The sequence below is a fragment of the Chenopodium album genome, chromosome 14, assembly GCF_948465745.1.
Source record: "Chenopodium album chromosome 14, dcCheAlbu1.1, whole genome shotgun sequence".
Classification (NCBI taxonomy): domain Eukaryota; kingdom Viridiplantae; phylum Streptophyta; class Magnoliopsida; order Caryophyllales; family Amaranthaceae; genus Chenopodium; species Chenopodium album.
Genome location: NC_137847.1, coordinates 52,046,879 through 52,158,071, shown reverse-complemented (window position 1 = coordinate 52,158,071; position 111,193 = coordinate 52,046,879). Strand labels below are relative to the sequence as shown.

Below are 111,193 nucleotides of genomic sequence, written 5' to 3'. Positions count from 1 at the left end.
TGTGTGGTGAGACAAGATATATTTGGTTCTCCTTGTGCCGTGAGACAAGGTTTGTGAGTTGATTTGAGCATGATTTTGCTCTTTTGAATTTGAGTTTGGTTTTACTCTGAAAAACTAATAAAAAATTTAAGTGTGGTTTACTCTGAAAGACCAAGAGATTTGAGTGTGGTTTACTCTGAAAGACCACTAAAAGATTTGAGTGTGGTTTACTCTGAAAGACCAATAAAAGATTTGAGTGTGGTTTACTCTGAAAAACCAATATTTGATTGGAGCTCGGTTTTGCTCTGGAAAAACCAAAATTATTATATTTGCAGGTTCGAAAAGAATGACGTTCCTGCTTGATTGATTGATGACTGATGAGTTCGAAAAGATGAACGTTCTCATCATTGAAAAAAAAAATTGAAGGCGACATCACAAGAGTGTGCATCTCGGCTTCAACAAAGTGAAGAATTTCCAATCGCAACGTTCGTGTTACTGCCGTTACGATTGCGGGAGGGTGTTAGAGATATCGGAAAATATATGTGTGATATATTTTCCGTAGATATCATTTAAGAGAATAATATATTTAATTAGGATATTTATGTTAAGATATTATTTTGAGAATAGGTTTATGGTTAGACGTATATCTTTTAGGAAGATTGTTTCCTATTTTATGAGCTTAGGTTTTGTATAAATACTCAACCTATTGATGAATAATAATCAAGCTATTCTATTCTATTTCTCTCTAATTTGTCAGATATATATTTTGGGAAAGATACATTAAGTTTTTTTTTTTGACCCGATGAAAGATACATTAATTGGACAGGTTGGCATGATGAAATAAAGAACAAATAAATTTAGTCTTTAGTTATTCAGCCTTGACTAATTCAAACTTGCTATCCTATCAAAAAACCTCGGACAAGGAGTTGCAGAGTTTAAAAATGAAGTTGTTTTGGTTGCAAAACTTCGACACAAGAACTTGGTCAAGCTCTTGGGGTTTTGTGTGGCAACAGAAGAAAAGATACTTGTCTATGAGTTTCTTTCTAAAATTTATATTTGGTAACGACGAAGTATTGAGATTATAAATAAACAATAATTGTTAATTTGTGCATTTGCACCTCATTATTAGTTGTTTGTATTGCAGATCAAACGAAGCAAGCATCATTAAATTGGCAAATAAGGTGCAATATTATAGTTGGTATTGCAAGAGGGCTTTTATATCTTCAGGAAGACTCCCCACTTAAGGTTATTCATCGAGATCTTAAATCAAGTAATGTATTACTAGATGAACATATGAACCCTAAAATATCATATTTTGGCCTTGCCAAACTTTTTGGAGTTGATCAAATTCAAGGTGACACCAAAAGGATTATTGGAACTTAGTAAGATCTCTAACCTTTCTATAAATTTTATTATCTTTTTATATAGATGAAGTATATATATATAGTAGAGTAGTATTTAAGTTATATAGGTAATAAACCTAATTGATTATTATCATCTTTCTACATACACTTAACACTTGTATTTCAAACAACTTACTTTTGAATATTATGAAATTGTGATCCTGATTTAAAACTTTTTTGCTGTATCAGTTTTTTAAAACTACTGATTTCTTTATTTAATATAAATGAATATACCTGATCTTATTAATTAGGTTAATTTTCTTATTTCTGAAATACAGTGGTTATATGGCTCCAGAATATGCAATTACAGGTCATTACTCTGTAAAATCAGATGTTTATAGTTTTGGAGTCTTAGTTCTTGAGATTGTGAGTGGTAAAAGAAATAGATTTTGCAAACAATTGCAGTTAGAAGAGACATTACTAAATCGAGTAAGTTCTTTTTTTTACAAGAGTTCATGTACATCAATATCTCAACAATTTTAATTTATTGAAATGTCAATAATGTTTCTCTTGTTGATTGAATAGGCATGGAGGTTATAGAATGATAACAAGACCTTAGATTTTGTTGATACAACGTTGCAAAATGACTTTCCAATAGATGAAGTGTCTAAATGCATCCATATTGCTCTACTATGCATTCAAGATGATGCCGCCTTAAGGCCTAGAATGAGCTCCATTGTTGCAGCCCTCAATGGCCAAGCCGTTTGTCTCGCAATGCCGAAGCCACCTAATTACTTTGGTACTAACATTTTAGAAGATGATGATTCTCTAGGTAGTGTATATACTGGTACTAATTAAGATGATTACAAATTTGTATCCTCGCGACTAACCTATTTTATTCATTCTTTGTTTCTTGCATCGGTTGTAGTTAAATGATATCTTACAATTATTATATAATGAGAAAATTACGAAAAAAGACCTTTTAAGTGGTTGAATTTGTGAAAAAGGACATTTTAAGTGAAAACTTGTGAAAAAAGACCTTTTAAGTTGTATATTGTTTGTATAGGGTACTTGGGTGAGCTTGCTTGGTGGTCAACGCCAGAGCTTCGGCGTTGACTATCACATGTTAGTCACGTGACTTATTTTTTAAAAAAATTCCCCAAATTTCCCCTCCTTTCCCAACCTAACCCAAACTGAAAACAAAGCATTCAATGAAAGGGATAGGTCAGGAAAGGAGGGAAATTTGTTAAAAATAAGCTAATAGCTAATCTAGAAAAATCTAGGACTTAGCCTATTCTATGTCAAAAGAAATATCTAGAAGTAAACTATCCTAAGAAAAATCTAGACTATAACTAATCTAAGCTAGAACCTAGATAATTCTAGAGCATGCATAGGAAAGCTATAATGTAAGTCGGTGAACATGCATTAACCGACATACATGCAACTATAAATATGCTATGATGTAGTTGTGATGTAAGAAACTAAGCAATGTAATTTACCCATGCAACAATAAAGCCCTTACATTTCTATCCCACCACTACTTCCATTCACCTAATTTCTAACATTTGGTATCAAGAGCCACAATACCCATAGCCTTCCTATAATATCATACACATATTATCTCAAACACAACATAATATATAATGGCCAATAACAATGTGAATTTTCCCATTCCAACTTTTGGGGGAGAAAGTTATGATTTTTGGAAAATTAAAATGAAGACGATGCTAAGGTCATATGGACTATGAGGGCTAATACAGCAAAGGAGGCATGGGAGATTCTACAACAAGAGTTCCAGGGAGATAGCAAGGTGAGAAGTATCAAACTTCAATCTTTAAGAAGAGATTTCGAAAATTTAAAGATGAAAGAAAATGAGTTGGTTAAAGATTATTTTTCAAGAATTATCGAGATTGTTAATCAAATGAAATCATATGGAGAAGAAATTTCGGATGAAAAAATTGTGAAGAAAATTCTAGTATCATTAAATGACAAATTTGATAATATAGTTACAATAATTGAAGAAACAAAAGATTTATCCAACATAACTGTTGAACAACTTATGGGATCTCTGGAGTCCCATGAACAAAGAAAAAGTCGTCAAAGTAATGATGAAGACATGATGGAGACCGTGCTTGCAGCAAAAATTTCTCTTAAACCAGGAGAAATCAAGAAAAATGGGTCCAGGAAGAAGGCCGAGGGTGAAGATGAAGAAGATTCACCAAAATACAAAGGTATGGAGAATAAATTATTTTGTAAAATTTGTAAGAGAACTAACCATGATAGTGCAGATTGCTACTTCAAAGGAAAAGCACAATGTTGGATATGCAAAAAGTTCGGCCATGTTGGAAAGAATTGCAGGTTCAAGAAAGCTGATGTGGAAATTGCCAATTTTGGCAAGGAAGATAATGAAGAAAGCTTGTTTTGAAGAAGAAAATAAGAGGTTGCTAATGACAAGTGCATTAGCAGAAATATTTGGTGACATGAGCACCAAAATTAAAAGGAAAAATAAAGGAGATATATTCGAAAGGAGAATTTGGGAGATCTCTGGTGACACGAGCATCAGATCAGTTAGAAAGATGGTAACACGAGTACCAAAATTAACAACAAAATTAAGGTTGGTAACATGAGTACCAACACAATGACAACAAGAAGAAACAACATTAGAGGCCGTTGGTGACAAGAGCATCAACAAAACCGAAAGAATATTTTGAGAAGACGACGTACAGTTTAGAGTACAAGATTTTTCAGATTAAGGGGGAGTGTTAAAAATAAGCTAATAGCTAATCTAGAAAAATCTAGGACTTAGCCTATTCTATGTCAAAAGAAATATCTAGAAGTAAACTATCCTAAGAAAAATCTAGACTATAACTAATCTAAGCTAGAACCTAGATAATTCTAGAGCATGCATAGGAAAGCTATAATGTAAGTCGGTGAACATGCATTAACCGACATACATGCAACTATAAATATGCTATGATGTAGTTGTGATGTAAGAAACTAAGCAATGTAATTTACCCATGCAACAATAAAGCCCTTACATTTCTATCCCACCACTACTTCCATTCACCTAATTTCTAACAAAATTCAGGGACTTTTTTTTACAAAAAAAAAAAAAAAAGTCACGTGACTTACAGCGTGACCATCACGTCGAAACTCCCGCGTTTACCACCATGCAAGCTCACCTAAGTACCCCATACAAAAAAATACAACTTAAATAGTCCTTTTTCATAAGTTTTCACTTAAAAAGTCCTTTTTTAAAAAGTCGACCCTACTTAAAAGGTCATTTTTCACAATTTTCTCTTATATAATTGTATCTTCAATCTATCTATAACTAATACTAAAGTAATTACCGCTGACATCATTATTGTACATGTGTCAGCTTCTTATAAAAAATTTTCCCTCCTAAACTATTTGTGACATCATTCTCTCATTTTGTTTTTCCTTTTCAAAATAAAGCTTATATTTGAAAATTATTGATTAATTATACATTTTTGTACAAGCTTTTATGGCTAAAATGACTAATTACACAATTTATTAGTAATAGTATTGTATGGATTATTTTCCCTTTTTATTAATTCTTCAAATTTTCTATAATGAATCAAAAACAAATGCTAACATTTAAAAAAAAATTATTATAACTATGAAGTTAATTAGAATATATTTAAGTAATATAATTAAAGGGATCTATCACAATTTATTATGTTTTGCTTAAAATATTTATTTACACACATATAAGTTTTTAATTATTTTAACCGTGCATCGCACGGGATTAACCTGGTGTTATACTAATTATTAGTCCGCATCAAGAACTTCTTCACTCCATGTTCTTATGATATTGTTCGCTTTGATTGGTTCCAATCGAAATTTTTTTACTTTCTCAAATAGCCTTATTATGATGGAGCGCGCTCTGATTCGTATGACCAACCCCAACAATAGTCTTTGTCAAAGAAAAAAAAAATAATAATAATAACAATTGTAGTATGAATTATGGAAAATGCATGTTACTAAGTGAAAGCGAAAGATTGATTAACTTTTTATCAATTATCATTGTCGAAATAAATCCAACAAGTAATTAGAGATAAGCATTGCTGTTCTTATTCAAAGGCAGAGTTTGACCCGTCTCAGTAGTATGAACGTCCTACATGGCTATGTAGACACTTCTTATGGAGAAATTACAAATGTAGGTGGGTGGACCCTATCTATTTATTGCTCAAATTATCATCATGTAATAAGGAACACTTTTTCAGAGCTTGTTTAGTTAATCTTAGTTTTTTTATTTTTTTTTATTTTTTTTTTTATTTTTATATTTGATCTGATCTGATTTTATTAAATTTTGGACCTAATGCATACTATAATCTTCAAAAAAAAAAAAAAAAACTTTAACCTTATGTGTACGATAATCTATATTAAAAAAGGAAAAAAAAAACCAATATATCTAGGGTAGTTTTGTTAAATTTGTAATAATATGTATATTATTAAAAAATAATTTTCATAATATTTTCTATATATGCGAGTATATAAAATTTATTTTATGGAACAACAAGTTTCTGGTACGGCCAGCCATACAGTGCGACAAGGTGCCACGTCAACAAACAAGTAACCTCCAGACAAAGTGATCCTACACTGACTTAGAAACCCCTAACCAAGTAAAACCTTGACCGACCTATACTAGTAAGTAGTAACCCCTGATCGAGTAACCCCTCACCGACCTATTAACCTTTAACCGACCTAGCTAGTAACATTCAATTTAGTAACCCTGACCGACCAAGCTAAGTAACCCTCAACCTAGTAACCTCTGACCAACCTAGAAACCCTTAACCAAGTAACCCCTCCGATCTAGTATCCCCCAACGAACCTAGTAACCCTCGACTAACCTAGTAACCCCTAATCCTACACCTCACCACTAACTATTGCACCTCACTCGTCACACAAACCACTGCCCCACACCACCACCCCAAGCCACCAGCCCTAAACACCATGCCACCAGCCCCTAACCCAGATCCACCCACCTAAAACCATTACCCTAAACCACCTTAACCCTGGCGGAACCCTAATCCACACCCAAAACACACCCTAACCTCTATTGAACCCATTACCATACCCAGATCCAACCATACCCAGATTCAAGTGAGCGAGTAGCGAAGAAAAGAGGTAGATCGGAGAAGAAAAGAGGAGAGAGAAATGAAGATGGTGACGATAATCTGGGTTGGAGCTTCGAGGAGACCTAGACGAAGACGACGAACACGACTGCAGCGGAAGTCGGTGCTTGGCCATTGATGGTTATACAGAGAAAGTAAGAAAGAGAAGATGGAGGAGAGGAGAGGAGAGGAGAGAGAGAAAATAAAAAAAAAATTAAAAATTGTTCTGGCTGTACGGTGTAGCCAGCCGCATATAAACTTTTTACATTTTGAATTCTAGGAGCAAGTTGTCAAAGATGGCCACTACTTGCATTTAATTTGTTCATCATCATCATTATGATATTCTCTTAGATAATTAAAATTAAGGTTAACTAAATATGTGAGAAGTTTGAAACTACACTGTAATCCCCCATATTTTTAAATATATTATAAATGAAATTATATATTATTTATAATATTTATTTGTATTTTTTCGGAATTTAATTTCAAAAGTTTCAAATTATTTTTGGGGTTGATAAACGATTTTATTACAAAGAACTTTTTATGAACCTTCCTTCTATAATTTATGTCCAACAAACAAACCAAACCCAGTTTACTTTCTTAATTGACCCATTAATTTAATGAGGCCCAATATCCCTACTTACCCTACTACTCTCTCTCCTATAAATACCCCATACATCCCCAAAAATTTCCCCACACAAAAGGTTAGTCTTATTTTCTTTCTCCTTTGTTTTATTAATTTGTGTAATTATAATTATTGATTATGGGTTTTGATTTTATTGTTTGAAATTAATTTAATTAGTATAAAATTGTATTTTGATGATTAAACTTTATAATTTCATATTTTATAAATGTTATAATTTTCAGATTTTGTAAATTTAATAACCTAGGGTTTTTAATCATTGAAAATCATGATTTTAGGGTTTTTATGAACAATCGATTTAGGGCTTTTAGTAATGGTGTTTTGAAATTTTGGTGATTATACAACTAATTTGTTTAACTTAATTCCATATTATTTTGAACATGTAAATTCGTGTTTTAATGTTTAGATTTTGGTTCGTTAATATTAATCCCGTTTTAATCCCGATCAGGTTTTGAAATCATCCGATTTTGACAAAAAAAAGTAGTGTTTTCCATGTGGAAACAATGTTTTAAGAAAGACTCACTACCTTTGGTAGTGAGCACTACACTCTCGTGGCCAAATTCAGCCTCTAAATATGATTTTCGGGCAGTTTTTGATTTTTAACGAAGTTTTTCTTATGCTTAATGTTTATAATTAGTTTTGGGTTTTGATTTTATAGTATAAAGTTTATATTTTTAGTATCAAAATCATGTTTTTATGTTTTAAACTAATAATTTCAGATTATAATTGTTGTTATAATTTTCAGATTTTATAATTTAAAAACCTAGGGTTTTAATTTATTTAAATTGGGATTTTAGGGTTCTTATGACTAATTAAATTGGAGCTTTTGTTCCTATTGTATTTCTAATGCATAATTAACCATAAAAACATGTTTTTAATGAAGTTTTAAGGAGTTTTAATCTAAATTATATTGCTGGAAATTTGGTTAAGTATTAATTTATTATTGTTGCTTGTTTTCTAGGAAGTGATTATTTCTTAGGAGACTTTTAAGTGATTAAAAGTGGCACAAAGGATTGTTTATACGAGGTACGTACATGTCTACTTCGTTTTAAGTAGTATCATGTTTAGGTACCAAAGAAAAGAACTAAGTTTCATGATTAGAGAACACTTGGATGAAAATTGTTTGGTTATACATTTAATTAATTCATGTGCTTATGTTTATGAGACATGTTTTGGTGAATTGATTATGTTTGTATGGAATTATGGATGCAAACATGTTGAATTTTATTGGATTAATTGTTTGTTTGGAATGTTGATACAAACATAATTTTATTGGATTGGTTTGTTAACCACATTTGGATTATTAAAGGATTGGAATTGAATGGTTTAAGTGGAATGAATTTATTAATTATTCCACAAGGTTGTTATTTATTTTATTTATAAATCAAGCATGACTTGTTAGTATGTTGAGTAAGTGGATTAAGCCAAAATGGCTAGGTGGGTTGACTATGTTCAACAATTTGGATAATTTGGAAGTTTAATGAAATTAAAGGTCAACTTGTGATGTGATCACCATTGTCCTAAATAAGATTAAAAACGAATTGATGTATGATTGTTATGTATGGTCTTCTTGATTGAGTCGGCTATTAATTAAAATTGTATTCACGTAAAGTGAAACATGGATGAGCAATAAAACTCTGAAAAGCGTGCACTTCTAGAGTATTGAAAATTATGGGTTGGGGTACACGGTGGTAGCCCGTGGCTTTCCGAGGCTTGTTTGATCAACATGTCCTCTTCTCTTTTGGTATTTACATTTTTATTTTATAATGAAAGTTAGATGGGATCCTAGACTAACTTTGTGAGAATGGAGTCGCGCCCATTCTTGCATCGCGCTAAACTTTTATTTTAAATGGTCATTTGGGACCAAAATGATTTGGTGGATTGGACAAACTCGTCTATTGCTTACTCCAAACTAAATTAATTAAATTAAATATAAAGAGTCAAGTGTTTGGGATTGATTAGCAAGTATGTTGAGTCGATTGAATTGTTTAAGTGTGGAGTCTTGAATAATGAATTTATGTTGTATGTTTATTTACTTTAATTAGTTGAGCATGCTAGGCTTGGTACGTTGTAGCTTGTATGTACTCAGCTTTGCTGATTGCGTGCTTTTGTGTGTTTTCTTTTGGTCATGGCCTTCGCCTTTCAATGACCCTGTGATGATCCAATTATTACACTTGTATTATTGGGGAGCAGTGTTGCACAGGTTAGCTTGATGATGTGAAGTTCGGGGATTTGACATACGCATTGTCAAGGGATTGGTGTGATTGAGAGTATTCGTTCTTTGTGTTGAACTTATTTATGTTTTACTATTTTAATTATGTTTTGGGATTTTGGAATATTGGTTTGGTTTTAATAAGGGCCTTTATGGTTCCAATTTGTAAGCTTTGACTTATTGGTTTTCTAAATTATATTATTTTAATATTTAAGTTGGATTTCCGCTGCAATACTTTGATAAAGCCTTAACGTTTTAACACGTAGCGGTAACATGCCAATGGTTCTCCTCTATTTTTATTTAAAGTAAGTGGTTTGGAAAAGGGAGAATTATTGGGGTGTTACATACACAAAACTCCAATTTTTCTAATTGTTGTGTTAATAATTCTTTCCGGGACCAAAATTTGACAAATTGAATATTGTTATTGTACTGTTATTAGCTTAGAAACATATGATTGTGATTTGTGAAATTATTGATCAATTTATGTCCACGAAAACTTTAACACCTACGAACAACCAACCTAACAGTCAGAAACCGGCTAAGCCATCTCCTTACGTGTTACTTATTAGGGAGCTAAACACTTTTAATATGTAAACCGGTGCAAATTACGATTTCTTAAAAAAAAACATCTCAGCTCAAGCTATAGTATATCCAAGCTCTTTGATTTTAAAACAGTAAAATAAATGGCTCAAAAAATAAGCTGCTTGTTAGTGTTCTCTATCTATATGGCAATAATGTTGATCTTAAGTTTTGATGATGACTCAAGGAACCTAAGCAAACCCATAAGGGCTTTAACATTTGTCTATTAGCTTTGAAATGTTGACAGGTTTATATGCTACGAAGTTCTAGAGTCAGAATGGAGCATGGAACAAGGTCAAAGGAAGAGCTTTGGACAAGGATAGAAGACAATCAGAAGCCAAGTTCCTTGAGTGAGGAACTGAAGCTCCAGAGTCGAAGCTTCACTAAGTTCCAAGGAGTCTATTGTATCTTTAATATTTATTTTAGGCTTCTTGTATGTATGTTAAGTATGTTGATTATTGATAGGATTTTAGGTGGATTGAATTTCAGTTTATGAAGATTTTATTTTCCTTGTTTAAAAAAAAAAAGATTTTATTTTATTTTCGAAAAATTATCTTTTATTCTATTTATTTTAAAAGATTTTCTGTTTTAACTTTATCCTATTGTTTTGGAAAATCTGACTTGGTAAAATCTTCTTTGAAACTCTTTTAACGGTTCTTTTACTTGGTCAAGGAGGTTGAGATAATTAAGGAAGCAATAAACCATTTCCTTCAGCTTGCTGCCCAAGCCTCCACGAACTGCACTTCCTAGTTTCATGGAAGTTGTGGTGAAGTGGAAGTCAAGGCAGACGTGGGAGTTTTTCAACTGATTTCCTCTAGTATAAATAGAATTGGTTTTCTATTTTGAAGAGCACACTTGAGCATTACAATCTTCTAAGCTTTTCGAAAAGAGTCAAAATCCACTTAAGTCCTTGAGTGTCTTTGTACTTAGCATCTTAGAGTTTTAATTCGAGTTGTATTGGGAAGAGTTTGGGTAAACTCAAGAGTGTGTAGATTGCTTTGAGTGAAGCAAGGAGAAAGAGAGAGATTTGAGAGCTCAACTGATTGAGGGATCAGTTGAGGGGGAACTTAAGTTCGTAGAGGAACTTGAGTTTAGAGTCTTAATTTGTAATAGGTTGTTTGCCCTATTATTATTAAGAATTGAGTTTAAAATCCCTTGTGGTCGTGGTTTTTCTTCTTGATTAGGGCCAAGAAGTTTTCCACGTAAAATCTCTCTTGCACTTTCACTACTAAAATTCGGTCAAATTACAACCGTTTTTTTACGACCGTCATTAAAACGGTCGCAAAATATAATAATTGCGACCGTTTTTAAGGCGGTCGAAGATTTGCGACCGTTTTTACGGCGGTCGCAGATTTGCGACCGTTTTTAGGCTATTTAACGGTCGCAAAAGTATTTAAATTTTTTTTTAAAATAATATAAACGTTAAAAATAATTCTAAATTTAAACAATTTATTGCGACTGTCAAAAACGGTCGCATATTGCGACATTTACGACCGTTACATAAACGGTCGCAATTTGCGACCATTTGCGACCGCCAATACCAGTCGCAAATTGCAACAATTACGACCGTTATAGAAACGGTCGCAATTTGCGACCAATTGCGACCGCTAAGGGCGGTCGTAATAAAATAATGATTTTTTTTTAATAAAATGCAGTATAAAAGTGCTGCCAACCCACCCTAACCCTAATTTTTGTGGAAGCAGCCGTTTTTCTCATCATTTTCTCTCTCCTCATTTTCTCCATCTTCTCCTTCCTTCTCCCTTCTCACGCCCTCCTTTCTCTTCATCTCCTCTTTCTCTTCTCCTCTTTCTTTCTTTCTCATCTCCTCTTTCTTTCTTTCTCTTCATCTCCTTTCTTCATTAAATCACATCAGATCAAGCCCCACAGTCACAGCAAGCAACGAATGAACGAGATCGACGCGCCGTCACCATCCTTTTCAAGAATTTCGGTTTTCATGGTCAAATTCGACCATGAAAACTCCAGATCTGGAGTTTTCATGGTCGAATTTGACCATATAAACCCCATGAGGAAGAAATATTAGGAAAGGTATGTTGATTTTCTGATTTTTTTTAAAATAATTTTGTTTTATTTTCGATTTTTGTTGTTTTATTTCAGTTTTTGTTCGAATTTTTGTATGAATGTTGGTTCGAAGTTTTTTTCAAATTTTGTTGATTTGTTTTTCGAGTTTTGTTCGTAATCTTTTGTGATTTCTGTTCGTTGTGGGTTTCAATTTTGTTGGGTTTAATTTTTTTTTATTTTTGTTCAAATTTTAATTAGTTTTTGTGGGTTATATTTTGTTCGAATTTTGATTTAATTTTTGTTACATTTTCGGTTTGATTTGTGTAATTTTGTTTGAAATTTTGTGGGTTTTTTTTTGGGGTTGAATTTTTTTTTTATAAATTTATACAATTTTTGGGTTGAATATGGGTGGTGGTTAAAGGTGGTTGAGGCTGGGCGGTGGTGTTTTAGGGTGGCCAGTGGTGGTGGGGTAGGCTGCGAAGTTAAGGAGGTGGCTGCGTTTTTTTTCTTTTTTTTTGTTTTTTTAATTTTTTTTGCGACCGCCTAGGACCGTCGCTAAATCCATATTTGCGACTGCTTTTGTAACCGGTCGCAATTTGTAAAATTTGCGACCGTTGTCTAACCGGTCGTTGAAATTAATAAAAACGGTCGCAAAAAATCTGCGACCGCCAAACGGTCGCAATAATGATTTTTTGTGACCACGTGAATAACGACCACCACCTTACGACCGTTGACGGTCGCAATTACTAATTGCGACCGTTTTTACTATAATCTGCGACCGTCAGAGACGGTCGCAATTTGGCCGAATTTTAGTAGTGTTTAAAGTTTTTGTTTGAGTTTCTTTTAGAACCACGCAAAAATTACCCCAGTTCCTCCACAATACAATTCACCCCCCCTCCTGTATTGTTCATTCGAGTCAACAATTGGTATCAGAGCTGGTTCCTCGAAGAAATCAGGAAACCCTGACGAGTTAAGTTCCTGGAATCAAGATGAACAATCACGAGAAACTGGAAGAAGGTTACTCTACGCAGCGTCCTCCTATGTTCAATGGGAAATTCTACACCTATTGGAAGAACAGGATGGAAATCTTTATCAAAGCTGACAACTACCAAGTTTGGAGAGTTATCGAAGTTGGTGATTTTGAAATTACCAAAACCAACAGTGAAAATGAGGTAGTACCTAAACCTATGTCTGAGTTTGATAAGGAAGATTTTGAGAAAATGGAAATTAATGCACTTGCTGTTAAATTATTTCATTGTGGTCTTGGACCCCATGAACACAATCGTGTTATGGGCTGTAAAAATGCTAAAGAAATTTGGGATTTACTTCAAGTAACTCATGAAGGAACTAACGAAGTGAAACGCTCTAAAATCGACTTGCTTATGTCAAAATATGAACGGTTTGAAATGCAACCAAAAGAATCAATTCAGGAAATGTTAACTAGATTCACTAACATTATTAATGAGCTTGTTTCTCTTGGAAAGCAAATCCCTATTGATGAGCAGGTCAGAAAAGTTCTAAGAAGCCTCCCTCAAGATGAGAGATGGAGAGCTAAGGTAACAGCCTTACAAGAAACAAAGGACTTCACAAAGTTCAACATTGAGCAACTTGCTGGTTCCCTCATGACTCATGAGTTGCACCTGGGAACAAGCAACAGTGAAGGAAACCGAGGAAAAGGCTTGGCTCTCAAAGCTGGAGATCAAGAAGAATCTGAAGTAGATGAAGAAGAGGCAGCTATGCTGGTGAGAAGGTTCAAAAGAATGTTCAACAGAAACAACAGGTCAAGGAACTTCACCAAGAAACCCTCTACTTCAAAGGCTGACTCTGGTTGTCACAAATGTGGATCACTGGAACACTTCATTCGTGAGTGTCCACTTTCGGAAACAGAGAAAGGTAAAGGGAAGGCAAAGGAACAAGTTAAGAGCAACCACAACAAAACTCCTTTCAACAAAACAAACATAAGGAAGGCTATGATAGCTGCATGGGGAGATTCTGAAAGTGAGGATGAAGAGGAACAACCTAAAGCAGAATCAGCTCATCTGTGTTTGATGGCCAAACGTGATGACAGGGCTTACAATGATGAGCTTGCTAAAGAGGTATTCCTTGATCCTAATGTACTTAAAACTTATACTAAGGATGCTCTCATTGATTTAGTGTTTGAAATGGAAGATGAATGGACTCACACTAGTATTCGTCTAGGTGAGTGTCAAAGAGCTCTCAAAGTCTGCAAGGAACACAGTACGTGGATTGAAAATCAACGAACTGATGTGCAAAGCAGATTTTTTGAACTTTTTGACAAGAATCTTCTCTTAAAAGAAATGAATGAGAAACTCAAGTTTGAAAATATTATGGTTAATGTAGAACTGACTCAATACAAACTAGCTAATGCTGAAATATCTCCAAGTTCCTCCTCTGAATCTTTGCCTAAATTTAATGAGGATTTTGAAAAACTAAAATTTGATCTTGATGAGTTAAGAATTGAAAAGGCAAAATTGGAGAAGGAACTTGAGCTTCGAAAAGAAAGATGCATTAGTCATGTTGGAATTCCTAAGTGGATTGAGAATGCTCAAACCAAAAGAACTGAAGGTCTAGGATTCATAAGTTCAAAGCATAAGAACAAGAAAAAATATGTAGACCTGCCTAGTTATAAAGTATGTACCTTCTGTGGTAAAACTGGCCATCTTGTTACTACTTGTAACAAGAAGGAACAGTCTGTTAACAAGAATGTTAGGCAAGTCTGGGTAAAGAAATCTGATATTGCTTCAACGTCCAAGGAACCCAGGAAACCTGGGTTCCTGAATCTAACCAATGAGTTCTTTTGCAGGTCCTAGTGAGGGGGAACAACACGTGGTACCTCGACAGTGGTTGTTCAAAGCATATGACAGGAGACAAATCAAAGTTTCTCTCACTAGAGGCCTATCCAGGAGGAACTGTGACCTTTGGAGACAACAAGAAGGGTGAAGTAATTGCTAAAGGAAAAGTAGGAAGGTCCAGTTCTCATTCAATAGAAAATGTACTTTTGGTCGAGGGTTTAATGCACAATTTGCTGAGCATATCACAATTTTGTGATAAAGGAAACTCTGTAAGTTTTACCTCTGATTCATGCAACATCATTAATGATAAAACAGGAAGGGTTGTTCTTGAAGGAACTAGAAAAGGGAACACATACATTGTGGATCTGAATTCTGTTCCAAGGAACAACCTTACCTGCCTGAGTGCCATTAATGATGATCCTTTATTATGGCATAGACGTTTTGGACATGCTAGCTTCTCACTCATGGATAAACTTAGAGCAAGGAACTTGGTCATAGGGCTTCCCTCAGTCAAGTTCCTCATACAACATATCTGTGATGCATGTGTAAGAGGCAAGCAAGTCAGGTCCTCCTTCAAAAGCAAAAACATGGTCAGCACCACAAAGCCATTGGAGCTAATCCATATGGATTTGTGCGGCCCCATGCGTGTTCAAAGTAAGAGTGGAAAGAAATATGTTTTAGTTATTATTGATGATTTTTCTAGATTTACTTGGGTGATTTTCTTGTCTAGCAAGGACGAGACTTTTGATGAATTTGTGTCCTTTGCCAAAAGAGTTCAAAAGTCCAGTGGAAATCAAATTATCCACATTCGATCAGATCATGGAACAGAGTTTGAGAATTCAAGATTCGATGACTTTTGCAAAGAAAATGGCATGGATCATAACTTTTCAGCTCCAAGAACTCCTCAACAGAACGGAGTTGTTGAAAGGAAGAACAGGACTCTAGAAGACATGGCAAGAACTATGCTCATAGCAAGTGGTCTTCCAAGGAACTTCTGGGCTGAAGCTATTAATACTGCTTGTTATATTATTAATAGAGTTATGATGAGACCAATCATCAATAAGACTCCTTATGAACTGTTTAAGGGCAGAAAACCCAATATTTCTCACTTTCGAGCTTTTGGATGCAGGTGTTTTGTCCATAATAATGGGAAAAGGAACATAGGAAAATTTGATGAAAGAAGTGATGAAGCTGTGTTCCTTGGCTATGCATCAAATAGCAAGGCTTACAGAGTTTACAACAAAAATACATTGTGTGTAGAAGAAAGCATTCATGTGATATTTGATGAATCTAATATGTTTATGAATGTACAGGAACAAGACATTAATGATTATGAAATTGGAATGATTAGAGACAGGAAAGAAGAGGAGGAAGCCTCCAAGCAAACCAAGGAAGTAAGAGAGGAACCTGAGCAAGAACATCAAGAAAATGCTGAAGTTCCTGATCAAGAAACCTCGGAGGAACAAGATCATGGAGAATCCGGCGACGAGGAAAATGCAGAAGAAACCGAAAAAGAAGTGCCTCAAATTGGAGTTCCTGCTAGAGAGTTTCATCCAAAGCCATTCAAATATCAAGGCTCTCATCCAACAGATCTTATCATAAGTGATATTGGTAAAGGAACTCAGACCAGATCACAGATGAGGAACTTCTGTGCCTTCCAAGCCTTCTTATCCACAATTGAGCCAAGAAATCATGACGAAGCTCTGAAGGATGCTGACTGGATAATAGCCATGCAAGATGAACTAAATGAGTTTGAAAGGAACAAGGTCTGGCATCTTGAAGAGAAACCAGAACACAAAAAGGTTATAGGGCTCAAGTGGGTATTCAGGAACAAGCTGGATGAATATGGAACAATTGTGAGAAACAAGGCCAGACTTGTTGTGAAGGGCTACAATCAGCAAGAAGGTATTGATTTCGAAGAAACTTTTGCTCCTGTTGCTAGATTAGAAGCCATTAGAATATTAATTGCTTTTACCTCTTTCATGGGTTTCAAACTGTATCAAATGGATGTTAAATGTGCTTTCCTAAATGGTTTTCTTGAAGAGGAGGTGTACGTAGAACAACCTCCTGGTTTCGAAAATCCCCAATTTCCTAATCATGTCTTTAAGCTTGATAAAGCTCTTTATGGGCTGAAACAAGCTCCTAGAGCCTGGTATGAAAGGCTCTCTAAGTTCCTTCTTCAAAATGATTTTAAAAGAGGAAAAGTAGATAAAACTTTGTTTTTAAAATCTGAAGGAACTGATTTACTAGTTGTTCAAATATATGTTGATGATATTATTTTTGGAGCAACTAACGAAAACTTGTGCAAGTACTTTGCTGAACTAATGAGTGGTGAATTCGAGATGAGCATGATGGGGGAACTCAACTTCTTCCTTGGACTACAAATTAAACAAACAGAAAGAGGTATTGCAATTCACCAACAAAAGTATGTCAAGGAACTACTGAAGAAATATAATCTTGATCAAGCAAAGACCTACCATACACATATGGGAACAGGCACAAGGTTAGATGAAGATCTACAAGGAACTAGTGTAGATCAAACTGGATACAGAGGTTTTGCAGATGCTGACTATGCAGGGGATCTGGTGAACAGAAAAAGTACTTCCGGGATGATTCAGTTTCTTGGGCCATGTCTAGTTTCTTGGGGATCCAAGAAACAGAACACAGTGGCCCTGTCAACTGCTGAAGCTGAATATGTGGCAGCTGCTGCCTGTTGTTCTCAAGTACTCTAGATAAAACAACAACTAAGGGACTATGGTATGAAGTATAATTGCATTCCTATTTATTGTGATAATACTAGTGCCATATGCATTTCAAAAGATCTAGTTCATCATTCTCGTGTAAAGCATATTCATATAAGGCATCATTTCCTTAAGGATAATGTGGAAAAAGGCTTAATTAAATTAGATTTTTGTGAGACGGAAAATCAAATTGCTGACATTCTTACTAAGCCTTTGAGCAGGAACAAATTTGAAAAGATGCGCATGGAACTTGGTATGATACAATTGAGTTAGAAGACCTCAAGTTTCCCCAAGGTATAAGTCAATCATGCATGCATTATATTTGTCTTACACAACGTGTATATGTGAAAACATAGTCCCAAGTATCAGAATATATGGCATTGCATATGGGATTGTGGCTGTATGTGAAGAAATCAAATTGCACGTGCTTATCTGTATTACTAACAAACTATGTTGATTTGTTCCAAGTTCCTCCTAAAATTTCTTAAGATTTCGTTCTATCTATTCCTAAATTAATTAGCTAGTCAGTTAATTAATTTTATCTTTTTGAAAAAATCTTATCATATATTCAGAATTTTTGAATCATCTCTTAAATATCTATCCTTTGCATTCAAATCTATCTTCTGAATTTTTTTAAATACCCTAGAACCTTCGCATTTAATTTCATTATGATCAAGCAATTAATCTAGACCATCTTGTCAAAATCACTTCAAGATTAATCTGACCAAGTGAGAAGCATTTTTACCATATCTCTTCAAACGACACATACCCCATTCAATTCATCTTCTACACTATTCCACCGACCTAATTCACCTCTCAGAATTCACCCCACTATAAAATGAAACCAAACCCTAACCACTGTTCCTCACCACCCTACTCCGTAAAATACACCTTGTCTTCAGTGATTCTTCTCCAGTTCCCATGGAAATCTCACCAAAAATCCAAAATTCACCTCAAAAAGAATCACCCATGGAAGTTGAGACTGAAACCTCAACTCAAGCTATCGCTGAAACCCCACAAAACAAGCCCATGGCTCGCAGTGATTCAAAGAAGAGGAAGATAGAGGTTGAAGAGGAATTGGACTACGAGGAACTCGGTGAACCGATTCAGGGGGAAAAATCAAAGTCATCTGCTGTCAAGAGGCTTGAAGCAAGCTCTGATCGATTCATCGCTGGTCTCTGCATTAATCTCAAGTGGTGTGAGATAAGTAAGTATACTGAACTTCTTGATATTCTTGAGGCACAAAATTGGGTTAAGTTGTTTAGTGAATGTTATGACAATGTGATTGCTCATGCTCCGTTAAAAGAATTTTGTGCAAATTTTAAGAATGTGAATGGTGTGTGTACTAGCCGAGTTAAAAATAAGAAAATTAGTTTTGATGCTGATGATTTGGCTGCTGTGTTTGGAACTCCTAATGAGGGGTTTGATGAGTATTTTAAAGGAGAAACTGAATTAAGTGTTGATGATGTTTCTATTGAAAAAATTGTCGAGTCAATTGGAGGTAAAGCTTCCAAAGTAAAAACCAACCATAACCTGTTCTCTCCCATCCAAAAACTGCTGTTTATCTTTGTTCACATGGCCATTATACCAAGAACCCAGCACAGGAATGAGGCTAACCACCTTGATGCTGTGCTCATGTACTGCCTTGAAAACAAGATACAAATAAACTTCCCCTCCCTAATGATCCAGCATCTCACCCACTGCCTTGCCAACCATTTGAAGGTTGGATATGCAAATTTGCTAACCACTCTCCTTGAAAGTTGTGGTGTCTCCATGACTAACTATGAAAGCCTCAAGCTAAAAACAAACCATTATGTACAACCAAGAACCCTCGAGGCCAGAAACCTAACTGTTATAGATGGAGTCACCCAATTCCTTTCCAAAACTCTTTTAAAACCCAAGCAGGATGAAGGTAGTGTGAAGAAAATGGAGGAAGAGGAGTTGGATAGATGGCTAGAGGGAGAGGACAGTGAGGGTGAGGGAGAAAAGAAGGCTAAGGAAGTGCTCACAATGCCTGCAAAGAGTGCTCCTAGTGTTGGAAAAAGGAAGAGTACAAGGTTGGCTTTTAGGCCAAAAGGAAAAGACAAAGCTGAATCAACTACTGTTGTGGATTTATGTGATGATAAGGGAGAAGAGAGAACTTTTGTCCAGGGGGAACAGGGCACTTTCACTGAGGCTGCAGTTCAAGTAGAAGATGAGGTGGGGTTGACTGGTCTTGGTTCTGTCAGCTCTACTCTACAACTGAGGGCTCTCAAGGATACAGTGCAGACACTTGTTGATGCACAGCCTGTTCTAGTCCAGAGGATTGAGTCTCTGGAGAAGATGGTGGCAGAATGGGCAAAGGCTTCTACTGAGCTCACATCAGCAGTACAGCAGAGCACCTCCACTATATCTCAAGGGCAGTCAGATCTTTTGAAGAAGCTGGAGGAGCTGGTCATTGAAGAAGTACCAGCAGAAGATGCAGGAGAAGAGCATCTATCCTCTGCCCCTGAAGCCTAATTCTGTTTTCTCTTATGTCTTAGCCATGAAACTTTTTATCTTTGAACTTGGTCTGGATTGAACTTTGTTTTATTTAGCTTATTTTGGTCTGTAAACACTTAAAACAGGGTATTTTGCTTTTTGGATGTTCTAGAGGAACATCAGTTTGTTTATATGGATGTTGCATGCTTGCTTTATGACTAATTGCATACTATTTCTGCCTATATGTGCTTTGTTCTATGCTTTGGACACAAACCATTATCATGGTGCTGTGTTTAGATATATATTTGTGTGCATTAATTTTGATGAACGCCAAAAGGGGGAAAAGAAGACAAACTCAATTGTTGACAAGCTCTCCATCCATCTAAACCTAGAAGGTATAATTTTCAATTCATTCAGTTCCTTGTTATTTTTAAAGCTAGTTCATTTTTCTTTTAAAGTGGTTTTTCCTTTTCTGATTGTCTTTCAATTTTATTCATGAGTTTGCTTAGGTTTGTCATTCATCAAAAAGGGGGAATATTGTTGATCTTAAGTTTTGATGATGACTCAAGGAACCTAAGCAAACCCATAAGGGCTTTAACATTTGTCTATTAGCTTTGAAGTGTTGACAGGTTTATATGCTACGAAGTTCTAGAGTCAGAATGGAGCATGGAACAAGGTCAAAGGAAGAGCTTTGGACAAGGATAGAAGACAATCAGAAGCCAAGTTCCTTGAGTGAGGAACTGAAGCTCCAGAGTCGAAGCTTCACTAAGTTCCAAGGAGTCTATTGTATCTTTAATATTTATTTTAGGCTTCTTGTATATATGTTAAGTACGTTGATTATTGATAGGATTTTAAGTGGATTGAATTTCAGTTTATGAAGATTTTATTTTCCTTGTTTAAAAAAAAAAGATTTTATTTTATTTTCGGAAAATTATCTTTTATTCTATTTATTTTAAAAGATTTTCTGTTTTAACTTTATCCTATTGTTTTGGAAAATCTGACTTGGTAAAATCTTCTTTGAAACTCTTTTAACGGTTCTTTTACTTGGTCAAGGAGGTTGAGATAATTAAGGAAGCAGTAAACCATTTCCTTCAGCTTGCTGCCCAAGCCTCCACGAACTGCACTTCCTAGTTTCATGGAAGTTGTGGTGAAGTGGAAGTCAAGGCAGACGTGGGAGTTTTTCAACTGATTTCCTCTAGTATAAATAGAATTGGTTTTCTATTTTGAAGAGCACACTTGAGCATTACAATCTTCTAAGCTTTTCGAAAAGAGTCAAAATCCATTTAAGTCCTTGAGTGTCTTTGTACTTAGCATCTTAGAGTTTTAATTCGAGTTGTATTGGGAAGAGTTTGGGTAAACTCTAGAGTGTGTAGATTGCTTTGAGTGAAGCAAGGAGAAAGAGAGAGATTTGAGAGCTCAACTGATTGAGGGATCAGTTGAGGGGGAACTTAAGTTCGTAGAGGAACTTGAGTTTAGAGTCTTAATTTGTAATAGGTTGTTTGCCCTATTATTATTAAGAATTGAGTTTAAAATCCCTTGTGGTCGTGGTTTTTCTTCTTGATTAGGGCCAAGAAGTTTTCCACGTAAAATCTCTCTTGCACTTTAAAGTTTTTGTTTGAGTTTCTTTTAGAACCACGCAAAAATTACCCCAGTTCCTCCACAATACAATTCACCCCCCCTCTTGTATTGTTCATTCGAGTCAACAAATAATAAGTTTACTGCTGATTTCCAAAACAATAAATGCTCAAACCCGGGTATATAAATGCTCAAACTCCACTACGTTTGCTAACAATAGCCAATATGCAACCAATCTTAAGACACTATTGGGTTATCTCTCCGGTAACGCCACCAACCTCGCCGGGTTTCATGAAGCGGTTTCTAACAACGGCAACACTACAAATGAAACAATCTATGGCAACTTTCTCTGCCAAGGGGACTTGGATCCGAGCTTGTGTCACGATTGCGTGACTACTGCCACTACCAACGACCTCCCTAGGAATTGTTGTCCCAATCGTAAAGTCGCAATCATATGGTATGATACTTGTATGGTAAGGTATTCAAACGAATCATTTATCGGTAAAATGGAAGCGTTGCCGTCAAAGCTATTGCCAAATGGGAATGACGTATTGGGTAACAAGACTCGTTTTAATGAACTTTTGCAAGACATGATGTACATGATTGCTACTCGAGCTTCTTATACGAGGTCCATGAAAAAATTTGCGACTGGTTTCAGAAATTTTGCGGAATCCCAAACAATATATGGGTTGGGTCAGTGTACGCCGGACTTGAGCCCCGATGATTGTAATACATGCTTAAAGAATGGTATTTCGAAACTGAAGGTGCTTCAAGGTGGACGATATCTTCAGCCTAGCTGTCTCGTCCGGTACGAATTATATCTCTTCTTTAATTCATCATCACTTCCCCCTGCCGCCGGTGATTCCCATCGTTCTAGAGGTACGTTAATTTTTGTACTGGTTATTTAGTTGTTTAGGATATTATTATTATTATTATTATTATTATTATCTTTAACTTTTGCGCACATGTTGATACATTTTTTTTAACCTTATTTTTATATAATTAATATATAGAAAAAGATATACACAGTTTTAAGAGCTACATACAAGAAGTTAAGAATGAAAAGAAAAAAATTCAAGTCATAATTAAATTGATTTTTAATCATATTAATATTTAAAATTAATTCAAAAATCATTAAATCTGAACCATTCCTTTTTAAAAATTATGGTAGTCTTGATATGAGATCTATTCCATCTTATTTTTATATGTCGACTTTGCCTTCACTATCACCTCAACTAGAACCAGGCCTTGATTTCACCCATTTTTGTGGTAAATTAATTATGGAATGTTGCAATTAGCTGCGCTTGTGCTTTTGTGAAAGCAATTCGGTAAATCTTTGAGTTTACTGCAATGTCTTCATGATTTATGTTTGCAGTATAAAGCTATACCCGTATTAGATTATTTTGTGACATACTACCTACTTTTTTTTTATTATTATTATTTGTAACGATTGACATAAAATGTAATTAGTAAATGTCTAATCGTTGAACTTGAGAATGGACTGATTAGCTAGTCACTTCAAATACAGAGTAATATTCAACTTCTTGCTTTTGCAGGAAATAGGAAAGCATATGTAACTAAAGTAGTTGCAATTGTTGTGCCACTTGTTGTCGTATCGTTGATAATTTTATTATGCACATATTTTCTTTGTCGGAAGGCGAAGAAGACCCATCTCTAGACTTCAGAAATGGTAATTAATCGTTAACTCTTTACTCTATGTTTTGATAATGACATTTAATAGAAAATGGCCTAGATCGAAGGAAGCTAAGGATACAATTTCCCTTATTTGAATAAGACATGGGCCAAGGGAAGGAAAAGAAAATGTCGAGATTTATTTTATTTTTCTCTTTTAATAAACTAACATTTTCCATAGTTTAAGAAACTTTGCAAGGAAGATTAAGGTCACTCTCTCCGTCCCCTTACATCATCTATTTTCTCTCTTTTTCATTCCAAATATCTCATTATTGGATAAATCAATTTCTTACAAATTTTATCTCTCTATTTCCCTTCCCTTCAATTCGTATCTTTCATTATTTGTTATAAAAAAAAAAAGATAATTTATCCTTCATTTTATTTACCTCCATTTTCTTGAATTCAAATAAGTATTCATTTTTAATGTTAGATTGTCATCAATTATAACCTAGCTTTACAAGATACTCCGTATTATAAATAATGTGTGTATCTAATCTCTTTGATGTGCTCTAGCGCTTGAAGATTTCGTAAATGCAGAGTCATTGATGTTCGAGTTCAGGACGATTCAAGCAGCCACTACTAACTTTTCCGATGATCATAAGCTTGGGGAAGGAGGATTTGGTAGTGTCTACAAGGTAGCAAGTCTATTGAGAAGAACTCTTAATTTAAACTTTATCATTAAATAAAATGACTTATTTAGTGCTTTTTTATTTATTTATTTTTTAATGCATCAGTTTGATCATATATTTTCCAGATATAACTTTGACCATAAGTATATTTTATTGTTTATAGTAAAAAGTGTAATAATATTAAATTTTGAGAATAGAAAATATTATATAATAAGATTTGTTTATTTTATTATAGTAAAAACTTGAGTCAAACATGATATATGTGTAGGGCAAAAGTCAAAGGTGATGCATATGTAAAAACTGAGTAATTGATACATTTGAGTTCGAGTATATATATGGTTGATTGTATGTGTGCCTTAGGGAACCCTCCCAAACGGACAAAATATAGCGGTTAAAAGGCTAACAAGAATTTCCAACCAAGGAATGGAAACATTTAAGAACGAGGTAATACTGATAGCCAAGCTTCAACACAAAAATTTGGTAAGGTTGTTGGGATTTTGCTTAACAGAAATGGAGATGCTTCTTATTTACGAATTTGTTCCTAACAAAAGCCTCAACTACATCTTGTTTGGTATGTTCAATACATTTGGAATATATATTTTTTTGGATGAGTAAGTTAATTGATTGGTTCTAACCTAACCATGAAATTTTCAAATTATCTCATATAGATCCGAGTAAGCAGGGACAACTAGATTGGCCAACACCCTACAATGTTATAATAGGCATTGCTCGAGGATTGCTTTATCTCCATGAAGATTCTCGGCCTAGGATCATCCACCGAGACCTTAAAGCAGCCAATATCTTGCTCGAAGAGGATATGAACCCAAAAATTGCAGATTTTGGTTGGCAAGGATCTTTAAAGTTGAACAAACAGAGGATGCGACAAGTATGATAGCTGGAACATAGTAAGATTATGTTCTCTTCACCTTAATTTTTTACAATGAAAATAATTTTAGCTTAGAAAATAGTTTTAATGAGTAAAAATTAGTAAATTTAGAGAACAAATAGAATAAAAATTGGGAAAAAAATTTATTCAGTTAAAATAATTTCAATTCTGCAAAAATAATTTCAATACAACAAAAATAATATTAAAAGAACATGACTTACTCTTTTTTTAGTCCTTATAATTGTTTTAAATCTCTTTAAATAAGTAATGTTTTTTCATCTACCTACTTGGGGACACTATTTATTCAACATAAAAATATACTCATGTGTGTATATATGTATATATACTTAAATGAATGTTTTTTTCTTGACATTTTTTTTTCTTTTTAGTTTTTTCTTATTACATAATGTGTTCAATGTCTTCTAGTGGTTACATGGCCCAAGAGTATGCAATGCATGGGCAATTCTCGATAAAGTCAGATGTGTACAGCTTTGGTGTGTTATTATTAGAGATTGTAAGTGGCAAGAAAGTCAACAGTAGACTCCATTCGGACGACGACGGGGACCTCTTGATCTTTGTAAGTGAAAGCAAATTTTAATCAATTTTCTTAGCTTTACAATATTCAGCATTAGATAAATGTATTTACTCCTATATATGTGCCATCTCATTCTCTTAGGCATGGAGAAGCTTGAAAAACGATACACCTTTGGCATTTATGGATCCAACATTGAGAGATTCGTACACAATAGATGAAGTCGTACGATGCATTCAGCTAGGGTTATTATGCGTACAAGAGAACGCGCATGAGAGGCCAACCATGTCAGCAATAGTCTACGAACTCAATTCTAACTCTAGATCTGCTACTAGTACAATTTCGACACCTCGATGCCCACGGTCTTATTACAATAGCAATACAAAGTCAAATCAACATTCAACAACATCAACCTCTCGGGACTCAATGTTATATACACATAATCAAGTAACTGTTAGTGAGATGTACCCCAGGTAGATACATTATTTTAGTAACTATAATACTTGTTGAAGAGCTTGCTATATTCAGCTATCGCGCTTGCTTGAAGAGCCAGAATATGTCTAGATAATAGAGCAATGATCTATTGTCACGCCACGACATTTTACAGATAAGTTGTTTAATTATTTTAATTGCTATTAATCATATTTCCAACAATGGAGAGACAACTTGTCTTCAAAATTTCGTTGATCCAATGATAAAGAGATTCGTGCTCAATGGCTGAAGTTGTGAGATGCATACATTTTGGGTTGCTATTGTTATGATAGACCTACTATGGCATCAGCAGTCTTCACATTATATTAGACGGCTACACAATCTAGAGGCAAATTAGCACATTGGTCGGTGAATGAAATCTCAGTCACTAAACTTGAACCTAGGTAGGAAAAAGGCAGAGGAAGAAATTTAATAGTTGTTCTAAATCATTGCCAATGCAAGCTTCAAATAATATTTTGACATGTCCTTATAAAAAAATGAATCCCTTATCAATTTTGATACGTTTGATAAGACATTAGTGTTACTGAAAAGAATGTCTAATCAAAACATGTTTTACTCTGATCTATTGGTACGTATGCATATAATATATTATTGGTACGTATGCATATAATATATTATGCAATTCAATGACTGTTTACTTTAACAGAATGTTTTTCGTTTTCGTCATGTAAAAATACCAAACCATGAGGTCACAATAGAATTTTCCAACAACAAATATTGTAGTGATTATCGATCATCACCATTTGCTTGTTAATTATTACTAATTGTACGTTAAGTAAACCGTGAACTACACGGGGTACCATACAATTATTAGACTTCTTTGACTTCTCTACATTTATTTAATTAAAAACTAACCTTGTTATGTTATACTACCTCCGGTTCAAATTACTTGCAACTTTAGAGTATTATTTGTGAGATATAAAATATTCTAAAATTGCGAATAATTTAGACCGGAGATAATTATACAGGTCCAAAAACTTTCTGCACTTTCAGATGCTTAGATAGATATACGTTGAGATTTGGGAAGGATAACATTAATTAGAATATGTCATCAGGTACTCACCCTTGACTAATTCAAACTTGTACTCCTATATTAAAAAAAGTATAGTATGAAATATGTCACTAAGTGAAAGTGACATATTAAACAAATAAATTGATGCTTAAACAAATCCAATCAGTAACTGATTTTCTCTTGTACTTTTTCCCTCTTTGTAATATCTAATCTCTTACACTTATACCTTGCTAGTACAGTTAAATTAACACACATGTCACACAAACTCGTGTATTAGTTAGATGTACCGTACATTTTAGTGTATCTGTATTTTGCGGATAACTATTAATAATTGCTTGGTAAATGGTATTTTTTTCAGACTTGAGCTTTTATCTTGCTTAACTTATCTTACTGAACTTGCTTAATTAATGACAGCCTAGCTTGTTGATAACTTCAATTACACGTTAGTTTTAAAGTCCAGTTAATGATTCAAAGCACCTTCCAAAATGTCCCGATCTGCTGGTCTACTTTCTAGTAAATGCAATTCAACTTTCTTCATGTAGATGATTCATACATATAACAGTCATAAAGTCAATAACGATTAATCCAACTACGACTGTATTTTAAATAGATTAGTTTGAAATCATGCAAATACACGTCACAAAAAGTCTGCCCTGTGTTTTTAATTTCTCCGTGGGACCAATAATGTCACAAATTCAACATTATTTTAATGTAGAAAAATAACATAAATATACTTAGTATATAATATATTAGTCAAATGTGCGGTTATCATACTTATCAATTATAGCGTTGCTCAAATATATGAATTATTTGACCCGTTTCTTACCTAACTAAACATTTAAAATATCTTGTTTTATAGAATCAAAGCTATTTTGATCTAAACCAAGAAAAAATTAGTACAAAAAAATGGCTCAAAAAATAAGTTGGTTTTCGATATTGTTCTCAATTTATTTGCCAATTATCTTATTGATGATTTCCAAATCAACAAATGCTCAAAGCTATTACTGCTCAAACAATACAATGTTTGCTAAAAATAGCCAATATGAAGCCAATCTCAACACCCTCTTCCGTTATCTCTTATCCAATGCGACCGTCCCAAACGGCTACCACCAAGCGGTTTCTAGCAATGGAAACCCCAATAGCGAGACTATCTACGGCCACTTCCTTTGTCGCGGGGATTTAAACACTAGCGCGTGCCAAACTTGGGTCAACTATGTCATAGCCACTGACCTTCCTACGAATTGTCCTAATCGAAAAGTAGCGATTGTATGGCGTGACGAGTGTATGGTCAGATACTCAAATGAGTCATTTTTTGGTAAAATGGACACGAACCCAATGATGATGTTGCTGAATACGCTTAATGTAACGGGGAATTCAACCCGGTTCGAGGAACTTCGGGATAACATGATGAACAACGTGATTGCTAACCGAGCCCCCACTGGAGGACCACAGAAGAAATTTGCGACAGATTTTGTAAATGTATCGATGTTCCGAAATATATATGGGTTGGGTCAGTGTACGCCGGATTTGACCCCTAGTGATTGTAACTCATGCTTGCTAAATGGTATTCAGCAGTTCCAGATGACTCAAGGTGCACACATTAAGCAGCCTAGTTGTGTTGTCCGGTATGAGATTTACTCTTTCTTTGATTTGTCATCGGTCGCCCCACCACCTCAACCGTTGCCTCTACCCCCACGACAATCGCCCACCGGTGATTCCGACCAATCTAGTGGTACGTTGTTTAATGCCTCCATATCTAACTTTCTATGTGACAAAAAAAATTTTAATTTTTTTTTTTTTTTTTTTTTTTGGTAGGATGATAAATAATATCTTTATTTGTCCCTATAAATCTTACAGTAGTTAATTAATTAAAATTATAAGCGAACTAATGGATATCAAAATTAACATGAGATAATACGAACAGATTTTCGTGCATATTTAAGAAACCAATGAAATAATCAAATAAGATATAAGTTTGACTTCACATAAAATTTGACCAAAAATTAAAATAAATTTATTTTTGTACTCCGTAAAATGTTGGTAAGTCAATACTACGTATAATACTTTATAAGCTCACTTTTGGTGGCAATGTCTATTGTCTAATCAAACATGTTCCTTGGACCGCTTTTTAATGATTTGTATACTATATATTGGGGAAAATATAATTATGTGGACTCTTGCTATATTGATATAGTACTCCCTCCATCCCAAAAAGAACGACCCATTTGGTCAAAACTTTGTCCCAAAAAGAATGACCCATTTGCATTAAAACACCACCAATTTGCAACAATATTTGTGCAAAATTAGCTTCCCCATATAAAAATTTCATTTTTTATGTTATTTTATTACTTTCTCTCTCTATTTTTTTACAAACCCCATGTAAATTTATCTTTCTAATATACTTTTACTTCTTTTCACTTAACTTCCTTAATACCCGCGTAATCAACCCAAATGGGTCGTTCTTTTTGGGACGGAGGGAGTAGTTGGTAATGAACTGTATTAAAGTTTCATGTTTTTTGATGTAAAATATGTTTGTTTAGGGAAAAAAATCTCAACAGGTGTGATTATCGCCATTGTCGTTCCCATTGTGGCTATCTTAGTGGTGTTACTGGCTATAGGGATTTGTTATGCCAAGAAAAGGAAAACAAAGACTTATGCGCTTTCTGAAACTGGTAAGTTGATTATGATCCCAACTAATTTACCCTTGTTATAATAAAATAAAATAAAATTTAAAAAAAAAAAATAGAAATGCAAATATTATTGAAACTCCTTCATGGCTAAATTTTACTCTATTGGATGATGTTGAAGGTGATGATTTCACAACCGTGGAGTCCTTACAATATGATCTAGCAACGCTTCAATCTGCAACAAACAACTTTTCTATTGAGAACAAGTTGGGTGAGGGTGGATTTGGTAGTGTCTATAAGGTAAGGTAACAATTATTTCTTGTCATAAATACGTCTACAATGTAGGACATCTTGTGACCAATGTAACGACTAAATTAAATTAAAACTAAGTATACACTTTATACTAGTAAAAATAGCATGAGATGTGGAATTAATACTCGCGTATATGTTTGATTAGATTTGAGTTTCAATATGTTTATGTATTGTTCTACAGGGTACACTATCAAATGGGCGGAAAATAGCAGTAAAGAGGTTGTCTCTAAACTCTAGTCAAGGATTACAAGAATTCAAAACTGAGGTTTTGCTAGTAGCCAAACTTCAACATAGGAATTTGGTGAGGCTTTTGGGATTCTGTTTCGAAGGGCAAGAAAAGTTACTAGTTTACGAATATTTGCCCAACAAGAGCCTTGACAACTTTCTTTTTGGTACGGTGTATCTTATATCTAGCAGGGGTATCTTGATTTGGTCATATACCAGGTTAATTTAATCTAAGCGCTTGACTATTAATATGCATGTGCAGATCCTGAAAATCGAGGACTACTTGACTGGGGTACGCGTTACAAGATTATAGGAGGGATAGCTCGAGGAATGCTATACCTCCATCATGACTCTCAACTAAGAATTATACATCGAGATCTTAAGGCTAATAATATCTTGTTGGATGTCGATTTGAACGCAAAAGTTTCAGACTTTGGTATGGCAAGGATATTTGTAGTGGATCAAAGCCAAGGAAACACAAGCAGGGTCGTTGGAACATAGTGAGTATATATAATTCAATTTTCGACTTACTAGTTTTCAAAATTAAATGAAAAAGATGGAGTATATACGTACTTTGAACATTGTACCAATTATATGTTTTAATTTTTTTTGCGTGCTTCTTGCAGTGGTTATATAGCCCCAGAATACGCGATGCATGGACAATTCTCTAACAAATCAGATGTATATAGTTTCGGTGTCTTAGTCTTGGAAATAATTAGTGGCAAGCGAAACAGTTCATTTTATGAATCTGGAGAAGCAATGGACCTTTTAAGCTATGTAAGTACAACCATACTAACTTTTTCTTGTTTGATCTATTAAATTAAGATTAGACAATTTGACTAACTTATTACAACAAAATGAATGTTAATATTTTCAGGCATGGAAGCAATGGAGAGATGGTATGCCTTTGGAATTTGTTGATCCAATGATAAGAGACTCATGTTCGTTGGACGAAGTTATGAGATGCATACATCTTGGCTTAATATGTGTTCAAGAAATTCCAGATGATAGACCTACTATGGCAACAGCCGTCCTTACACTAGACAGTTACTCCGTTACACTACCGGTTCCCGAAGCTCCGGGATTTTTCATGAAGAGTAGAGTGGAGTCAAATTTTACCAAGGATGTTGGTTCAGACCAATCATCTGGAAAATCAGCACGTTGGTCAGTCAATGATGTCTCAATCACCGAACCTGAACCACGGTAACGTAGTTAGGAAATGGCTGAAGAGATAGGTTGTTTAGAGTCTTAAGACTAATTAATTCCAATTTGCAAGCTTTTAAATTTATGAATAGGATAGGTTGTTTAGAGTCTTAAGAAACAATTTTATTTTACATTATATTGATATAGCTACAAACTTGTAGTATTATATTGTTGTTTATATAAACATGCTTTGGTATTCTTAAGCAATTTGAATCAATTGTATATTACAATTGCTCTGTTTGCTCTGTTTTTGTACGTTGATGGATCATGGATGTGTTGCAAAGCCACGGGTTGATTTTTTATTTGAGGGGAGAATTGTGGATATTTTAAAATTTGACAAAACAACAAAAGGAAAAAAAAATCACATAAAATTGTTTAATATCACATAAAATACCTAATGTATGGTTGGTGCACCCGGGTGCACCATGCGCATGGTGCGCACCCGGAAGGAACATTAGGTATATTTAAAATAACATGGGCGAAAAAAAGAACATTATAGATATTTATAAAGAACATGAGCATAATATGTTCTTTAAATTTGATTATTATGTTCTTTGAGTTTAAAATATATGTTCTTTATATTATACAATATGTTCTTTAATGTATGTACATTTAAAAAAAAAAAAAAAAAAAAAAAAAAAAAAAAAAAAAAAAAATCACCTGAGTAACTAGAAAAAAGAACATGTTCTTTACTGTATTATCATGTTCTTTTTGTAAAGCCTTTATGTTCTTTTGCTAGAGGTGATCAAAGTTAGACTGACCTGACTTAATTTTGGACGAGTTTTGGGCAGAATTTTTTTGCCCCCAAATCGGGTCGGACCCAACCCGTAAATTTAAATTTTTGGGCGGGTTTGGGATTGCGTTTTTATGCATTTTAGTTGATTTTTTTACTCAGCCCGAAAAGCAATTAGTCTAAGATGCACCCTTGTGCACCTTAGATAGATGTAACAATGCAGCCCAAAAGCCCAATTACATACAAACCAATTAAAAAAAGCCCTAAAACTAAAAAACACGGAAACAACAATACAACCACTCATACCCAATACACCCACCCTCACCCAATAAATGTAACGTCACCTCCAAACTCAAAACTTTTTTCTTCTATATGATTTTCTCTCTCCTCTTTTTCACTTTCTCTCTCCTCTATTTCATTTCCTCACTAAAAACTGCAAAAACATTAATGGACATTAGAGAAGAGATGCAAAATCAAAAGGATCCTCCCTAAAAAAAAAGGCAATTTTATATAAATTTCACGTAATTTTGTTTGAATTTATATGATTATCACTTAATTTTGTTTGAATATTTATTCGATACTTTCTATTGTTCGAAATTTTTATTGGAATTGTCAAAAAAAATTGTGAAATCAAACGGATACCTTATGATCACATTGCGAAATGCTTATGTTCATACTTTAAATTCTTATGTTCATGTTTTGAATCCTTTTGTAAACTTTCTGAAATGCATATATTTACTTTCTTAATTCATATGTTCATATTTTTTATGTATATGTTCACCTTCTGAAATGCTTAATTATGTTCATACACATTCAAAAATGAACCAATGCACATGTTCATATTTTGAATACACATGTTCATATTTTGAATGCATAAGTTCATATTTTTAATACTTATGATGCATATTTTATATCATTTTTTATTTCTTTAATTTTTTTTGTTCACAATTAAATGCCTTATATTCATTTATATTCATAATAATATTCATAATTTATATATTCATAGTAGATATTTGTTGTTCATAAATATTCTCATTAAGTCTGTTTATGCATATGTTTTCTTTCTTAAATGCATATGTTCATATATTTTTACGCATATGTTCACCTTTTAAATGGTTATATTTAGTTTGAGGAAACCAATGCTTACGTTTATATTTTGAATTGTTATGTTTACTTTCTGAAATGCATATGTTCATATGTTTTATGCCTATATTCACTTTTTGAAAAACTAATGTTCACATTTAAGGGAATCTATGCATATGTTCATATTTTGCATGACTATGTTCATTGATAAAAAAAAAATGCTAGAAAATCGGATGAAATTCATACACAGATGAGATTGAACGAAGCTAAAAAAATTCAATTCATATGAATTCAAAAAATCAGATAAACAACCAATTCCATATTGTAAGGAACAAATTCAATCGTTAAATTGAAAAAACGAGAAAAATAGAAAATAAAATAGAGGAAAAAGGAATTAAAGAAGGAAGGAGAAAAAACCGAGTATAATTTGTGAATTCAAATATTCATATAAAACTTAATCAATCTAAATTATAGCACAAAATCGAAATTCACACAAAAATTCATACTTAATAACTACTTTCATATTGTAAGAAACAAATTTAATAAAAAAAAGTGTAAAAAAGGGGGAAAATAAAAAAAAGAGGAGAGAGAAAATAAAAAATGAAGGAGAAAAATAGAGGAGTAAAAAGCTAATGTTCATATTTGTGCTATTATTACACCTATTTCTAGGTGCATGAGTGTGCACCTAAGAATATGCGCCCGAAAAGCCCGCACGGCTGGACTATTTTGGGCAGGTTTGGGCACAAAAAATTCAGCCCAAAACTTGGCCCGACTCGAGAAGTGAGCTGATTTTTAACCTTGCCCCGGTCCGCCCAATGATCACCTATATCTTTGTCAAACACGAACATGTTCTTTTTTGTCAAATATAATGTTATTTTTCAAACACGTTCAACTACCCAAGTAACCATGAAAAATAACATGTTCTTTTTGTACAGAATTTATGTTCTTTGTAATGTCACGTTCTTGTCAAACACAAACATGTTCTTTTGTCAAACACAGGTATGTTCTTTTTTTTTCCATGTTCTTTAAAATATGCCTAATGTCCTTTCCGGGTGCACCATGCGCACCATGCGCATGGTGCACTACACTATTTTCATAAAATAATCAAGATTCATAATTAATATGAACAGACTAGTACTAAAATACGTCAAAAAAAAAAAAAAAAAAAAAAGGAAAGATACTACTCCGTATTTATTTAGTTCTTTACTATAGTTTTTTTTTTCCCTTACAAAAATTAAAAATTACAGTACATTATTTTCTTCAGAATTTGGGAGACAGCTGTCTCTCCTTGTTTTGTAGTGGTTCCGTCAATGGTTGGTTGATGACTGCATGTGAGATGAATCAAATGAGAAAGAAAAAAAGGTCTTTTAATTATGGTTTGCTCCATTTGTGATCAGTCTATTGAAGAAAAGTGGACAAGAGTACTGAAGAAATTTCAAAGCATTGACTGCATAACACTTTGCCTTCATAATCACATAAATCTGTATTTAGCTAGTACAAAAATAAAAAAAATAAAAAATAAAAAATAAAAATAAAAATTTAGAAAATAAAAAACTTGCTTAATTCATCTGAATCATTGTATAAGAATAGCATGAATTTAGCGACAAGTTCCAAATTAATTTTAACTTTATCACTCTCACTTCTTCAATTAATTTCCAAATCAACTTCCACTCCAACTTATCTCTATAGTATTTGCTCAAACGACACTAAATTTGCAACAAACAGTAAGTACCACACCAACCTCAACACCCTCTTCAAATCCCTCTCCTCCAACGCCACCAACAACCCCACCGGCTTCGACATCACATCCGCCGGCACCAACACAAGCGATGCCGTCTACGGCCTATTCCTCTGCCGCGGTGATCTAAACATCACCGAGTGCAGCGATTGTGTCAAGACCGCAACCACAACAGACCTACCAAAGTCATACTGTCCCAATAGAAAAATCGCGGTAATATGGTATGACGAGTGTACCGTAAGATACTCTAACGAATCGCTCCTTGGAAAAATGGAGCAATCACCTAAAGTGTTCTTAACCAACACTCAAAATATGACCGGAAATCAAACCGCGTTTTCTGATCTTTTAGGAAACACAATGAATAGTTTAGCAGGTCAGACTTCGAATAGTAAGTCGGGTAAAAAATATGCCACAAAAGTGGTGAAATTTAACAGCTTGGAGAATCTCTATGCAATGGAGCAGTGTACTCCTGACTTGAGCGCCTCAGATTGTAATCAATGCTTGACGATTGCGATCGGGTCGCTCGACGTTAAGATGGGTGCTCGTGTTATGCAGCCTAGTTGTTTTGTACGCTACGAGACTTACCCGTTTTATAATGGTGCCACTAATTTCTCATCACCGCCGTCGCCGTCGCCATCGCCTGGTAAGAAAATTACAAGTATTTATTTTATCTGTATGTGTAATTCACATCTCATTTTCTTTTAATTTATACTTCTTGTTTGCCTGTCTAAGGTTTTGATTTAAATCTTTATGAAATAAATTGGATCATGTATTAATCTAATAACTCAATTTGTGGTTGTTTGATAAATATATCATTAAAAAATAAATTTGGAAACAGAGTATGGGTATTAAGAAAATAGGAATAAATTGATTACTCCGCACTGTAATATTTTATTGGGAAGTTCGATCGTTGAAATAATATACTCCGCACTGTAATAAGACTAGAGTAGTCAATATTGGAATGAAAATTGAGAAAGGAAAGTTTTACTTATTCAACAAAACAGGTGTAAAAATAGAGGATGAAAAAAGAGTAGCAAAAACAGAGAGATAAAAAACTGACTAATTGACTTTTTTTTTTTTTAATTTTAATTATTTATTTTTTAACACAAACTTCCTCTTAAGTATATAATATTAAGTAAAAATAACATCAATTCAGTAAAAATAATTTCATTTTAGTAAAAATAATTTTACTGATTATTTAGGTTCAGTAAAAATAAGGTCAAGTGAACAGGGCTTAAGTGACTATTACCGTTTGTTAATTTGAATTTAAACTTAAAATCTCCTTATTATTTCAGTAGATTTTAAAATCGATTCTTATTATCTACATATGTGTTTCTCTATACACCACACACACACACACAAAAAAAAAAAAAAACCTCTCTCATCAAATTTAAATTAAGATCCTTTGTCTTTTTAGTACACGTTCTTAAAATTAGTGTTTGGACAAAAGGAATAACGATATATAGAATTGTGATTGTTTATGAAAATATATTTATCAAAACCTATACAATAACATATGTATTACTACAAAAATCAATCACAAATAAAATGGGAAAAATATTCAGCTAGGTTTTATAGAGTTAGGCTCCGTTCACTTCTCCTTATTTTTACGAAATAATTTTTTTTTTTTATTGAACTAAATTTTTTTTTGCTAAACTGAAATTATTTTACTGAAGTGAAATTATTTTTACTGATTCTCTATTATACTTTCTTCTTTACAGTTACTGATTTTTACTGAACTAAATTTTTTTTCTCTAAACTGAAATTGTTTTTATTTAACTAAAATTTATTTTTACTAAATATTATTTTTGTAAGGTGAAGTGAACAAGACCTTCTTAGTACTTGTAATACATTTATGCAAAGAATTTCATTGTTACTGAGTTAAATCTAATCAATTTATTTTAAATTTTATTGAAATAAATATGAGTATTGAAAATCGTAAATCATGTATTGCACGGATATTAATCTTGTTTTATTTTTTTCATCTGGTCTCACACCATAATATTTAGTCTAACAAAGATAACCCTACTTATACATTTGTATGATTCTCCTAAACTCTACACGAAAAGCTTTTGTGTTTCGTAGAAAAATGTATGTATAATGATCCTCTTAAATTTTGGCAGGCAAAGCTACAACAATTACGATAGTGAACAATTGTTCCTATACAGTATGGCCTGGAATATCCACCATCAGTAGCAGTGTCAAAGTCCCAACAGGATTAACTCTCCTAAACGGAGAGTCCAAGACCATTAACATCCAATCCAATTGGGAGGGCAGCATTTGGGGAAGGACCAATTGCTCACTTGACCATAAAGGGAATTTCTCTTGCGAGACTGGTGATTGTGGCACAGGTAAAATTGAATGCCAAACCACATCTTCACCGAATTTGGTGACAATGGCTGGCTTTAGTATCAGTCAAATTGAGGACCAATACAAGTACAACATTAGTGTTGAAGCCGGTTACAATCTTCCTATGATGGTAACTCCTGAAGGGGTGATCGGACCCCGTTGCGTAGTCACGGGTTGCGTGTTCAACCTCGACAATTCCATATGCCCCCCTAGTATGAGTGTGGTCAATAAGAATTTGAGAATGATCGGGTGTAGAAATCCTTGTTATGATGCTAAACAATGTTGCAAAACATGGCCAAAGTGTTTGAGTAGTGACTATGTGGAATCATCGAATCTTTTTGGGAAGTCTTGCCCGCGGGCAAGTAACAATCCCTCCGACTTGATTAACACTACGTTCACTTGTCTGAGCTACAAAACGTCTTATAAAGTTACATTTTGCCCATCTCCCAACATGGCCAGGTATGACCATTTTTTTTTTCTACTCATGCACTCATCCACTTTTTATCTTCCAAATTAAAAATGTATATCATGATGTAAACATATTCAATGCTTATAACTTTTTTAAAAAAATAAAAAATCAATGCTTATACATGCAATAATTGAGATTGGAAAACCTTGTCTTTCAAAAAACGTTAAGGGGTTCTTTGGTTGGATTATTTGGAATGGGTTGGAATGGAGTAAGAATCCATTCCATCTATTTTTTTTTGGTTGAAGTTTTTAGTTATAGAATTTCATACCCATGGGATTCTAACTCTCCCCCATATCCACCTCTCCCCTTAAGATTCACGCACTATCCATTCTATTAATGAAGTATAGAATTCAATCTACAATAAAACCAATTGAACAACTTAAGACAGTATGGGTTTTAAATTCAAAACAATCCATTCTAATTTGATAAACCAAACACCCCCTAAAAATCATTACTTTTGAGGGAGACAAGTTGCTGTTAATTATAGGAAGCATTATCATAGCCTAAGAACAAACAAAAAGCTTTTAAGAAACAAGATACGTCTTTCAACCGAAAATCTGATGGAAGCCCTTTCAAAATCAACAATATTCATTAGGATATTATTTAAACCTATTTTCTAGACATGTGTGAAAATGGTACGAGACAAATGTTTATATACACTTGATCTTAAATGAATAAATAATGACCTTGTTTGGCAATTGGCTGCTGATTGTTGGTTGTCGGCTGGTTTAACTGGTTGTTTGTATTGGTTTTTTTGTTGGTTGTTTGAATTTTTATTACTCTAAAAAAATATTTGGTAAAATTGGTTGTTGGGTATTATTAGTAATTTAGATAGCCAAAAGCCAAAAGCTACTCCAAGTAGCTTTTTTTATTTTGGCTTAAAAGTCAGCTTTTCAGCAAGCTAAAAAAGCCATTTATCAAACAAAAATTTTGAATGTTTGACCAAATGAAAAAGCCAATGAAAAGCCATTTACCAAACAAGCCCAATATATTATCTCTTCTTAGATCATTTTTTTTTTTTGATAAATTTTGTTCAGTTTGTTCTCAACACCATTTCAAACAGTCCAAGAACCTTCGTCGTTATCAGCGCCATCACCATCAGGTAATAAGTAATATTGTTGCATCTATTATTTTTTAAAAAAACTTTCTATGCGATATACTTTGTAGCACATACACTATTCTTTATTTACGGAGTAGTAATAATCGCAATACTTTTTTTTTTTTGTATTACTTGCAAAATTTCTTTATTTGCTAAGATTTCATAATAACCATTTTAATATATTTTTCTCTCCCACTCACCCAATTTAATTGCACAAATATTTTATTTTTTCAATAAACTAATAACCCCGCTTACAATGTTCTTTTTTGCAACAAAAAAAAATAGACCCTGTTCACTCCACCTTTTTCTTTTTCTTTTTCTTTTTTTTTTTTTTTTTTTTTTTTTTTTTTTGCTCACTTCACCTTTAAAAAATAATATTAAGTAAAAATTCCCCTTTTAGTCTCAGCTTTATAATTCTCCTAAAACATTGTGTAATAGGTAGTGTTTACAATTATTATGAAGCAAAGGGAATACATGTAATGAAATTTTTGTATACAAGTAACACTACAAAGTTTTTTTTTTCTTTTCTTTAACACAAGGTTATAGAAAATATCCTTAATTAACAACAAACACTAAACTACCTACATTTATACTTACAAGCAAATCCTATGTCAATGACCTTATGGATATTGTGTTATGAATATAAGAATATCCATTGCACTTCCTTCACAAGTTTCTTATTTTGAACAAGATTTATTTATCATCCATAGAATGGGACTATTTCTTGAATTTTAATTAATATTTTTCGTACTATCAACTATCTTGCCTTTGTAGGAAAGAATAAAACATATGTAACGAAAGTAGTAGTTGCAATCGTTGTTCCAATAGTTGTGTTGACATTGCTAATTGCATCATGCACGTCTTATGCTCGCTGGAAGGTGAAGAAGTCTCTCTCCATAGATATTCAAAATGGTAATCATCGAGTCTCTATTGTTATAAGGTTAAAAATCATGTGCTGATCTAGTTTCTTATTGTACGTTGCGCTATCATAGTGCTTGAGGATTTCACGACTGCAGAGTCTTTGGTATACGAATTCAGCACCCTTCAAGCTGCAACAAATTACTTTTCAGATGATCAAATGCTTGGCGGAGGAGGATTTGGCAATGTCTATAAGGTAATGTAAACTAATCAGTTAAAGGTGGTCTAAATTGCTTTTAAGGTAACGTAAACTAATTGTTTTTGTGCCTTAGGGAACCCTCCCAAATGGACAAGATATAGCAGTTAAAAGGTTATCGAGGGTCTCTAATCAAGGAATGGAATCGTTTAAGAACGAGGCTGTATTGATAGCTAAACTTCAACACAAAAATTTGGTTAAGCTTTTGGGATTTTGCTTAACAAGAGAGGAGAAGCTTCTTGTGTACGAATATGTTCCTAACAAAAGCCTCAACTATTTTCTATTTGGTATGTTTATTTTGAGATGCATTGTCACTTGTCTTTTAACTTGAAGTGCCATTAACTCAACTACATTAGATCATTATAGGTCTTTTGGTTTGTAGATGAGTATTCATTCTATTTGTAGATCCAAAAAAGCAAGGAGAATTGGATTGGCCTACGCGCTACAATATTATAACAGGTATAGCCCGAGGAATACTTTATCTACATGAAGACTCTCGACCTAGGATTGTTCACCGTGATCTAAAAGCAGCTAATATATTGCTTGAAGAAGATATGAACCCAAAAATTGCAGACTTTGGTTTGGCGAGGATCTTCAAAGTTGAACAAACAGAGGATGACACTAATATAGTAGCAGGAACATAGTAAGTTCTGGTTCTACTTTCTTGTCTTAGTTTTTCCGCTCCCTATCACAAAACCTAAGTCTAATAATTGCAATTTGTTGGCAATGTCTTTTAGTGGTTATATGGCCCCAGAATATGCAATGAAGGGACAATTTTCTGTAAAATCAGACGTGTATAGCTTTGGCGTATTGGTATTAGAGATTGTAAGTGGCAAGAAGATCAATAGCAAATTCCACCCCTCTGGAGTAGGAGACCTCTTGACACATGTAAGTAAAATTATTATTTGATTTACATAAACAGAATTATGCAGATAAATATATACCTGAATTTGCATCCGAATCCGAATCCAAATCATAAAAAGAGGAATTACATGAAGGAGAGTGGCAAAAAGGCAAAGTTAACAGAGTAGGAATGAGCTGAGCTTCAGGCGAGGGATACTCAAATTCCAAAAATACCCTTTCTTCATCTTCTTCTCTCCTCCATGATCCCATTGTAGCCCACTTGTGAGTATCCCATATTGGAGAAAGAGGAGAGGTGATTCCACTTTATAAGATAGAGGAGTTACTCCTACAATTGCCAATTGGTTTTAGTATAGAAGCTCCAAAGCCTTATTTATGGACGAAACTCTCCTCCTCCTTGTTCGGGTTGCCCAGGCCCATTTCATATTGTTTTGAAATTTAATAATCTATCTTTGGCGTTGAATTTGTTGTTTTTTTATAAATAAAAATTGGTATAATACATGTTAATCTAAGCTTCATATAGTACAAGCTAGCATTTAGGAAAAATACAGCCAAAGATATCCGGTATTAGAAAAACATATAAAAAATAATTAAAAAAAATGACCATATATTAATAAAAATGTCAATATCAAACGCTTTCAATATACCCCATAAGCCCAATACTTCAACAAAGTAGTTCAAAAGAACAATAACTATTTATTAATATCTCGTCAAGACTCAAGAATAATAGTTACTCGATCAAATGATTAATTAAATGTAACCCCAGTACTGTCACTATCTATTGGACTACTTCTAGGAAAATTCCAATTCAACTGTAAACCAATCCGAAGTAATATCTATTCATTAATCAGCCTTGACTAATCCAAAATTTGACTCAATTAGTCGCTTACCCTTTGTTTACATCTCAAAAAATAAATGAAAAATAAATTTAAAAAATATGAAAATAATACCAATGTTTTTTTTTTTTTTTTGAAAATAAATTTTAGAAATTGTTATTCCTGAAGAAAATATATTCATAGAAATTGTGTCTAAGTTGATGTAGAAAGTGTGTTTGACCCGTTTTCTTAAGTCAAGTAAACGAAATAAATAAAACCTTGTTAAACGTTTAAAATAGTAATTTAAGAAGCTAAGCTATGTGATCAACTCAATCATCCTAAAAAAAACCAAACAAACAAAAAGTTGTGAAAATGGCTCAAAAACTAGTCCGAGTTTCCCTAATCTTTATGATTAATATCTTAATGATGATTTCCAAATCTAATTCCGCTCCAAACTTATTGGCACAGTCATGCTCAAATACCACTATGTTCGCCAATAATAGCCAATTTCGAGCCAATCTCGATACACTATTCCGTTTACTCACCTCTAACGCTACCAACCCGACCTGCTTCCATCAAGCCGTGTCTGGCAGTGGAAACACCACAAACGAAGCCGTGTATGGCCAATTCCTCTGTCGCGGGGACCAAAATGTAAGCTCGTGTCAAGACTGTGTTACGACGGCCACTACCACTGACCTCCCTAAGACATATTGTCCTAACCGGAAAGATGCAATAATATGGTACGACGAGTGTATGGTTAGGTATTCCAACAAGTCATTTTTCGGTAGATTGGATACTACCCCTTCATGGCTTTATTGGAGCTCGCATAATATATCTGGCAACACGACTAGGTTTATGGACCTGTTGAGCAACATGTTGAACAACGAGATTGGGGTAAGAGCTGCAACCGGAGGTTCACAAAAGAAATTTGCAACGTCTTTTGTGAATTATACGAGTTTTGAGACGATTTATGGGTTGGGGCAGTGTTCGCCGGACTTAAGCCCTAGCGATTGTAATACGTGCTTAGTTGGCGCTGCTGGCGGGTTTAGAGAGACTCAAGGTGGAAGAGTGTTGCAACCTAGTTGTGTTGTTCGATATGAGGTTTATCCGTTTTTTAACATGTCATCGCTACCATCACCATCACCACCACAGTCGCAACCACAACCACCATCACCAACACCGAATTCTAACGTCTCTAGTGGTAAGTCCAATTATTATTTTTATATATGTCTCCTCGAACTCGTTACAACTTTTTAAAATTATAATTTGGTCAATTAAGCAACGACATATTGATTAAATTATAAGGTAATGTTTGATTTAAAATGCAGATCATACAAGTATTCAGTAAACAAATTTTGTAAAAGATTACTTTGTTTAAAATTAGTCAAACCATTCATACATAAAAAATGTTCATAAGTCCAAAAAAAAAAAAAAAAAAAAAAAAAAAAAAAAACTCATTTACGAGTAAGTTCCTAGTCACAAACCTAACCACCTAGGAATAGAAAATCAATTTATTTTTGGGCTTTTTGCGAGAAACTACCTTTTATAAGCAATTTTTTTTGTGAGAAACTACCTAATAAAAAAAATGTTATAAGAAACTACCTATTAAAATAAAAATGTTGTAAGAAACTACCTATTAAAGCAAAAAATGTTGTAAAAAAACTATTATTCCTCGAATTTTCGTCTTTGACTAATTTCTCCGGCGTTGAGCATGTGCGGCCGGTCACATGACAGCTGGTATTATTGGTGGGGCATGGAAAAAAATAAAGGTTTCAAAAGTTCACGTGATTGGCAAATAGGTGGTAAACGCCGGAAAAATTAGTTAACGTGAAAATACGGTGAAAGGGTAATTTTTTACTACATTTTCATTTTCATAGGTAGTTTTTTACAACATTTTTTTTATTAGGTAGTTTCTCTCAAAAAATGTCTTTTAATAGGTAGTTTTTGACAAAAAGCCCTTTATTTTTTCCTCCATTGGAAGGGGAGTATCCTAATAAATATTTATGAGAAAAACTAATAAATTAATTATTTTTTGTAAATTAATTATTGTCTTTATATAGGCTGGCAAACATCCCGTTCAAAAAAAAAAACATATAGGCTGGCAAACATAAAATGATAATGATACTCCCTAGTAAAATCATCATGTCCCAAGTACAACAAACAAGTTCTATTTTGTCAAGGCTTAGCCCAAACCAAAGCCCAATAAAGTGAGCTGTTATTAGCCCAATATGCCAATATTATGTTTCTTAAATTCATGTATAGAGAACATTAAAACTATGCTTCGATATCTAGAAGTTTTCTATAGTTTACTGGTGCTACTGTCTATTAATCTATCTTTATTTTTACTTAATTTAAGTTTACTTCGATTTCAATGTTATCATTTTGTATTTTGATAAAAACTAAGTGCTTCATTTGTTTTTTTAGTTGCTACGCTTCTTTTACCACGTGTTATAAATGTAACATGTTTTTCATGTAGGGAGCAAAATTTCAACAAAGGCGATTATTGCAATTGTAGTTCCTATTGTGGCTGTTACAGTGGCATTACTTGTTATAGTCATTTGTTGTAGCACCAAATACAAGAAAACAAAGACCTATGACTCTGTTGCTGCTGAAACTGGTAGACAAAAATATGTATAATTATTTCGTCAATAATATGTATACTTTGCTGGTTAATTTATGATTTTTATGATGATGTTGAAGGTGATGATTTCACTACCGTCGAGTCCTTGCAATATGACTTAACAACGCTTCGATTAGCAACAAATAATTTTTCGGATGAGAAGAAATTGGGTGAAGGTGGATTTGGTGGTGTTTATAAGGTAAGACAACAATTGTCCTGATTATGTTAGTTTCTCTTAACCATTTCTAGCTGAAACTTATTACTCTCCTTTTACGAAGATAAAGAAACTTGTTATTAAGGGCCTGTTCTCATATTAACTCTATTAACTCTTTAACTATTAATTAAGCGCCGTTTTACCCTAAAAAAAGGGTCTGTTCTCATACGTTGAAATTCAGTTCAGTTCAGTTCAGCTCAGTTCAGTTCAGTTCAATTTAGCTGAGTTCAGTCAATGAGAACAAGCCCTAAGAATGGGTTTAGTTTATGATTGGATTCATGATTTGCGTTAATAAATTAGTTTAAGTGATGGAGAAGAAATAATATAACGAACACAACCATAAAAATAAGGATTTTGTGTGTGATTGTGTGTGTGTGTGTGTCAACTAATTTGTGATATAGCATAAATGAACTTAACCATCATTGTGTCTTTCAAAAAAAAAAACTTAACCATCATTGTAAGCTTTCGGTTAAGTTGATCATTTAATATGATATTATATCCAACGTGACACTATTAAGCTTTTACATGGTTGATTTGGTCTTCTAACAATTTGAACCAAAAATAAGTTATTTGCAAGCAATACCAAGGCGGCTTAATAATCCGTAAAATAACAACTAATATTGTAGCATTACACAGCTTGGATGTAAAACACGCTATACTTATGTTAATGATGCAAAAAAATTCATGTTTTCGATAGGGTACACTACCAAACGGGCAACAAATAGCAGTGAAGAGGTTATCCATGAATTCTAGCCAAGGAATACAAGAATTCAAAAATGAGGTCTTATTAGTTGCCAAACTTCAGCACAGGAATTTGGTTAGGCTATTGGGATTTTGTTTTGAAGGGCAAGAAAAGTTACTAGTATATGAATATGTGCCTAACAAGAGCCTTGACAAGTATCTTCACGGTACATTTAGTTTCAAAACCTATATATTTCTGTTCAAATTAAAGTTAAACTTTAGGCAAGGTGATAATGTAACATCGATTACCATTAACCAAATGTAATGTACAGATTCTGGAAGTCATGGAATTCTTGACTGGGTTACGCGTTACAAAATTATAGGAGGCATAGCACGAGGAATGTTATATCTCCATCATGATTCTCAACTAAAAATTATACATCGAGATCTTAAGGCAAGTAATGTCTTGTTAGATGCCGATATGAATGCCAAAGTTTCAGACTTTGGCATGGCAAGAATTTTTGTAGTGGATCAAACCCAAGACAACACAAGCAGGGTTGTTGGAACATAGTGAGTATCAAATCGAGTATAATTCCTAATTTTTACTTACGAGCCATTAGAATATAGATTAAAAAAATTGAATGCATATAGGTTAATGTTGGTCAAGAATTTTGAAATTTTTATTTAATTTGTGGTTTTTTGTGCAGTGGATACATGTCACCTGAATATGCAATGCAGGGTCAATTCTCAAATAAATCAGATGTTTATAGTTTTGGCGTCCTACTCTTGGAAATTATAAGTGGTAAGAGAAACAATACATTTTATGAATCCGGAGAAGCTATGGACCTTTTAAGCTATGTAAGTACTTTAATATTTTCTTATTGATAGTCGGGGAAAAAAATGATATGAGTAGCATTTTACAAGAATCTATTCAATCTATGCAGGCATGGAAACAATGGAGAGATGGCATGCCTTTGGAATTCATTGATTCAACGATAAGAGACTCGTGCTCATTGGACGAAGTTATGAGATGCATACACCTTGGGTTGATATGTGTTCAAGAATCACCGGATGATAGACCTTCAATGGCAACAGTAGTCCTTACGTTAGACAGCTACTCGGTCACTCTTCCGGTGCCTGAAGCTCCAGGTTTCGTCATAAAGAGTAGAGTTTCCAAGGAGATTGGTTCACAACAATTATCGAGCAAGTCAGCACATTGGTCTAGCAATGATGTCTCAATCACTGAACTTGAACCTAGATAAATAATAGATAATTGAAGAGAAATTTTATAACCTTTCATAGTGGGCTTCAAATCTTCAATTACTGTGAATTGAAGTTGGTAAACAACATATTATGTCTAATTGATGTTTAATAATGTTGTACCACAAGTTGTGTTTCAATTTGTCTTGGTCATACTTTGAGCATTGATAGATGGTATACCCTGTTTATTTTCCAATAATATTACTACCTCCGTTACATATTATTTGTAACGATTAGACATTTTTTCTCTCTACTTTATGTTAAATCGTTGCAAATAATATGTAATGGAGGTAGTATTAATAATTAATAATAGTGACCCATATAATAAAGGAGAAACTCTTTTACCATAAATCTATAATAGTGACCCTAATTTTGATATAGTGACACTAATTAATATTTTTGTTAAACTTAGGTCTATAATAATGTGCTAGCCAATGTTACATTAAATATGAGAGAGTGAGGGATAACAAAGTGATTAGAGTTTTCCTCTCGGTTCCAGGAGATCTTGAGATCGATTCTCACCTCGCCCCTGTGGCTCTCTAAACACACCAAAAAAAAAAAAAAAAAAAACAAAAACATTAAATATCGCGACGCTAATTTATAATGGCATTTATCATATTGGCCAATATATTAAAACTTTCATTATAACACTACTAGAAAACAGGCAAATAGCGACGGAATGGTTACGACGGACACTAAAATCCGTCGGAAAACACATATATTCCGACGGAATTTAGTTTCGTCGGAAATCCGTCGGAAATTTCCGACGGAAATTAAATCCGTCGGAATATATGTGTTTTCCGACGGATTTTCCGTCGTAATTATCCATTTCCGACGGATTTAAAGTCCGTCGGAAATTTCCGACGGATTTTTCCGTCATAATTATCAATTTCCGACGGATTTAAAGTCCGTCGGAAATTTCCGACGGATTTTTCCGTCGGAATATATTTTAAAAAAAATTAATTTTTTTGAAACCCTAAAGCTTCCCCTCCGCCTCCTTTTATTCATTCTTCTTCTCTCTCCTCTTCCTTCTCTCAGACGCTCTTCTCTTCTTCTCCTTCTCCTTCTCTCTCCTCTTCTCCTTCTCCTTCTCTCTCTTTATTTCTGCTTCTCCTTCTCCTTCTCCTTCTTCATCTCTGTCTTTCCTCCTCTTTCCCCCTTTTCGACAGTCTTTCTGCTCCTCTTCTCTTTCTTCATCTCTGTCTTTCCTCTTCTTTCCCCCTTTTCGACAGTCACCAACAACACGGTACCACCACAATCACTAACAACACCACCACAATCGCCCTTTCTCTCTCTTCTCATGATGAGTAAAGAAAATTAAAGGTTTTGAGGCCAAATTCGTCCATTTAAAGCGTAGATCTAGACTTTAAATGGCCGAATTTGACCTTGTTAAACCGTTTCCATGGTGAAGATCGAAGCATATTTTAATTTATGGTATGTTTTATATTTTAAATTTTCGATTTTGTTTCTGTTTTTTTTTTGTTGTTATTAGTTTTTGGATTTCGATGGTGGTGATGGGTGTGGCTTATGTGCATGCGTGTGGTGGTTGGAAATGGATTTTTGGATTTCGTTGGGGCTGTTTAGGTGCCGCGGTGGGTGGTTTAGGTGGGCGGTGGTGGGTGGTTTAGGTGGGCGGTGGTGGGTGGGTCGGGTTTAGGTAGACCATGGTTGGTGGGTTTAGATCTAGGTTTAGGTGGGGCGTTGTTCGGGTTTAGATCTGGGTTTGGTGGGTTAGTGGTGTGTGGTGGGTGGCGCTGGCCGTGTTAGGTTCTTGGGGGGGTGGTTTGGGCTTAGGTGGGTTTAGCCGTTTAGGTGTGTTTAGGGTTTAGGGTGGGTGTGTGACTGTGTGGTGGCCGCTGGGTTAGGTGTGTGGTGGGTGAAATGCGATTGGAGGTGGTAATACGCCGTGTCGGTGGTGGCGCAGCGTATTTTTTTTTAATTTCAGAAAAGCAGTTTCCGACGGAATTTCCGTCGGAAATTTTCGACGGAATTGATTCCGTCGGAATTTTCCGACGGATTGTTGCAGTACCTGAAATTTTTTTTCCGGCGGAAAATTCCGTCGGAAATTCCATCGGAATAGTGTTTCCGACGGAATTTTCGTCGGAAAACTTCATTTTCCTACAACCACTTTTCCGACAACCCCTTCCGACTGAATTCCGTCGGAAACCCTATTTCCGACGGATTTCAGGGTGTTCTCGACGGAATTTTTCCGTCGGAATTTAGCCTATTTCTAGTAGTGTAACAAGCCCTAGGCTATAACCTTGATAAAAAATTTTGTTTATCAAATGACATTTTCATAAATAAGTTTCATTGAATTGTGTTTTTGATTAAAAAATATATTTTTACTGTTTGTGGGCCACAATAACAAGTTGGACAGATTTTTTGGAGTTAACTATGTTAACTCACTGTTTGTTATTATTCATCTTCTTCCTCCTACCTTTTTCTGAAATCTTCAACCGGCAGCACCACCATAGCCAGCATCTAGTCCACCACCATCACATCGACCAACATCCGAAACCCATCATAACCACCATCATCTGTCCGCGCTTTACCGATCAAACCCACAAAAGCCTTCCTCTTCGTCTGCTTCGTCCCGTCGTCTTACACTTCTTCCCATAGTCCTCCTCTTCTTCATCAAAAATGGCCACTTCACGGCGAAACAAAAAGACACACTACTAAAAAAAGTGTAAATTAGGGGCATATCAACCCCTTAGGGAAAGCCTTTCATTTGCGATAGCATTTTGAACTACCATAGGTGGTGGTGCTGTGGAGAAAGAAGTGGTTTATGGGTTTGGGACTTTGGGTTTCAAATTTCCACCATTGAAATTGAAAATTGAAGGAGGAGAGAGAAAACAACAAAAGGTTGAAAGAGGAAAGAGAAAAAAAAATATACCAAAAGCTTGAAGGATGAGAGAGAAAATAACAGTTTATTAACCAAAAGTTTAATATAATATACATACACACCCCTTGATAAACATTTTTTGTTTATCAAAGTTATAAACTTGTATTTTCTCCATTATAACTAAATAAATAAAAACTCTTATGAACTTTCTTATAACACAATGACTTTTATATTAACATAAAATCTTTTTTTTTAAACATAGTTATGTTATATTATTATATTAATATAACGGCCTTTAAATTCAAGTAGCAGCATTTAATGAAATTTCTACGAACGTCATCCTTAAAATTACTATCATTGTACTAATTTGTTATGTTTGATTTTATTTATATTATGTCAAAATTAATTATCAATGTTTTTTTCTAACTCTAAATGTCTTTATTTTTATTTTTTTATAATTAATTTATGAATTATTTGTTAATTTCGTTAATATTAAAACTGAAATTTGTGAATTGGTTAGAAAAATTATACAAAAATAGAAAATTATTTCAAAAGAAATTAATGAATTTTATAAAAAACATGAAACCAAGAAAAATAAATCAAAAGCAATTTGGCATCAGTTTTGGTTTTCAGTTTCATGTTTCTTTGAAAGCCAAAAACCAAAAACAGGAAACAAGAAAAAGATGTTTTCACTTTTCTGTTGTCAGTTTTCAAAATTATCATAATTTTAATAAGTTTATATAATTTTTGATTCATTATGGGACTCATATCATATACTTTTAGAAAACAAAAAACCAAAAAACATAAAACCACAATAATGCCAAACGAACCCTAAAATATTAGTGTATTGGTAGTCATTTAGTTTAATGATGAATACCATAGAATCATAACATTTAAACATAGAGATTTTTAGAGAGATTATAGGAAAGTAAATCATCAATTCAACTCTATAAAATAGGATCCAACTGAAGGAAACAAATAATAATTAAAATGATAATGATTATCAAAATTATTTAAGGAAATACAACTCTACAAGGTAATGTACAACAAGCTCATGATATGCTATATTTGACTATGTGATTGTTGTGATTGAGGATCATCATAGTGACGATAATTCAATTGTTCTTAATTTCTTTTTTAATTAATGTAAAAATATCTCCTAGTTTGATTAAAAGCACACCTATAAATGTGATACTTAGCATTCCAACAACTAACAAGAAGTTAAGTTGTTATTATGGACCCAAATCTTGTGATAAATTGCTCTAATAATAGTAAAGTATTGTGCTTGTTACTTGTCATCCCAACAACAACAAAAAATAAAAGATCATTCATAGATTTTATCAAACCCCTCTTGATTTAGGAGAAAATAAATAATTAAACGAGTTCTTTTGAATCAAAAACAAAAGAAAGAGGGGGAAAGCAAATAAATACCATAACCAAAATAATTGTTCAATTTTTTTTTTTTTTTGGTTTGTTTTTGTTTTTCTGCCTAAGCTCCAAAATTATGGTCATAGCATTCATGATTGTAAATTTGTGACATGCAATATTATATTCATTTTAATGGTCCTGGTGATAAGCATCATCAAGCTAGCAAGATGTTGCAGTACAAATGTGAATTGTCCTATCCATTAAAGGACAATTAAAACAAAGTGTTTTGTATCTCCTAATCAATTAACAAGAAGTTAAGTTGTTATTATGGACCCAAATCTTGTGATAAATGGCTCTAGTGTAATCTATCATCATAAAGAAGTTGTTCAGATATACTGTCAAAGAAATGTTGGAAGTAATGCCTTCTCAATATTTCATGGCAATCACAATAAGGAGTTCTCCTTCACCAATGTACTCTTAGAAATGTCTATGGTTCTTCTTATTAGCCATATTTTGCGCGTTCTCTTAAAACCTCTAAAACAGCCTAAAGTCATCTGTGATATTCTAGTAAGTTTATGTTTTATCTTATTTTTTAAAATTTAAAGAGGTAAGTCTTTTTTATTTAAGGTTGTAACAAATGTATACATAAAAGAGATTTTATTTATTTTTTTTTTTTTATTTTTTTTTTTTTTGTGAAACGTGGAAGAGATTTAATTGGTACTTCATATATTCTTAAATGGAAATGCAAATCAAACGTTAAAAAAATAAATTATGGTAAAAAATTATGCACATAAACATTGAGCAAATGAAAAATTAATAATTGATTTAAATTTATATAATTCATGCACATAAACTCTTTCTTAATTTGGCCGTCTTTTCAAATATGTACATCAATATATTATTCACAAATATATACATCATATCAATGTATTCTTCTCAAATATATACATCAATCAGATTACTTAATATGCGTATTATTTTAAATACTAAGTTTAACAATTCATTCAAAATATTATTGTTCATTAAAGATATAATTGGTCAAAGTTTATATTATTAATTATTGTTATATGCCATTTGAATGTTATTTGAAAAAAAAATGGTGATGAACTTTGTGTTGGTGTATGTAGGCGGGCATAATTGTTGGACCTTCAGTACTTGGTCGGAGCAAAACCTTTGCGGATAATGTTATTCCAAAGGGCTCTAACTTTGTAATAGAAAATATAGGACTTCTTGGATTTGTGTTTTTCTTATTTATGACGGGGGTGAAAATGGACCTTTCTGTGGTTGGCAAGGCCGGAAAGAAGCAATGGGTGATTTCAATTGGAGCGATGATTATTGCTCATTTAATCATGTTTACATTTGATGTTTGCGTGAAACCCTACATCGACGATTCAGTGGTACGAAAAAACTCTTCTATCGGAGCTATTTCTTCATCTATTATAATCACAACATTCCCGAGTATTTATAGCATTCTAAAAGACATGCAAATTTTAAGATCGGAAATTGGGCGTATGGCACTTACAATGGTGATCATAAGCGATTTTGTTGGGTTGGTTGATATTTTTGCATTTGAAGCGATGAAGCAAGGAGAATTTAGAGTCATTAACACGTTATATTACATTTTGTCAACATCGTTGCTTTGTGCCTTGACATTTAATGGAATACCAATAGTAATGCGATGGATTAAAAGGAAAACTATAAATGGTAATCCGGTGGATCAAGAATATATAATTTCTACTTTGTTAGGAGTTTTTGTATATGCATTTATCTCTGATTTTTTTGGGGCTACAATTGGGGTTGCCACTTTTTGGCTTGGGTTAGCCATCCCCGACCGCCCGCCAGTAGGGGCAACCATCATTCAACAAACTGAGGTCATTGTGAATCACATTCTTATGCCCTTTGCGTATGCAACTATAGGGCTTAAAACGGATGTGTTTGCAATGACCGAGTATTGGTCTACCACAATTCCTGTGCTATCGTTGGCGGTTATGTCCATAGTTACAAAGCTTGTTTCAGTGGTTATAATGGCAAGATTTGTGGATATGTCATATAGAGACTCTCTAACTTTGAGTTTAATACTCGGCCTTAGAGGTCAAACCGAGTTTCTTCTATTCCATCACTGGTTCACCTTAAAGGTATGATTCTATAAATTTTGACTACTTTAGTTGTTACTTAGGTATGAATCTTCCTTATGTGCTTTATGGATTTAATTTTATGTGCAGATAGTGAAAACGCCGTCTTTTTCATTACTGGTAATTTTAACAATTACATCAACAAGCATATCAAGTTTTATAATTAATTGCCTTTATGATCCAACAAAGCCATACATGACCAACAAGAAAAGAACCATACAACACACACCACAAGAGTCTAAACTTCGAATCTTAGCCTGCATTTACGACCAAGAAAGCATGACTAACATATTTAGCCTCTTGGACTTAACCAACCCAACAACAAGTAACCCATTTAAAATTTTTGCTATCTATTTCATCGAACTCTTTGGGCGAGCCGCCCCAATGTTCATCGACCATGTGAAGCAACGAAATGAGTATTGGGACCATAACAATGTGGCCGTCCACAATGCAATCAAGCTCTACGAAAAGGACCGTAAGAATTGCATTGATATGAACTTATTTACTTGTGTCACCCCAAATCGAACAATGTACCATGACATCTGTGAAAGGGCCTTGATGAACAAGACTGTTTTTATCATTTTACCCTTCCACAAGAAATATATTGAAGATGGAAATGATTTATTAACTGAAATACTTAGGCCTGGGGTACAACATACTAATGCTAATACTTTTTCTCATGCACCATGTTCCGTGGGAATTTTAGCATGCAAGAAGGCAAAAGCGTGGGATATACATTCAACTCGAATTAACAACCAAAACACGCCGCGCCAATTTGTCATGCTGTTCCTTGGTGGATCGGATGCTCGTGAGGCCCTCATGTTAGCTAGCCGCATGGTGGAACATCCCGATGTGTCGTTAATTGTGATTCGATTCTTGGCAAATGAACAGGCCGGAGATATTTTACCGGAAAGGAAGATGGATGATGGAGTGGTAACTTGGTTTTGGGTTAAAAATGAGATGAATGAAAAAGTAGTTTACAAGGAAGTTGTTGTGAGTAATGGTTTTGAAACAGTTTCGGCTATACGATCTTTGAATGCTAGTGTTTCGAAGATAGATCTCTGGATTGTAGGGAGGAAAAATGGAATTAATCCAACTTTCTTGAATGGGTTATCAGATTGGAGTGAAAATCCAGAATTAGGATTAATTGGTGATTTTTTAGTATCGGCTAGTTTTAATGCCTTAGGATGTGTATTAGTTGTGCAACAACAAGTGTTAAGAGAACAACATGCTGTTCCTTGGGCTTGTTACTAGTTTAGAAATTGTTTTTTATGATGTTTCTTTATAAATACATTAGATTTGGATGAAACCAAAAACATCTACTTTCATCATTGTTTATTTTTAATATAAGAAGTCGAGAGGCAACCAACAAGTATTGAAATATACGCACTAATCAGCTCCTATTACATTAGAGATAGCGTGCAGCAGGTCCATCCCCAACCCATGCTCGAGTGGAATACTCGATAGGGGAGAGATGAGCCATCACATATTTACATGTGTCACTTCTTTAGCCTATTTAAAACATGAACATAACAATTGAACAAAAGCTAGTTTCTATATAAAGAATATATATCTCTAAGAATAAGGGTCTGTTCACTTCAGCTTAATTTCAGTTCAGCTACTAATTTCCTTCTCTCATAAAATATTCATTCATTTCTATTCAGTTCATTTCAGTTCAATTCAGCACCAATCAGATCAGTTCAGTTTTGCTCCAATCAGATCAGTAAATGTAAACAGACCATAATACCTCGGTACCACTACAAAAAAAACACTATTTTTGTTGAATAGCTTCTGATGGCCTAGTAAAACCGTCATAAAGTACATAGTTTCCGATAGTTTTAAAAGTTGTCGGAAATTTCAGACAATTTTTCAAAGGGATTATTGAAAGAAGATCAATCCCTATTAGTAGTGGGATTGTTTTGGAATAATCGAAAGATAAGATTTTTTTTTTTATTACTTAGGCCACACCATGATTTAATAATAATAATAATAATATAATAATAATAATAATAATAATAATAATAATAATAATAATAAATACGTGTAAACTGTAATGTGACTAGAGGTGTCAAATCGGGTACCCAGATGGAGTTTGGGTTGACCCACGACGGGTCGGGATGTTTGGATCGGGTAATGATGGGTCATTTTAACTTAACAAACCAAATCAAATCAGGTTGAGCTTAATCAGATTCGGGTTAAAGTTGAGTTCAAGCATGGTCGAATACAAATGAAACTTGGCCCAAATCAAATTCGGGTCGAGTCATACCGAGTTCAGAAGAACGCGGGTTCGGATTTTATTGGATTTATTTGGGTTAAAATGGATTTATTTAACTTTGGGTCGGGTCATTTCATATTCGATTAGATCTCGGTTCAGATCAATTCAGTTCTGGTAAAAAATTGAATCTCGTTACTTCGATAGTTAGCTCATTCTTTTGGGTCGAATAATTTGAATTCGGGTCAATCTCGGTTCAGGTCGGCTTTTAGCTATATTAGAATAGTCATGTCATTTTTGTTGTTGGAGATTTTATTCATATATAGTTCAGATCATTTTTTGGGTTTCGTTTAAGTTTTTGTATTGGCTTATCAGAATTGATATAAGATTGACAACTCAAGTTATTAAAGAAATTAAAATGATTATTTATCTCCTTGATCAGGTGATTATCACATATTATAAAATGTTTCCTTACGTTTTGGTTTATCATCGTCTTTGTGGCTATTTATCATTGTCAATTCATTGGCTACTCGATTATTAGAAGTCTCAAGATTGTTTATTGTATATTTGTATATTAGCAACTAACTTGTGATTAAGAATACAAGATTTTTCATAATTTAGTAACGTTTGATTTTGTTATTGTTAATGAAGTTATACCCCTCCGTTTTGTAATAATCGCAACACATATTTACTTTACGTTGGTTTCATAATAATTCTATTATCTTATTTAGTAAGGACACGTTACTACGAATATTTTATTACTTCTCCTCATTAATCCTACCAATAAAAATATTTTATTATTTCTTACTCATATTAACAATTAATTATATTTCCACTAACTACACTTTACATTATAAAATTCTCAATTTGGACCATACCTTGTAATTTTCTTACAACTTTATGCAATGCAAACCCTAAACTAGGCCAATACGGCAATAAGATAGATTAGTGACAATCAGATGAAATAAACACACGGTCTAATATCAAAATTCAAATTAATTATAACTAAAATAAGCTAAATAAGCCCTAATATGTTAGAGTCCGTTCAGATAAGGGTTTGTTCAACTCGCCTTATTATTTTCTCTTATTACAACACTACAAGTTCAGCAGCCCGTCTTGTGTGTGGCCAGCCACACCAAGTAACCACTTATTTTAAAAAAAAAGTAACCCATATAAAACGAACTGACCAAGTAACCCCTGTAATACAAACTTAGTAACCCCTATAACACTGAGTAACCCTATAGCACTGACGAAGTAACCCCTTTAACACTGATCAAGTAACCCCTTTAACACTGATCAAGTAACCGCGGTTACACTAATAAAGTAACCCCTGCCACATGATGTGACATTGTGACAAACCACATATAATGTGTAATAAGTTCAGATAATATCATATAAGTTTTGATATATTAAGAATAGTTAAGATAAATTCAAATAATTAAATTCAGATTATTTCAGATACATTCAGATAAATCCATATATGTAACATATGTTGAAATAAATTCAGATTAGTTCAATTAAGTTGAAATAAATTCAGATTCATCAAAATCGTGAATATAATACACCTAATCACATTAATATAACATATATACATATTTAATGTCATAAACTTTAAATTTTATACATTTTAGGAAGTATATTTCATGGTATAATGATAATATTGGATTGTTTGACTTTAGAGTGCAAAATCATAGACTAATTGTCTAAATATATCAATCAATGATCATTGTACATTTACCGTCCCTAATCCATGCACTAATATCAATCAATGACAATAATTTGTACATTTGTATTGTCCCTAATATGTTGACTCCATTCAACATTGCCATTTCTTTGCGGCACGGTTTTCCTTATATTAACAATATATCAATTTCTTGTCAAAAAAAAAAAAAAAACAATATATCAATTTATTAATAATGTACATGCGTTAATTTTTTGGTCATCCATGAGCTTTTAGTTTGCAATGTTGTAGAAATGTAGAATATTTAGATGTGTGAAATCATGGGCTCTTGGATTTAATTATAGTTTGTTAGCTTAGTTAGATGAATAAAGGATATATAAGTAAATGTGATAGTGTATGTCTCACTTTTCCTAATTATAACTAAGCTTGAACCCCACAACTTAAAATGGTTGGAGAGGATGGTCATGAAAAATGTTGGATTAAGTTAATTAAAAGGGTCGGGTAAAAATTAATCATGAGTAGTTTTGGGTCGGGTTAAGTTGGGTCAAAGGATGTTTCAAGTCGGGTAAATAGAGGTCGGGTGATACATAAATCGGGTAAAAAGAGATACTTTTAGGGTCAAAATGGTTTCGGGTAGATTTTGTTTCGGATTAGATTGAATTCGGATCTTGAATTATCGGGTCTTAATAGTTTCGGATTAACTATGAGTCGATTCCAAGTTGGGTTTGGACCATATATTACCAGGGGAAGTCGGTTTTGAGTTAACTTCGGGTTGACTCCAGATCGAATTCGGATAAAAAATTCGCGGGTTAAACCAGTTCGAAAACAGTTCGGTTTTAGATGAACCTTTCGGGTCGGGTGAGTTTTTGACACCCCTAAATGTGACATGCTTCACAAACTTGCAAAGATATGTTTTTTTACTTATGTACATTTATTCTTTTGGTGTAAATTAACGTTGTACATTCTAAACTTATTACCCGTATCATGTGTTTATATATAGATAGTAATTGGACCAAATTGATGGATTTTGAAAGTGAGCACATAGTCTATGATGCCACCTTTTCTAAAAAGATAAGATGACACTCTGTATGATCTTATCAATCTATCTTCTCTTCATAATTCCTAAATCAACTTCCCTTCCATTATATTTGTATAACTTTTGCCCAAACACCACCTTCGCTCCCAACACCAATTATGCAACTAACCTCAACACCCTCCTCCATTCTCTCGCCTTTAACGTCGCCACTGACCCCACCGGCTTCTACACAACATCAGCCGGCAAAGGCACAACCGATGCGGTCTATGGCCTCTTTCTCTGCCGCGGTGACCAAAACATCACCGCGTGCAGAGACTGCGTGAAAACCGCAACCTCCACGGACTTACCACATACATACTGCCCCAACTCAAGGGTGGCAACAATATGGTATGACGAGTGTATGGTAAGGTACTCCAACGTGTCTATTTTTGGTAAACTTTCTATTGAACCTAAGGTGAGCATGATGAACTCCGAAAGAATAAACGGAAACCAAACCCGGTTCGGAGATTTTATGAAAAAAACAATGCATGAATCGGCGGTTGAGACCGCTAATAATCGGTCGGGGGTTAAGTTCACTGCGAAAGCGGTGAATTTCACTAGGTCAATTGCATTGTATGCGTTAGAACAGTGTACACCGGATTTGACTCCCAATGAATGCAGTCAATGCTTGACACGTGCGATCACGCAACTCTCGGTCATGCAAGGTTCAAGGGTGTTACAACCTAGTTGTAACGTTCGGTACGAAATCTATCCATTTTACAATAGTGCAGTTAATTACTCGGCGTCTTCGGTTCGTAATAACTCGGTGCCGCCATTTGCTGAGACTGGTGAGTTAATTTATGTCGTTTTTCAAGAGTAATCTATATATCTATATTAAAATCCAAGGCAAGAATTGTAATCATGCCACTTGTCATCATTTTTTCCACGTGTCATCCTTTTTGTTACGTGTCGTCATCAATTAATAAATGTTGTGGGGTCATGTGATTCATGTCATATTAAAACTAATCATCAATTTTTCCTCACAAAAAATTAATGTTCATAAATTCTAATTTTTTAATCCTCATTCTGTCTTTTGCTCATTCATTTAACAGATAAAACAAACTAATATGATAATGAATTTTGTTAATGCTCAATAAAATTTACTAAAAAATATGATTTTTCTTTTATAATTATAAAACCATCAATAGATTTTACTTTAATTTATTTAAATTATTTTTTAAAACAATTTACTAATATATACAAAAAAAAATGAGCCGGGGGTGCCGGGGCATCGCCCAGACCTCAAACTAGTTTTTAATTATATTTCATTTTGAGTAATTTATACTCGGTATTATTAGTTGGTCATAGAGTCTTATATGTGATTGGCCACACGATGAGGTCATCCAATATATGGCTTGAGTTACTTCGGTAGTGTAATAGGGGTTACTTGATCAGCGTTAAAAGAGTTACTTCGTCAGTTTATAAGAGTTACTTGGTTAGTGTTACAGGAGTTACTAGGCCAGTGTTATAGGGATTATTTTATTCGTTATAAGTAGTCACATAGTATGGTTAGCCACGCACAAAACTGGCAGTTAATTAGCTAGTGTCGTTATCATATTTATCAATTACGACTAAGTTGAATTACAACATTTTAATTCTTCACCTCCTTAGCTTCTCCGGTTTCCATGCTCAACAACTTCCCAAAATACAATTTTTCCAACCGCTTAGCATCTTCTTTAAATACCCAATTTCAAACACTTTAAATTTGGTAAATTAATATCATGGCAATCATTAAGGTAATTAACAAATTAGATAGGTGCAAAAATAATTCATCTATCACTAAATATTCAACTCCCATCTTTTTTTTATTTGTTGTTTCTGATGTATTATATGGCATTAATGACTTGATATTTGACATCTTTCCCTTTAGTGCGTGGCCGATTGTACAAAGGTAGCATTACTGTACATTTTTTTTTTTTATATATCATGAAAAGTAATTATTGTGTTATGAGATTTAAGATTTACTCGCATTATTTACATAAAATAAGTTATTTTATATTTATTGTGTATAAAAAATATATTTATATGTGTAAAGGCTTTTTTCTTACATTATGTTTAGAGCACATAAACATCAGGAACGGGATTGGTTATTGCTGAGCATTTTAAAAAATATAAGCATGAAAATTAATTTAGAGTATAAAAAATTAAAAATAGTGTAAAAAAAATTTCCGTATTACATTGGCCGTCTTATAAATCTTTGTTTCACATCAACATTCCCTCTGTCGTTCTAATCCTTCTTGTTTTTTCCGTTTAAATCTTATTGTGGTAAAATCCAAAAAAAAAAAAAAAAAAATAAAAAAATCCCGAGTTATATTTTTAATTTTTATTTCAACAGTGGGATAGTCAATTTGACAAATCTCCTTCAAGCGGTTATTGTGGTATTCTCGTACAAAATTGTTTAATAATTTGGGCCTTTTCTGAATTAGAGGGGTCAAGGTTTGTTGGACTAGCGCGCAACAGCAATTAATTTGTTACTCCGTATGTGTTGTTGGCAATTAGTATGGTATATGGTCAACACACATTGTTTCTTTGTGCAACCTTATCTTTGGTCAAAATATGGATACTAAGCAACATCAATGACAAGCTAATTGTCAAACTAGCTTGACATGTCACGTAAGTTTTTAAACTAATTATCTTTCTAGCTAGTTTGAGCCCCAAAGATTAACTATTAGCTTACTATTTAAATTATTAATTATTTGATTGTTTTCATCTTAATTACTAATTTACTTTTAGCATTTTCTTTTTGACAAAATTTTCAAGCAAATTAGCTAAGCAAGGCTTATTTGCTTGGCCAAGCTAATTGCATATTCTAGCTAGTAGCTATAAACTATATAAAATTGCAAGCAAATCCCTAATTACAAACATTGATGTAGAAAAAGAAAAACTAAAAAGAAAAAAAAAATATCCGCCTTAAATATTTCCCAAATATCTTTTCTAATTGACACAAATAAAAATGTGATGTTCTTAAGGATATGAAGAGCATATTTGATTGGAAGAAGAAATATGAGCTACAAGAAACACTAAGTTTAATAAATATTTTAATTCTTAACCGTTAATTATCTACATACATCATTTTTATACTGTAAAACTCAGATGAAGAGTAACGTTGACTGGATGATGCCAAATAAAAGTCCATGATGGGCCCCACTTCGTTGATCCCAAGTCGCAAAGCAAACATTACGGAGAAACTTACTAATGTCTTCGTGTCATGGTACTGCTTGTCGCCGTATCGTATAGGCCACTAAACTTACTAATGTCTAGAAACTAATGGCTAAAAGTCTAAAGCTATAATTGTGATAGTTTTTTTCTAATATTATGGGTCTGTTCATATTTATTGAACTAAGCTGAATTGAATTGAACTGAAATGATTGAAGCTGAACTGCACTGAACTGAAATGATTGAAGCTGAAATAAATATTTTATGAGAGAAGAAAATTAGGAGCTGATGAACTGAACTGAACTGAAGTGATTGGAGCTGAAGTGAACTGAACTGAAATTAAGCTGAAGTGAACATGACTTACCTCTGTTTCTTATTTTTTTGTAACGATTAGATATTTTTTCTCTTTATTTTATGTCAAATCATTGCAAATAATATGAACCGAAAGTAGTATATAATATTCCCTTTAATACTTATTTTATACTAAAATATTTGGTACCAACTAGAACTTCTTTTTTTTTTTTTTTTTTGGGGGGGGGGGGGGGTAACACTGAACTTCTATTGTATTTTCCATTTAATTCCAAAATATTCGATATTGGTTATAAAAAAAATTATTCGATATTGGTCCAAAAATGTGCTTAGTTGGTACTGAATTACTGATTTTAAAATTAAAGCAACCAATTGGCCATTTCCACCTATTTGTCATGTGTATATATACCGTCTCACATTAATTTATTTCAAGGTATATACTTCCTCCGTTCTATTAATATTGCAACAATGAACTTTTTGCGCTATTCATCACTCTTGTTTGACCATATAATATAAGTTATACGTTAAGCAAAATATAGTCAAGTGGGATCTTGTTGGATTCGTCTCATAAAATACTTTCACAATATCAACTTTTTATAATTTTTACTCTTACACAATTATAGATATTTAGCATATAAAAGGTGTTTCGGGATGCGTAATTTCCTCCTTGTTGCAATATTAACAGAACGGAGGAAGTATAAATTAGCACTTCTAATGAAAACATGTAAGACATTACTCTTATCCTAACATTGAAGGAGTTTCATAATTTTGCTACATACAAGTGTATAATTTAACACTAGAAGTACATTATGTATGTATGCAAATTTCAAGCACTAAAACTTTTGGTTAAATTGATTCTTCGATAATTCTAATAGTGGAATTAAATTTGATGCAGGAAAAAAGAAGAAATCATTAAACAAGATGATGATAATTATTGTTGCTATATTAGTTGCAATACCATTGAAAGTAATTGCAATAACCTACTGTTTTCTGAAAAAGAGAGCTAAGAATTATCATCATTCCGTACCCATCGAATGTAGTAAGATGATAATACAAGTTTTATGTTTGAGTTCATCATCCATTAATACATATTCTACACTACTTAATTTTGTAATTATTGTATTTCATGGTTTTTTAAGGTGGAGATTTTACAATAGCTGATTCCTTACAGTATAATCTGGGTACACTTCAATCTGCTACAAACAATTTTTCCCATGAGAATAAATTAGGTGAAGGCGGATTTGGGGGAGTATATAAGGTAATGGTATTTTTTTAAAATTTTATCTTACATACTCTTTCTGTTCTTAAATAAAAGTTCTGTTAAACTTTTGCATTTGTTTAACGGTAAGTGCAATGGATACAAACAAAAAGTAATACGAGTATTGTGTTAAGTTGGTAAAAAAATGAAAAACATAGAGAAAAAAAAATTAAAGTGGGGTTTGATTGATTTAAAAAATTATGACAAAAAATAAATAAATTTAATTTAGAGGAATTCGATTATTTAAAATATAATTACAAAACAAAATTTGGTTGGCAAATAAAAATTGAGAGAGCGAAGAAACAAACTTTAATTTAATGTCAATTTTAGGTAAAATGGAGTTATGTTACTTGGAAGCTTTAATTTAGTGCCATTTTATATAATTTAATAGTACTATTATTCTGTGTAATGCATGCATTGCTCCTTTGGATTTAATGCAACATTATTTATTCCTAAAAATAAATTAAAAAAAAAATACAACCACATTACTTACAATCACAATCACTCTAAACATTTATCCCAGGGAATATTGTCAAATGGGAAAGAAATAGCAGTGAAGAGGTTGTCCAAAAGTTCTGATCAAGGTGTAGAAGAATTCAAGAGTGAAGTATTGTTGGCAGCAAAGCTTCAACATAGAAATTTGGTGAGGTTATTGGGATTTTGCTTAGCAGGAGAAGAAAAGTTGCTTGTTTATGAATACATCCCCAACAAGAGTCTTGACCATTTCCTTTTTGGTACTAATAATTAATACCAATAGCTAAAAATTCATGTAATAAATAAATTTTTATGTTACCACGATATGATCGATTCTATTGGACTAATTTTTAAGTGTATATGATGTCTTGTAATCTACAGATCCAGTGAAACGAGAACAACTAAATTGGGAAAGAAGATACAAAATTATAAGAGGGGTAGCTCGAGGGATGCTTTATCTCCACCAGGATTCTCGACTTAGAATTATACATCGCGACCTTAAGGTGAGTAATGTTTTGTTGGACAAAGATTTGAACCCAAAAGTTTCAGATTTTGGCATGGCAAGGATATTTGGTGTGGATCAATCCCAAGGAAATACAAGTCGAGTTGTGGGAACCTAGTAAGTATAGCTTTAGTTTTTATTTCATCTTATGGAAAACTTTAATTTATAAATAAAAAATATATAAAAAAAATACATTTACCATGGTATGTATATCAGTACACATATATGAATGTAATGCACCTTTTTTTTTTGGCAGTGGTTATATGTCACCCGAGTATGCAATGCATGGACAATTTTCTGTTAAGTCTGATGTGTATAGTTTTGGCGTGCTAGTTTTAGAAATTTTAAGTGGCAAAAGGAATAGTAGCTTCTACCAATCAGGCTATGCCGAGGACCTTCTAAGCTATGTAAGAGCCTTACTTTCTTTTGATTCTTAGCCTACAAAAATAAGGGAAACAATGAATATATAAGTATACAACCAAATGAATTATTTATTATGTAGGCATGGAAGAAATGGAGAGATGGCGTGCCATTGGAGATTGTGGATGAAACCGTAAGGAACTCGTGCTCAATACACGAAGTCATGAGATGCATGCATCTTGGCATGTTATGTGTTCAAGAGTGTACTGATGATAGACCTACAATGGCAACATCGATGCTCATGTTAGACAGTCACTCAATTACTCTTCCAATGCCAAAACAGCCGGCTTTCTTTATCAAAAGCTATGTGAGAAGTAAAAATTGTGATGAATTGACGAGCAACTCTACGCCTTGGTCAATGAATGACTTGTCGGTGACTGAAGCTGAAGCTAGATAGCTACAATAGGCCATGCATGTGTTAGAATACAAGCACTTTTTGATGTTTAAGATGTTTTCTAAGATTTCTTACCAAGTTTTTTTGGATCTATATCTCATTATTAGGTCATTATCAATCAAGTGGTTATTGAGAAAACATTGTGATTATTCCAAATAAAACAAGTAAACGATCAAAAATATGAGAATTAGAGCTTCAATTCCTACTCAATGGCAACATGCTTTAGTGTTGTATGTATTGTGCATTTGTGCACAATTTAATTATAGCTATTGTGTTGCTTCTTATTTTAAATGACCACCAGTACTGCATTGCTTGCTCTAAACGAATAAATCTATCTTTGTCGGATCACACGTATGCCCACCTTGGCAATTTGGATGTTGAAGGCATCAATAAATCAATTGATCTATGTTTTCATTGTTTCTAATACGCTAGATTATTTTAATTAATATTTCTCTCAAATTTAGATATTGTTTTATTGATACGTGTGCTCACAAAGCCAGTATTCACTTAGTGCGCCAGACTTGCATATTTGCAGCTACCAAAAAAAAGTGTACATCGAACACAATCCAATGCTAATACGTTTGGACTATGACGTCTTGAATACATACATTGAAATATCTAGCTGGTAAGTATAGTTAATCATACCAATACTATTGGCCTTTAGGTGAAGCATGGTGAGATATATAGCAACATTGACTTAAGTACGAGGCATCAACCGTTCAACATATAAAATTGTGGAAAATTGGAAATTTCAAAGCATATATAAATACATTGAATGCAAACAACCAAAAAAAAATCAAAGGACCCACCCCTAGTCCCCTAAGCCAAAGGGCAAACTTTCTCCATCGATGCCTAATTTTGTCATTTTACTACTTAAGCCATTTACATTGTACCATGTACTTCGTATTTCTTTATTATTATCACACATTATTCATATTTCATATCCTCCTTTATTTTTTTTTATCTAAAATAATCCCTCCCTCATCAAGATTATACTTTCTTCATCAAAACTATCATAATTATTATTCTGTATACTATGAATCTAGCAACAAATTCCAAACTAATTATAATAATTACCCTCTTACTTCACCTAATTTCCAAATCAACTTCCACTCCAACTTATCTCTATAATATTTGCTCAAACACCACTAAATTTGCTACAAATAGTAAGTACCACACCAACCTCAACACCCTCTTCAAATCCCTCTCCTCCAACGCCACCAACAACCCCACGGGCTTCGACATCACATCCGCCGGCACCAACACCAGCGATGCCGTCTACGGCCTATTCCTCTGCCGCGGTGATCAAAACATCACCGCGTGCAGGGATTGTGTCAAGACCGCAACCACAACAGACCTACCAAAGTCTTACTGTCCCAATCGAAAAATCGCGGTAATATGGTACGACGAGTGTACCGTAAGATACTCTAACGAATCGCTCCTTGGAAAAATGGAGCAATCACCTAAAGTGTTCTTAACCAACACTCAAAATATGACCGGAAATCAAACCGCGTTTTCTGATCTTTTAGGAAACACAATGAATAGTTTAGCAGGTCAGACTTCGAATAGTAAGTCGGGTAAAAAATATGCCACAAAAGTGGTGAAATTTAACAGCTTGAAGAATCTCTATGCAATGGAGCAGTGTACTCCTGACTTGAGCGCCTCAGATTGTAATCAATGCTTGACGATTGCGATCGGGTCGCTCGACGTTAAGATGGGTGCTCGTGTTATGCAGCCTAGTTGTTTTGTACGCTACGAGACTTACCCGTTTTATAATGGTGCCACTAATTTCTCTACGCCACCGTTGCCGTCGCCGTCGCCGTCGCCGGGTACTAAACCCGTTGTTAGTAATGGGAAGGGTACGTCATTTCACATCTCTACTTATTCAGATTCTTAATTATTTCTTGATCTTTGTTATTAGCCTTTGGCCTGGGTTTTTTGAGTTACAAAAAAACTACTCCGTTGTATAGATGGAATTTGATTTTAGATTAGTGTCTTTTTAATCACTTCAAAATGTTTAAACTCCTCCATAATTTATTTTGGAGATACAGTTGTTAATTTCTAACATTTCATTCATTCCTTGCATATGAATATATATTCAATTGATATTATTTAAACTTAATTTGAATTTTTTTTTTTTTTTTTTAATCTATTATGAATAGAGGAATCCCATATTTTAGTTAATCCAAAAATGTGTACACACGATCTCGATGGCATGGGGTATATCATGATTTCTAATGGTTTTTCAGTGTAGCAAGCCACATGGTGCAGCAGAGGTTACTTTGTATTCTAGAATTACTTGTATTATGAGGTTATTTTGTATTTTAGGGTTACTTTTATTCTGAGGTTACTTATATGGGTTACTTGTAAGGTGTTACTTGTATTATGAGGTTACTTGTATCGTGGGGTTATTTATATGGGTTACTTGTATTCCGAGCAACTCCTACAAGTAACTCTAGACCAAAACCTCATACCAAACCAGTAACACTCTACAAGTAATCCATGACCAAAACCAGTAACACCCATACAAGTAACCCCATAATACAAGTAACCCTTGACAAAATCAGTAACACCCTACAAGTAACCCCTGATCAAAACCAGTAACACCCATACAAGTAACCCCTACAAGTAACCCTGACAAAGCCAGTAACACCCCTGACAAAACAAGTAGCACCCTACGAGTAACCCCTGCCGCACGATGTGGCCAGCCGCATACAAAAATTATTATATCCATTTCACATATGTTCATACAATAAAATATCCAATCAACCGTATATCCTATTTGCTGTTTATGTATGAACGCAAGTGTTATTATTATTATCATTATTATTGTTTTTTTTTATTATTATTATGTGAAGCATTTTATACACATTCGAATAAATTAAAGTTAGTGTTTGCTGATAATTAAATGAAATATAATCATAAAAAATAAGAATAAAATATTTATAGCTATGCCATTCTATCTCTCATTATTATTATGATACAAATGTCTAACATATCTCATTTTTTTTCAAAATATCTTTTCAGATTTTAAGAGTTTGTTATGATACAAATGGAATTTGAATATAATGGAACTTGGGCCTATTATTCTAGCCAATCAAAAGATGATAAATTAGAGTTGTATGTAGGGACCACATACAACAATTGTATGTGTAGCCTTTGTTATGATACAAATATAAATTAAATATAATGAAACTTGGGCCCATTATTCTAGTCAATCAAAACATGACAAATTAGAATTGTATGTAGGGACCACATACAACAATTGTATGCATAGCCTTTTGCGATACGAAATGTATTTGAAATTTTCTTAAATTTCGGAATCCACTCTTACCAAGAGTCAATTGAGAGATTGGAATAATAATGGAGTGTGTGTGGCCTTTAGTTGAGGGCATTAAATGATTGACGGGGTTATGGGGTTGGTAGTTGGCATCATTTACTTGACTTTTAGTCAACTCCATCACTTATTTTGTTGGCTTATTCCGTTCATTAGCCACCAAGAGTTGACCTCAGGTCAAAAAGTAACAATTAACTTTTAGTTATTTTTTTTTTTTTACTTTTTTTTTTTTTTTGAAAGAAACATATTTTTGTAGTTTTGTAAGTGAGTATGAACAAATTTTTACTTTAGGAAACTCTCCTTGGCAAGCTGGATTTGGTCCAACAATATTTGCTTTTTGGGCTGTCTTAATCCATCTTTGACCCTTATGTTCTGAGCTAACTTGTATATATTTGGACATACACAATATGATGGGCTTTTTTTATCATGCATTTTTAACAAACAACTTCAAACATAATTTCAATGTCCTTATGTCCATGAACATATCATTTTGAACTCTCAAGAATGGCAATTTTTGTTGAACTTATTTTTTTAAGGCAGAGAAAAAAAAAGTATAAATCAATTTATTCGTAACACAATAAAATATTGTTCTGTGGAAGTAAGTCACGATTCTAATACGTGCTGATTAGGGTAGTAAAATGGATCCATACAGTCATAGTGTCATGACTTGTTATAAGCACAACTTCTTGTACGCAAGGATTTTTTTTTTTTTTTTTAATACATAAGTTAATTAATCAGTCTTACATGTCTTATCTACACAGGACATAGAAAATTATCAGCCAGGATCATTGCCGCCATTGTTGCTCCAGTTTCTGTTATATCATTGGTAATACTTGCTTTAGGAATTTGTTTTATTAGAAAGCGGTCTAAGAAATACGGTGCTTTACCTCCACAAAATGGTAAGAACACAACAAAAGTATCATTGAGCAAAGTTGATCATTATTTTCTTTTTGGTGATAGTAACACTACTTCATCAATTACAATTTTGTGGTGCAGAAAATGAAGATTTCACAACTGCTGATTCCTTGCAATATGATCTGAGTTCACTTCAATATGCAACAGCGAATTTTAACGATGAGAATAAGTTAGGTGAAGGTGGATTCGGTGGTGTATATAAGGTAAAATCATATGTAAATTCTAATCATAACTTAGCGAAAAAATTATGTGCAAAGTTGGTGTGACAATAAAATTGGGATGGAATGAGTAATGATATAATCACTACGACTTGTCATACTAACGAGTAATCAAATTTTCGTTTCAGGGTACTCTGTCAAATGGACAAGAAATAGCAGTGAAAAGGTTATCGAGAGGTTCAGGGCAAGGCGTACAAGAATTTAAGAACGAGGTTTCGTTGGTTGCCAAGCTTCAACATAGAAATTTAGTGAGGTTACTTGGATTTTGCATAGCAGGAGACGAAAAACTGCTTGTGTATGAATATGTACCCAACAAAAGTCTTGACTACTTCCTTTTTGGTACGATATTCCGTGACCTTTATATTCTATACTTGTAATGAAGTTAATTAGATTTATTTTCATAATAATGCTTGAATTGATGATTATTATTTTTTTTGCTTGCTTGTACATAAATAGATCCTGACAAACAAGCATCATTGGATTGGGAAAGACGCTATAAAATCATACAAGGGACTGCTCGAGGAATGCTTTATCTCCATCAAGATTCTCGACTTAGAATCATACATCGTGATCTAAAAGCAAGCAATGTGTTATTAGACGTGGATATGGTTCCTAAAATTTCAGACTTTGGCATGGCTCGGATTTTCGGAGTAGACCAAACCCAAGGAAACACAAGCAGAGTTGTTGGAACTTAGTAAGTACTTATATATACTTCCTCTTCTCTTTTTTACTTGATCTGTTTCTTTAATCACGCTTGTTAATGCAAAACTTTAACGATTATTAAAATAAATTCTCCATAAGTAAAAATTATAAAAGTTATATATTGTGATGATAATACTTATTGAGACGAATCCAAAAAGATCATAAATAAATATATTTTCCTTACATATTATTCACAAAAGACGGTCAAAGAAGGAGTGGTGAATAATGTAAAAGTCAAAGCGGATCAAGTAATAAAGAATGGAGGAAGTATATAACTCCAAGTCTCCAACTCTTTATTCATAGCTAGGCAAATTATCATGGATAAATTCAAACATGTACATAATTAATATACATCACAATTATATAATGATTTCTCTTGCAGTGGCTACATGTCTCCAGAGTATGCAATGCAAGGACAATTTTCCGTGAAATCAGATGTATATAGCTTTGGTGTACTAGTGCTGGAGATTTTAAGTGGTAAAAGGAATACTAGTTTCTACCAATCAGGGGAGGCTGAGGACCTTTTAGGCTATGTGAGTTTTCTAATTACCCCCTTTTACTTCGTATTAGTGTATGTCACTCAGCTCTAATATATTGTTAATGAAATTAGAAGGAGAAATTGATTTTATTATCGAACTTGTAGGCATGGAAGCAGTGGAATGATGGGGCACCCTTGGAATTTGTGGATCCAAGTATAAGGGATTCATGCTCGGTAAATGAAGTCATAAGATGCATACACCTTGGCTTGCTGTGTGTTCAAGAGTCTGTAGACGATAGACCTACAATGGCAACAGTAGTCCTCATGTTAGATAGTTACTCTGTCACTCTACCGGTACCACAAAACCCGGGTTTCTTTATCAAAGATAGGACAGGATCAAACTTTGGCAACTCGGTATGGTCAGATCAATCGACCAGCAAGTCTATGCCTTGGTCTGTGAATGACGTCTCTATCTCTGAAATGGAACCGAGATAAAGGACGCGGATCTATGTGGGTGCTTGGGTGGCACGCACTAAAATTACTTTAGATTTTTTTAGTTTAAAATTCAGTTATATTGATGATATAAAAGATTATGTCTGCATAATTATTCACTAAGTGCCCCTTCAAAAATAGTATCGTAAAGCCCTGTTTGGTAGTAGCGTTTGAGGTAGCGATTAGGGTTTTGACCAGTCAAAACACTGCTAGAAAAAAAATTAATCTGCCTTTTTGATAATGTAATATTATTTCCCGCTAAATCATGTGTGATAATACATATACTAAAAACGTGAAATACAAAGATTGTTTGTTTTGGAGGAAAGTGTTTTTCATAAAAACTCTTTTCAGATTTCCCTTGTTTGAATTTGACCGGATGAAAAAAGGAAACATTGGATGGAATGTTTAGTTTCCAATCAGTGGTATTGTGGAAACCATTTTCCTCCAAATTAGGAGGAATGCCACATTTTCTGAAAAAAAAATAAAAGAAAGCAAGTGAGGCATCTACTTGCTTATCAATTGAAGAGAGTTGAGGGTTTGAGATGATTGTATGTAATCAGGAAATTTTTGTACAATCAAACAAAGGAAAAACAATCTTCAATTGCATTTGCGTTTAGAAAACAATTTTCATGGAAAACAATTGCATTCTAGTCATGTCACAGAATTTCATGTAGATGCCCATAAATTTAGATTCTCAAATAATACCATTATACGTTCAATTGTACGTACTATATATGCTTATAGTGTACTAGGTTTGTTATGTGTTCAAAAATCTGCATACAAAAGGCCTACAATGGCATTTGTAGTTCGTAAGTTAGATAGTCACTCGACAACTCTTCCGGAGCCTGAACAACTCGGTTTTTTCATCAGAGATGGACTAGACATCGGATCAAGTCACCCAACAAGCAACTCGAATACAAGATCTGTTATTGATGTATCACTGACAGAAGTTGAACGGAGATAGTTCAAGCCATTAATGTATAGTATAATCGTGCTTTATTAATGTTAATTTCAACATAACTAGCTAAATTTGAAAATTGCATAGTACACTAGGGTGTACCATGCTCATGGTACACCTAGTGTTAAATGATGAGTTTTTAACATTTCATTTGCAAGCTATCAGTTTGTTATTAAAAAAAATACAAAAAATAAAAAAAAAAATCTTTTCCACAATTGATGGGATTCATGATGTTCTCCATTTTTACATAACTTTCAAAATTAAATTTCATCATATTTCAATTTCGAATTAAGAGAGAATAAAGTTTATAAAGAATTTTGTAAAGAGAAAAATACAAAGCAAATTATGAGAACATTATAATCGATGGATCGGAGAAGGTAATTTGAGTTTATTTGTTATGATTTTAATTTTAGGATTTTGCTGATTAGGTTGATCATATTTTGTTATTATTTTGCACGATTATTGTAAAATATCAAAGGTTTTTTTTTTTTTTTTTTTTTTTTCAATTTTGATATTTATGAATTTGAGATCCATATGACAAAAGTTGAAGATGATGTTCTTTTATTTTGTCAAAAGTTGAAGATGATGTTCTTCATAGGAAAATTTGTCAAAAATAACACGACCTTTCAACGATCTTCCAAAAATAAAACGACCTTTAGATTATCTCAAAATAACATGACCTTTGACACATATCTTCCGTAAATGAAACGTGACCGGTTGGTAACCTGTTTAATAGGTTATCAGCGACATGTGTCAAAATGTCATTGGTCAATTTTTATTTTTACAATTTTTTAAAAAAAAACCTTAAAACAAAAAAAATAAAAAATAAAAACCTTAATCAAAAGAAGAAAAAAACCACCACCCAGCTCCATCGGCCCAACCACCCTTCCTCCTCCACTACCCTTATCCCCGTCAGCGTCGTCCCACCCCTCCTCGCCGGAGTCATGCTTCCCCTGACCCTCTTTTCAGCGTCCTTTCATTCCCGTCCCCTTTTTCCGTCCTCCTCTTCCCAGCCTGTCCTCGATTTCGACCCTACGTCCTACTCCATCTCCATTTCCGTTCCCCTTCCCTACCACATTTTAAGATGCTAGCACCCCCATAACCTACAAGCAAGCTATTTATTTTCCCATATGTTAGGGTTTCAAGGGCGGATTGTTGGTTTCACGATGATATAGGGAGGTAGGGCGATGTTTTCTGATTTAACATTTCCCTAATTTACAATTTTGTTAGTGGTTTTGTGGGTTTGTTTCAAAGGTGATGGGTGGGGATTCGTGGGTTTGTTTCAAGTATGAGGATGAGAGGGAAGGCGGTTTCGATGGTGGTGCTGGGAAGAGGGGTTGTTCCCGGTGTGACTGGCTGAATTGGGGTGGTTTCTGGGGGAGTTCGTGGTGGTTGTTGAGGTAATGGAGGTTCATAGAAAGATGGTGGTGTTTGATTTTTTTTTTCTTCAAAATTTCAGTTTTTTTTTTAATTTTTGGTATTATATAAGATCATTATTATTAATATAATGTTAAATATAAAAAATCTTAACAAATTACAATAAGACACGTGTCAAATGTAACCTGTAAAACAAGTTACCGGTTTTTCGTTTTATTTTTGGAAGATATGTGTCAAAGGTCGTGTTATTTTGAGATAATCTAAAGGTCGTTTCATTTTTGGAAGACCGCTGAAAGGTCATGTTATTTTTGACAAATTTTCCTTCTTTATATTTTGTCAAATGTTGAAGATGATGTTCTTTATAAACTGTACTTATGTTTGTTATTATAGTTATTGAACAATTATATGAATGTTCTTTATTTTTATCCATATGACAAAGGTTGAAGATGATGTTCTTTTATTTTGTCAAAGGTTGAAAATGATGTTCTTTATATTTTGTCAAATGTTGAAGACGATGTTCTTTATAAATTGTACTTATGTTTGTTATTATAGTTATTGAACAATTATATGAATGTACTTTATTTTTATCCTTTATGTTCTTTGCCTCGATGTTCTTTTATTTATTTTGCATGTTCTTTGAATTATTATAATATATTTTAAATAATATATCATTTATTAATTCTATATTTTTAATATTAATTATCACTAACTACGTATATTTATTTTAAAATCCGTATCGTGAAGGTTGATGACGATATTCCTTTGAGATCTCCTCTATTGATGATTGTTTTTAAGATCTAAAGAACATCCGTAATATTATTAAAAAAAATGATAATATTATGTAATATATATATATATATATATATATATATATGTAATATATATATATATATATGTATATATATATGTAATATATATATATATATATATATATATATATATGTAATATATATATATATATATATATATATATATATATATATATATATATATATATATATATATATTACATAATATTATCATTTTTTTTAATAATATTACGGATGTTCTTTAGATCTTAAAAACAATCATTAATAGAGGAGATCTCAAAGGAATATATATATATATATATATATATATATATATATATATATACCACGATCCAAAGACAAAATTCAAAGAACATTTCACAATAAGCAATGAACATTATGTGACGATAAAAGTACATTGCAATTACAATCAAAGAACATGGGCATTTAAAATAAACTATCAAAAATTCTAATAAGAATCATTATATAATATAATTATGAACATAAGAAAAAAGATATATTTTTACAAAAATAATTGTTCATTACAACTGTAATGTACATCATGTTTTCTAATAGATAACATTATTAAATCACATATTAACATCACAAAAAAATTTATATACCAACCCTAAAATGAATAATGTAACTATATATATTAAAGGTGAAAAATATGAATGAATTTTTTTTTAAAAAAATTGAAAACTAAAATTTTGAAAATGAAATTTATAAATTTGAAATTTAAAAACAATATTTTAAGTTATTTTTAGGTGAAATAATTTTAGAGAATAAAAAAAAAATTATAAAAAACATTATATAGTCATATAAAAAACCTCATAAAAAATACACGGAACAATCATTAAAATAAATATTAATTTTTTTTTTTTTAAATTGGTGAAAAAATATTAAAGGATTTTTTTTTTTAAAGAAAGGGAACTAAATATAGTATTTAGGATAATAAGATTTTGAAAATAAAATTAAAATTTTAAAATTAATTTGAAATTCAAAATTCAGGTGTATTATGTGCATGGTACACCTGGGTGTGGGAACCACGCATTGAGCTAAATTATGATGTAGATATGATTATTTGAACACCAAATTATTTGATGGTACAATACATTTCATCATATATGGAATTGTTATTAGTTTCTTTCCTAATTCCGGGTACAAATTAATACCAAAGAATAAAATAATATATGATAAATAATAATCAAAACGAGTTATCTACAACAAGCTCATGAGAGTCATGACATGCTATCTTTAACTATGTGATTGCTGTGATCGATTAAGGATCGCGATAGAGATGATCTAATTATTATTCTTGCTACTCTGAAACTTCCCCTAGTTTGATAAGAATTATACCTATAAATGTGATTTTTGAAATTTAAAATTATGATTAAGATATCTAAAATTAGTAGATTACTGTGCTTATGACTTGTTATTCCCACAGAAAAAAAAATAACCGTTTTTAATTTTCTTTTTTCTAATCGATCCCTAGCTTATTTGTTTTCTTTCTAATTTGAGAGGAAATTTAAATTTTTTTTTTTAAAAAATAAAAAAAAAAAAAAATCATACAACTGTATGAAGAACAAAAAAGAAAAGAAAGAGGGTAGCATGCTCTTAGTATACATGCATGATTATGATTATATTATAGATTTGGCAATCATCGTCTTCATTAAGCTAAACACATGCATGTTGACGTCGGTCTATCCACTGAAAGACAATTGAAACAAATTGTTTCTTTCCTCCTTTAAAATTAAATTATCATAAACTAGTTAAGTTGTTGTATGTTATGGATCAAATTGTTCCTGAATTAAATGGATCGATTTTGATAGATTATCATGACCGTATTGTTGAGATAAATTGTCAAAGATATCATGAAAGTCGCGCCTTCTCAATATTTCATGGTGCTAAACATCTTGATTTCTCCTTCACCGTTCTCCTCTTAGAAATTTCTATGGTTCTTGTTATTAGCAACATTTTGCGCTTCGTCTTGAAGCCTCTCAAACAGCCTAGACTCATTTCTGATGTTCTTGTAAGTCTCTCTCTCTTGAAACGAAAGGTTAATTACATAGTTCATTAATTTTCAAATTCTCTTTGCAAATAAAAGAATTAAGGAAAAACAATTAAGCATAATGAAATAAGCCTATAAGTGTCTATTGATTTAACAATAGGGCAAGTAGTGTAGAGCAAGGATGGCAAAAAAAAAAAAAAAAAAAAAAAAAAAAAAAAAAAAAAAATCATTGCAACAAATGTAATAAAGTAGAATACTATGGGCTGCTCTTTGAATACTTTACAAGATAATGATACTTAATAAAATAAATTAATAGAACTGTATATTTATTAAATATCGGCCATGTTAAATTGATTGTGTAAAACATTTGGTAAATATTGTATATATAGTACTTAGTCATTAGTTGTTTTAGTGTAAAAAAATAACAAAATGCAAAAAACAAAAAGCTCTTTTAAAAAACTGCTCGTGTGAGCGTGGACCCAAAAAGCTATTTCAAACAGCTTCCTAACTAAATACTCTAAGAACTTTTTAAAATGATAAAAAAGTTCTTAGAACTTGAAATTAAATTATCAATACATTGCTTTATTGTATGCTGCCCGACCTCTAATCCGTTAACCACTTCTATATATGAATAATAATTACAATTACTAATAATATACTCCCTCCGTCCTCGAAAAAACGACCCTTTTGGGTTGATTTCGCGGTTATTAATAAAGTTAAATAAAAAGAAGTAAAAGTATATCGGAAAGATTAATTTACATGGGGTTTATGAAAAAGTAAAGAGATATCGTAATAAAAGTATATTGAAAAACAAAATTTTATACGGGGAAGCTAATTTTGCACATATATTATTGCAAATTGGTGGGTATTTTAATGCTAATGGGTCATTCTTTTTGGGACTAAAATTAGGCCAAATGGATCGTTTTTTCAGGAGACAGAGGGAGTAATACATACTTATTAGAACAAATTAAAATTGTGTACGTACTTTTTGTGTATAGGCGGGCATAATCCTTGGACCATCAGTCCTAGGTCGCAACAATATCTTTGCAAAGATTTTCACTCCGGAGAGCTCGCACTTTGTAATAAAAAATATCGGGGTTATAGGGCTTTCCTTGTTCCTGTTTGTGATGGGGGTGAAAATGGACCTTTCTACGGTCACCAAGGCCAAAAAGAAGCATTGGGTGATTGCAGGTGCTGGTGTGATAATCCCCCAGTGCGTAACGCTTATATTATCTAGTCGCGTATTTAATTACATTGACAGTCCAACACTCAAAAAACAATCTTCTCTTACAGCTATATCTTCAGTTATGATTAACTCATCATTCCCAACTCTTTACACCATTCTAAAAGAAATGCAACTTTTGAGATCGGAAATAGGGCGTATTGTTTTATTAACGGCAACCCTAATTGAACTCGTTGGGATATCTCACTTTGTTTCCTTTGAAGCTATGATGCAAGCCGAAGTTAGCAAGATTTATGTGTTGTATTACTTGTTTACAACTTTTTTGTTCACTGGCTTATTATTATACGGCATACCACATGTGATGGAGTGGATTAATACCCGAAGTTCTAAAGTTAAACCAGTGGAGCAAAAATACATTGTTGTCATATTGATAGGAGTTTTTATGGCTGGATTCGTCACTGATCTTCTTGGGTCTTCAATAGGAACTGGGACTTTTTGGCTCGGGCTAGTCATACCCGATGGTCCCATAATAGGCGATTCCATTGCACATCATACTGAGGTTATTACGGATAACATTCTTATGCCCTTTGCGTATGCTAATTTTGGCCTTACGATAGATTTATTTGCAATGGTCAAGAGTTGGTCGTTCTTAAGTCCGATCTTACTTTTATCTGTTGTATCCATTTTAGCTAAGTTTGCTACAATTGTTATGTCGGCTCGATTTATAGGCAAGTCATATAGAGATTCTCTAACTATGGCCTTCATGTTCAACGTTAAAGGTCAAGCTGAATATTTCATTTTTCTCCATTTCATGGATTTTAAGGTACGTTTCTCTATCATAATCCTATAAGAGCTTATTGCGAACTTATTTTAATAGTTAAAGTAAATGTAGAGTGATTTTTTCAATGATTGGCTAATAATAGTGATTAATTTTTGTTTGAATAATTATTTTTAATTAAAAGGTGAAAATTTATCAAAATAATCTTTAATGCTTACATAAAACCCGCCCCATATCATTGATTATTACTCTCAATTTTACAAAATAACTTAAGTTTTTCATGTTACGTGTCCACAAAACATTACTCTCATTTTTACAAAATAACTTAATTCTTTCATTTTACGTGTCCACAACACTTCACTACTCTGTAACTATTTATATTATTGATTCCTCTGTTCTTTTTTAGCTTGATTTTTTGCAACATATACTACAGAGTACTACATACTAGTGATAGTGCACATTAGTGATAGCTCTCTCATATACCAATTATATCCCTACCCTTTGATTTATAATCAGATTGTGACGATGAATTTTTTATATGCAGTTTGTAACGACGCCATCTTTCTCATTGTTAATGATTTTGTCAATCATAATGACAATGATATCCTGCCCTATGATCAACTATCTTTATGATCCAACAAAGCCATACATGATCAACAAGAAAAGAACAATACAACACACAGTCAAAGAGTCTAAACTTCGATTTTTAGCCTGCATCTACGACCAAGAAAGCATGGATAACCTATTTAGCCTCTTAGACTTTGTGAATCCAACAACGAGTAACCCATTTAAAGTTTTCGTAATTTACTTCATCGAACTCTTAGGGCGAGCTACCCCTATGTTTATCGACCACTCGAAGGAGAATGGTGAATATTGGGACAGCAACAATGTAGCAATCCACAATGCCATCAAGCTATACGAGAAGGATCGTATCAATTGTCTTACTATGAATTTATTTACTAGTGTTACCCCTAATCGGACCATGTACCAAGACATTTGTGAGAGTGCCTTGTTGAACAAAGGTAAGATTTATTATTTTACCCTTCCACAAGAAATGTATTAAAGATGGGAATGATTTTTCGAGTGCCATACTTAGGCCTGGTGTACAATCTACTAATGCTAACATGTTATGCCATGCACCTTGCTCCGTTGGAATTTTCGCATGTAAGAATGCTTCAACATGGGACACACTTCCAACACAATTCAATCATTGCCCTCGTGGCAAGTTTGTCATGTTGTTCCTTGGAGGGCCTGATGCTCGTGAGGCTCTATCGTTGGTAAGCCGGATGGTCGAACATCCAGATGTATCATTGGTTGTGGTTCGGTTCTTGGCAAGTGATAATGATGGAGATACTAAGTCTGAAAGAAAGATGGATGATGGGATGATAACTTGGTTTTGGGTAAAAAAATGGGAGGAATGAGAAAGTTTCTTACAAAGAAGTTATTGTGAGAAATGGTTTCGAAACTGTTTCAGCTATACATGCATTGAACGCTAGTAGTGCTTCTATAGATCTTTGGATTGTAGGGCGGAATTATGGAATTAATCCAAAAATATTAGAGGGATTATCAGATTGGAGTGAAAATCTCGAATTAGGATTGATTGGTGATTTTTTAGTATCAGTAGATTTTAATACTTTAGGCTCTATATTGATAGTACAACAACAAGTGTTGAGAAATGATGAAGTTATTCCATGGTCCATGGGCTTGTTACTAGGTTAGATTTTGTGTTGTATTTAATTTGATATGTTATTGTTTTATTATGCTAGCTTAGATGTAATTTTAACTCCCATTATTTGTTTATTTTATTTTATTTTATTTTATAAAGTTTTAAAAGGTAGTTTCTTACAAAATGTCCTTAAATAAAACCACATTTTCCTTGTTTGATCTTGACTTTTAAGAAATCGGTCATTTAATTTGCCTCTAACATCGTCTAAAAGTAGTAAGGCATTTGAGTTTTTGTATCCTTTCAATTGAACTTTGATAAAGCAAAATACGTATAAGAGGTTGGATAATAAATAAATAAATTTTTGCATAAATATATGCATGTTAGCAAGCTAAAATTAAAAGTACAACATCTGCCTATAATATCAAGTAAATGGTTAAGAAAACGAAATGAACAAGACTTAATAAAACAAAATAAGTAACACGTTCAAGTGACTCGAAGCCTTTAATTGTGACACCATTGATCACTTCTCTATACAAGAGACCATTGATATACTTTGAACCCACAAAGTTGGTATGCGGAGGTCCCCAAACATTTTATGTTTTTTGACAAAGAACATAAAATGTTTGGGGACCTCCTAATGACAAACAAGTATTAGTTGTAATTCATGCGTACATATTGTTTGATTTTGAGCTTTAGTTTAACTTATACAAGAATAGAGTAAAACACAAGTTTGTAAGATGGAATATAAGCCTATAACCAATATAAAAGTGGGTTATAGTTGATTAAAAAAATAATAATAAAAAGAATATAGTAAAAGTGAGTTGAACATTAAAAAAATGAAATAAAATATAGAGTGAGTAGATTTTAAGAAAACGGGGGAAGTAGTTGTTCGTCAATTTAATTTGTCTATTTACAAATACTTAATTGATTAGAAATTTAGAATATATTTGTCATGTAAAGAAGGATACAAATAATGAAAAAAAAAGGATAATAATCAAAACTAATTAGGGTAGTACAACTATACAAGGTATGTACAATATACAACAAGCTCATGATATGCTATCTTTGACTATGTGATTGCTGTGATATCAAGGAACATGGAAGTGATGATATGATAATCCTTGGTACTCTAAAATATCTCCAAGTTTGATTACAATCATACCTATAAATGTGATACATGAAAATTACAATTAAGAATTCTAAAATTAGTAAAGCACTGATATTCTGACTTATTATTCCCACAGAATTTATTTATTTTTTTTTTCAAAAAAATTGTTTAATTTATTAAACCCATCTTTCTTTCTAATTTAGGAGGAAATAAAAATTAAAAAATAAAAAAATAATTAGATATTCGGGTGCATGAAGAACAAAAAAGTAGAAAAGGAAGTTGGCAATTTTTTTGCTTATATTTCATCTTGTTTGAGCTGCGAAGTTTTGCTTGCATGGTCGATCATATAGCATTATTCATGCATGATTAATTATGATAATATTATGGATTTGGAATGAAATAGTGATTCATTCCTCCTCAACATAATTGATTTGTCATCAACAAGTTGAGGTGTTATGGACCAAATTGTTCCTAAGTTAAATGGATCTCTTGTGATGGATTATCATGGCCAGATTGTTGAGATATTTTGTCAAAGAAACCGTCGAAGTCGTCCCTTCTCAATATTTGAAGGTGCTAGTAATCATCATGATTTCTCCTTCACTGTTCTCCTCTTTGTAATGTCTATGGTGCTTATAATTAGCAATATTTTGCGCGTTCTCTTGAAGCCTTTAAAACAGCCTAGAGTCATCTCTGATGTCCTTGTAAGTCCGTTAATAATTTTTTTTCACAATTTATCATAATTGACTACATTTATCATCTCTGATGTCTTTGAATTTACACATTCTATTTGCAACTTAAATAATATAAAAAATAATAATAATAATAATAATAAACAAAAATTAGAGAGTAAAAAAAAAGTAAAATGGGTGGAAGAGTGAAAAAAAAAAAAAAAAAATCCAGTTAATGACTTTATTGATTTTACAATATAAATGAACCAACCTGTGCTATGCAAGGATACAATGAGTAAATGCTAAAATTCATTGAAACATATACATAAATGGAATATCCATAATGTATCATATTTGAAGTTATTTATACTTGAATTGAATCAATCATGTTTTTATCACAACTATATTGACAAATTTCTAGGTTATGTACCAATATCTATTTCACCAAAAAAAAAAAAAATTTAAAAAAAATCAATATTTATATAAAAAATAATAAATAAAAACAATATTTATTACAATATCTATATCAATAATATATCAGGAAGTGCTCCTAAATTAAAAGTCAAGTGTTCATCATGACATCTAGTTTTTTTCAAATAATTATTATTTATATATATAAGGTCAAATTATTGTATTGACATGTTTGTAAATTAAGTTTGTAGACCCGACCCTTAGCTTAGGCAATGCAGGCTGAGCAACCGCACAAGGCCGAACTTGCTTGGGAGCCTTAGTACAAGTCATTCTACATAGTATTTTTGTTGCGCTAAGTAAGATCTAGGTATGCTTATGTTTAGTGATTCAAAATTACTCTCATTCATAGCGAAGGTCGCGTGCTCAAGTCTTTTCACGTCCTACTACAAGAATTTTTAATTTTTGTTTTACCTTATAACCCAATAGGCCAATAATGTGTTCCCTTTACTTTTTTTTTTCTTTCTTTTTTTTTAGGAAATGTTTCCTCATTAAGTCTTTGTTATTATTTTGATGATTATAGCACTATTATTTTGATGATTAAGTCTTTGTTTTCAATACATCGTTAGTAAAATTTAGGACTTTTTGTGAAAAACTACCTTTTATATACAACTTTCTGTGAAAAACTACCTTTTAAAAAAATTGTTGTAAATGACTACCTATTTTAAAAAAAATGTTGTAAAGGACTACCACTTGCCGGAATATGGCCGTTGACTCCCTTTTCCGGCGTTGACCACCCCATGTGGCGGCCTTTTCTCGTTTTCGACCACCCTCACCCTTTCTCCTCCTCCATTTTCTAGTTTTTGAGCACCCTTACCCCCTCGCCGTCACCTTCCCCTCCCTTGTCCAATTTCCGACCACCCCTACACACTTCCGACTGCCGTGCTTGCTGCCCCTCCGCCTCCCCTTTCCAATTTCCGACCATCCCCCACCCCCTATAGCGCTCCTTTCCCCTAGCCCTCCTTAACCCTTCTTGCAGCCCTAGCCTCAAACAAATTATCAATTTCCGGCCACTCTCCTCCCTACCCCCACTTCCATTGAATCTGGCAGCCCTTTCCTTGCCAATCCCCTTCAATTTACTGCTCATCATTCCCCCGAACATCTCGAAACCCTTCCCCTTTCCCCTCGATTCTTGATTTCCGACCAACCCCTCAAATCAATTTTCAGTCAAATTTCATCTCACCCACGCTGCCACGCATCAAAAACCCTCGAAATCCCGCCCACCCTCCTGGCGACCCCCTCAAAAACCAAATCGCCCTTCCTTTTCTTTCCTCAATTGAGGAGTTATGATGTTGTTGTTTGAGGGTCGCGGAATTGCGGAGCGATAGAGGGCTTGTGTTGGATTCGACAGGGTTGAGGTGGTTTCAAGTGGGGTGGGGTTGGTTTTGGGATGCGTGGGGCGGTTGTAAGGGAGTTTTGAGGTGGGTTGAGGTGTTGTGGTGGTGGGGCGGTGGTGAAGATGGCGGCAATGCTGGTGGTGCATGCATTTACAACATTTTTAAAGGTCATGTGACCGGCACGTGGGTGGTCAACGCCGGAAAAGGGAGTCAACGGCCATATTTCGGCAAATGGTAGTCCTTTACAACATTTTTTAAAAAACAGGTAGTCATTTACAACAATTTTTTTAAAAGGTAGTTTTTCACAAAAAGTTGTATATAAAAGGTAGTTTTTCACAAAAAAATCCTAAAATTTATCGATAGTTAGTTAATAAAAGTTGAACATAATTGGGTAAAACATGGTCCATCTATCCCTAATTTTTTTTCCCTATTTGACTCTTCTCCATCTCTAAGATACGTCCAGTGGCGGATCCAGAATTTTATGGGTGCTGGGTCATCGACTCACTGTCACCAATCGACTGCATACAAACCTATAATTAATGCTTATATATTCTAAAATTAAAGCTAATAAAAATTAAATCACTCCAAAGTTGCGAGTAATTTGGATCGGAGGTCCAAAAACAAAGAAAGAATGAAGAAAGGAAAAAACAACAAAAATATAATGAAATTGCTGCTCATGGGTATCGAACTCATGACCTCCTTACAAAACTATGAAGCCTTGACCACTAGACTATTAAGCACTTATGATTATTTAATGTAATGTTTAATATTTAAAACTCTGTTTCTCTTTGTAAAAAAAAATAAATAAATAAAAATTGCTAGGTCACGTGAGCCACCGTGCACAAGGGTGGCTCCGCCACTGGATATGTCTTATGATTATCTTCAATTTATACATGCAAAATTATAAAAAAAATGATATACTAAAAGTAACCATTGTTACGAATCTAGCTAACAAGATCTATCTATCCCATATGACTATATCATTTCTTATAGATTAGTGAGGATTTATGGTCAATATTTTAGAAGTTTGACACCAAATACTATAATAGAGGAAAAAAAAAAGGACGGACAGAGTACTCGTTTATGTATGGTTCTCCATCAACCAAATAAACCTCAAATTAATATAAAAAGATTTAAAAAAAAAAAAAATCAAACCACACATTTCAAAACCAAAATAAACAAAATAGTGAATAAAAAACAAATACCAAAGAATGAACATGTTTAACTGTTGAGCCTATGAACAACCCACATGTGAGCGTTCACTTGTCCCACACTAAAAAAGACTAAAGGGGGAGTATAGTGGTAATGAATCCCACACTGGAAGAATTCAAGAGTTACCACCACTATATAATACTAAAGGGCTACTCCCCTCATTGTCATATGATTTTGAGGTGTATCTTTCTTGGTTTAGTAAAGTGGTGGACTTGTACTCTTCCATGACAGGTGCGGCCCAAACTCTTATTCGACACTAACTCTAACCAGTTACAAGATTTCAAAGCCATGAAATGAGGCATTCCATGGACCACATGCTATTTAATTATTAATAATAAAAAAATACTAAGACAAAAAATATGTATTTTGTGTTTGTAGGCGGGCATAATCCTCGGACCGTCAGTTTTATGTCGCAATAATATCTTTAAGAAGAATTTCAAGTCAGATAGCTCATACTTTGTAATAAAAAACATCGGGATCTTAGGGCTTTCATTTTTTATGTTTTTGACGGGGGTCAAAATGGACCTTTTGGTGGTCAACAAGGCTGGAAAGAAGCATTGGGTGATTTCAATTGTTGGGGTGATAATCCCTCATACCATCATGTATATAGTAACTTTAATTATTCGTAAATACATTGACAATCCCATGCTACACAAACAATCTTCTATTGCGGCTATTACTTCAACTATGATTGTCTCATCATTTCCAACTCTTTACACCATTTTAAGAGACATGCAACTTTTGAGATCGGAAATTGGTGTTACGATATTAACAACGGCAACCTTAATTGAACTAGTTGGTATATCTCATATTGTTTCCTTTGAAGCTATGATGCAAGCCGAATCTGGCAGGATTTACGTATTGTATTACATGCTTACAAATTTATTGGTCAGTGGCTTACTACTCTACGTCGTACCACAAGTGATGCTATGGATTAATAACCGTATGTACTCCTAAATTTAAACCCGTGGAGCAAAAATATATCGTTGCTATTTTGTTAGGAGTTTTCGCGTTTGGATTTATTACTGATCTATTCGGATCATCAATTGGAGTTGGATCTTTTATTCTAGGGCTAGTCATACCAGACGGCCCCTTAATAGGCGAAACCATTATAAATCATACAGAGGTTATTACAAATGACATTTTTATGCCCTTTGCATATGCCACTCTTGGCCTTACAATGGATGTGTTTGCAATGGTCAAGTGTTGGTCTTGCTTAATTCCCATCTTGACTTTGGCAGTTCTACCCATCATAGCTAAGTTTGCTACGATTGTTATGTCTGCTCGGTTTATGGAAATGTCGTATACAGATTCTCTTATTATAGGCTTCATATTCAACGTTAAAGGTCAAACATTACATGGATTATAAGGTACGTACAATTCTAAGCATTAATCTTATTTGAGCTTGATGCAACCTTTTAATAATGCGAAAGTAGAATGATATTTTCTTCATCAATGAATGATATTTTCTTCATCAATACCTCAATACTTAAAATGAATATGTTTCCGGTGATTATTATGTTTTGATTTTACATGTGAAGGAACATGCCTCAAAATTATGAGGATTTGGAATACCACTTAAAAGTATTTTACGTATATACTCCCCATTATATATGTAGGATAATACTTACAATTGACAAAAGCAACATTAATTAGTGATAGCTCAATTATCATATTACTTTAATGATATATAATATGATTGATTTATTTTTTCACGCTATAAAATAGCCACAATTAATCTTATAATATCAACAATGTAAATAAAATTTTTTAAAAATTTAATCCAACCTAATATAAATATTTTTTGAGAAGCTATAAAATAAGAATAAAAATTACATAAATGAAACTAAAAATTTAATAAATCAAAAAAATGTTGATAATACTATTTAATATCATTAATAAAGTAAAATAATTAATTACTTGGAATAAAATATATCAATTATGAAATATATAATCATTAAAATATTATAATATTCATATTTCAAAAGATTACTGTAAAATTTTCATTGCATTATATACTCATATTTTACTGAATATATACGACAATGTAATTTCTTTTATTATGCATGCAGATCTTAGATACATCATCTTTCTCATTGATGATGACTTTAGTAATTATTGTGACAAGCATAACTTGCCCTATAGTCAACTACCTATATGATCCAACAAAACCATACATGATCAACAAGAAAAGAACCATACAACACACGGTAGATGTGTCTAAACTTCGATTGATGGCATGCATTTACGACCAAGAAAACGTGGCTTCCCTATTTAGCCTCTTGGACTTCGTCAATCCAACAACGAATAACCCATTTACAATTTTTGTAATCCACCTTATCGAACTCTTAGGGCGAGCTAACCCTATGTACATCGACCACATGAAGGACATTGGCGAGTATTGGGACAACAACAATGTCGCCGTCCACAAGGCCATCAAGCTATATGAGAAGGATCATATGAATTGCATAACAATGAACTTATTTACTAGTGTTACCCCTAATCAAACCATGTACCAAGACATTTGTGAGAATGCCTATTTGAACAAGGTAAGGTTTATTATTTTACCCTTCCACAAGAAATGTATTAAAGATGGGAATAATTTTTCAACTGCCATAGTTAGGCCAGGGGTACAATACACTAATACAAATACGTTAACACATGCACCTTGCTCCGTGGGAATTTTAGCATGTAAGGATGCTGCTACATGGGAGATATTCCCATCTCGATTAAATCAATGCACTCGTCGCCAATTCGTTCTATTGTTTCTTGGAGGGCCTGATGCTCGAGAGGCTCTTGCATTAGCAAGCCACATGGTTGAACATCCAGATGTATCATTGATTGTGGTTCGATTTTTGTCAAACGAACAAATGGCATCACATCAGCTCTGATTGTGAAAAATTTGTCAATCAAGTTTTCTCCACCTTGTCCATCCCTGCTGAAGTCAACAAAACTTTGATTTGCCTTGTTCCCAAGTGTCCAAACCCCTCCCAAATTACCAGCTATAGGCCCATTAGTCTGGTAAATACCACCTACAAGATCATCTCAAAGATTTTGGTGAATAGAATAAGACCAAAAATCCACTCCATAATTTCACCAAATCAAAACAGCTTCCTTAAGGGAAGGGGCACTGAGGTGAACTATGTCATAGCCTCATAAATAATGCATTCCATGAAAAAAAAGAGGGTCTAGGGGCTTGTTTGCCCTCAAGCTTGACCTTGAGAAAGCTTATGATAGGCTAGAATGGTCTTTCATAAAGCATTGTCTTTCCTTTTTCAATTTCTCTTCAAACTCTATAGAGTTGATCATGTCCTGCATTTCTTCTGTTTCCTCTCATGTTCTCATTAATGGGAAAATGTCAGGTGAGATAACACCATCTAGAGGGATAAGGCAGGGTGATCCCCTATCCCCCTACATTTTCATCATTTTCCTTGAATACCTGTCTAGAATGATCCATGAGGAGTGCAATTCCAAGAAATGGAAACCCTTTAGATTTAGGGGAGGAAAAACTGAGATTTCACACTTGTTATTTGCTGATGATGTTCTTCTTTTTGGAGTTGCTGATAGAAAAACCCTCTCCTCTCTCTCTGATACTCTTAACAAATTCTGTTCTATGTCTGGTCAAAAAACCAATGATGATAAAAGCCAAATCTTTTTTTCAAGCAACACCTCCTTGAATATGATTGATGAGTTTGAGAAGTCCTTGAATGCCAAACAGTCCTCTGACCTAGGTGTTTACTTAGGATTTCCCTTAACTGATAAAAAACCAAACCAGAGACAATTAAGCAGCATCATTGACAAGGTCAGTAAAAAGCTGAGTTCCTGGAAAGCAAAAAACCTATCTAGGGGGGGGGGGAATTGATCTTGATTCAATCCACTATGATGACTATTCCCTCTTACCAAATGTCTTGTTTAAACCTTCCAAAATTTGTCACCTCAAAACTTGATGCTATCTGCTCCAATTTTCTTTGGGGAGGGAGTTCTGAGAAGAAGAAAATTACTTGGGTTTCTTGGAAAAGAGTCTGCCAGGAGAAAGAAAGAGGGGGCTTAGGTCTTATTACCCATGAGGAGATGAACAAAATCTCCCTTGCCAGGCTTTGTTGGATGATTGACACCAAGAGTAATTGGGCGGGAAAAATCCTTTTTGAAAAATACATCCAAAATAAAAGACAACCGACCCATTTTTCCAAGGGTTCCCATATTTGGAAGGTTGTAGGGAAAGGATGGAACCTGTTTAGGCATAGTCTAAGGTGGGAAGTAGGAAATGGTGAGTTGATAAATTTCTGGGAGGATGCCTGGCTGCAAGAGGAATCTGTAAGGGACCTTCTCATTGGGCCTCTGCATAAGGATTACCACATACTTAACATCTCTTCCCTCCCTTTTCACTCAAAGCATCAACTTGAAGAAAGAATCCATTTCCAGCTATCTGAGCACCTTTTTTCCAGAATAAATTGCACTATTATCTCAGATGAGAGGGATCCTAATTACACTACCTGGTCTAAGAGAGGCAAATTTGACAGCAAAAAGGCAAGGGATTGGATAATAAGTGCAAGAGAGGTTCTCCAGGACCAATATTCTTGCTCATGGAAGTGCATTTGGGAGTTGAATGTCCTTCCAAAGATCAAACTGTTCCTTTGGCAGGTAAACCGGGATAGACTTCCAACTTCTTCAAACCTGTTCTTTAGAAAATGCTCACATTCAAACAATTGTTCTTTCTGCCCAAACCAACCAGAAAATTCCTCTCACATCTTCATGAATTGTCCAAGAGCTGTTGAATTCTGGGACTTGTTAGATCCCCCTCCTTGTCTTGAACTATCTCAGCACCAATCATTTGCTGATTGGCTGTTGGCAAACCTAAACTTAAAGCATCCCTCCCAAAATAACATCCCATGGAAAATTCTCTTTGCTTTTGCCTTATGGTCTATTTGGCTGCGAAGAAACATGTGGATTTTCAAGAAAAAAAACCAAACCTTACAAAAATCTGTATCCCAGTGCATTTGGTCTGCTAGTGAATGGTTCTACTCTAATGAAGAATCCACTCCTAGGACAAAGCCCAACCCCCCCACTTGGGACCCTCCCTCTCCTACTTTCCTAAAAATAAATGTTGATGCTTCTTACCTTACCTCTACAAAAGATACAGGATGTGCAGCTGTTTGTAGAGATGAGAATGGTCTTTGGCTGGGTGGAATTCAATGGAAGGGCTTCACACCATCTATACTTGATGCTGAAGCAACAACAATATATTTGGCTATGAAATGGGCTGAATCGAAAGGATGGCAGAAGATCATCTTGGAATCTGACAGTAAACAAGCTGTGGAACAACTTACTGATCCTTCCACTCTGTTATCTCTAACCCCAAATTTACATAAATGCAGGGAACAGCTTCAGTTGCTACCTGAGGTCTGTCTAAGCTACGGAGAAAGAGGGAAGAACAAAGTAGCAGATTTCCTGGCAAAGAATGCAAGAGGAGCTCTAAATATTTTGAACCAGATTTGTAATATAGAGCACCCTCCTCTGGAATGTATTAAACTCCTTGATGCAGATTTATGTTCTATTCGTATGACTTCTAGTTCCCAGGATGTAATTTTGGGCTTCCCCGGGGGTAGCCAACAAACTATGATGTATGATGCTAACTTAATTAATTAATCTTACCTTCTTCTCCTCAAAAAAAAAAAAAAAAAAAAAAAAGTCGGAAAGAAAAATGGATGATGGGGTGATAACTTGGTTTTGGGTAAAAAATGAGAAGAATGAAAAAGTTGTGTATAGGGAAGTAGTCGTTAACAATGGTTTTGAAACGATTACAACTATACAATCATTGAACTCTAGTGCTTCGATAGATCTTTGGATTGTTGGAAGGGGAAATGGAATCAATCCAACTTTACTGGAGGGTTTATCAGAATGGAGTGAAAATCCTGATTTAGGATTGATTGGTGATTTTTTAGTATCAGCCGATTTTAATACTTTAGGCTTTGTACTGGTAGTGCAACAACAAGTGTTGAGAAATGAACGAGTTAGTTCTTTGGCTTGCAATTAAATTGAATTTTTTGCTACATTTACTTTTAAGTTTTTCTTGTTATTTAAACCTGTTAGATTTAATCAATTTCCATTAATTTTATCTGATTTGTGGTTTATTTATGACCTCCTAGATGAGTTGCCACATATCATGAATATAATGAGTACGTCTATACTTATATGTTAAAAAGCGTAAAAACATCCCACAAGTTTCGAACATATGCATGACCTCATGGACATGAGATTACATAAATCAATATCTTATTACCATGTTAGCCAATAGTAATTCATGTTATTCATATACACATAAATCAATATATGTTACGCACAAAAAAAGAGATAAAAAAAATAAAAATATTGCCTAGAAATCACGTAGGAATAGCCTCAACGAAATAAAGACAATGTTAAGAAATTTTTTTTACAACATTTTTGTTTCAAAGTAGTAAGTAGTAACCCCTGTGCAATGCCTGAGACTCATACTAGTTATATATTATTCCAAACTTTGTTTTACTAATACATGAGAGTAAACTTGGTTTTGCTAGACCTAAATCAATTTAATATGTAAATATAAAGTGTTGTATAATAATCTTTATGATCATTTTGTTCTTTCCAATTTGACTTTTGTCTCACAAAAAAAAAAAAAAAAAAAAAAAAAAAATTATATTAAGATTCATGGACAGAACAAAAAATGATAAGAGGATATAAATTCCAGCTTCAGTAACTTAATAATACATAATTGCATACAGAATAAGATCATTAAATAAGCATTTACTGTCCTCCTAATGTATCAAAGTAATTAAGTGTCTTTATTAACCGGCATATATGGAAATGAGGAACTAAACACAGCTACACAAAGTATATGTACAACCAGCTCAGGAAATGCTACCTATAATTATGTGATTGCTGTTATTAAGATCATGATAGTGATGAAATTATTATTCAAGCTACTCTAAAAAATTTCCTAGCATGATAAGATCTAAAATCCTCCTATAAATGTGATACTTGAAAATTTAAATATGATATCTAAAATTAGTAGTGTACTGTTTATGTGACTTGTTATCCTCATTGGAAAAAAAAAAAAAAAGTTGATTATTTATTATACATATTAATCCTTTTTTTTTTCCCCTAATTAAGGAGGAAAATTCTTTTAAAAAATATTATACGAGTGCATGAAGAGAAAAAAACGGGGGAGAAAAAAAAAATAGCATAAAATTATCATGCAGTTTAGCTCGCATGGTCATATAGTATTATTCATGCTTGATTGTGATGATATTATGGATTTGGTAATCAATGCATTATGACCCTAAGTTGTTGAAGTTGTCGCGGTACACACACAGGTTGTTCTATCATTTGAAAGACGATTGTCATCAACAATTTAAGGTTATGGACCAAATTGTTCCCATGTTAAATGGATCTGTTATGATAGATTATCATGGCCAAATTGTTGAGATACTTTGTGAAAGGAATCGTCGAAGTCGTGCCTTCAGGATATTTCAAAGTGCTTATAATAATCATCCTGATTTCTCCTTCACTGTTCTCCTCTTAGAAATGTCTATGGTTCTTATTACTAGCAATATTTTGCGCTTCCTCTTTAAGCCTCTCAATCAGCCTAGAGTCATCTCTGATGTCCTTGTAAGTCCCTCAATATTTCTTTACTATTAATTGTGTTGAACTAATAAACCCTTTATTTTATCTATCATCTATACATTCTATTTGCAAAGAAAATAAGAAAATTGGTTTTTTTTTTTTTTTTTAAAAAAAAAGTAGAATGAGTGAAACCGTGATAAAACCCAAAATACGCCTTAAAATATAAAGAACTCCAATTTTAAAATTTTAATAACTTGATATTCTAAAAGTATACATTGTACAAATCTAAAAGGATCTCACTTGTCTATAACAGTTTTTATAAATTAGGGAGCTCAATACAATGAATATATATGGCACCCAAAATATATATATATATATATAATTACACAACTTTTAACCAAAATTGTATATCAACAGTTATAATGATAAGTATCATAAATTGATAAACGGAAAATAAAATAAATTAAAAAGAAAAAAAAATTAATCAACCTTTTTTTTTTATCCAATTATAAATGTTAAAGTAATGGCATAAGTCATTTTCCGGTCCACAAACTTGTTAATTATGAATGATAGAAAAAACTAATAAAAAAATTGTGTATTTTGTGTATGTGTAGGCGGGCATAATTTTTGGACCGTCAGTTATAGGTCGCAATAATATCTTGGGGAAGAATTTCTCTTCAAAGAGCTTGTACTTTGTAATAAAAAATATCGGGACCTTAGGGTTTTCTTTTTTTTATGTTTGTGATGGGGGTGAAAATGGACCTTTCGACGGTTAACAAGGCTGAAAAGAAGGATTGGGTGATTGCAATTGTTAGTGTAATAATCCCTCATACAATCATGTTTATTGTAGCTTTTTGCATTAAACACTACATAGACAGTCCAATGTTCCAAAAAGAATCTACCATTGCAGCTGTTACTTCAACTATGATTGTCTCATCATTTTCAAATATTTATTGCATTATAAGAGACATGCAACTTTTAAAATCAGAAATGGGGCGTATGGTATTATCAATGGCAACCTTAATTGAACTTATGGCTATATCACATCTTGTTTCCTTCGAAGCCTCGATGCAAGCCAACGCTAGGAGGATTTATGTGTTGTATTACATGGTCACAAGTTTTTTTGTTAGTGGCTTTTTACTCTATGCTATACCACAAGTGATGCAATGGATTAATAATCATACTCCTAGAGTAAAATCTGTGGAGCAAACATATATTATTGCTATTTTGTTAGGAGTTTTTGTGTTCGGATTTATCAATGATCTATTCGGATCTTCAATTGGAATCGGATGTTTTTTTCTTGGGCTAGTCATACCAGATGGACCCCTAATAGGAGAAAGCATTATACATCATGCTGAGGCTGTTACGGATAACATTTTAATGCCATTTGCATATGCTACTATTGGCCTTACAATGGACGTGTCTGGAATGATTAAATGTTGGTCTTTCTTAGTTCCTTGCTTTACTATGGCTGTTCTACCCTTTTTTGTTAAGTTTGCTACCATTTTTGTGTCGGCTCGATTTATGAATATCCCGCATAGAGATTCTCTTATTTTGGGTTTCGTATTCAACCTTAAAGCTCAATCAAAAATTTTTCTCTTTCTTCATTACGTGGATTATAAGGTACGTACAATTCTAAGACATTATCTCATTTGAGTTTGATGCAAACTTATAATATTGCTAAAGTGTATTTTTTTTTTCTTTCTTATCACCAAGGTCCTACTTATAATGATTTATTGGTATAATTATCTTTTAAATGAATTTATAAACATGCATCAAATTTATCTTCAATATTATGTGTATTTACAATACCACTCAAAAGTGCATTTTTACTTTTGAGTGGTATTTAAAATACCCTTTTTCTTTCTTATCTCCAAGATCTACCAGACTACCACCACCATCGGCCACCATCGTTTTTCATGTACCCTAACTACTCACTCTCACTGAAACTATGAACACTTTCACCGACACTACCAAAACCCACGTGGGAACTGCCAACATCCTCATTACATGAAAATTGGGAATATACTTGACAATAGAGAAGGAGATAATGGTGTTGTAGTGTGAATTCTATGTCGATCAATCGATGGTGGTGGTAGATTTGTGGATAGGCTGGTGCAAATAGGATTGTGCACTGGTCCAAAACCGGACCATATCGGAACCGGAATTGACCGGAATCCGGAATCCCCTATTTTTGAGGATCGGGGACCTTGCTAATTCATGCACCTTGCTCCGTGGGAATTTACGCATGTAAGAATGCTGCTACATGGGAGACATTCTCGTGTCGTTCGAATCAATGCACTCGTCGCCAATTTGTTCTATTGTTTCTTGGAGGGCCTGATGCTCGCGAGGCTCTTGCGTTAGCAAGCCACATGGTTGAACATCCAGATGTATCAATGATTGTGGTTCGATTCTTGGCAAATGAACAAAGAGGAGATATTAAGTCGGAAAGGAAAATGGATGATGGGATGATAACTTGGTTTTGGGTAGAAAATGAGAGGAATGAAAAAGTTGTGTATAGGGAAGTAGTTGTGAACAATGGTTTTGAAACGGTTTCGGCTATACAATCATTGAACACAAGTGCTTCGATAGATCTTTGGATTGTGGGAAGGGAAAATGGAATTAATCTTACTTTATTAGAAGGATTATCAGAATGGAGTGAAAATCCCGAACTAGGACTAATTGGTGATTTTTTAGTATCAGCCGATTTTAATACATCAGGATCTGTATTGGTAGTTCAACAACAAGTGTTGAGAATTGAACGAGTTGTTCCTTTGGCTTGCTATTAAATTAGATTTGTGATGTACCTACATTTTTTTATTATTAATATGTAGAAAGAAAACTCGTAGAAGAGTTAGTACAAATCATGAGTACATACATAATATTTTATTTCAAACTTTTGTTTTAATATATTTGAGGAAAATGTTATACATAGCCCTTAGGCCGGGCTACATATAAGAAGTTAAAAGTGGAAAAAACAAATGAAAATATAACTTAACAAATACATAAAATTAAATCAAATTAATTAGGGTTTCCTTCATCAAAGCTACGATCATTGAAAAGATCTTGCACCGTGGTACATCTCTCGCACACATCACTGGAATACACAACCTTTTCAGATAGACGGTCTAACGATTTGTTTTAGCCGTAAGGATGATTCTCATCTGATTCGCCTGAACGCATTTGAAAACTTGACAACCGTTGCGATCCCGAACAAATCTTTGCCAAAGAACGAACTGATAATAGGGAAAAAGATGATTACGCTTTTGATGAACCCTAACACACAAACAAACCGTAAACATAAACAGACATCTAAACTAACAAAAACTAAACTCCACCATAGGGAGACGGACAAATATCTACACTACTCTTTAAGATTTATTTAAATATAAATTGCAAAACTAAATAAAATTAAGGGAAAAGTATCGGAAATAGTCTAATCTCTACTATTTTTGGCCTAAATGGCCAAGATTGTGGAGAAATCCTAGAAGAAAGGAGAAGAGGAGAGGCGAGAGATTTTATATATTATGTTGCGCTGAATAAAGTTTTAATTAATTTTACTATCTTGATTTATATATTGGGTAAAAATAATGTCTTGCGGAATTTTGGTAGATATCTCAATTCATATTTTCATAATATCACATTTTTAAAATTTTCACTTTTACTAGGGGACACAATGCGCATGCCAGAGTGCTTTCGATTTGGCATTATAAATATCACAATGACTGTTGTTGTTGATAGTATTAATGAGGGAATTGAGATAAAAAAAATATTTTTAGGGATATAAATGTTCGCACACCATTCTAAAAATTCAAAAAAAAAAAAGGCGGTTAACATTAACGAGGGTAAATAAGTAAATAAATATTAATGAAGGCAAACAAGTAAATAAACATTATTAATGAAGACAAATAAGTAAATAAACATTAATGAAGACAAGTTAACTCAAACTTTTCCTGAAAAAAAAAAGAAGAATAAAATAAAATAAAAGTTAACTCAATATACTAGGGAACTATAGTCTATAATTTAGGAAGATTATTATCTCCTTTGACCATACAACAAATATATACTATATTTAACACTTAAATTGAAGATGATGCTCCTTTCTTTTGTTGGCCTGGACCGACTTGGTCTCACAAGACAAAATGCTTTGGTCAACTATAATAAGGTGGTCTAAATTGCATTTAAGGTGATTAGAAATCGGGTCAGGAAAAATTTTGGTTGAATTTAGGTCGGGTTAATAACAAGTCGTGTTAATTTCGAGTCGGGTTAGTAACAGATCGGGTTGAATTTTTGGTTTGGGTAAGTAATAGGTATGGTAAAATTTGAGTTGGGTTAATAACAAGTCGGGTTGAATTTGGAACAGGTCAATGACAAGTCGGGTTATTTTCAGGTTAGGTTTGTAACAGGTTCGGTTAAATTCGGGTTGAGTTGGGAATGGGTCGGGTTGAATTCAAGTCAGGTTAGTAACAAGTCGGGTTAAATTCGGATTTCGACGGGTTAAAACAGAACTGGGTTAATTTCGGTTCAAGTCGGGTTCGGTGCAAGTTAATTAAATTAGCCGTTGTAAGCCGGTAAATCGGTGCAAGTTGTAAACCGGTAAATTGGCCGTTTAAAAGCAAATTGAATAGTTCAACACACACAATTGGACTACCGGATGGTATTAAGGACCATGGTAAACATTTCAACAATTTTTATTTCCGGGCAAAAAAAAAGTCAAAAAATTCCAAAATTGAAGGCTAATATCCATGCTTTTTGAGATATTTTGGAGGTTTCAAGGCCTAGTGTCGAAAAGTCTTGAAATTCTAAGGGATGCATCTCGGGGTCATATAATTCTATTTGGAACCATATATAATCATTTTTTGTTATCATAAATGTTCGTGGTAGGCTTGAATCAATGAAATCGATGCAAGTTGTAAACTGATAGATAAATTGGTCATTTTAAGGCAAATTGGATGGTTCCACCCACCCGATTGGACTCTCGGAGGGTATTAGTGAGCATTGTAAATATTTTGGCAATTTTTATTTCCAGGCGAAAAAAATCAAAAAATTTCAAAATTGAAGGTTAATATCCACGCTTTTTGAGAAATTTTGGAGGTTTCGGGGCCCTGTGTTGAAAAGTATTAATATTTTAGGGGATACATCTCGGGGTCATAAAATGTCGTTTGGAACCATATATGATCATTAAATATTGTCATAAATGTTTGTAGTGGGCTTGAGTTAATGAAATTCGTGCAAGTTGTAAACCGGTAATTAAACTGGTCGTTTAAAGGCAAATTGGATGGTTCCACCAACCCAATTGGACTCCCGGAGGGTATTAGGGACCATGATAAACATTTTGGCAGTTTTTATTTCCGAGCGAAAAAAGTCAAAAATTCTAAAATTGAAGACTAATCCACGCTTTTTGCGAAATTTCGAAGGTTTTGGGGCCAGGTGTCGAAAAGAAATAAGATTTTATTAGATGCATTTCGGGGTCATATAATAACGTTTGAAACCGTAAATGACCATTATATGTTGTCATAAATATTCGTGGTAGGCTTGAGTTAATAAACGGGTTTAGGTCGGGTTTATAACAAGTTGGGTTACATTCGAGTCAGGTGAACAATAGGTCGGGTTTAATTCAGGTTTTCACGGGTTAAAACGGGTTAGGGTTATTCTCGGGTTCGTGTCGGGTTTGGTTCAAGTCAATAATTTGCGGGTTAGAATCAGGTCGGGTCATTCTTGGGTTGAGTCGGGTTCAGTTCAAGTCAATAATTTACGGGTTATAATCAGGTCGGGTCATTTTCAAGCTAAGTCGGGTCATTCTCGGATTTAAGTCGGGTTCGATTCAAGTCAATAATTTGCGGGTTATAATCAGGTTGGGTCATTTCCAAGTCGGGTCTTCTCGGAGTCAAGTCGGGTTATGTTCAAGTCAATAATTTGCAGGTTACATCAGGTCGGGTCATTTTCAAGTCAGGTCATATTTGGGTTCAACTATCTATAAATTGATAATTATCATTTTTATCAAGCTAATTATTTCTTTTGAATATAATATATACGACAATATACTAAGGAACTATAGTTTATAATTTAGGAAGATAATCAGTTTTAATTTCTAGTCATTTTTATTCGATCTTATTTATTTAATCACTTGCAAGCTACAAGTCATGGACTACATAAATTTCATTTCATTATATGATTTATATCTGACCAATTCTTCGATGCAGGACTATTCAACTACGAATAAAGTTAATATTAAATTTGCTATATATTCTGTACAAACGTACGGTTTCCATGTCTTTTGCATCATTCTAACTGAATAACTATTTTTCTAATCACTTTGGATTCTTTACCTGCAAGTAATTGACTATCTTATTTATATACCAGTTTTAATTTCAAGTCATTTGTTCATTCTAATCTGATCAAGTCATTTGTTCAATGTAATCTGATCTTTTTTAATTAAATTACTTGCAAACTACGAGTACAAGTTATGGACTATATATATTCCATATATTATATCCAGTATACAGATAATGATCAATTATAAACTCTGTTTTCAAATGAAATGTCATCAGTAAATAAAAATATATGTCGATATCAATAATTAATACAATGGCGTGAACAATACATCGGTTATGGGTTATCTTACACTACATTGCGCGTCAAAGATCATTTTCAATGACGTATCGATATGCTTGGTTGAATTCCTATCGATTCAACTATAAAGTAACTTGATCGTTTGCATCTGCTTTAGCTTGAAACCGTGCAAATCAGGAGGACAACCATGCAACTTCTTACAATACAATACGAGTACTCGAAACCATTATATTGTTCTGCTGTTTTTGTAGTCTTGTAAGGAGCGACAGCAGAGATTCATTCATTGCTAGACAAATTAGCAACAGTGTGAGTTGTTCGAGTACTGGAAATGCTAGCGATGCCTTTAGAAACAATGTAAATCTTCTTCTATCTGATTTCATCGAACATTCCTCTGCTAACAACTACTACAACACTAGCATCGGCGACAGCTCTGATCGAGTTTATGGCTACTACATGTGTCGAGCTGATATTGACCTCAAAACTTGTAGCAGTTGCATACTTAACGGCACACAATCTGTTATGGAATCAACCTGTATAGAGCATGAAGACGCGATTCTCTTCTCGCAGTTGTGCATCTTTCGATACACAAACTACAGTACATATGGCATGTTCGAGGGTGCACTATCAGGGTCCGATCATATTGACGCAAATGTATCGAACTACCAGCAGTTTAATCGAACATTGTCATCGACGTTGAAAAATCTTATCAACGAGACTGCTTTTGGAAGCGAAAACGATGGATCTAGATTGCGTTTCGCTACCATAGAAGCCCGTGTAACAGAAGATGAGACAATCTATAGCTTGGCTCAATGCACACCTGATATAGCGGGGGTAAATTGTAGTCGATGTTTACAAATTGGAGTCTCTGACTTCAGCCGCTCTGCTAATCTATCTCCAGCTGCTTATACATTAAAGAACAAATGTTACATCAGATATGATAATGTCTCTTTCTATGATTTCGGAGACTCGAATGTCAATGCAGGTGTGGTTTTAAGACCATCAAATTTTCTAGCCGTCTACTATGTTGTATTCCTGTTTGTATTGATGAACTTTCTTGTGCTTTGCTAGGCCCTGGACCGATTTATTTTTGTTGAAGTATCATGTACTATATTATTAATTTATGATACATAATTTTGTAATGTGGCTGTGTGTCTGATTTGCTATTCTGTTGATACTTCAATTAAATTCTTATGGTTTGATGATAAGCTAGATTAATTTTTGCATCAAGAAAAGTTGTCAGCTGATTCAGTTCTTATACGATACAGTTTTCGATTTTAAGGTAGAGGCTTTTAGTCCTCCACTCCCTCCATATGTTACATTCGATCTCTTGTAATAGTTCATCCTATAATCACCAAAAGCAATGAGAACATTTCTTATACCGACTCATCAACCATATCATCCTATTTCACCAGCCACGTGAAGACCTGCTTCCGGCCATGTGAACATCCACCGGCAATTTGACAAGATAGCTACGTCGGCTGACACATGGCACTAGGTTGGGGGTTTATATAAATACCCAAGCATAATTGAGTATTATCAAGTATCAAGCTTGCTAAAGACAATTATCTATCATGTATCCTAGAAGTTTCCTTCCTTAAAAAATTACTTTGTTCTTCGAGTTGACTTTCTGTTTTTATAAGAATTAAAACTATTTTGATCTTAGTGCATCCATGGGATACACAATAATACTCTTTTGCCTCACCATTTTATGCTTAGTTCACAAATTGGCACTGTGTTTCGATGATGAATTGAGTAATTATTCTAGCTTTTGCTATAACTATGATACCGATCTTACCAATAAGCTTAATAATCCTACCATTTAAACTACCAAAATAATGTTCAATCACTTCTATCCGCCTTTGTAGCTAAGTCCTCCTCGTCGCACCCACCCGTGAGTTTCTTCAACACCAATGTAGGTGAAGTTTCTGCAAGGGCTTATGGTTCGTATCTTTGTCGAGGTGATCTTAGTGCTAAAACATGTAGCAATTGCTTAGAGAAGGTATAGGTAAGATAAGCTGTCTCGGATTATCGCATCGATTATGTCACTTATGAACATTATTACTACCCAGAGTGTATTGTGTACAACGTGGATTTGAAGTGCATAGTACACTATGTAAATAGCTCGAAACCGTCCATCAACACAACTATCGTCAGTGAAGAATCCTCGGATTACTTGAACAATCACCCACTTTACAACAAGACATTGTCAAATAACATACAACAACTCATCAGAGAAGCTGCCTATGGCAACTGGACTAAGTTTAATTTCGAGACCAAGACCATCGATGTAACGGGATCCGATGAGAAAATTAGCATTGCATCATTGCATCATCATTCGATCATAGAATTTGGCATTATTCAATTAGGACGTACTCGATCTTATAATAGTTGGAGTAGTTGGACCATCTTAATAATTGCCAGCAATGACTTGACTAAGGATAAGATCAATGCCAAATTGCTAATAATAAATCTTAATTTAATCAATTTGCTATTAAGCTTTCAATAATACACCAGGACCACCGCGTTTTATATATAATAAATTCTCTCTTTCTTAAGTACTCATATAAAATTGAGCTTGTAAAGCAACTAGGCCAAGCAACCATGAAACCCATAAACTCTTCCCTCGTTTTGATCTTCATCATAATGTTTTCATTCTACAATCGCGATACTAGTGCTGAAGATTTACACAGCTTTAATAGAGTATGTTATGGAAATTCCACAACCGGTAATAGTTCCACATACAACAACTTCAAAACAAATGTCTACTCACTTATCTCAATGCTTGCATCTAAGTCATCTTCATCGCCGAGCATTTTCTACAACACGTCTTCTGCTGGAGAAATTTATCCAAGGGCTTATGGTTCTTACTTATGCCGTGGTGATCTAAAAGAACAAGTTTGTCAAAAATGCGTTTCTGATGTAACCGGATTTCTCTCACGAGCAGACATCACCAACACAGATTGTTATGGTACCGGAGTCTACTATAGCGACCCACAATGTATTGTACACTATGCAAACAGATCCACATTCGATGTGTACGAAAAGGGTAGATCACTTAACAGTGATTCGATAGGGGAGAAGGTTACTGACTACAATAACTACAACGAGACATTATCGAGCACAATTCAAGGACTCATTAGAGAAGCCGAGTTGGGCAATTGGACACAACCTAATTTCGAGACAAGGGTAGTAGACGTAAAAGGATCTAATGATGAGAAAATTTATGTACTTGTTCAATGCACGCCTGATATAACCGCGTCGAATTGTAGTAATTGTTTAGGGGAATTATACTCGAGACTTCCTCATTGTTGCAATGGTACTCAAGGCGGATACGTTGCGTATGGTAATTGTTTGATCAAGTATAATAATCAATCTTTCTTTGGGAGCGCCTACCATAGTTTTTTGCCTAAATTGTGGCATGTTACATTGGTCTTGATAGTGACTTTGTACATTGTATTTATGGAATGTTAGTTCTTCAAGATTCAAATAGATAAATAAATAATTGGTCAATGTATGTTCGTTCTTATAGATGACAAATTGTTTTATTTTAATACGGAGTAGTAGTTAAACTATAGTACTTTGTAGTTTGTACTGTCTATATTAATTAATTGGACTGACATTGATTAATAGTTTAATAACAGGGCTTTCTTAATTTCTTGGTCAGCACAACTAAGCAAGTAGGATATCCACATGTACGTATATAAACCACATACTTCGTATTACTTGATTCTGCATTTAGTATATCCTGTTTTAAAAAAATGATACATGGGATGATAATATAGAGGTGATCATGGGTTAGATAGGAGTATATCAAAAAAAATAAGCCAAGTCAACATTTAAATTGGGCCCTGTGTTAAAATTGGCTGGAAAAAGCATTTTGGGCCGTAAATAACACTTATCAAAACAAGTACTAGTACAAAGTTCTCAAATTTTGAACTCGAACTAGAAAACCTGATCCAACAATCCTATCCAAAACCCGAAATATATAAAGTTTCAAAACAATTTTTATACTCGTAATTGTTTAAAATCTCAGTGTTCGGCCTTATCTAGATAGGGTTGACTTTTTGTTTCTAAAAAAAACAAAGCCACCTGCAATCAACCATTCGTTGCAAATAATATGTAACGGAGGTAGTATTTACTTTTATTATTACGATTACTGTATTAAGGAGGTTTTTTTTTTTTTTTTTTTTTTTTTTTTTTTTTTTTTACCATGCATCATCATATCCCTTCATGGTAAAAATTAGTTATTAAAATAAAATCATAAATCTCTCTTTCATCAATATGGGTCAATGATTGGAGTATTTGATATATATATAAAAAATAAATAAATAAAAAAAAAAAGTTAGGGTCAATATGGGTCAATGCAACAATTAAAAAACTAAATTAGACCAAATCAAGCTAAACAAAAATGTGATCAACAAACAAAAAAAAATTATAAAAAAGTGAAGTTAAGAAAAATAACTTTTGGTCTTTTTTATCACTTCCCAAATTCATTCCTTCTTTTTTATTTCCAACTTTCCATTTTAAGGAAGACCCAAAAAATATTGAACATGCTACGTAATCATTGACTAAATTAGCATTAAATTTCACATTAATTAATTACAATTTACGATCCGATCTAATAAATACAAGAGTACTATAAAATAAGCATAACTTAAATTACAGGAAACTAGCAACTTGTGATTTAAAAGATTTGTACACCGTATATCACATGCAAAAATCTTCTTATGTCCTATACTATGAACCTTCCATTCAATCTCTACAAAATCCTCTGTTTTTTTCTAGTTGACTTTCCTCCTTAAACAACCAAAACCCAAGTTCAAATTGAACAACCATGGCATGTTCAATAAACTCTCTTCTCTTCCTTGTAACAATTATTGTTACATGCTCATGTATCAATATGACCTTTGGTGTCGAGGAAGTCGATTTCGATGGTGTTGGTAGAGTTTGCTATGGAAACTCCACAACAACGAACGATTCCACAAGTCAAGAATATCAAAACAATGTTAAATTACTTCTATCGGTGCTTGTTTCGGAGTCTTCTTCATTGCATCCACCAATGACTTTTATTAGTACGTCGGTAGGCAGGGTTGCGGAGAGGGCTTACGGATCTTATCTTTGTCGAGGGGATCTAAGTGTTAGGCAATGTCACAATTGTTTAGTTAACTTGACAAATTTTATGTCGGATTTAAAGACTGACAATTCGGATTGTATTGGATTTGGCCGTTTTCTTTGGTGCATGGTACATTACTCAAATAGCTCAAAATTTTCGGCATATCAAGAGGGGCTTGTGTTTAGCTATAATTCAATTGGGAAAAATGTGTCCAACTATGAGCAATACAATGAGACGTTGTCTAACACGATGCAAGGACTCGTTACAGAAGCTAGTTATGGTAATTGGACCAAGGCTAATTTCGCGACTAGGTCTGTTGAGGTAACGGGGTCTCATGAGAAAATCTTTGCACTGGTTCAATGCGCGGCTGATTTATCTCCCTTAAATTGCAGTAAATGCTTAGGAGAATTGTATTCTTATATTCCAGATTGTTGCAATGGTTCTCAAGGTGGAATACTTGTTCATGCTAATTGTTTGATGAAGTACAATAATCAGTCTTTCTTCGGTATAGCTAGTCATAGTTTTATGCCAAGTTATATTCATGTGATATTTCTCTTGTTATTTACTATGCACTTCACAATTATGTGAATTTGCATATTTTTGTTCTCAAATTCATTATTCATAGTAGAATATACTTGTATGATTTTATTCTTTGTCTATGCTATTGATAAATCCTCTGTTTATCTAATATTAGAATGCTTGCGATTTGCATAACATGTACGATGAGAGTAAACGCAAAGTGGGTTGTCAACCCATGTGATACTCCATAATACAAAAAGTAAGAAGTAATACAAACTACGTAGAACGGTAGATGTATGTTTCAAGGAAATTAAAGAGGAATAGGAGAAAAAAAAATATGGGTCAAGCAGTAATTAAGAAACTAATGGAAAAGTTAAGTGCTGTAATCATAGTTAAAAGCCTAATTAGAATAAGATAGTTAAAAGGTAAGTTTTACAAATATTTAAGATTTGAATATTTTTCAAAGCTCAAAGAAGACAACAAGTTACAAGACTCAACACACGTTTATTTGCGCCAAAAAGTATCATAGAAGGGCTTTTTATTGACAAAACAGGGGGGTGATGTTGATGGGCCTTAGGTCCAGTTCCTAAAAAGAAGCCCAAGAAATATGATACAATTATATATCTCAAAGTGTAATCTTTCAATAGTTGACTAAGTGTGGTCTAAGCAAATTAGAATACCGAAAAAGTCAACTTCACCTTTTCATATATCTTTTTTTATCTTCTTTTTTTTAATAAGAATAACATCAAGGTTTAGCAGTTTGGAAAGTGTATGTATTGGTTCTTTTTCTCAACTCCTCCAAGGTATTTTAGCCTGGGCGGAAAATAAATAACGTAGATAAATAATTGCGTGTTAGAATTGCTAGAGTTATATGTGATTAGACTCTAAACTTATGTTGAGATTTGAGACCATTAAAACTTAGACAACCATAACACCTAAGCTTATGTTGAGACCATGAAAGAGTAGATCCTTAGCTAATTTGCAACTTGAGTCAACAAAATACAACTCAAGACTTAGCACCTTGGTTTGATTATTCTTTCTCTAAAAAAAATGATAGAGATCAGAGGCGACTACTAAGGGTCCATATAATATATCACTTACAACTCATAACACACATTCTATAATAGTTCTCCACGACACTAACTTTGAAATTCCATCATCCAACGATTTATCCTATATCAAAAATTAAAGACTTCCATAATTCCCTATATTATAAATTCACTCCTACTAAAAATATTGATACATGATCAAGCATACCTCTACGGGTGATGATGATTCCGATAGGGCTTATGGTTTTTACCTTTGCCGAGGTGATCTTAGTGCTAAAAAATGCAACAATTGCTTAAAGGACGTAAGACAATTTCTCTTAAATCAACGGTCACCTGATTCATACTCCAACATCATTGCATATAACAAGGATTTCCAATGTGTTGTACGCTATGCAAACGACTCTAGATCAATCACGTATAGAGAAGATGCTTCCACCATCTCTGATGGATCAGGCACTGATTTGATACAAAACCAGCAGTACAACACGACGTTGATGAGTACGTTGCAAGAACTCATTAGAGAAGCCAGCTATGGGAATTGGACAAAGGTTAATTTCGCGACAAAGGTGGTAGATGTAAAGGGATCTCAGGAGAAAATTTATGTACTTGTTCAATGTACACCTGATATATCCGCTATGAACTGCAGCAATTGCATTAGTGGTTTATATTCTACACCAGTTGCTAAAGGTGGAGGACTTATGGGTTATAATTGTTTTTTGAAATACAATAACGAGTCTTTCTTTAGCAGTGGGTACCGCAATTTCATGACAAGTTATATCCTTAGGATCTTGGTTTTATTATCGACTACATATATTACTTCAATGTAAACTACAATATGTATATGTAAATTTAGTTTCTAGCTTGTTTGTTTCATATACACAACGATTTCCATTATCATATTGAAAAAAAATCACATACATATAAGTATATATAACCGATGATATGGACAAAGTGAGAAAGGATGTGTACTTCCTCCGTTCCTTTTAATATTGCAATAAGGATGAAATTACGCATTCTAAAACACATTTTATATGCTAAATATCTATAATTGAGTAAGAGTAAAAATTATAAAAAATTGATATTGTGAAAATATATTATGAGACGAATCTTACAAAATCCCACAGACTATATTTTGCTTAACGTATAAATCATATTATATGGTCAAACAAGAGTGATGAATAATGCAAAAAGTCCACTATTGCAATACTAATAGAACGGAGAAAGTACATCCTTCCTCACTTAAAGGTGGGCATAAATCATTTCGTATACAGCGGATGAGGTGGTGCTTGGCTGAGGTCGAGTAATTATTATGCAAATTGTACGATCAGGTTAGGCAACCATAACCCTTCCTGGCTTCAAAAATTTTTACTTATCTTGTGACAGGTTACTGTTTTTTGTATGCTTATATTGTCTACCTACTACTCCCTCCGTCCTTAAATTACATTCCTGTTTTCCTCTATTATGTGAGGAATAAATGCTAGTAATTTAGGGACGGAGGGAGTACAATTTACTGTATCATTCATGTGTAGTGAAACATTTTTACTAATACTTGCTCTGTCAGCACAAACAATAGCTGTATATATGTCACAAGTCATGGTATGATACGTTGATGAATTATATTTATTTAGTTATTACTAATACATCATTCAAAATTTTTTGTTTGTTTTAACAGAATGATAATATTCCATTAGCACCACTGCAGCTTATTATAATATTACAGTTTTGCACTGTTTGTCCTTTGAAAAATTCTTGCTGATTGGATCACCCTGGTTATATTTTTAGTAAACTGGAGTGTATTTCTAGCCCCTGACAAATGAAAATTCCAAAATTTCTTGCTCTTAAACTATATAATACTAATCAGGAAGTTAACTTTCCTGATGCTTAAAAATGATTCTCTTGAAATTGACGTGTTACAAAACTCCCCATAGTTGAATACACAATTATATTTAGTTCTTGCAATCTATCACAGTTGCGTATAGAAAACTACTTGGGTGTTTCATTGGCTTTTCATTCTTGTAAGAGTTAAACCTTTTTTATTTTTAAAGGATTTGCTGACATTCTTCATCTTGATTCCCTAACATAAAATATACTTCCTCCGTTTTTATCTACTTGCAACACAACCTTTAGGCACACAAGTTTAGAAGGTGATTAGTAACGGTCAATGTCGATTTTGTCAAAATATATAATTTTAACACTGGAAATAGGGAAAGGTTAGCTACCATGTTAAAAATTATATTGATTAATGTGTCTGTTTTTATTGCATAATCTTGACCTCAAAGTGCATGCTGGAAGGTTGTGTTGCAAGTAAATAAAAATGAAGAAAGTACTATGTAATAGTTTTTTATTTTGTAAATAGATTGTTTTATAGTGACATTCGCTTTTTCTAATACTAGTTTAACAGTTGAATGAAGATAAATTCCTATTACATAAAATCATGCTTCTAGTCTTCTACCAATCTACGACCTTAAATTTTAAGCGCATTATCTGATTTGTTAACTTCTTGTGTTATAAACATGATTACGATTTAATAATTTTCTAATGGTTTGGTAGCCTTAATATAAAAATGCTGCTTAGCTTTCTCTATCATGAAGGTTAGATGATTGAAAACTGCTGCTTAGTTACCTTTCTCTATCATGAAGGTTAAATATTTAATAATTCAGACTGAGGCTTCTTTGTACTCAACATCCATTGAACTTATAATATCTTAACCTCAACTATGACTCAGAATTATAGTTCAAAGTCCTTATTAATAGACGCTTATGTTATCTTGTTATAGATAAAACTTCAGCCCTGACATCATAGAGTAGAGTATTTTCTGAATCTTGTATGTTCGAGGAAAAAGGGAGTGAACTCAACAATTTGTCCCCCTCTCTTGATTTTGGACCATGCAGTTTGGTTTATACAAAGCTAGTTGTTTAGCAGTGAGGACTCTCTTTTTTAAAATAGAATGTTATCTAACCCATCAATGATTAATAATTATAGTATTAGACATGTTTAAATAAGTTTCTTTGAATATAAAACCATAAATTTGTAGGAAGACTATTGACTTTCTTCAGGTCGTTAGACTTTCTTCTCCTAATTTCTGAACTGGCTATATGACAATTTTTACCTCTGCAATGCCCCAGTAAGTGGCATGAACCACTAAAAATCTTTAATGCCTTTGTTCTTCTTGTAACTTCCTTGACTAAGAAGAAATACCATCTTCATCCTCATTTCATGGGCAGAGCTCTATTAATTTTCTTTCTGTTACTGCTATACAATCTGATGATCGAATGTAAGGCCACAGTAACTTTTGTGGAAAAATATTGTTCTAAAAATTCTTATGATTACAAGGTGCAAGATAACATCAAATCACTTTTCCAAAATCTTTCTAGAGGAGTAGCCTTAAAGAAGAACTTTTACCAATCTACTGCTGACAATAACGCTGATAAAATCTATGGACTCTTTCAGTGCCGCGAGAATTTGGATCCACAAGTCTGTGCTGATTGCATACAGGATGCAATGTTTACATTAGCAGGGAGGTGTGCGAACTCTACTGAAGCTGTTGCATGGTACTATGAATGTATGCTTCGCTATTCAAACCGATCTGGGTTTCCCTTGGACAGTACAACTCCATATACCTCGTCGCAGGAGAGGCTATCATATGTTTCGGATCCACGTCAGTTTGATAAACTTCTTTCAGATACTTTTGAACTAGTGATTGATAAAGCAACAGATGAGAAGTCATTAAGTCATTTTGCAGTTCAGGATGCTGAATCAAAATGGTATACACTTGCACAGTGCATCCCTGTGATAAGTGGGTCAGAGTGCAAAAAGTGTCTAAAAATTGCAACAACTAAAATGCTTCAATGTTGTAGTGCCCTTCAATGGGCAATGGTTTTCCTGCCAAGTTGCCAACTGAGGTATGCCAACAGTCCTCTCTACAAGGTGCGAAATGCATCTCACCTGCAATCATGGAAAATTGCAGCAATTACGGTTGGCGTTACAATTGGAGTTGGAATACTAGTCTTCTGTTCTATATGCTTTAGAATTGACCGAAAGATGGCAAACAAAAATCAGAAAGGTAAGGATCCGTTTGGTGTTGCTGTGGTTTTTCATTTTATGGTTTTTGTTTTTCAAAATTTTATGATATTTGTTATATAATGAATCAAAAATTGGTCAAACACATTAAAATCATGATAATTTTGAAACTGACAAAAGAAAAGTGAACACTTTTTTCTATATCCTTGTTTTTGTATTTTTGTTTAAAAAAAAAAAAATCAGAAAACTGAAAACTAAAAACAATGCCAAAATTATTGTGAACTTATTTCATACAAAAAACTGTTTTTTTATCCTCATTCTATTTATACAACTGTTGTGTCTGTGCTGTCAAAAAAAAAAAAAAAAACTGTTGTGTCTGTTGGAATGCTGAATTATGGACTATGGTAGCAAACCAATAATCCTGATTTTTGCAGCTTGTTGACTTTAAAAAGGATGCTAAATAGAAGTACATCTTTAATCTTATGTTATTCAGGGCAGGGTTTTTTTTTTTTTTTATATCTTTGGTTGCAATAATTTCTGTATTTCTTAATGAATTTCTGGTAACAAGGCCCTGTTCCATTTTCATTTAATGATCAAGGATCATTTGCAAGTATCCTCTAGTTGCAAGTCAGGCAAAAAAGTCGTGAATTGAAAAAAAAAAAGAAAAGAAAAGAAACATAAGTACGTTTATTACGATTAGATTATATATAGATAATTGACAGTGATTTTGCTTCTCCCATTTAACTGCATGTTACTAAGTCATCTGAAGCTGTCACTTGATTAAATACCGAAGTTTTTTTTTTTTTTTTTTTGTTATATACTGATGAAAAATTCCTTTCTCAACTACTGCAGTTGACAATGATGATGTTAAGACTGCTGAAACATTAAAATTCAGCTTCAGTGTCATTAAAGCTGCAACAAAAAACTTCTCTACTGATAACATACTTGGAAAAGGTGGATTTGGTGAGGTATACAAGGTAATTATCTTTCAAGTGTTGTCTGACTTTCATTCTGTGACAATCTAACAGCTCAAGTTCACCATAGTTTGCTACAACAAATCAACTGAAGTTACTTGTACATATTTTTCAATCAGGGTAAACTTGGAAATGGACAAGATGTAGCTGTGAAGAGGCTCTCGAGGAATTCAACCCAGGGCTTCTTGGAATTCAAGAATGAAGTTCTCTTAGTCGCTAAACTTCAGCACAGAAATTTAGTTAGACTATTAGGATTCTGCAAAGCAGCAAAGGAAAAGATACTCATTTATGAATTCCTATGCAATTCGAGCTTGGATAATTTCCTTTATGGTACTCCAAAATTTCAAAAATATTTAATAAAGATTTTAACACAGTACCATGTAAAGCTCCCTTTTGATAAAGTTGCACTGTAAATATTGCAGATCCAAAGAAGCGTGCATCTTTGAATTGGGAAATTAGATTTAAAATCATAACTGGAATTGCAAGAGGGCTCCAGTATCTTCATGTAGACTCTAGACTCAAGATCATACACCGAGATCTGAAATCTAGCAACATTTTGCTTGATGAAGAAATGAATCCAAAAATTTCGGATTTTGGTATTGCAAAGCATGTTGAGCTTGATCATGTTCAAGGTGATACAAGCAGAATCATTGGAACATAGTAAGTTGCCTTTAGTGGTATGCTCTGAATCTTCTTCTTCATAATTTTCTTATAAGTGCGGTTCATATCAATCATTTGCATGCCAATAATGTTTTTGGCACATATTGTTTAGTAGATCAGTAGTGAGTGGTTGATTGGTTGACGTATTACAGTGGGTACATGGCTCCAGAGTACGCCATGGAAGGTTATTTCTCAGAGAAGTCAGATATCTATAGTTTTGGGGTCATGGTTTTGGAAATCATCAGTGGACAAAGGAATAATGTTAAACAAAATCAGCATGACGAGGGACTACTACACCAAGTGAGCACCAAACTCTTGAATAATTTTGGTGCTTTTTCTTGTTTAGATAGTTGTAACTAACAAGTATAGATAAGATATGATATGAGATTGTAATTCTAAAAGTGATTTTTAACAGGCATGGAGAGTTTGGAATCAAGGAAGAATGTTGGATTTAGTAGACCCACTCTTAGGTGATGATTTCTCTAGTGAAGAGGTGAAAATTGCTTATCACATTGGTTTGTTATGCATCCAAGAGGATGCAATTAAGAGGCCTACAATGGTACCAATTGTTACGGCATTGAATGGCAACTCTATTAATCTACCTTTGCCAACCCAGCCCCATTTTTTCGCAGTAGTTGCTACTGATGATGCAACACGTACCAGCTATTATACAATGGAAGCAGAGGACACAATTCAATCAAATGGGTTGAATCAATGTGCTAATGCGGCTGCTGCATCAGTGAACAGACCTTAGCTCTGAACTGGGTTGGCAAAAATCATCTTGTTAGCCCAGTCCCTGCATTGTCAAAAGATCAAATTAGTGCTCCCGAGCCAGTGTAGTCTTATAGATCAATTAGTTCATACATGTTTCATATGTTCCAGACCCGTTCAGTGACCAAAGGTTATGACTTATCCCTTCGATGTCCTCTGTTATCCCCTGTTTTCCATATAGATCATTGTCTCAGTAAATTGTTTTAAGCTTATATTTTGGTTTTGTATGTATGTGGAAAAAAAAAAAA

At 33.5% G+C, this 111,193-nt stretch overlaps 10 protein-coding genes and 2 pseudogenes across 13 annotated transcripts; all 12 read left to right on the top strand.

The window, feature by feature from the left end:
• Positions 1 to 920: 920 nt before the first annotated feature.
• On the top strand, positions 921 to 2,438 carry LOC145578346 (cysteine-rich receptor-like protein kinase 5). Its single transcript, XM_081635681.1, has 5 exons — positions 921 to 1,038; positions 1,124 to 1,361; positions 1,661 to 1,811; positions 1,923 to 2,169; positions 2,389 to 2,438. The coding sequence occupies exons 1-5, from the start codon at positions 921 to 923 to the stop codon at positions 2,436 to 2,438; spliced, it is 804 nt and encodes a 267-aa protein (XP_081491807.1).
• Positions 2,439 to 22,008: 19,570 nt separating this feature from the next.
• On the top strand, positions 22,009 to 25,894 carry LOC145578345 (cysteine-rich receptor-like protein kinase 10; annotated as a pseudogene). Its single transcript, XR_014098852.1, has 7 exons — positions 22,009 to 22,401; positions 23,031 to 23,192; positions 23,708 to 23,829; positions 24,184 to 24,394; positions 24,492 to 24,728; positions 25,136 to 25,286; positions 25,386 to 25,894. The product of XR_014098852.1 is annotated as a cysteine-rich receptor-like protein kinase 10 (transcript).
• A 1,662-nt stretch (positions 25,895 to 27,556) lies between these two features.
• LOC145577522 (cysteine-rich receptor-like protein kinase 10) lies at positions 27,557 to 31,451 on the top strand. The gene is made up of 7 exons (XM_081635008.1): positions 27,557 to 28,474; positions 29,286 to 29,417; positions 29,554 to 29,672; positions 29,866 to 30,076; positions 30,172 to 30,409; positions 30,536 to 30,686; positions 30,787 to 31,451. The coding sequence occupies exons 1-7, from the start codon at positions 27,652 to 27,654 to the stop codon at positions 31,114 to 31,116; spliced, it is 2,004 nt and encodes a 667-aa protein (XP_081491134.1). The 5' UTR covers positions 27,557 to 27,651; the 3' UTR covers positions 31,117 to 31,451.
• A 2,965-nt stretch (positions 31,452 to 34,416) lies between these two features.
• On the top strand, positions 34,417 to 46,492 carry LOC145577502 (cysteine-rich receptor-like protein kinase 10). Of its 3 annotated transcripts, XM_081634983.1 has the most exons (9): positions 34,417 to 35,309; positions 36,790 to 37,474; positions 38,522 to 38,586; positions 39,358 to 39,495; positions 39,576 to 39,697; positions 39,774 to 39,984; positions 40,103 to 40,340; positions 40,435 to 40,585; positions 43,850 to 44,002. In XM_081634983.1, exons 1-9 carry the CDS (start codon positions 34,520 to 34,522, stop codon positions 43,886 to 43,888), a joined length of 2,439 nt encoding a protein of 812 aa, XP_081491109.1. In that variant the 5' UTR covers positions 34,417 to 34,519; the 3' UTR covers positions 43,889 to 44,002. The 3 variants fall into 3 exon arrangements, with proteins under 3 accessions (XP_081491109.1, XP_081491110.1, XP_081491111.1); XM_081634984.1 differs by lacking the exons at positions 34,417 to 35,309; positions 36,790 to 37,474; positions 38,522 to 38,586; ... (3 more) ...; positions 40,103 to 40,340; positions 40,435 to 40,585 and adding exons at positions 41,679 to 42,574; positions 44,074 to 44,192; positions 44,905 to 45,115; ... (1 more) ...; positions 45,596 to 45,746; positions 45,833 to 46,492 and having other exon boundaries at positions 43,850 to 43,990; XM_081634985.1 differs by lacking the exons at positions 34,417 to 35,309; positions 36,790 to 37,474; positions 38,522 to 38,586; ... (4 more) ...; positions 40,435 to 40,585; positions 43,850 to 44,002 and adding exons at positions 41,679 to 42,574; positions 44,074 to 44,192; positions 44,905 to 45,115; ... (1 more) ...; positions 45,596 to 45,746; positions 45,833 to 46,492.
• Positions 46,493 to 50,685: 4,193 nt separating this feature from the next.
• Positions 50,686 to 53,744, top strand: LOC145578344 (cation/H(+) antiporter 25 pseudogene; annotated as a pseudogene).
• A 3,715-nt stretch (positions 53,745 to 57,459) lies between these two features.
• LOC145577523 (cysteine-rich receptor-like protein kinase 10) lies at positions 57,460 to 63,984 on the top strand. Its single transcript, XM_081635009.1, has 7 exons — positions 57,460 to 58,246; positions 61,819 to 61,962; positions 62,063 to 62,181; positions 62,705 to 62,915; positions 63,037 to 63,274; positions 63,414 to 63,564; positions 63,660 to 63,984. Exons 1-7 carry the CDS (start codon positions 57,460 to 57,462, stop codon positions 63,972 to 63,974), a joined length of 1,965 nt encoding a protein of 654 aa, XP_081491135.1. The 3' UTR covers positions 63,975 to 63,984.
• A 929-nt stretch (positions 63,985 to 64,913) lies between these two features.
• LOC145577505 (cysteine-rich receptor-like protein kinase 10) lies at positions 64,914 to 70,425 on the top strand. Its single transcript, XM_081634990.1, has 7 exons — positions 64,914 to 65,830; positions 68,070 to 68,207; positions 68,305 to 68,426; positions 68,570 to 68,780; positions 68,898 to 69,135; positions 69,526 to 69,676; positions 69,787 to 70,425. The coding sequence occupies exons 1-7, from the start codon at positions 65,008 to 65,010 to the stop codon at positions 70,114 to 70,116; spliced, it is 2,013 nt and encodes a 670-aa protein (XP_081491116.1). The 5' UTR covers positions 64,914 to 65,007; the 3' UTR covers positions 70,117 to 70,425.
• A 4,600-nt stretch (positions 70,426 to 75,025) lies between these two features.
• On the top strand, positions 75,026 to 78,629 carry LOC145578343 (cation/H(+) antiporter 24-like). Its single transcript, XM_081635680.1, has 4 exons — positions 75,026 to 75,295; positions 76,246 to 77,253; positions 77,753 to 78,230; positions 78,274 to 78,629. The coding sequence occupies exons 1-4, from the start codon at positions 75,026 to 75,028 to the stop codon at positions 78,627 to 78,629; spliced, it is 2,112 nt and encodes a 703-aa protein (XP_081491806.1).
• Positions 78,630 to 92,022: 13,393 nt separating this feature from the next.
• On the top strand, positions 92,023 to 94,055 carry LOC145578342 (cation/H(+) antiporter 25-like). The gene is made up of 2 exons (XM_081635678.1): positions 92,023 to 92,889; positions 93,522 to 94,055. The coding sequence occupies exons 1-2, from the start codon at positions 92,023 to 92,025 to the stop codon at positions 94,053 to 94,055; spliced, it is 1,401 nt and encodes a 466-aa protein (XP_081491804.1).
• A 3,799-nt stretch (positions 94,056 to 97,854) lies between these two features.
• Positions 97,855 to 101,310, top strand: LOC145578341 (uncharacterized). The gene is made up of 5 exons (XM_081635677.1): positions 97,855 to 97,859; positions 98,091 to 98,821; positions 99,705 to 99,838; positions 99,938 to 100,126; positions 100,423 to 101,310. Exons 1-5 carry the CDS (start codon positions 97,855 to 97,857, stop codon positions 101,308 to 101,310), a joined length of 1,947 nt encoding a protein of 648 aa, XP_081491803.1.
• Positions 101,311 to 102,450: 1,140 nt separating this feature from the next.
• On the top strand, positions 102,451 to 103,540 carry LOC145578340 (antimicrobial ginkbilobin-2-like protein). The gene has a single exon (XM_081635676.1). It carries the CDS (start codon positions 102,674 to 102,676, stop codon positions 103,538 to 103,540), a length of 867 nt encoding a protein of 288 aa, XP_081491802.1. The 5' UTR covers positions 102,451 to 102,673.
• A 1,174-nt stretch (positions 103,541 to 104,714) lies between these two features.
• Positions 104,715 to 110,928, top strand: LOC145578338 (cysteine-rich receptor-like protein kinase 7). The gene is made up of 7 exons (XM_081635675.1): positions 104,715 to 105,343; positions 107,646 to 108,583; positions 109,393 to 109,517; positions 109,634 to 109,844; positions 109,937 to 110,174; positions 110,327 to 110,474; positions 110,590 to 110,928. Exons 1-7 carry the CDS (start codon positions 104,715 to 104,717, stop codon positions 110,926 to 110,928), a joined length of 2,628 nt encoding a protein of 875 aa, XP_081491801.1.
• The last annotated feature ends 265 nt before the right edge of the window (positions 110,929 to 111,193 follow it).

What these genes read in the sequence shown, in the direction of transcription:
- LOC145578338 (XM_081635675.1), top strand. Translation starts at nt 104,715, where the DNA reads ATGATCAAGCATACCTCTACGGGTGATGATGATTCCGATAGGGCTTAT. An exon ending in GATTTGGTGAGGTATACAAG is followed by an intron (nt 109,518 to 109,633) that starts GTAATTATCTTT and finishes TTTTTCAATCAG; the next exon opens with GGTAAACTTGGAAATGGACA. An exon ending in CTTGGATAATTTCCTTTATG is followed by an intron (nt 109,845 to 109,936) that starts GTACTCCAAAAT and finishes TAAATATTGCAG; the next exon opens with ATCCAAAGAAGCGTGCATCT.
- LOC145577522 (XM_081635008.1), top strand. Translation starts at nt 27,652, where the DNA reads ATGGCTCAAAAAATAAGTTGGTTTTCGATATTGTTCTCAATTTATTTG. An exon ending in CCTTGACAACTTTCTTTTTG is followed by an intron (nt 30,077 to 30,171) that starts GTACGGTGTATC and finishes ATGCATGTGCAG; the next exon opens with ATCCTGAAAATCGAGGACTA. An exon ending in AGCAGGGTCGTTGGAACATA is followed by an intron (nt 30,410 to 30,535) that starts GTGAGTATATAT and finishes TGCTTCTTGCAG; the next exon opens with TGGTTATATAGCCCCAGAAT.
- LOC145578341 (XM_081635677.1), top strand. An exon ending in GTAGCAATTGCTTAGAGAAG is followed by an intron (nt 99,839 to 99,937) that starts GTATAGGTAAGA and finishes GTGGATTTGAAG; the next exon opens with TGCATAGTACACTATGTAAA. An exon ending in TCGAGACCAAGACCATCGAT is followed by an intron (nt 100,127 to 100,422) that starts GTAACGGGATCC and finishes GAGCTTGTAAAG; the next exon opens with CAACTAGGCCAAGCAACCAT.
- LOC145578346 (XM_081635681.1), top strand. Translation starts at nt 921, where the DNA reads ATGAAGTTGTTTTGGTTGCAAAACTTCGACACAAGAACTTGGTCAAGC. An exon ending in AAAAGGATTATTGGAACTTA is followed by an intron (nt 1,362 to 1,660) that starts GTAAGATCTCTA and finishes TCTGAAATACAG; the next exon opens with TGGTTATATGGCTCCAGAAT. An exon ending in TCTAGGTAGTGTATATACTG is followed by an intron (nt 2,170 to 2,388) that starts GTACTAATTAAG and finishes TTGTTTGTATAG; the next exon opens with GGTACTTGGGTGAGCTTGCT.
- LOC145577523 (XM_081635009.1), top strand. Translation starts at nt 57,460, where the DNA reads ATGACACTCTGTATGATCTTATCAATCTATCTTCTCTTCATAATTCCT. An exon ending in TCTTGACCATTTCCTTTTTG is followed by an intron (nt 62,916 to 63,036) that starts GTACTAATAATT and finishes TGTAATCTACAG; the next exon opens with ATCCAGTGAAACGAGAACAA. An exon ending in CCGAGGACCTTCTAAGCTAT is followed by an intron (nt 63,565 to 63,659) that starts GTAAGAGCCTTA and finishes TTTATTATGTAG; the next exon opens with GCATGGAAGAAATGGAGAGA.
- LOC145577505 (XM_081634990.1), top strand. Translation starts at nt 65,008, where the DNA reads ATGAATCTAGCAACAAATTCCAAACTAATTATAATAATTACCCTCTTA. An exon ending in CGTTGTTAGTAATGGGAAGG is followed by an intron (nt 65,831 to 68,069) that starts GTACGTCATTTC and finishes TTATCTACACAG; the next exon opens with GACATAGAAAATTATCAGCC. An exon ending in AGCAGAGTTGTTGGAACTTA is followed by an intron (nt 69,136 to 69,525) that starts GTAAGTACTTAT and finishes TTTCTCTTGCAG; the next exon opens with TGGCTACATGTCTCCAGAGT.
- LOC145578340 (XM_081635676.1), top strand. Translation starts at nt 102,674, where the DNA reads ATGGCATGTTCAATAAACTCTCTTCTCTTCCTTGTAACAATTATTGTT.
- LOC145578342 (XM_081635678.1), top strand. Translation starts at nt 92,023, where the DNA reads ATGGACCTTTCGACGGTTAACAAGGCTGAAAAGAAGGATTGGGTGATT. An exon ending in TTCATTACGTGGATTATAAG is followed by an intron (nt 92,890 to 93,521) that starts GTACGTACAATT and finishes TACGCATGTAAG; the next exon opens with AATGCTGCTACATGGGAGAC.
- LOC145577502 (XM_081634983.1), top strand. Translation starts at nt 34,520, where the DNA reads ATGAATTTAGCGACAAGTTCCAAATTAATTTTAACTTTATCACTCTCA. An exon ending in GTCGCCGTCGCCATCGCCTG is followed by an intron (nt 35,310 to 36,789) that starts GTAAGAAAATTA and finishes AAATTTTGGCAG; the next exon opens with GCAAAGCTACAACAATTACG. An exon ending in GATTTGGCAATGTCTATAAG is followed by an intron (nt 39,698 to 39,773) that starts GTAATGTAAACT and finishes TTTGTGCCTTAG; the next exon opens with GGAACCCTCCCAAATGGACA.
- LOC145578343 (XM_081635680.1), top strand. Translation starts at nt 75,026, where the DNA reads ATGGATCAAATTGTTCCTGAATTAAATGGATCGATTTTGATAGATTAT. An exon ending in TCTCTCTCTTGAAACGAAAG is followed by an intron (nt 75,296 to 76,245) that starts GTTAATTACATA and finishes TTTTGTGTATAG; the next exon opens with GCGGGCATAATCCTTGGACC. An exon ending in GAGTGCCTTGTTGAACAAAG is followed by an intron (nt 78,231 to 78,273) that starts GTAAGATTTATT and finishes AATGTATTAAAG; the next exon opens with ATGGGAATGATTTTTCGAGT.